Source organism: Miscanthus floridulus, chromosome 12 (genome assembly GCF_019320115.1).
Source record: "Miscanthus floridulus cultivar M001 chromosome 12, ASM1932011v1, whole genome shotgun sequence".
NCBI lineage: Eukaryota > Viridiplantae > Streptophyta > Magnoliopsida > Poales > Poaceae > Miscanthus > Miscanthus floridulus.
Window position 1 is genome coordinate 28438458 of NC_089591.1, and position 121896 is coordinate 28560353.

The 121896-nt window shown below is 48.1% G+C and overlaps 4 protein-coding genes, 1 non-coding gene and 1 pseudogene across 7 annotated transcripts; 3 read left to right on the plus strand and 3 right to left on the minus strand.

Moving 5' to 3' along the window:
- Positions 1-33148: 33148 nt before the first annotated feature.
- Positions 33149-33880, minus strand: LOC136495640 (uncharacterized). Its single transcript, XM_066491519.1, has one exon. It carries the CDS (start codon positions 33878-33880, stop codon positions 33149-33151), a length of 732 nt encoding a protein of 243 aa, XP_066347616.1.
- A 7296-nt stretch (positions 33881-41176) lies between these two features.
- LOC136495641 (putative disease resistance protein RGA4) lies at positions 41177-42772 on the plus strand. Its single transcript, XM_066491520.1, has one exon. It carries the CDS (start codon positions 41222-41224, stop codon positions 42770-42772), a length of 1551 nt encoding a protein of 516 aa, XP_066347617.1. The 5' UTR covers positions 41177-41221.
- A 17119-nt stretch (positions 42773-59891) lies between these two features.
- LOC136496513 (phospholipid-transporting ATPase 2-like) lies at positions 59892-111282 on the minus strand. 3 transcript variants are annotated; one of them, XM_066492212.1, is made up of 25 exons: positions 111015-111281; positions 110626-110794; positions 109666-109879; positions 108572-108688; positions 106814-106906; positions 106571-106745; positions 106287-106453; positions 105986-106096; positions 90127-90224; positions 89888-90030; positions 88389-88485; positions 88203-88312; positions 87992-88120; positions 64434-64588; positions 64244-64324; positions 64017-64137; positions 63309-63412; positions 62846-62977; positions 62374-62527; positions 61969-62086; positions 61673-61846; positions 61506-61557; positions 60760-60887; positions 60473-60623; positions 59892-60360 (listed from the first exon to the last, which is right to left on the minus strand). In XM_066492212.1, exons 2-25 carry the CDS (start codon positions 110745-110747, stop codon positions 60118-60120), a joined length of 3189 nt encoding a protein of 1062 aa, XP_066348309.1. In that variant the 5' UTR covers positions 110748-110794; positions 111015-111281; the 3' UTR covers positions 59892-60117. The 3 variants fall into 3 exon arrangements, 2 of the variants coding, with proteins under 2 accessions (XP_066348309.1, XP_066348308.1); XM_066492211.1 differs by having other exon boundaries at positions 87956-88120; positions 111015-111280; XR_010769068.1 differs by lacking the exons at positions 59892-60360; positions 61506-61557 and having other exon boundaries at positions 60484-60623; positions 87956-88120; positions 111015-111282.
- LOC136496514 (uncharacterized) lies at positions 70074-70896 on the minus strand (annotated as a pseudogene).
- LOC136496515 (uncharacterized) lies at positions 98424-99232 on the plus strand. Its single transcript, XM_066492213.1, has one exon. The coding sequence runs from the start codon at positions 98429-98431 to the stop codon at positions 99230-99232; it is 804 nt and encodes a 267-aa protein (XP_066348310.1). The 5' UTR covers positions 98424-98428.
- TRNAK-UUU (transfer RNA lysine (anticodon UUU)) lies at positions 107965-108037 on the plus strand. The gene has a single exon. It is a non-coding gene; the product is annotated as a tRNA-Lys (tRNA).
- Positions 111283-121896: the final 10614 nt, after the last annotated feature.

Here is a 121896-nt window from a genome sequence, read left to right on the forward strand (position 1 = left end):
AACAAGCTGTGTTGTTCTTCCTCGACATCATCCATCGCTTTGGAGTACCAAACTCCATCATCACGGACAATGACACATAGTTCACCGGCAAGAAATTCCTTCGATTCTGCTGATGAACAACACATCCGAGTCAATTGGGCCGTCGTCGCGCACCCCCGAACTGAACGGGTAGGTCGAGCGCACAAACAACATGCTCCTATAGGGCCTCAAGCCTAGGATCTTCAACCGGTTGAACAAGTTTGGCGCACGCTGGGTCACCGAGCTCCCTGCGGTGCTCTGGAGCCTAAGGACAGCTCTCAGCTAGGCCACCGGCTACACGCTTTTCTTCATGGTCTATGGTTCTGAGGCCATCCTCCCAATTGACCTCGACTATGGAGTGCCAAGGATCGGAGCATACGATAAATAGGGAGCCAAGGCATCCCACGAAGATGCCATGGACCAGCTAGACAAAGCTCACGATGTTGCCCTCCTTCGCTCAGCCAAGTACTAGTAGGTGCTACGTCGGTACCACAGCCGATGAGTGCGGGACCGAGCCTTCAACATCAGGGACCTGGTTCTCTGTCTCATGCAGGGCAACAAGGATCGTCACAAGCTCTCTCCACCCTAGGAGGGGCCATACGTCGTCGCATAAGTACTCTAGCCAGGCGCCTACAAGTTGAAAACCATCGACAGTGAGGTCTTCACCAACGCCTAGAACATTGAGCAGCTACATCGTTTTTTACCCTTAAATAAACCCATACTTTCTCTTATCAGTTTTTGTCAATCAAAAATCCCTGATCTTTCGTGACATCCGACCCCTACAAAGTGCGAGGGGTTGGACCTCACTCGGGGACTGGTATGAGTACGTTTATCTTGCAAACTTTCTCTCAGTTATCTTGCAAACATTCTCTGTGTTTTCCCCCTTTTCTCATGGTAAGACCTAAAGGGCTAGGATTTTGGGAACAAAAATCTGAGTATAACTAGTAGGCCTGCGGGAAACCCATGCCCCAACGGCTATGGTCTCTTTGCTCACCAGTGTAATCAGAATTGGCTCTCCCACACTCCAAGCCTTTTTTGCGACCTTAACTATGGAAAGGGTCGGAAGGCACTGAACCTCTTTCACAAAAAGGGAGAGAAGAGCTAAAAAGCTGTTTGCTGTAACAAAATTTGAGAACCAGTTCATTTTTTGCACAAATTCATCGCTTACAAAGTGATTTAAGCACAAAAAGGGACTGATGTATTCATGAATACAAAAAACTGTTCATACAGGGGCTCCCCCACAACTTAAACGATTACATTTTCTGCCCAGTTCTACTCTAGATACTACTGCAGTCGCCGCGCCACGCTCTCCATCGGCAACATCCTACCACTCCATGAGATCCTCCAGGACACCGTTGTCTACAACGTCGAGCACCACGGCGGTGACCATGGTGTCTTCGCTAGGGCATCTAGGGACTACGCCATCATGATCAGCCACAACCCTAATAATGGCACCTAGACAGGGGGGCGCTGCCCGCCAAAGAATGGCCACCATGGCTGATGGATGTCTCTGACATCTCATCAAACTTCATGAACTAGCCGATCTAAGCGGCTGCAAAGGTGAAGCCCTCCATCGATGCGGTCCTGGGTGGCTTCCCCATCGACAAGGCTTGCCCAGAGAAGATTCACCAGAGGAGGTCCCAGACTGACGACAAAACCGACAACGCTCAGCACCCTCCAGTACGCCTCCTCCTTCGGCGGAAGCGGCCCCTGCTCGGCGAAGGCGGCCAGCACCATCTCATCTACGTTGGATGACCTCCAACTCAACATCGCACTCTAGATTCATGAATGGATCTATGAGTTCTCCTCTCCCTCGCATTACCCTCTCTCACTTAGGAACCGCCACAACATGCGAACGCACTCAGTGAAAAGGAAGAAGGAGGAGAAGCGGTAGCTCAGGAATAGATGGAGGAATGGGACAAGAGCTGCTCTCCCCCCCCCTATTTAAGGATGAGACGTAGCGGTTAGAGAAAGGTGAAAGGTTGGGATGAAAAACCCTCTCCCTTCCCCTATTCAATGCAGATGGGCATTCAATGCTGATGGGAATTCGAGGGAATGCGCCTTGATCGACGTGACGCACCATGCTCAATGAGACGGCACCTGGTTGAACGGGACATGGCCCTAGCATGGCTCACCACTACCATGCGCCGGGCACGAGAAACAAGGCGCACCCACATACGGACTGACTCTTCGCTTCTCCAGGTAGGACCTGGAAGGACCCAACGATAGAACCTCCATCAAGGGGAGCCCAACGGGACTCCTAGTTCGATCGGATGGCCCAGGTGAACACCGAACGAACAGCCGCTGAAAGATAAGCACCTTTGTTTACTTATTTTGCGTGTTAAATTCACTACCGAGCCTCTGACCCCAGCAATGGTAGGGGCATGGACATCGCTTGAGGGCTATCGAGAGTGTCTACTTGTTTAGACATCCTCTTCTCTCGACCCCTCCTTACGTTTAAAACTGGAGACATGGTGTGCGGGTGTAAAACTTCAAGTAAAACTGGATGAACTGCTATACCCTACGCCCTGGTGGCTATGGTGTTTTTGTTCACCAGCATAATTGAATTCACAGTTCCTTGCACCCTAAGCTTTAGCATCCGCCTTCTCGAGAAGGGTTCGGAGGGGTCCGCCTGCAGAATTGCCTTCAAGGAGAAGCTGTCAGGTTGCCTAAGTCAATCGAACGGCTCGGATCACCACCGAGAGACAGAAATGAAAAATTGCGATGCTCGTGCTGGTCATGCCGGCCTCGTCACAAATGTCGGACCAGAACCCCGCACGGACATGCCCGGTAAGAGCTTCTCATCGCTCATACCACCAAGGTAACATCACCAACCCCTGCTTTCATTTCAATTAAATCAGTACATTAAACCCATACATCCAAACATTGCATATGCAATCGCTGTATCTCAATGCTTCATGTCGCGTCACAAAGCGGCAGTCGCCTCATTTGATATGAGCGGCAACTGACCGAGGTTCGAAGGCTGGCCTGCGAAAGGCTCGAGGCCGCCTCGCGTCAAACAGAGCCAGGGGAGAAAAACCGAGATGAGCCCTAGCGGCCTTGCCCGACCCCGCTCAGAAGCGGACATGGACATCTCGACCTTTCTTGTTCAACTCTAACCTCAAGCCAAACCCATAGAATCTCCGTCGAGGAGAGGCCAATGGGCCACCTAAGCCTATCGAACGGTTCGGGCATCTGTCGAGAGGCAGGTTAAGAAGTAGTGGAATGCCACATGAGGGCTCTGCCGACCCCGTCAGCGAATGACGGACCCAGATTCCTACATGAACATGCCCATTAGCGAGCTCATTGAGCGCGACACTCAAGCCATCGAGGCAAGTATCATCAGCTTAGCCCCTCCGGTTGCAGAAATCGAGGACGGGGTGATGCATAAAACATGGTTGACCCCTATCAGACCCCTAAGGGGCTCGGGGGCTCGAGCGCCTGATCCTAGATCGAGAGACCGAGGTTCAAAGGCTAGGCCCACGTAGGGCCCGAGGCCACCTCACGTCGAACAAGAGCCAAGGGAGAAAACACAGATGAGCCTCAGCGGCCTTTGCCCAAGCCACATAGAGGCGGATAGGGTCATCTCAACCTTCTAGTTCAATACAGCCTCTAGCCAAGCCCATAGAATCCCCATTGAGGGTGAATCTGTTAGAAGGCGGGTTACGGAAACAACGGAGTGCCACCCGACGGCTTTGCCGACCCTGTCATGAGCGACGAGACCAGATTCCATTCGAACATCCCCATTAGTGAGCTCATCAAGCGCGTCCCTCGAGCCGTTGAGGCAGGCGATGTCACCTCCACCCCGCCAGTTGTGAAAACCATGAATGGAGCGACCGTCACAAAATGAGCCAACCCTCGACCGAATCCCTGCCACGCTTGGGGGCTCGGAGAAGACCAGGCCAGCAATGAGACCAAACGAACGGTCATGGAATGATCGTTAAAATCCTAAGTAAGGAGTACGTGTGAATACAAGAGTAAGTTCGCTACCCTCGCTTCGATCTCCAGTAACATCTAGCCCCAGCGACCGCAAGGGGTCGGATGTCACTCGGGGATAGATAAAGGGATAAATACCTCCTTTTTTCAAAATAGTCGTTGCGTTAGACCTCTTCCTCATGTTAAGGTTAGCGGCAAGGTTTGTGGGAATAGATAAACGAGCATGCCTGGTAAGACTGCAAAAAACCCACGCCCCAACGGCTATGGTAACTTTGCTCACTAGTATAATCAAAATTTCCCCCTTATACACCTCGGGCCCTACGGTCTTAACGAACGGAAGGGTCGGATCACATAAACCTTTTTTCTCGAATGCAAATGGGAAGAAAACTAGTTCAGACAAATGAAACAAAATTATGAATCTGTTTTCGGACACAAAAGTGCCGACAGTTGTCCACAGATTACAGATAAACGTTGATGCTCTCAAGCAGACAAGAACGCAACTGCGTTTCTTGTCCATACGACCGGAGGTTGGCCGCGCCTCACCCGACCCCCGAGGGCTGGACTCCGCCTCGTCTGACCCCCGAGGGTTGGACTCCGCCTCGCCCGACGTCTGGGGGTAGACTCCGCCTCGCCCAACGGCTGAGGGCTGGCTCTGCCTCGCCCGACGACTGAGGGCTGGCTCCGCCTCGCCTAACGACTGTGGGCTGGCTCCGCCTCGCCCGACGTCCCGGGACAGGCTCCGTCTCGCCCGACGTCCCGGGGCGGGCTCCACCTCGCCCGACGATTGCACCCAGCTCCTTCATAATGATGGGCACAGGGTAAGACAGGACATTCGAGTCAAGCACAGTACCGACGGACCATGCCCTGCACGCCTGTAGGAAAGTACCATCAGGATATGACGGGACTGGACGCTTTAAGCCCTTCCAGGCATGGCAGAGCCCGAACAGTGTTGTAGGCGCTGACTTTTGTCTTACAGTGTTGTGGGCGCCGCCATCAGCCCTCAGACGCAGATCCTGACATAAGCATATGATAACCACTACAATCCAAGAGAGAACTCGCATCATCTATAGTTACGGACATATAGTCACTTCCCCGTCTGCTCTCCGTAGGATCACGGCTCGGCACCCCAACACGCCGCACCTGTCCTCCGCAGTGGGATGGGACGTAACCACTTGCTGAAATGAAGCCAGAGCACGGCCATGTCAGGATCAGCGAACGTGCTATCCCTGACATGGTCTGCCATGTTAGCAGGGACAGGCTCAAGGGAAAAGGAAGACCCGACGTCTTCGAAGGACCAGTCTCTACCTTTACTTTTTTCCTCTTTCTCTCATCTGTAACCCCTGCTCCCCCTTGGTCTATAAAAGGGAGGGCAGGATACCCCACTAAGACAACAGGTCAATTTTTATACACAACACACAGCCAAGCAGCAACCGAGCTCTTAGCATCCTTTTGACCCTTCCATCAGAGACTTGGGACATGTCCCTCTCTCGACCGTTTATAACCCCTTACTACGAACCTTTTTCAGTGCTAATAACACGAGCAGCAGCAAACTGGACGTAGAGACATTCTGCCCGAACCAGTATAAACCTTGTGTCCTTTAGAACACCATTCAAGCCTAACGCGCAACAAATATAAATTTACTAGTTGGTGTTTGTTCGAAACACCGACAATTTGATAGATCATTAAATTTATTTTTAAAATAAAATTATTTGAAAATATAAATATTGATAATATTTTCTATAAATTTATTTAAACTTAAAAATTTGGACCATCACAAAATAGTATACGGACATCTTCAAAAGAGACCGATATATAGTAGTACATTGTCTCCGTGCCCAGCTGCCAACGGTCATTGATCATGACGTGAGCGCGCGTGCTTTCACATGGAAATGTCCACAAGATAGTGCACTGTCACGTCACCACCATGATGAATACATGATGGCGACGCCTTGTGGCTCATGCATGGCCATGAATTCTTAGCAAGCAGCCAAGCAGGGGAGACCCTCGAGAGTCGTCGTCTCGTCTATCGTCAGTCTAGGATTAGGATGAGGAGGTTGCGTGGCATAACTGTCTAAATTATACGGATTACGTGTATATGTTATTGTGCTAAATATCTCTTACTGCTACACATAAAAGCCAGATAATTTCGGTGTCGGGATTTCGATGTCGGGTGTCCTCGGGGAATCCTGAATCATCCACTTTTTATAACTCATACATGATCAACAATGAACGCCCTGTTCGCTTGGCTTATAAGCCGTACTTTCTTAGCCAACAAATAGCATTTTTCTCTCACAACAAATCAGCCAATAGTACTTTCAGCCATGGCTTATCAGCCAAGCGAACAGGGTAGAAGTTACTACAATATTACAATATTTGATTAAAAAATATCATACATCGGAGCGCAGAGGATTCACAACATTAGGTTACAAAACATGTTCAAGTATAGAACTACAGAAAACAACATAGGTAAAGCACCTAAGAGAGAGATAGGGATAACCAGATCATGTTGAGAAGACTCCAAGCCTGTGGCGAAGTTAGAGCAAATAGATGGGGATGCCCAACTTCATTATGAATATAGTGACCCATATGATGTTCAAACAAATAGCATAATTAATTCATAATTTTTAACATCAAAATTTAATTTCCAGTAATGACAATGTGATTTTGGTCAAAACATAAGCAAACTAGTAGGGGCAAGGACAATAACACTCACCATTTAGTGTAGTGATCGAAAGAATGCCAAAACGATGAACAAACGATGTCCCGTATAGACGAAGAAAAGAAAAAGAAGGCAAGTGCCCCGTCCAGTTCTTTGAATGGAAACTGGGCAAAAACCATACAACTGAGGAGAGCCCCGCTCATCCTACACAACTTGATACAACAATTCATCACCAACTTGTCGAATCGACCCCAGCTAAACAACTATCTCAACTCACACCGCCACTTGCAGCTGGTCGACGTCCACTCAAACTCGACTCTACTAGAACAAACTCTCCACCACTGGCACCACCCACGCAACACAACAGCGAAAACGACGCACTAGCCCCGCCACGAGCCGTCCCGGCCGAGACAAATTCCACAACGACGCCTTCAAGAAGGTAACGACGTCCAAGCGCCGCCGTCGCTCGTCCAAGGCCGGACTGGGTTTTCACCCGTGGAGAGTGCTGTGGATGCGACGCCCTCAACGGGGGGAACGGCACCCGCAGGTGTCGCCGTCACCAGGCCTTCGCCCAAAGAAACCACAGCACAGTCGTCGGTCAAGATGCCGGGTCCCTGCCAGGCACCAAAGACGTCGCCGCCAGACCACCGGCCGAGGCCACTCCGAGGGGGTCGACGCGCCGGCCACGCAAGCAGCCGCAAAGCTGCGCCAGTACCCCCGCTGACCGGACCACATGCCGAAGAACCAGCCATCCGCCACCGTGTACGTCCACCTTGGGCACCGTCCCATGCCCTAAAGATCCCGGATCTGGGGCGAGGCCCTAGACCAGCACCCCCGAAGACGCCGAGGCCTCCGTCCTCGCTGCGACCGCTTCGCGCCGACAGCCAGGATCATGTGGGGAAGAACGGCATAGACGGGCCGCCCCCAACGCCGGCATGAAACCCAACCACCGCCACAAAATGGCCACCATCGAGAAGAAGGAGAGGGCGAGCAGAGAGGGAGGGAACCCCGCCGCTGCCCCCTGCGCCCGCACGGGCACACGCGTCGGCAAGCCCCAACAGGGAAGTGTGGCCTCCACCGGGCCCGGCAATGGCGGCAGCACCACCACGGCACCGCAGGCCTGCCACCGCCACGGCCGGCCACGCCACCACGGCATCGCCGAAGGAACCACACCGCCACCGTTGGATTGCCGCCCAGACGCCGAAGACGCCGCCCAGCCGAACCACCAAGCAACCGATCCACCTCCTTGACAAAAAACGCCGCCGGTGCCCAGCCGAACACCAGCGCCGGTAGTCACTACCACCGCAGGAGCACCAAATCCGGCCCAGTGAAGGCCGGATCCGGCCGCCAGAGCACCAGATCCGGTAGCCGGAGCCGCCACCGCCGCCGCTGTTGCGCCCGCTGTAGACGCCGGCGAGGACCAAGACGGCGAGCAGCAGCCACCATCCCGCGCCCACTCCACCTCCGAGCGCAGCAGCAAGCTGCCGCACCCCCTCCGCCACCTCTGCGCAGCCGAGCACCACCATGGCAGCCAACGCCGCCCCGCACGGCCACGAGGCCCACCAGCGTAGATCCGGCATGGGAGCTGCCGGATCCACCCTCCACGGCGTCGGATCTGCCACCTCCGGCGAGGATGGGGTCGTCGCAACGTCTTGCCTAAAGAAAAGAGAACAAATATGTCAATTATTTAGCAAAGAAAATGTACAATTATCCACTGAAAGTAGATACATTGTATTTACATTACCTTTTAGGCCATGTTCGCTTCTCTTATAATCCGTCTTTTTCAGTTTATTTTTTTAGCCGGAATAGTATTTTTCTCTCACAACAAATCAGTCGGAACAGTGTTTGGGCTTGTTTTTTCAGCAAAACGAATGGAGCCTTAGAGATCATATTTACACCATTTTCTTTCCATGGTCACGAAACCACGAACCACGGCTTCATTGTTAACTTCTTTGTAACAAATCATCACACTTCTTGAGTTTTTCATTTATAATACCTGTACATGATAATCTATAACTCATTCATTTGCGTAATCAATGCAAATTGCAGTTCACAATTTCACATATAAATAATTTGATTGAGGATGAACTCGAGCATAAATAAAATTACAAATATACTCACCGACAGCAAGGGGCAGCGATGGCCGATGGGACGGACAGGGACAGCCGGCAGAGCCGCAGAGGGCGGCAAGGCGGATTGCGGACAAAGCTTAGGGCGGGGGCTGCCACTGGCCACGACCAGCGAGTCGGACCCTACGCTCGGCTCAAAGTGGAGCGGACGGCGGCGCTGGGACATACGGCTGCAGGTGCGCGTGGCTTGGCATGACAGGCGCGGCGTCGGCAGCGCCCTGCAGCTCAGACTCGTCGCTCGCGAGGCAGGACAGGCGTCACGAGCAAGGAACCGCGAGTCCACCGCCCCCCACGTGCGATGCTTCGGCTGGAAGCGAGCCTAGAAAGAAGTGGCGCAGTGGGCTTTGTGGGCTAGTGGGGGTGTCTCGTCTTGGGCCATGGGGGTGTATATATGGCCAAAATTTGCTAGCTCTTAAGAATTTCTAGAATTGGACGGGGTGCCTGGGCACCTACGGGCTTTTATTGGGCTTAGCCACTGCTCCAAGGGTACGAAGGCTTAAAAAAAAAGACTTACTCTGAGTACATGTGTCGCAGTCTGCTTTATTCCCAGTAGTGGTCCTTTCTCCCTCAGTATAAGGGTGTTCTTTCTCATGATTCCTTCGTGGCCGCTTCATCATCTGCATGTTAGTTATTGGGATTTGGGAACTAAATCAGCCCAAGAGTAGATCTCTGCATGTAACCAACTACATGTATGAAAAATGATGCGAGTAAATGGTTATGCGTCATGGGAAAGCATAAACTTCTTACAGGATACACAGAGTACTCTGTGTTGTGTAGTCAGCCGGTTCAAACAGTCACCTTTTAGACATATAGGGTAGAAGTGAAGAACCATCGTGATCATAGGAAGTTACTTTACTATTAAAACTTAGAAATCTCGCTCATGTCACTATTAAAATTTAGAAATCTCGCACATGTCACTATTAAAATTTAGAAAGCATAAACTTCTTAAAGAAAAGTATTCCAAGGAAGGATATCTGTCGATTGGACGTGCAAAGGGGAGCAAACGGCGGTGTGATGAGGCGTGGATGGCGCTCGATGGCGCCGGAGGGTCAGAGGAGAGAACGGCCAAGCAAACGGACGAAGACGTTCATGAGAGACGAGCTGGTAACTCATTTTTCAGGGGACAAGCTCATCCTCGAATCTGCAGGTATATTCCCGAGAGGTTCTGTGCCTTATTGGGACTATGCTTCTGGCTAGAGTCTAGCAAGCTAAACCGTCAGTAGCTAGGAAGAATCAGGGACTACTGAACGCTCCATGCAATGTACGAAATTAGCCACTGCCAACACTTTTTTTTAACTAAAAACCGTGGAGCAAAGCTCCCCAGTGCATTATTAAGAGAAAAGGACATGTAGAAGAAGGTTAGCAGGAAGCTAACCAGAGACGACTTACCTAATTACAAAGCTAAGACAGGTAAACAATAAGGGAGAAAAACAAACATATTACAGATTCTTTAACCAATTCATAGCTAAGGGGTGAAGAGGAGCTGGGATACGGTACATAAGAAGTTTAACTTCACTTGTGAAAAGCAACTTCCATGTAGCAACTGACGGCAACTTATTATTGAAAACGTAGGCATTACACTGTTTCCATATACACCAGGCAGCAATTATAAAGATCTCCCGTGAAGAAAGAGATTGGGTTGACCTTCTCTGCTCAGCTACCATTTGAAAATGACTGCCTTGGACTGTCCACTGAAGATCAAGCATAAACCACCACGTGATGCTAGAAGAGCACTCAAAGAACAGCTCACTGCTGCTGACACTTCGTCCACCGGAACCTGTCCAAAATCCAGACTAGTCAAGGCATGTCGCCACATATAACTGCCAATTTTCCACTAGATAACGTGGTTCAACAACCAACCACGAGATATTATTAGTAGAGTAAATTTCACTAGCGGTCCTTAAACTTGTGCCGAGTTCTCATCTATATTCCGGTACTCTTAATTTGTACATCAGGATCCCTAAACTTTATTTAGTGTGTCATCCCGGTCCAAACACTATCTCCCACTTCTACAGCGCTGATGTGGACTGCCAGCTCTGTCCACGTGTCAAAGTTAGATGGAGGCAGAGTAAAATTTGTAGAAAACCCCCTTGATTTTCTCGTTCTCCTCATTCGGCATACCACATTCGTTAGTCTTAAGTTCTTCACCACGTCCGAGCGCAACCACCCACTGGTAGAGAACATAGCTTTACTCCCGATGGAGAACCCCCTCTAGTCCCGGTTTTCCACCCGGGAGCAAGCATCCGGGACTAAATGGGGGTCATTTAGTCCCAGGTCAGAAACCGGGACTAAAGGGGGACCTTTAGTCCCGGTGGGTAACACCAACCGGGACTAAAGGTGCCTCCTGACATGCCACGAGGCCGGCACCCTTTAGTCCTAGTTGGTGTTGGTAATACCAACCAGGACTAAAGGTTATTTTTTTTCTTTTTTCTTTTCTTTTTATTTTTTTGTTTTCTTTTCAAAATAGGTTTTCGAAGTCGTATTGTACGCTGCTAATAATACATTTATACGCGCTTATATTATGTTTCGGTTCAAGCACAATGAACATATTAAATGACACAATTCAAGCATAGAACTATATATATATATATATGCATGCATGCATCATATATATATATATTTACATGCATGCATGCATATGTGTATTTTACATTATATTATTTCATGTGCATATATTACAAAAGATTGCATTACAGTTGTTGTGATATAACAAGTTTTCTCTCATCCTTTAGCTTGGCTTCCATGGTAGTGTTGGGTCGAAATAGAACTCGCCCTTGGAATCAATGACCTGGTCATTAAAAATCCGGCTATAGACTCTTGAATTGCTTTGATTTGATCTTGTCGTATGACCTTTTCCTCCAACCATCGAGTCTACAGGTTTAAATTAAAGGAAAATAAATTATATGTACATACATACATATATATATAAAGACATAGTAACACAATCAATAATAATAATTAAATGAATATATAGTGTATTTTTAACGTACTTTGAGACTCTCTGTAGGAGTTCTTTGGGAGACCTCCTTGATAAACTTACAAACATAGTAACCACAATAGTTGTTCCCCTGTTCCTACCTTAGACACCACTTTACGAGAAAAAGATTTGTCATCCAATCTGGTGATCCGGTGAAAAGCTATATGTTTAATTAATAAAGATGATGCGATTTAGAAGACTTACTTTCAAAGGAATTACATTCAGTGGCGCTTTGTATTATCCCATGTGTTGCTTCTCAATAAAGGTTTTCCAAACACTACCCAATAAAAAATTTGCCACGTCATCAGATATAGTTAATCATCATGTTTGTGTGTATATATAGTTGCTAGAGATACCGAAATTACCTCTGGATAATATCTATCATATCTTGGTAGTCTTGTTGTAGTTTTCTCATCGAGTCATAGATTATCAAGTGACTTTTCACCATATCGATGTCTATCAATATCCAGTGATTGCTGCATGTGTTTATATGATATAACGCATAACACTCATTAATTAACTAGAATCAACATATGAGCCATTAAGGATGATCGACATTATTAACACTCATTTGAAGTTGTAGGAAAAGAGTATATCCTTCTTGTGGCGTTGGTTCACTAAGAAGTTCATGAGGTTACTCTCTAACTTAGACTTCCAATTAGGCTTTGGAGTAACTGGGTCTTTGAATACTATATGGGGATCAACAAAACCAATTTCATTGCAGCATTTCTTTCTGCGCTCTGTCATTGTAAATCTGCATATATATAGTACTTGTTAGGATAATTTATATGCATATACACACATATGATGAGTTTAATAATAGATCGAAAGAATTATTACTTACAGGCAATAGCAGCTAATGATAACTTTGTCCAGAGAGGTCAGGTGGCATAGTTGATAAAATTCTACAAAGTCAACATACATAACATCATCGCCACAGAACCAATGTTCGTCTCTAATTCTGACACCAACGCAGAAGTCTCCACCGGTAGACGTCTGCATGTACCACTTGTTTAGTAGGTACATTTGTGTCCCCAGATCACATAAGGCTTAAGGGTTGTATAGACTCTGGCCTAGTACAAATTTTTTCTTCCAAATATCAACCTCCGCCGCACTCTCAATGTTTCCATCACCAAACATCTGGTAAAGGTCAAGACCAGTCTCTTCAATAAATTCACCAAGGTGATCTAAATCGACATCCGAAGGTATGTTTGCCTGATGCATTAATCCTAAATTCGAACCATATTCATTACCAACAACTAGCGGGGGGACTGATTGGTGCGATTATTGTCCGAGTTGTGCAACTCCTTTTCCTGCCCGCTTCTTTTTCTGTGCCACCTCAATTGACTTGGTGAGAGTGCGGTTATAGTCCGTTGCTTTGGACGGCTTACGAGATTCCCGCTATTGTTGCTGGTAAGAAGCCACCTTTTTTCTTAGAATAACTGGAGCTACGAAGAAGTACGGTTTCTCTGGGTTACTCCTTGCTTCTTGATCCTTTTTAAGTTTGTCATAGAATCTGGACATATCTTTTTTATATGCATTAGTTACTTCTTCCTTCTCTTCAGATATTATTTTGGGAATAGCCCTTGGTTTCATGATGGCTTTCTTTGTCGGTGGGGGCTGGTTCTTCGTTTGCGGGGCTGGCCTCTTGCTAGTACTTGGCTTCTTGGTAGGTGGGGGCGGGGGAGGCGTTGGAGACCTCCTTGGAGGTGGTGGCAGCGGCGTTGGAGACCTTCTTGGAGGTGGCGGCTCCAGCGTTGGAGACCTCCTTGGAGATTGTGTGGATGCAGCCTCGCCTTCCAACACATTGTCATCATATAGAGCACTATGATGATCTGGCGATTGAACAATTAGACTTAGGTTAGGAGAGGATCTGCTAAAAAAAGGAATGACATATTATTATGAGCAGATTGTTAATTATTTAAGCCAATATAAATTAATGATGTAGTGTTTTCATCCGCACCTATGGTGAGGTAGTTCAGGAGGAGGTGGATGCGACATCTCGGGAATGATGATGTAGCGCTTGTGCCATAGAATGAATGTCTTCTCTGCTTCTCCGAGAGTCTTCTCGCCATCACCTCCAAGAATGTCAAGAGGCAAATCACTAAAACCTTTTTCAGCTTTATCTACCAAGATGGTAGCATATCCTCCTTGGATTATATTCCCATGAATCCTTGGCGTCTTGGTTCAGTCGATAGGATTAACAAGACCGATAGCCACCTTGATTGTGGAATTCCCCTTCGGAATGTGTAGCTCACATGATGTACAAGGTTTAGTGATGTCATCCATAGGGAAGCGCAGTCCTGTGTCCCCTTGATTTGGTATCTCTGTGGAAGCGCAGCTGCTTTTCAACTGAACAAATTGGCTAATGTTGATTCCTGGCTCTGATGCCTACTTGCTTGCATTCACTGCTATTTGCACTTGCCTTCTGATTTCCTCCTGCATTCTCGCTTCAAGGTTTTTTTCCCGCTCCTGTGCTTCACGCACCGCTTCCTCCAACCTCTGGAGCCGATGTGCCTCTTCTTCCTTCTTTCTCTGGTGGCTTCTGTAGGAAGGTCTGTCCTGAGGGAATCCATGCTCCCACGAGACACTTCCTTTGCCTCTAGTTCGGCCACCGTGTTCAATAGTCCCGATGGCGTATGTTAGTTCATCCTTCTCTCTGTTGGGCCTAAACGCACCACTAGCAGTAGCTCTCTGAGCATAAAACAATCTTTCTGCTGCTTCTTGTAGTCTTGCACCATAAACGCACTTCCCTGTCTCCTGGTCCAGTGTTCCCCCATGAGCGAAAAACTAATTCTTTGCACGCTTTCCCCACTCGAGTGATTCTGGTGTGATACCCTTGGCAAGAAGGTCTGCTTCCATTTTGTTCCACTTCTTAATGGCAGTCGGGTAGCCACCTGATCCCAAGTTATGGTGGTATGTCTTCTGTTGGGCATTACGTTGGTTCTTTATCACCCGACTCACACCCTCTTCCGACATCTTGTACTATAGAAACTCATCCCAATAGGCCTCTGCTTTGAGATCGGGCCTGGGACAGTAAAATCTTGTGCTATGTTCTTCTTGACATACGTCGTGTATAGATGTTTCTTCCAAGTCTAAAACTGGGTGGCCATCTTCTTCATTGCCCAATCCCTAACTCGCTCCTTCAATTCATCACCATCTATTATATCATAATAACCATCTGTTTGGAGCGTGAAATGTTCCAAGACATCATTCCAAATTAACGTCTTGTCATGATCGGAGATAAAACTGATATGAGGAGCATTGGTCTTCTTCCATTCGCGGGTACTGATCGGGAGCCGGTCCCATACTGTAACAACCCAGAAATCCACACACCAAAAATACCAACTACAAATTTTTTTTTGAAAATCCCATGAGATGATGAGTGTCATGTATAGGAACCTAACCTAAGAGTTGCATTAGAAGTAACCCAACCCAAGTCATCACATAAGCATGTCATTTGTTGATTATGAATATTTAATCTCTAACAAATAAGTGTTGCATACATTTTGTGAGTTGGACTTTTCATTTGTCTCATGTAATGCCTAACGACCCCTTTTAAAGTAACGAACCAAAAGAAATCAAATCAAAGGTTTAAGTGAAAACTACCCATATTTTTGTATAACAAAACTACACCTACTTTTGTTATACAAAATGGCTAAACAAATTCCTAATATATATATTTAAGGAAGTTGTGGGTCACATATCTAAAACCCTAATGAATTTGGTGCACCAATTTTTGAATTCAAAAACCAAAACCAAATTTAAATTTAAACAATGGAGATGAAATGAAAAATAGAAAAGAAAAGAGAAGAGGAGAAGGCCTTGAAAGCCCAGGCAGCTCGGCCCAGCCAACCCCAGCGCGCGCGCGGCCCAGCTTGCGGCCCACTTGAAAGGTCCTAATGGCTAGATGGGGGGGGGGTGAATAGCCTAATAAAAATTTCTACAACAACACTTAACCAAATGGTTAGACAATTATGAGGCGAAGTGAGTGTTGCGCTAGCCTACTCAAAATGCAAGCCACCTACCACAATTCTAGTTTAGATAGTGTCAATTCACACAAGATCAATGACACTACCCTATGTTAGTGTGCTCTCAAAGGCTAACTAAAGAGCCACACAAACCAAGCATGCAAGCTCTCACAACTAGCTACACTAAAGAGCTTGTCAACTAGTTTGCGGTAAAGTAAAGAGAGTGATCAAGAGGGTTATACCGCCGTGTAGATGAATGAACCAATCAATCACGAAGATGAATAACAATGATGACCAATCACCTCGGAATCAATGATGAAGACAATGATTTTTACCGAGGTTCACTTGCTTGCCGGCAAGCTAGTCCTCGTTGTGGCGATTCACTCACTTGGAGGTTCACGCGCTAATTGGCTTCACACGCCAAACCCTCAATAGGGTGCCGCACAACCAACACAAGATGAGGATCACACAAGCCACGAGCAATCCACTAGAGTACATTTTGGCGCTCTGCCGGGGAAAGGTCAAGAACCCCTCACAATCACCACGATCGGAGCCGGAGACAATCACCACCTCCGCTCGACGATCCTCGCTGCTCCAAGCCGTCTAGGTGGCGGCAACCACCAAGAGTAACAAGTGAAATCCGCAGCGAACCATGATCACTAAGTGCCTCTAGATGCAATCACTCAAGCAATGCACTTGGATCACTCCCAATCTCACTATGATGATGAATCAATGATGTAGATGAGTGGGAGTCCTTTGGCTAGGCTCACAAGGTTGTTATGTCAATGAAAATGTGCAAGAGTTATCCCTTGAGCCGGCCATGGGGCTATAAATAGAGCCCCCAACAAATAGAGCCGTTATACCCCTTCACTGGGCAAAACGCGCTTTGACCGGACGCTCCGGTCATACTGACCGGACGCTGGCCCTCAGCGTCCGATCGCCCGATGGACGCCATGTGTCATCGCCTTCAAACGTTGTTCGTTAGATTCCAACGGCTACGAAGCTGACCGGACGCTCCGGTCAAAACTGACCAGACACTGAAGCCCCAGCGTCCGGTCGTTTCCAGTAAGCTCCCCGAGGCATGTTTTTTCGACCGGACGCGTCCGGTCCACCTTGACCGGACGCAGCTAGCGTCCGGTGCTCAACCCTAGCCTACTGTGCCATCTGACAGCTCGACCGGACGCAGCCTTTTAGCGTCCGGTCGCTGAGTGACCCAGCGTCCGGTCAGTAGACCGACGCCAGCATCAATTCGATCAACTCCATTTCAACTCTAACTTCTTCACCCTTGCTCCAATGTGCCAACCACCAAGAATTTTGCATCCGGCGCAATAGAAAATAGACATTTCATTTTTCCAAAAGCGCCGAATCCATCTCAACCCTGCAAACACCTTGTGCACATGTGTTAGCATATTTTCACAAATGTTATCAAGGGTGTTAGCACTCCACTAGATCCTAAATGCATATGCAATAAGTTAGAGCATCTAGTGGCACTTTGATAACCGCATTCCGATACGAGTTTCACCCCTCTTAATAGTACGGCTATCAAACATAAATGTGATCACACTCTCTAAGTGTCTTGATCACCAAAACAAAATAGCTCCTATGGTTTATACCTTTGCCTTGAGCTTTTTGTTTTTCTCTTTCTTCTCTTCAAGTTTAAGCCCTTGATCATCTCCATGCTATCACCATTGTCATGTTATGATCTTCATTTGCTTCTCTACTTGAAGTGTGCTACCTATCTCATGATCACTTGATGAACTAGGTTAGCACTTAGGGTTTCATCAATTCACCAAAACCAAACTAGAGCTTTCACCAGCAACACTTGCGTGCTCCCCGCCTTCGCTCGCTGCCGCTGCCGCTGGACCCCGCGTGTCAGCCGCACGATGCCCACGCCCGCGCGTCTCCCTGCCTCCGCTTGCAGTCGCTGCCACTGGACCCCACAAGTCAGCCCTACTATTCTTCTTCTCCACGCCGTGCACGACCACCGTGCGACAGAGCCCCGACAGCAATGGTAGGGCGGGCTAGGGGGTCATGCCTGGGGCATGGCCTTGCCCCCCCTTGCGCTGCGCCCATGCAACCATGCACAGCCGTCGGATGGGATGCACACCTTCGATTCCCCTCAATCTCCAGCCGCCGAACGCCGGGCTCCATGGCTGAGCTCTGCTATAAAAGCCCTAGCCTTGGAGCCCTAGCGCTCGTTCCGTCGCCCCGCTGCCACCTCAGTGGCCGTCCACAACCCACCCAAGCCAAGAGAGAAGAGGGAGAAAAGGAAGGAGGGGGGAAAGACGCTGGAGCTTGGAGCGCCGCCGCAGATCAAGCCAGAGTGGATGACACGGCACTGCCTCCGGAGCTACACAGCCACAACCCTTCCCTGCGCCACTATCCTCTCGCCCTCAACACCGACGGTGAGCCATACGCTGCTGAGACCCTCTCCTAAGCCCCATGGACACGAGCACACACGGGCGCACGCCGGGAACACGTGCACAGCCGTGGCAGAGCCACCACGGCCGCATCACCGCAGTAGATGTCACACCACCGCCTTAGTTGGTTTCTTCCCACCATGAAAGACGCCACAATCGCGATCATGGGTAGGCGTAGGCCACCGGAGGACCCTGGAGGCCACACCGCGCCATGGCCAGAGCACCGCCGCTGCCGCGACAACTCCACCAGGGACAGGTTCGCTGGGAGCGCCTGGCGTTCCCTCATCTCGCCTGTCTTGATCGCTGGAACCACACGCACGCCGTGACCACCCCACTGGAGCCACATAGAGACCCGCGCGCCTCGCCGCCGTTGTGCTCGGAAGGCCGCCGCCATGGCCAAAGTCACCGGAGCCCCTGGAAGACCTCTCGACCTGCCCAACATGCTCGCTGGAGCACCGTGTCGCCCACGCGCACCACAGAAATGGCCTATGCCACAGCACCCGTGCCTTCCCACACGCTGGTGGAGCTTGAGCCGCTGATCGCCATGGCCAGCGCCGCAAGAAGCCATGGCCGCCACCTTGACCCCACAGACGCAGTCGCCGTGACCCGGGAAAGCTTTTCCCCTCTCCAATCGGACATCAGCACTACCACGGGGGCTCACCGGGCGCTCGCCGCCGATGGGAGCACCGCCACGGAAGAAAACAGGGGAACACCCCCCTCGTCGACCACCCGAGCGTGAGCTCGGTGCACATGAGCCAAGCCAAGGAGAAGAGGCGGTGGACTTGGTCCACCATGCGCCCTGCCGTAGGTCTATGGACCATGAGCGCTGGTCCACCGTGAACCACACGGTGTGAGCCACGCTGTGGACAAAGCCCAATAAAGGCCCACGGCCGCGATGTGGCAGCATCACAGCGTGCCACGTGTCCGGGTCAGCCCGGCCCAGACCGGCCCAACCCGAGCCCACTAGAGCCCAGTTCGGACCCAGCCCGTATTGACCGTTGACCGGTCAACGTTGACCGTTGACCTGGCCCCACATGTTAGCGACATAGTGTTGCTGGACCCACATGTCAGATGATGACATCATGCTGGCGTCGTGATAACATCATGCGAGACCCACATGTCAGAAGCTAGCACAGCCGAGGTGACGTCATGCTGACGTCACGCTGACATCAGCTGATGACGTCAGCAGCCCTGGCCCCACACGTTAGTGACCCTGACCGTTGACCAAAGATGTTGACTGTTGACTCACCGTTGACTTTGACCGAACCCACCTGTCAGTGACTCATAGCCTCTGGCCCCACCTGTCGGTGAACATGACGTTGATGACGTCATGCTGATGTCATCCGGACCCCACCGATCAGCTCAGAACCGTGATGCTGATGTCATGCTGACATCATGCTGACATCAGCAAGCCACGTGGACCAACCCCAGCATGACACGTGTCAGCCCAGGATTAATTCAGCCTTTTTCCATTTTCAGAAATAGATTTAATCTTCGGAAATTCATAACTAATTCATACGACCTCGGAAAAATACGAAACCAGGACCAAAATTCATCTAAAATCAAGCTCTACGCAATGGACCCATGTTTGAGTGCATTTGTCTCTTTTGAATTTTCATTGCTTCTTTGTGCTATTCTATAGACGTCGCTAACGCGACTATAATGCGGTCATTTACAGACTCGGAGGAGAACCGGACGGACGAGGATCGTGAGTACCGTGAGTAGTACGGAGACAACTACACTGAAGGTGCCACATCCCACCCAATCTCGTAGCACCTATTACGCATAGCTAAAATAGAAATGCTAGTGCTTACCTTATTGTCATGATCACATTGTGGTAGGACTTGCATGGTAGTATATTTTCTTGATGGCCTATACCTTGACGCAACCTTACCCCTGCTCACCCTGCTGTTAGGCTAGTCACACGCTTGCTATGATATTTCATTGCTTACTACTTCTACTACGCTTGCACTATAATGATGCGTGGTGGAAACTGGTGTTATCTAGACCATGGGGAGAGTGCTGCGAGTGTGACTTGGGTGCGTGGAGGGTGAGTGTTGTGTCGACCAAGTTGGAGTATACGACGAGCCTGGGGCAAGTCTTGCCGTGGGGTGCTACCTGGGCACCCCTAGAATAGATACCTATGGTGGGTAAATGGTAAATGAGGTGGCCTTGGGTGTGAACCTATGATGGGAGGAGCCCAGGGTGGAGGTGCTGTGGTGGCACAGTAAATGGAAACCCTGATGAAGACATTCTAACTTGGTCAAACCTAAGGACTTACTAGTACTCAGACTCACCGGGAAGCCTTACGTACCACTCGCCCTATATGGTGCAGGATGGCCGGACTACTTGGTAGGATATTGCCACTACTGCTAGGTTGATAGCGGACAGTGTGAGGAAGGTACGGGGTGCGGAGGATTTCCCCCACACCCTTCTGAGACTTCATGGAGACCTTGTGGACCCGGCTCATGACTCATAGTTTCAGCCACCCCAGATCGGACTTGGGGTGTACTAGGGCTAAATGGTAGAGTGGCATTATCCTAGGCTAGCAAGCGGCCAGAATCAGCCCAGTTGACGACGGTCAGCGAGGAAGGCAGATCTTATGGTTATGTAAAACCTCTGCAGATAGTATGGTTGATTGATCGATACATATGCCGACTGGTCAGCTATGGACCTTTCCTGGGTTTCGCTTAAACTAGATAGAGAGATGAGTCCTTCTTTTCTCCCCTGGGAATGAGTGTTCGAACGTAGCCAGGGGCTACTGGCCTTGAGACAGTGCCGAGAGGGAGTTGGCCTGTCGACTGAGCGATGGTATGGCTGTGGTACGATGATGGTGTGGGGATGGTGGTTATCGTTCCTTGCTCTGGAAGGGGAAGGGGGTGGAATGGGTGTGTGAATGGAGTTAAAACTCGACCAACTATTATTATATACTTGATTTACTAATACATAGAAAACCCCAGCCTTATAGGTTCCTCTTGATTATATCCAATTTGCATCCAATTTCCACAAAGCAATGCTCATAGGGTTGGGAGTGGCCAGAACAAATCGTACTGATAAATTTTGGCACACAGGTTCTGCTGAGGAGTATAGCTCCGAGGAGTTTGACGGTTGAGGGTTTCGTGCCTACGCTCGAGTTTGGCGATCTTATCTTCAAGCTGTTCTGAATGAATGCTACTTTTGATTCCACTAATGCGGCGATGTAATAATTTATGTATTCTGCACTATTTGTACTCTGATATTATCATTGTATGGATATGATATTCGACTGGAATTTGGGTAATATGATCTACAACGGTCTTATTACACTTCGACTCTGTGGATTTCCCTTCGTGGAAATCGGGGTTGTTTCACATACAAGGTAACCACAGTGGTGCATGAGTTTCGTTTTATTTGGCCCCCCGGTTCGCCTATATCCACATTGAACTCCGAGATGATGAAGCGGCCCTCCAATGGCTTTTTGGGACCTCGAACATTTTTACTCTTCGTTGTAGTTGTTGATGTCGATCCAGAGGGCTACAAAACATAAACATTATTTTTAATGTCATGAGCACACATAAGACATATGATAATATAAATAGCTAATAAAAAATATATATACTTGGCCAATATGTTGTTGCTCATTTTGTTCAAGAGCTAAGTACTGACTCCCGTCATCTGCATCCTCTTGCACGTTATTTTTAGCACCATCATTGCCGGCAACTTGAGTGCTAGTGTTGATTAAATTCATCATCAACTCCTCCTCATCCATGTTTCTCAGGTCGGCCATCTAGCTTCAAAAAACAAAACCAATATATAGTATGTCAAATCTTTACTTACATGCGTAAAATCTATGAACAATATGCATTATTAAATCTTGCCCCTCGGTCACGAATGCAATTCGCCACACTAGGGTGAACTGCGTCGGTACTAGGGCGAATTAGGGCTATACATAAACAGTCAAGGGCAAATTGCGTCGGTGACTAAGGCGAACCACGTCGGTGACATCAACAACGCGATTCGCCCTAGTCACTGACGCAATTTGCCCTAGTGTGATTGTTTAGCGTTAACGATAACGATAATACGAATGTTGATTGACTAGGCCATGAGAGAGGGTGGTGTGACGAGAGTGGTGATGCTCTGCTCCGTCGTATATATGTTTGTACACATGGGCGAACGAGGGCGGCGGTGCTCTGCCGTATAAACACTATACCCTAGGGCGAACAAGGGCGGCGGTGCTCCGCCGTATAAACCCTAAACCCTAGGGCGAACAAGGGCGGTGGTGCTCCACCATATAAACCCTAATGAGGGTGGCGGTGCTCCACCGTATAAACCCTAAACGTCGTGGAGCTAGCCGAGGAGTGAACTTCTTCTTAGCGACCACGCCGCATGTCGTGGACGACTGCCTCGGCATCATGCAGCTTCTTAGCGACGGCTCCATGACGCGCTCCGTGAAGTACTTCGCGCTCCCTCTCTAGGGTGAGGTGCCATCCAACCTACCCGTCCAGTGGAAGGACGTCGTCTACAATGCCGCGCACGCGCTCTGCCTCCGCATGTACAGGCCCACCGACGACAACACGACGACGGCCAATAATAAGCTGCCGGTGCTCATCTACTTCCACGGTGGCGGCTTCTGCATGTGCAGCTTCGAGCTGCCCCACTTCCATGCCGGCGCGCTCAGGATCTCCACGGAGCTCCCGGTGCTCGTGCTCTCCGCCGACTACCGCCTAGCGCCCGAGCACCGCCTCCCTGCGATGCACCGTGACACCGAGGCCATCCTATCGTGGCTCCGTGCCCAGGCCGAGGCCGACCCGTGGCTAGCCGACGACTTGGCCGACCTGGGCAGGGTGTTCGTCTAGGCGACTCGGCCGGCGGCAACATCACGCACCACGTCGCCATCCGGTATGGTAGCGGGCAGCTCGCCCTTGACCCCATCATCCGGATCGCCGAGTGCATCCTACTCTGGCCCTTATTTGCCGCCGAGGAGAGGACGGCGTCCGAGGCGGCCGGCCTTGTTGATGAACACAGCACGGCGTTGTTCGACCAAGCGTGGTGCCTGGCGCTGCCCGTCGGCGCGCGACCCGACGGCCAACCCATTTAGGCAGGACGTCCTGCTGGACGATGTTGCCTTCCCACCGCTGCTCATCGTGAACCCAAACCAGGATGTGCTGACGGCGATGGGGAAGTTGAACTTGCTATGTTACCATGTTTAGAGGGGGCCAGGGCCACGGGTTCTTCATCTTCGACCCAGAATGCGAAAGCCGAGAGAACACACCTCAAGACTGCAGAGGCACGCGCGGTGGAGGGCTCGTCGGCATGAGGTGGGGTGGCGACCGGCGGCGGCGTGAGGAAGAAGAGGAGAAAGGGCAGCTGTTCGACGAGGAAGAAGAGGAGGGGATCGGTCTGCGCCAGGCACTGGGGCATATATACCAAGGAGATTTACTCCCGGTGCCAGCCACCAACCGGGAGTAAAGGTCATTTACTCCCGGTGCGTGTTACCAACCGGAAGTAAAGGTACCTTTACTCCCGGTGCTTGTTACCAACCGGGAGTAAAGGTATCCGGGAGTAAAGGTATACCTTTACTCCTGGTTGGTAACACGCACTGGGAGTAACGGGTTTTTTTGGCGGGCCACGAAACTGCAGCCCACCTTTACTCCTAGGTAGGCTTTCCACCCAGGAGTAAAGGTGGGCTACAGTTTCGTTTCCTGCCTGTTTTGAGCAAATTTTTTTAATAAAATGCAATAGTCTTGTTAAATACATAGTAAATTAAATAAAAGGCATAAAATTATTTTGTTAAAAATATGGATTTTTTTCTTTATTGCACATAGGAAAAATCTATAACCTAACTTTTTTATTTTTTTGTTATAATTATAAAACATAATGTAACTAATATTTATTATTTCGTTAATGCAAAAATGTAGTGTTTAATTAAAATTATTAAAACTATTGGTTTTGGACAGGAAATTTGTTTTCACATCATTTTAACGTTAATATTTTAATTTTTCATCACTCAATATCCTAATTTAACTTTTCGAGAGAGAAATCCCATCAAATCAAACATTGATTTAATTTGAAACACGACATAATAAACATCTGAATTCACAATTATTACATAATATCTCAAACACACACTACATTAAATCACTATATCATCAAGTGGGCATAGCAGTGAACTTCTTCTTTACGTATGTCCATTGGTTATGATCGCGTCGTAACCATAGAGTGTCCTCATCATTTACCAAGATGCTAGGGTATTTGTTCACTTTGAAGGGCGGAATTCAGTTATCCTTTTCATAATCTTCTGACATGTCCGACTTGTCCTCAATTCCCACGATGACTCTTTTCCCTGAAAGAACTATGTGGCGCTTTGGCTCTTTGGTTGAGTCATTATCGTTTTTCCCTCTTTTTGGTTTGGTAGACATATCATTGACATAGAACACCTGATTCACATCCTTGGCAAGGACAAATGGTTCGTCTTTGTACCTAATATTACTAAGGTCTACTGTTGTCATTCCATACTCGTTGTCTACTATTACCCTGCCTCCGGTCACCTTGGCCCATTGGCACTTGAACAATGGGATCTTCAAAGTAGGTGCATATTCTAGTTCCCATATTTCATCTATGCGGCCATAATATGTCTGCTTATTCCTATTCGGGTCTGTGGCATCTATGCGGACACCACTATTTTCATTGGTACTCCTTTTATCTTGGGCTACTGTGTAGAATATGTTCCCATTTATCTCGTACCCTTTGTATGTGACGATATGCCATGATGGTTGCATAGCCAATAAATACAGTTGCTCATGGATGCTCTCATCACCTTGACATTTTTTTCGCAACCAACCGCCGAAAGTTTCTATATGCTTACGCGTAATCCAAGCTTTAGTTTTCCCTAGAAACTCAAATCGTAAGAGATCCTTGTGTGTCTCAATATACGGATCTACCAAAGAGGAGTTATGTAGAACTGTGTAGTGAGCTTTATTGAAATAATCATCCTCCGTACCAATATATGTTTTCCTCCCTAGTGTCCCCTTTTCGCATAGTCTCCCCTCATGTCTCGATTTAGGAACACCAATCGAGTCAAGGTCGGGAATAAAGTCAACACAGAACTCAATGACCTCTTCTGTTCCATAGCCCTTGGCGATACTTCCTTCTGAGCGAGCACGGTTGTGAACATATTTCTTCAGGACTCCCATGAATCTCTCTAAGGGGAACATGTTGTGTAGGAACATAGGACCGAGAATGAAAATCTCCTTGACTAGGTGAACTAGGAGGTGTGTCATAATATCAAAGAAGGAAGGAGGGAACACCAACTCAAAGCTGACGAGACATTGAACCACATCATTATGTAGTTTAGCTAGATCAGTTGGATCAATTGCCTTCTGAGAAATTGCATTGAGGAATGCACATAGCTTCATGGTGGCTAGACGTACATTTAGAGGTAGAATTCCTCTTAATGCAACTGGAAGTAATTGCGTCATAAGAACGTGATAGTCATGGGACTTTAAGTTACAGAATTTCTTCTCTGGCACATTTATAATACCCTTTATATTCGAGGAGAATCCAGATGGTACCTTGATGTTGTTTAAGCATTCAAACATGATTTCCTTCTCCTCTTTGCTTAGAGTGTAGCTGGTAGGACGTAGGTAATGGCGTCCATCATCTGTCTTCTCTGGATGCAGGTTGTCTCTTTCTCTCAAACAACGTAAGTCCTGTCGTGCTTCAAATGTGTCCTTAGGCTTTCCATACACACCTATGAAGCCTAGCAGGTTCACACAAAGATTCTTCGTCAGGTGCATCACGTCGATCGAGCTGCGGACCTCTAGGACTTGCCAATAGGGTAGGTCCCAAAATATGGACTTCTTCTTCCACATGGGTGCGTGACCGTTAGCGTCGTTCGGAACAGGTTGGCTGCCATGTCCTTTTCCAAAGATGACTTTCACATCATTGACCATATCGAGTACATCCTCACTAGTTCGGTTGCGAGACTTGGTCAGGTGGTCTGTCTTCCCTTTAAAATGCTTGCCTTTCTTTCTTACGGGGTGATTTGTAGGAAGAAATCAATGATGGCCAAGGTACACGACCTTTCGACATTTTTTCAAGAATACACCTCTAATATCACCGAAGCAGTGTGTGCATGCATTATATCCCTTGTTTGACTGTCCTGAAAGATTACTTAGAGCAGGCCAATCATTGATTGTTACGAACAACAATGCTCGCAGATCAAAGTGTCCCTGTTTGTACTCATCCCACACATGTACACCTTCTATATTCCATAAAATGAGAAGTTCGTCAATAAGTGGTCTCAGGTACACATCGATGTCATTGCTAGGTTGCTTCAGGCCTTGGATGAGCACAGGCATCATAATGAACTTCCGCTTCATGCATAACCAAGGAGGAAGGTTGTAGATACTTAGAGTAACAGGCCAAGTGCTATGACTACTGTTCTGCTCTCCAAAAGGATTGATATCATCTGTACTTAAAGCAAACCTTAAGTTTCTTGCGTCATTTGCAAACTCCAGGAATTCTCTATCGATTGCTCTCCACTGGGACCTATCAGCAGGGTGTCTCAACATATTGTCTACCTTACGGTCTTCTTTGTGCCATCGCAACAATTTTGCATGTTCTTTGTTTCTGAACAGATGTTTCAAGCGTGGTATTATAGGAGCATACCACATAACCTTGGCAGGGATTTTCTTCCGCGGACGTTTGCCCTCAACATCACCAGGGTCATCTCGCCTGATCTTATACCGCGATGCATGGCATACCGGGCATGCATCCAATTTCTTGTACTCTTTGCCACGGTACAGGATGCAGTCATTAGGACATGCATGTATCTTCTCGATTTCTAGACCCATAGGACAGACAACTTGTTTTGCTTCATAGGTAGTGGCGGACAATTCATTGTCCTTTGGAAGCATCTTCTTTTGGATTTTTAGTAACTCTCCAAATCCCTCGTCAGATACACCATTCTTTGCCTTCCATTGTAGCAATTCTAATGTGGTTCCTAACTTTTTCTGCCCTGCATCACAAGTTGGGTACAACAATTTCTTGTGATCTTCTAGCATCCGCTCGAACTTGATCTTCTCCTTTTCACTTTCACATTCTCTTTGTGCGTCATGAATGACCTGACAAATATCATCAGCAGGCTCATCTTCTGCGGCTACCTCTTCTTCAGCTTCTCCCATTGCAGTATCATTGAAGCACGCATCATCGGGAATAATATCATTGTCGTCCCATTGTTCTTCTTCACCTTCTTCCATTACAACGCCGGTTTCTCCGTGCTTCGTCCAACAAATATAGTTTGGCATGAAACCCGACTTGAACAAGTGTGAATGAAGAGTCCTTGAGCAAGGATATTCCACCGTATTCTTACATATGGCACATGGGCAGCACATGAAACCGTCGCGTTTGTTTGCCTCGGCTACACGTAACAAAGAATGCGCACCGTCAATGAACTCTTGGGAGCGGCTGATCAACATTGTACATCCAATGCCAGCTCATCTGCATTACATGACATAAATACCATATTAAAACCTAGATCATAATTAATTATTTATACAACATGCGTGCCACCACAAAAGGTACAAATTTATGAAAGCATCGCTACAATATAGACAATCCCAACTACCACTAAAAGAACTAAAGCTAAAATACATTTCAGGAGCACAAGGATTTCGCGATCCAATCTCAACTAAAAAAATAGATCCCCCAATTATGCAACATCTTTAGGGCTTCTTCAGCTGGATCACTGCCTCATTAGCCGCCGTATCTGCCTGTTGTGCAAGATATTTTTGCACGAGTTCAACATACTCTCCCTCCCGGTAGAAGCATGAACATCGTCCACTGCCATCCCACTGAAATTAAAACAAAAAATTAGAACTTTAATCACAACCATCATGAAAATAGGTATAAACTAACCATAATTATTAAATACAATAAAATAACTCACATTGCGATCCGGACACTTGTAGAAGATACGATCCTTGTTGGGACCCTCCTTCTTCACTCGGTACTCCATCACAATCTTCGTCTCATCACGACACTTGCCGCATGGAATGAGAGGGAGGCCCGGCCTAAGTCACTTTGGAAACCCATGAGAGGCCGAGGACCCGGAAGCAGTTGCCATCTACTCTCTATACTTATTTTTTAATACACTATAAATTTCTCATTTTATAAACAAATAAAATTAAGAAACTATAAAATTATCTATATCTCTAAACAATGATATTTTTAATGGTCATTGTGTTCTCGTCTTTGACTGCGGCAGGTAAGTAATTCACATGATATTTTCGCAAATTAACAGAAGAATGGGAGTGTACACACATAACAATCAATTATCGTTTATATTTATATATATATACTACGTTTGGGTACGGTGATTGACAGACTACTGCGACGATATCGGGATGTGTGAATAAATAACCATCCGTACTAGTTGACCTTGCTTACGTGATCATCTCGGCGAGCATTTCTCCACCGGACGGCACCGTACTTGGCCATGGAAGAGCTCCGATTCTACGAGGAAGGGAACACGGTCTTCCACGACCGTTGCCGTTCTCCCTCGTAGAATCAAAGCTCCTCCTTGATGTCCGTTACCGCTCGGCAGAGAACATGCTTGCCGAAATGAATACGGTCCGCTAGTTCAACTAGCTACTTTAACCTTCCTTCGTGTAAATATGCAAGCTTGAAGTGATTTTAAGCTCAAATTGCTTACAAATGAAAAAAAAACCACAATAAAGAACCATATATATATAGTAAACAAAATGGGATAAGACAATGATAAAACATGAGAGTATGAAGTTGGTAACCTTTAGAACCGAAGAATCGACGGAGGAATCGAAGAAATCGATGGAGGAATCGAAGAATGGATGGAGAAAGAGCAAGAACACTGCTTAAATTTGAACTTAAGCTCTTGGGCGGGCTCGGGGAGGAAGAAGACGGCCAGTAGGATTTATAGCTCAAAAACATGTTTTAATAAATAACCTATCCGTACTAGTTGATCTTGCTTACGTGATCATCTCGGTGAGCATTTCTCCACCGGATGGCACCGTACTTGGTCAAGGAAGAGCTCCGATTCTACGAGGAAGTGAACACGGTCTTCCACGACCGTTGCCGCTCTCCCTCGTAGAATCAAAGCTCTTCCTTGATGTCTGTTACCGCTTGGCAGAGAACATGCTCGCCGAGCTGAACACGGTCCGCTAGTTCAACTAGGACGGATTTTCTATAATTTTCTAACTATTTTCTAAGTTTTTCATTTCATAAAAAGTTAAAATAAAATGTTTAGTCGTGGAGTCCATAGAAATGACCATATTTTGACCTAGCAACGCATTGTCAATTGTCATTGCGTTGCATTGCACCCTGGACCGGACTCCGGACAATAAAATACTATGGTCGATCGATGCCGTTCTTTGTCGTACAGTCGCACGGCGACGGCCGACGGACCCGTTCAACCACCAAATCTGTCAGGCCCGGCTGTTCGGGCGTATCGTCAAAAGAGAACGGATTTGCTTCCTATTGCACGGCCTTGCATTGCATCTGTCATACCAGTCGAAGACACTAGTCTATTTTTTAATACACTATAAATTTCTCATTTTATAAATAAATAAAATTAAAAAACTCTAAAATTCTCTATATCTCTAAACAATGAAGTGTGCTATGCATGCTATAAATGAACGGTGAATACTAGTTTTTAATAGCTACTTTAACCTTCCTTCATGTAAATATGCAAGCTTGAAGTGATTTTGAGCTCAAATTGCTTACAAATGAAAAAAACCACAATAAAGAACCATATATATATAGTGAACAAAATGAGATAAGACAATGGTGAAAAATGAGAGTATGAGATTGGTAACCTTTACAACTGAAGAATCGACGGAGGAATCGAAGAAATCGACGGAGGAATCGAAGAATTGATGGAGGAATAATTGAGGAAGGAAGCAAGAATACTAGTACAGTGAGCTTCAAAATGTGCTGAGCTCGGGCTCGGGGAGGAAGAAGGAGACGGACCGGGATATAAAGGGGGACCTTTAGTCCCGGTTGGTGGCTCCAACCAGGACTAAAGGTCTCTCCCAACGGCTACTGCGCCAGACAGAGGTGGCAGGGACCTTTAGTCCCAGGAGTAAGGATTGGTGGGACTAAAGGTCCCTGCCACCTCTGTCTGGCGCAGTAGCCATTGGGAGGGACCTTTAGTCCCGGTTGGAGCCATCAACCGGGACTAAAGGTATCTCTAGTCCTGGCCGCAAAAAATGCCATAACTAGAACTCATTTTAGCCGAGGATCAAAGATCTGTTCTCTACTGGTGACCGCTCTCTCGCTTTTGCTCCAGAGTACGCACACACCGCATATAATCCGCAGTATATCCTCGCCGTGTTCAGTCGCCGGTCCTGCAGCTTGTTGACGATGCCTCTGGTGCCCACGATGGTCTCCTTGCAGTTGTCGTCCATGGGCCAGCCCAGTTAGCACGTCCGTGGCGAGCATCTGCAACTCTGTGTGTAGCTGTGCAGCTTCCTGTACTATGTTGAATAATTCTTGTGCATGGTAGTTAGTTAGCACGTTTAAATATCATGTTTTAGAATGTATGCATATGTATAGCTGCAGCTGTTGGCTGTAGGCGAGTAGAGCTGAGACGTGCGTGTGTGTTCACCAGTGCGTTGTGTGTGTGCTCTGCGCTGTGGTGCTGATCGCCGGCATCTGGGAGGGACGTCTCTCTCCGGTGAACATCTCATAATACTGCAGTGTGTCGTGCAGATTGCTCACCCTGAACACGGTCTCTGTAGACGCTTTGCCGGAGCGCCTTCCCCGTGTTACCCTCCGTGGACACAAGCACCTTCACCGCCTGGAGCACGCGCTTCATAGCGCGCACCTGCGAGCTGCGACCCGGTCCTGTTTGGGTTCTGGAGGAGAACCGTTGATGCCTCGCACTCGTACAAGAAGCGGGTCAGCCGTCAGGGATACGAGCTCGTACGCGCCCAGCTCGCACTCGTGGCTCATCTGATGGAGTCGCTTGGATCTGGAGACCTTCCACGTCTAGTACGCCGAAGAGCGACGCCTCCATGAATGCCAGGGTGTAGAAAGAGCGGTAGCTGGTGAGATGGAGCTCAGCACGCCAACCGCGCGGTGGAGGTCTGCGCGGCGTGGTGCTACCACTCCAGCTCGTGGCTGCGGATGAAGATATGTGCGCCCTCGCTGACGGGCAGTGGCAGGACCTAGGATTTTATCTCTAGGGTATGCGCCGCAAAAAATTTCTAATACAATTCGATAAACCATTTACAATTTGGTAAAATCGTATTATAATTCATTAAAACCGGTTACATTAAATAATATAATAAGATTTAAATTCAAATATTAAGCTATGAACGACGCCAAATCTTGATATAAATTGTTCAAATGAAATACAAATACTTCAAAATATAGCAACAGGAGAGACTTACATATTACTTGTTTATCCATCGCTTTCTCAATGACATGAATGTCTCAATTATATCATCTTCATCAACTTGGAAGAAAATATCCCGCTCAATAAATATGACTAGACAATCATCCAAAACCGTATCACCTATCCTATTCCTTGTCTTTGTTTTCACTATAACCAATGCAGAAAATATCCTTTCAACACTCGCAGTTGCCACAGGTAAAAGCAATATCAATTTGAGAAGCAAGTACATCATATCATACACTTTGTGCCTCTTTGTTTCAGCAAGCTTAACTGAGAGATCAACTAATGTTGTCTAGACCTTGAAAGCTAGCATCTTGTCGCATGTCATCAATATAATTATCAAGTTGCAATTCAAGTTTTAACAAATCATTGTTGGAGAAAGTCCTTAGGATAAAATTCAGCCAATCTACGTACCTTCCGTGCATCAAAAGAAGCAAAGGAGTTGGAAGGACTGAAGGCTGCCTATACAAGAGAGTAGCTCCATATTGATCTCATCATATCGATTATCAAGCTCTTGACTAATTTGATCAATGACACCAATGTATACTTCTCTTCTGAAATGATCATCATTTGTTTGGTTTCGGTCACGGGCATACCGTGCTGATTTTCCATTAAGGCACACAAGCACCATCCATAGCAGGAACTTCAACACCATGTTTAATACAAAAAGAAGTGACCTTCTGACGAAAATTATCCCAACCATCAGACCTCAACTCCTGCATTCTGCTCTTGGCCACATTAACAAGTGAGATTGCATTAAGGATATCTTGATCCCTTCTCTGCAAGCACTCGGATAACTCATTTGTGTATCCAAGAATAACATACATTAAGTGCACAAAGAAAACAAACTCAAAGGTTTCTAAAGCTCCAAGCACAAAATGTATCTTTGTCCAATCTTCCTTATATGCAATATCAGCACCAAGTTCAATGAGCACATCATGGATTGAGGAATATATAGTGATGATGCTACATATAGTTTTGTAATGAGAGCCCCACCGAGTGTCACCAGCCCTAGGCAAACCCATCTCTTGATTTAATTCTCTTCCTATTTCAAGCTCACCACACTCTAGTGCTTTCTTAACATTCTCAAGCATTGCATTTCGAAGCATATCGTGACGCTTGCAAGAAACCCCAACAATGTTCAACAAGATAGATACTTGATCAAAAAAAGTCTTGCAGTCAGTATTTCCCTTGGCAACAGCGACAAGAACTAGTTGGAGTTGATGTGCAAAGCAATGAATATAACAAGTAAACCTTCAATTGCTTTCTTAAGTGACAAAGAGGTAGTATCATCTACATGAACAACTCCAATAAAGTGCTCACATGGCCTTCCAAGTTTATCAACATAACGCAAGCAAAGAGCTAGTTGTTCTTTATGTGATATATCACTAGACTCATTAGCTAGAATTGCATAGGGTTCATCATCAAGTTCCCCAATTATTTTCTTTCTAGTTTCTATGGCACAACAATGAATAATTTCCTTTTGTATGTTTGGGCTAGTCAAAGTGCAATTACCTGGTGCATTGTTTAAGACATACTTGTTCACTTCTTCACTATTTCCTGCAAGAAACTTCAAAAGTTCAATGAAGTTGCCTCTATTGCTAGACTCTTCACTTTCATCATGTCAACGGAATGCCAATCCTTGATGCAAAAGAAACTTGATACATCTAAGTGAATATGTCAATCTTTTCTTGTAAAGACGAAGCTCCTCCTCACTCCACTTGTCAATGTGATAATCAATTGCAACCTTGGGATTAATAAAACCAATGTACCTCTCTTGAGCTGCTTTATGTGCCCTAGAACCACAATGTTTAAGAAGTGCTATGTTTTCTATATTCCAATTATTCCATCCATCAACCACAAAAGTATTTGACCCACTGCCCTTCTTGAACCAGTAGCATATGAAGCAAAATACAGAATCCTTCTTGACACTATATTCAAGCCACTCATAATTATACAACCATTGTATACTGAATCGACGAGGTACACCTCCAATGTTTCGGTATGGAAAATCATGTATATAAGATTTGCAAGCACCTTTAGTAATATATGCTCTACGGATTGCATCTTGATCATTAACATGATAATTTTCAATGGGTAGCCTTTCACCTGGATCATATGGAAGGCGATTGATGTCATACACCGGCGGCTTTGATGCAGGGGGTGGCGGTGATGCTAGCGGGGGCGAGGGCAAAGGATCTGCAATTTCTTCAACTTGTACTCTATCTTCTTCTTGATTGTGCTCTTCCACAATACTTTGATCCGGAGCCAGAGGTGGGTCAGGGTTCAAAGCAACAGCAACCGCCTTCTTTGCTGCATTCTGAAAAAACAATCGAATGTCTATGTTTCTCTTCATAATTCAACTATTCAAGAGTTCTGAAAATTAAAAAAAAACTCACCAATTAGCAAAACTAATGAACGGACGCCTGAAACTAAGGAAGGGTGGAGACTGGAGAACTGGAGATGGACGAGGAGGAACCAGGATCACCTATCACCTGATCGCCGATCGGCTGCCTGGTGCCGCAATGCCGATCCGCGAAGGCCGAAGGGCGATGGCGGCGTCTGCGATAGGCTCACGACGAGAACGCTCCGCGGCCGCGAGCGGAGTCTGGCGATCCGACTCCCTCCCGAGTCCCAGCCTCCTTGGATAGTTTGATGTCTGCCGATCTAACTCCCCCTGCGAGCTGGGCCGGCCCATCGAGCACGAGCGTGCATTTACGCCGCACTCACGTACTACGAACATCGAACGGACGCCGCACTCACGTACTATGAACAGGACGGCTTGTTTTTTTTTCATTTTTTCTATTATGTTTGACTGACGGGCGGGCCATAGGGTGGTCGGTGGACCACCCAGACCACCCACTGGATCCGCCACTGCTTGACGGGGTTCACGGTGATGCACCGGAAGTCTGTGATGTTGAGACGTTGAGTGCGCTCGCAAATCCGTCGAGGAGCACGGCCATGCCCCAAATGAACTGAAGCTTCCCGAGCTTGTTCGCCGCCTTCTCAGCACGCCCCAAGCGCGACACCGTTAAGCCATGAACCGCTACCACTGTCCAACACCACAGCTCGAAGGACGCCGATTCAGCACCTCTGGTGCTGACCCCGCCGTCGGGACATCTAGATGCATGCTCGGCTGCACATCAGCAGTTCAGCACCAATGCCCTCTCCTTCGTGAAGACGAACGGGTGTGGGAGGCCAAATGAGAAGATTGAGGGTTTTCTATAAACTTTACCCTGCCCCCACCGAACTTTGAATTGCACGTCATCTGAAACATCCATGCTGGCAGTCCACTGTCAGCGTTGTAGACGTGGGAAATGGTGTTTGGACCAGAACGACACACTAAACAAAGTTTAGAGACCTTGGTGTGCAATTTGAGAGTACCAGACCTAAATGAGAATTCAGAATAAGTTTGAGGACCGCCAGCAAAATTTACTCTTATTAGTACATGCTTGAAACAGCAAACCTAACTGCACAAAGTTCAGGTCATTACAGATCACTTCTTAGGTCTTCACCTGATCGAGTTGTTAAATAATTTACTGCTACATTGTGTGGACACAGCAAGGGAAAGGCAGGCGCGAAAAGGCCCCCTGCTGTGATACTATAGGCGCTGCAGGTGCAGGCGCCGAACTGCTCACCTGCAGCACTGTAGGCACATACAGAGGCTGGCGTAGAGTCAGCCCTGTATGTTATCTAGTCACTGTTGCAGCAGGGCAGCTGTACTGGGACTAGATAAATAGAGTTGTATAAATAGACTACCACGACAACTCAGTAAAGAGAGTTCAGATCTGTCATCTCTCATACAGGGCTTTGGCCAACGCTAGTGTCTTATACTGTGTGTGTATGCTCTGTTCTCCCTCCTTCAAGCTCTAGCTATAGTGCGTGGGGACGGACAATGCTTGTTCGTGGTCGGCATGACTAGTGGGTGCTCGGTAACACTAGCGGGTGCTCAGGCAAGACTGGTGAGTGGTCCACTTACCTTAGCTGGTGATCCTATGGGCCAACAAGTGGTATCAGAGCCGTACAAGCGCCGTCGCCAGACTAACCGCTGGTGATGACGGGCGGTTTGGAGATGGGCAACAATAGTGGCACTGCTGTGGCTGCCCAGCCACGACCGGAGGTCATTGTTCGCACGGTGCGGGAGGATCAGCGGTACCAGTTGACCGACGCTGACCCTCACCAACTATAGAGAGTGGTCGGTGATCATGAAGGTCAAGCTCAGAGCCTATTGGCTCTGGAATGCTGTTGACAAGGGCACTGACAATGAGAAGGATGAGATGTCAGCGTTGGAGGCTATCCTTGCTGCTGTAACGGCAGGAGTACAGGGAGCCATTGGGGGCGAAGAGCTCGGCTAAGGAGGCATGGGAGGCTATTGCGGCGATGTGCGTCGGTTTCCGACCATACAAAAAAGGCGACGGCCCAGCTTCTGAAGTAGGAGTACGCCAACCTCAAGTTCAAGGATGGCGAAATGGTGGAGGACTTCTTCCTCTGCCTGCAGACGCTCATCAGCAAGCTGAAGAGCCACGACGATCACCATCGACGAAGAGGAGGTGCAGTCTCCAAGTACCTCCACTCCGTGCCGACAAAGTATATCCAGATCGCTCTCTCCTATAGAGACGATGCTGGACTTGTCCACCCTCACCATTGAGGATATGACAGGCCATCTGTGGACGGTGGACGAGCGCCTGGAGCAGGCGACAACAACAAAGGACAGCGGAAAACTCTTGCTGACGGAAGAGGAGTGAGCTGCTCAGAGGAACTCCGGGAAGGTAGCCTCCTCCAGTCGCGGTGGCTGATGACAAGCGCCGCGGCAAGGCTTCTTCAGAGAAGAAGCAGGTCAACCCCAACGTCTGCCGACGTTGCGGAAAGATGAGCCATTGGGCACGGGAGTACCCAAATCGCAAGCAGGAGAAAGAAGACTCAGGCTCATCTGGCGCAAGCCGATGATGAGGATGAGGCCACTGTCCTGATGATGATGTTATGTGCATTGCACGACATCGAGGCTGAGGAGAGGGAAGAGGCGACGACGATGGAAGGACCTAGGGTAGGCCCTGAAGACCGTCAACCTTGATGAACCATGCACCCAAGTCCACCTCGAATGTGTGGGCGCCAGTCCAGGAGCAGCGGTGGATATCTGGACTCTAGGTGTCAGTAACCACATGATGGGCTCCAAGGCATCTTTCTCCGAGCTCGACAACGATGTTACCGATACGGTGAAGTTTGGTGATGGCTCAAGGGTGGCTGTCCAAGGGCGCTGGCACCATCATCTTCAGGTGCCAGAACAGGGAGCACCGCATGCTAACGGATGTATATTACATCTCACAGCTACGTTCTAGCATCATCAGTATTGGTTAGCTGGATGAGCGCGGTAGTGAGGTATTGATCAAGGATGGAGTCCTTAGGATCAAGGACCCAAAGCAGTGACTTCTCACCAAGGTGAAGAGGTCCCTGAACCAGTTGTACCTGCTCGACCTAAAGGTAGAGTAGCCGGTGTGCCTAGCGGCAAGGCACTCCGAGGAACCGTGGATGTGGCATGCCTGGTTCGGACATCTCAGCTTCAACGTGCTTGGTCGGCTGGAAAATATGGTCCGAGGGCTACCCCACATCAAGCATAGGAGGCGAGCTGTGTGACAGCTGCCTGGCCGAGAAGTAGAGGAGGCTACCTTTCCCAAAGGCGGCCAAGTATCATGCGAAGGACGCTCTTGAGCTTGTCCACGTCGACCTCTATGGGACGATCACGCCTTCTACAAACGATGGTCGGCGGTACTTTCTCCTGCTCGATGATGATTGCAGTCGCTATATGTGGCTGCAACTCCTGATGAGCAAGGACTGAAGCGGCGGCGGCGATCAAGAAGTTTAAGATGCGTGCAGAGGGCGAGACCGACAAGAAGCTCCGCGTGCTGAGGATTGATCGTGGCGGCGAATTCACTTCGGTGGAGTTCGCTGCGTACTATGCAGACCAGGGTGTGGGGCAACACCACATCGCGTCGTACTCGCCATAACAGAATAGCGTGGTGGAGAGGCGAAACCAGACGGTGGTCGACATGGCCCGATCCATGATGAAGGCCAAAGGCATACCGGCAAGGTTCTGGGGAGAGGCGTTGACCACGGCGGTGTTCATCCTCAACCGTGCTCTAACCAAGGCCCTGACGGGTAAGACGCCAGTTCGAAGCTTGGTATGGGTGCAAGCCGAGCATGTCCTTCCTCTGGACATTCAGCGACATCGGCCATGTTAGGAAGACGAAGCCGAACCTAACCAAGCTAGAGGACAGGAGCACACCGATGGTGTTCCTGGGCTATGCGGAGGGTACCAAGGCATACTGGCTCTACGACCCATGTGGAGACAAGGTGCTTGTCTCGCGCGATGTCATGTTCGATGAGGAGGCATCTTGCGACTGGAGCAATCCAAGCACGAGGGGAGCTGGCGGCTTCACCAGCACCTTCGTCGTCGAGCACTTGGTCATCCATGGTGGTGGAGATGCTGGGGAAGAGGTGCCGAGCACTCCGGGAGGAGTGCCGAGCACTCCTAGAGGGATGTCGAGCACGCCAAGAGTGGTGCCGGGAGCTTCTGTAGTGGTGGTGACCACTCTAGGACGGGTGCCGAGCACTCTCGTGGCGGAGCCAAGATGTCTTGTAGTGGTGCCGACCACTCCAAGACTGAGGCTAGGCACTCCTATAGTGTGGCCGAACACTGCAGGAGTTATGATGAGCTATACAGAAGTAGTGCCGAGCACTACAACCAGGGTGCCGAGCACTCAAGGTGCTATGCCGAGCACTCCCGCAGAACAGGGAACTCCATCGACGCCGATCGAGTTCGCCTCACCTCCAAGTGACATCACTGAATTCGTGGATGTCTTCCACAAAGGTGAGGAGGTGCGGTTCCACAGGCTGGACTGACATTGTCGGTGTCACAGGACCCTTAGGACTGGCTAGGTCGGCTACTCAATGACACAGAGCTGCTGCTGGTCAGTGTAGAGGAACCACCCACGTTCACGCTGTCCGAGCGGGACGGAAACTGGCGACGGGCGATGCTGGAGGAGATGAAGGCGATCGAGGAAAATAAGATATGACAGCTCGTCGATCCACCTCCAGGATGTCGTCCGATCAGCCTGAAGTAGGTGTACAAGGTCAAGCGCGACGAGCTCAGCGCCATTGTCAAGCACAAGGCGTGCCTCGTCGCCCGAGGCTTTGTTTCAGCGCGAGAGCATAGACTTCGAGGAAGTCTTTGCGGTCGTAGCGCACATGGAGTCGGTCCGTTTGCTACTAGCCTTGGCAACAGCAAAGGACTGGCACATCCATCACTTAGACGTTAAATCAGCCTTCCTCAACGGCGAACTGGTGGAGACGGTCTTTGTCAGGAAACCTCCAGGTTTCGCCGTTAAGGGAGAGGAGCACAGGGTGCTCCGACTGCGCAAGGCGCTCTACGGGCTGCGGCAGGCCCCACGAGCATGGAACGCCAAGCTTGACGTCACGCTGGGCGAGCTTGGGTTTTCAGAGGTATACAACCGAGCACACGCTCTACACAGTAGCGACGGGGGAAGGAGGGGCTCATCGTCGTCGTGTATGTGGATAATTTAATCGTCACCGACACGCGCATGAAGGACATCAACAGCTTCAAGCGTGAGATGGCGGCTCATTTTCGAATGAGCGATCTCGGCGCACTCTCCTACTACCTCGGCATCGAAGCGAGACAGGGGAAGGAGAAACTCACACTCGGTCAGAGCGCGTATGCCTCCAAACTGCTGGAGAGGAGCGGCATGGCTGAGTGCAAACCATACGTAACTCCAATGGAGGAGTGGTTGAAGCTGCCGAAGGCCAGCGCCGTGGTGAAGGTGGATGCAACATTCTACCGGAGCATCGTCGGCGGTCTGCGCTACCTAGTCCGTACGAGGCTGGACATTGCGTTCACCGTGGGCTACGTCAGTCGCTTCATGGAGGATCCCAGAGAGGATCACTGGGCTACGGTGAAGCGGCTACTGCGCTACGTCAAAGGGACGGTGGATCAGGGGATCATCTTTCCCAAGACCGATGGGAGTAGGTTGCAGCTCACTGTGTTCAGCGATGTAAACATGGTGGGGGACATCGACGGATGACGGAGCACTTCTAGCGTGCTCGTCTTCCTTGGGTCAGCCCCTATTTCATGGCTGTCGCTGAAACAGAAGGTGGTGGCGCTATCTACATGCGAGGCAGAGTACGTAGCGGCGTCCACAGCGGCGTGTCAAGTTGTGTGGCTACGCCGACTACTGGGCGAGCTGACCGGCGTGGAAGCTCACCCACCAGCACTGATGGTGGACAATCAGCCCGCTATCGCTCTCGCGAAGAATCCGGTTCTGCACGACCAGAGTAAACACATCGACGTAAAGTTACACTTCCTTAGGAACTGTGTCAATGGAGGGCAGATCGTCATCGACTTCGTCGAAACTGGTCGGCAACTCGCGGATGTCCTCACCAAGCAGCTCGGACGTCTTCGACTCACGAAGCTAAAGGAGATGATTGGCATGGAGGGGATACAAGGGTTAGAAGTAGGATTATGGGAAAATTGTTAGATAATCTACTGCTACCTTGTGTGAACACAACAAAGGGAATGCAGCGCCGAAAAGGCTCCCTGTTGTGATACTGTAGTCGCTGCAGGTGCAGCCGTCGAACTGCTCACCTACAGCACTGTAGGCACATACAGAGATCGACGCAGAGTCAGTCCTGTATGTTATCTAGTCACTGTTGCAGCAGGGCAGCTGTACTGGGACTAGATAGGATAGAGTTGTATAAATAGACTACCACGGTAACTCAGTAAAGAGAGTTCAGATTTGTCATCTCCCATACAGGGCTTTGACCAATGCTGGTGTCTTGTACTGTGTGTGTATGCTCTGTTCTCCCTTCTTCTTCAAGCTCTAACCATAGTGCGTGGGAACGGACAACGCTTGTTCGTGGTCAGCATGACCAGTGGGTGCTCGACAACACTAGCGAGTGCTCGATAAGACTGGTGAATGGTTCACTCACCTGAGTCGGTGATTCTGGTTCCCAAAGTATATGAAGATGGCAGCGGCGATGAAGCTGGTCGCCGGTGGCTTCTTGTCGGCTGTCGTGGATGGCGCGGCCTCCCAGGCTGCTGCGTGCCTCGAGAGCAACTACAATATGCCAGAGCGTGTCAAGGAGTTATTGAGCGAACTGGAGACCAAGCTGACCATGGTGAAGGCCATGTGCGAGGCTGCAGACAACTGGCTCATCACGAACACCAACCTGGTTCAATGGCTGAGGCTCTTACATACTACGGCTCAGGAAGCCGAGGATGCACTTGACGAATTCTAGGTTGAAGAGGCAAGCATCACCGGCAAGCGCAAGGTGAGCGAGCTCATAGTGTCATCCCCTAGGTCTCTGAAAAATCTGGTCATCCCTGATAGAGATGTGATCAGGCTGGAGCAAGTAGTAAAAACCCTTACCCAGCTCTGTGCAACCTCGAACACTTTTCTTGAGCTCCTCAAATTGGATGATTACAAAGCAAACCAGCAGCAGGCAAGAGTTGCTGGAGAGGCCACCTCTCAGCTTCCCATAGACGTCCAGGTGTTTGGCCGGGAAGAGAACAGAGTTTATCCTGCAGATGATTATTGGATCATCATCACATGATCATGAAATATCCAGCGGTGGAACTGGAAAAACAAGAGCAGCTAGGGACAACATTATAGTTCTCCCAATAGTCGGTATGAGTGGAGTCGGAAAGACAACACTGGCCCAGGTTGTCTACAATCATGCAGAGGTGAAGAAACACTTTCAGCGGAGAGCTTGGGTCTATGTTTCAGAGCATTTCAGCTTCAAAAGAACCTTGCAAGAGATCCTGTTTTCCTTCAATGGATATGAGGACAATGGTTTGGATAGCTGTGATAGCATGGAAGCCACCATCACAAAGCTCCGTAGCAAGATCTGTGAAGGATATAAATTCGTTCTGGTGCTAGACAATGTATGGGAAGAGATATGCCAACAATGGAGCACCCTACTCACTGTATTATCTGACGAGGCACATCAATGTGGCAGTGTTCTCCTTGTCACAACTCAGAACCAAAAGGTTGGACAAACAATCGCCAGAGTACGTCCCATACAACTGAAAGCTTTGCCATGGGAGAGCTTCTGGCCTCTCTTTCAGTACTACGCATTTGGGGGCACTGAAGTTGCCCAACAAGAAGACAACCGCAACATGTTATCTATTAGTAGAGAAATTGCAATGAAGCTAGATGGACTTCCATTAGCGGCGAAAGTAATAGGAAACCTGCTGAGATGTAGATTCTCCCAGGCTAACTGGAGAAGGGTTGTGGACAGTGACTGGTGGAACTTGAGTGATGCTCTGCAGGAAATTCTACCCTACCTCAGGGTCAGTTACCAGCACCTATCACCACAACAAAGGCAGTGCTTTGCCTTCTGTTCGATATTTCCTAGAAACTACCTGTTTGACAAGGAAAGGATTGTTCAAATGTGGATTGCTCATGATTTCATACAGCGAAACAACATTGCAGATGGTATAAAGCCAGAAGATGTTGGGAGGCAATGCTTCGATGTGCTCGTGGACAGGTCCTTGTTCCAACTCACAATTGTCGACAACAAGTATGTCATGCATGATTTGGTGCGTGGTTTAGCAATTGCCATTTCTGTGGACCAATGCTTCCTCCATGATGAAAGAGCAGGGGGAGCTTCTTCCCAAGCACTGGAAAATGTTCGTCACTTGTCCTTGCAGACTGGTAGCTTGGAGCAGTGCCAGGAGCTGCACAAGTACAAAAATCTGCGGACTCTCCTACTATTTGGTCGTTTTGAAAGTGATGCATTTTTCCTTCTTCTTGATGGCATGCTAAGGAATTCACCAAGCCTCCGTGTGCTGGACTTGTCATATGTCGAAGCTCTAGGGAGCGGATGGCCCAATAATGCTAGGAGTTTGAGAAAATTACGGTTCCTAGATGTGTCATTTACAAGGATCACAAAGTTTAAGGATCTCCCAGTTAATCTCCAAGTTTTGCATCTTCGGGGATATGATGTTGACAGCTTACCACAAAATATCACCAAGCTGAGCAACCTGCGACATCTGTTTGTAGATAATTCAGCACTCTCAAATATTCCAGGGATCGGACAGCTCACTGAACTTCAAGGACTGGATAGTTTCATCGCTCGAAAGGGGCAAGGATTCGCGATAAGAGAGTTGAAGAACATGCAGGAGCTCACTGGACAACTATGCATTCGCGGCCTCGAGAACGTGAGAAGTAAGGACTAAGGAGGAGGCGATGGAAGCAAGAATGATGGACAAGAAGCACCTGTGCAGCCTGGTGATTGAAGGGAGAAAGGTGCCCAAGTTTGTTCTTGAAGGATTGCAGCCACACCGAAACATACAGGAACTAACCATCAAATTCTACCAGGACCAAAAATTTCCTCACTGGGTGCTGCAGCTGGATAACCTGGCCAATCTCGTACATGTAAATCTTGAAAGCTGCCGCAGCTTGTTTACCCTTCCCCCATTAGTGTTAGATAAATTGATGCATGAATTCATGTAATCTTAGTCAACTAAGAGTCTGTAATAGTCAGGTAGGGGAGAGCGTCGTAGCCATGCGGGATCACGACTCGCCCGGTTGTGTCCGGTAGACTCACGCCATATCGTTCAGAGCGCGCGTAGTGCACGTCACGGTGCAACGGGGTTGCGATCTTTGCGTGATGTGGCATGGGGGGTTTGGAGTCTGTAAACCTCGAGCAAGTCTATAAATACAAGGAACACAAGGCCGAATAAGCTGCGGTTGGTTGCAGCGTCATAATCCAGCGCGATCTTGAGTTCTTGCATCTCTGAGGATTTATCTCACCGCGATCACCATTGGGTCCGGCGACGCTAACGGCGTTCTAGAGCTTGTCTAGCTCCAACAACTGGTATCAGAGCCGGTTAGGAGGCATTCGGCGGCGGAGAGAAGACTAGGAGGGTGCTAGGTGGTTGAACCCATCAAGTCCAAGATCGAGAAGACGTGAACCCGAGAAGTCGTCGCCATGGGCAGCAGCGGTGAGAAGGAGAAGGAGACGATGGAGCGCGCTTGGAATCAAGCGTCGGGAAATCTGGTTTGGCCGATGCTTTCTCGCACAAACTATCAAGAGTGGTCTACACATGTGCAATGTAATCTCGAAGCAATGTATCTGTGGGATGCGATCGAGAGCGACAAGGTCGAACGGCGACGTGATCGGCTTGCGCTCGGCGCCATGATCCGTGGCATGCCCCCTGAGATGCACTCCATGTTGCTGAACAAGAAGTCGGTGAAGGAGGCATGGGAGGCTATAAAATTGATGCGTCTAGGTGCAGAGCGAGTAAAGGAGGTGAATGCATAGAAGCTGCTGGCGGAGTTTGAATCGATCTCGTTTAAACCAGGAGAATCGATCGATGACTTCGCCGTTCAGATCGGGAAGCTTGCAACTGATCTAAAGGGCCTTGGTGAAACAAGCGTGGATGACACGCGGGTCATGAAGAAATTTCTAAGAGTTGTGCCAGCACGCTGCAATCAGGTGGCGGTGACAATTGAGATGTTTTGCCACTTGAAGACTCTGACCGTCGAAGAGCTTGTCGGACGTCTCAGGGCAGCGGAGGACAGGTTTGAGCCTTCGGCAGATCAAGTCACCGACAAGGCAAAGCCCTCTCTTCTCCTTACAGAGGATGAATGGATGGCGAGGAACAAAAGTCGCATGGTGCACACCAAGTCGTCATCTTCTGGCGGCAAAGGTGGAAGCCACTATGTGAAGAAGGACAAGTTCTGAGCACGTAGTGGTGGCGGCAAGATTGACCGTGACAAGCGCGACTCCGGTTGTCACCCATCGCCGGGGACGCCTCGACGGAAGGGAAGGTGTAAGAAGTGTGGTGTCTATGGGCACTGGGCGAAAGAATGCCTGAACAAGAAATCTGTGAAAGAAGATCATGAAGATGCAGCTCATCATGTCAGCGGAGACACGGACAAGAACCCAGCACTGCTGGTTGCTCAGGTGTGCAACGTGTTGCGCGCGTCGGGCACCGGTGGTCCAGGCTTGTTCCAAAATCAAGAACGAGTATTCCCTACGAAGTACGACGAGGGAGCGTGGGTGCTAGATATAGGCGCCACCAATCATATGACAGGTTGCCGAGCTTCGTTGGCAGACCTGGATGAGTCCGTGCGAGGAGCAGTGAGATTTGGAGATGGCTCTACCGTGGAGATCTGCGGTATCGGGGCGGTGACGATGGCCGGCAAGAACTAGGAGCATCGCGTACTCACTGAGGTTTATTTCATCCCTTCTTTAAGATGCAATATTGTTAGTCTTGGTCAATTAGAGGAGGCAAGGTGCCGGGTGGAGATTGACAAAGGTGTACTAGAAGTGTTCAAGCAGGAACAGATTGGGGTTACTCGCTTAGTTGTGATCCGTGCAGAATGAAGGAATCGCCTATATGTCATGAAAGTCAATCTGACCTCACCAGTGTGTCTATTGACCAAGATGGAGGAAGAAGCATGGAGATGGCATGCTCGTTTTGGGCATCTAAATTTCAGGGCACTTCGTGACCTTGGAGCCAAGGAGATGGTGGAGGGATTACCTCTGATTAGGAGAGTGGAGCAGGTGTGTGACGGCTATGCGCTCGGGAAACAACACCGAACTCCCTTTCCTCAAGCCTCGGCATGGTGTGCGTCTGGTACACACAGACCTCTGTGGGCAAATTACACCGCCCACACCAGGAGGCAAATCTTACTTCATGCTTATCGTGGATGATCATACACGGTACATGTGGGTTGAGCTGCTGGGTGTCAAAAGTGAAGCTCTTGCCTGTTTCAAGAAGTTCAGAGCAGCAGCAGAACTAGAGTCAGGTCGTTGCCTGAAGGCACACAGGACAGATCGTGGAGGAGAGTTCAATTCAGGAGCATTTGTGGTATTCTGCAGTGAGAATGGGATCAAGCACAATACCACCACCCCGTATACTCCGCAACAAAACAGGGTTGTGGAAAGGAGAAACCAAACAGTGGACGAGATGGCACATTGTCTGCTAAAGAGTATGAATGTGCCATCTCGGTTCTAGGGTGAGGCCGTCAGAACAGCTGTACATATTCTGAATCGATCTCCAACAAAAAGTCTGAGAGGGCAGACTCCTTTTGAAGCATGGTTTGGGAGGAAACCAGGGGTCAAACACCTAAGGACATTTGGGTGTGTTCTTTATGCTAAGCTGATCGGCCCCGAGGTAAGCAAGCTGACTGATAGAGCTGTTCCAGGAGTTTTTCTCGGGTATGAACTGGGGACAAAGGGTTATCGTATGTACGATCCGGTGAAAGACAAGCTTATGGTGACACGGGATGTCGTGTTTGATGAATCAAAGTCATGGAATTGGGAAGGGAATGACAGCAGGGCAAATGGAGGAACGATTGAAACGCCCGATATGTTTTAGGTTCATTGGGAGGATACTATTCCTCGTCCGACAACAGCCGCTGAAGCATCTAAAAATGTTGTACCTGATGCTATTGAACCGGGGTCGCCTGCTGCATCCATTCCATCGTCTGGGGGTGCGTCCAACCCGCCTCCACACACTCCCAGTTCCATCCCTGGTGCACCGATGGTGCAATGGGCGACTCCGCCCACTGGACAGTCTGTTGACTCTAACGGCGCTCCACTGCGATATCGAACTATATCGAATTTGCTGGAAACTACAAAAGAGTTACAGGATTTTGAGTATAGTGGCATCTGTCTTGTTGCGGCTGAGGAACCGAGATCAGTTGAAGAGGCATTGGCCGAGCAGTGTTGGAGACAAGCCATGCAAGCAGAGATGCAGGCGATAAAAGCTAATCAAACCTGGGATGTCAGTGTGTTGCCACCCAAACACAAGGCAATTGGCCTTAAATGGGTTTTCAAGATCAAGAAAGACCCTGATGGGAATATAGTCAAATACAAAGCTCATTTGGTTGCCAAAGGGTATGCTCAATGTTTTGGTGTTGATTTTGAGGAGGTGTTCGCTCCGGTTGCCAGAATTGAGACTATACGAGTACTGTTGGCACTAGTAGCGCAAGGGGGTTGGGAAGTTCACCATATGGATGTCAAATCTGCATTCTTGAATGGTGAACTATCTAAAACCGTGTATGTGCAATAGCCTCCAGGTTTTGTAGTCGGTAATGGAGACAAGGTCCTCAAGTTAAGAAAAGCACTTTATGGGTTGAAGCAGGCGTTGAGGGCGTGGAATGCAAACTGGACAGAGAATTGTTGGCTCTGGGTTTTGTCAGAAGCAAGATGGATCATGTTGTCTATAGGAGAAAAAATAGGAACTCTTTCTTGCTTGTAGGAGTTTATGTCGATGATTTGATCATCTCTGGACTAGATGTGAAGGGCATCAAAGTTTTCAAGTCAGAGATGAAGGAAAAATTCAGCATGAGTGACTTGGGGCTCTTGAGTTATTATCTAGGAATTGAAGTGAAACAGGATGCAAATGGCATCACATTGTGTCAGAGTTCCTATGCTGCCAAGATTCTAGAATCTGCAGGGATGAGCAACTGCAACTCATGTAAGACTCCCATGGAGTGTCGACTGAAACTCAGAAAGCTTAAGGAAGGAGAACCTATGAATCCTATAGAATACAGGAGTATAATTGGGAGCCTGATGTACATCATCAACACTAGGCCTGACCTAGCTTATGTCGTAGGTGTTGTGAGTAGGTACATGGAGGCACCTGGAAAAGAACACTGGGCTGCTGTGAAACACATTTTAAGATACTTGAAGGGCACTCTCGGATATGGCTGCAAGTATGATAAAGGTGCTGAACTGAAACCAATTCTAGTTGGATACAGTGATAATGACTTCGCAGGAGATGTCGAAGACAAGAAGAGCACGACAGGCGTTGGCTATTTCCTTGGGAGTAGTCTTGTTACCTGGGCATCACAGAAGCAAAGGATTGTTGCCTTATCTTCATGTGAAGCCGAGTACGTGGCAGCAGCAGCAGCGTGTCAAGGCATTTGGCTGACCCGACTGATTATAGACATGTTGGGGACTAAGGAGATGATAGTGAAGCTACTCATGGATAATATGTCCGCGATAGCACTCAGCAAGAATCCCGTGCATCACAACTGCAGTAAACACATTGATACGAGGTATCATTTTCTGCGTGAATGCATAGAAGAAGGCAAGGTGGAAGTTGATCATGTTGGCACTAAAGAACAGCTCGCCGATCTCTTCACTAAAGCTCTAGGACGAGTCAAGTTCGTGGAGCAACGGAGTGCTCTAGGTGTCGTCGAGGTGCATCAAGTTTAGGGGGTGTTTTGTTAGATAAATTGATGCACGTTATTCATGTAATCTTAGTCAATTAAGAGTCTGTAATAGTCAGGTAGGGGAGAGCGTGATCGTAGGCGTGCGGGATCACAACTCACCCGGTTGTGTCTGGTAGACTCATGCCATGTCGTTCAGAGCGCGCGTAGCGCACGTCGCAGTGCAACGACGTTGCGATCTTTGCGTGATGTGGCGTGGGGGGTTTGGAGTCTGTAAACCTCGAGCAAGTCTATAAATACAAGGAACACAAGGCCGAATAAACTACGGTTGGTTGCAGTGTCATAATCCAGCGCGATCTTGAGTTCTTGCATCTCTGAGGATTTATCTCACCGCGATCACCATCGGGTCCGGCGACGCTAACGACGTTCTGGAGCTTGTCTAGCTCCAACAATTAGGCCATCTCCCTTTACTCAAACTTTTCAGTCTAAGAAAGCTATTGTCGGTAAAGCATATTGATGGCACATCCTTTGGTGGTTTCCCATCACTTGAAGAGTTGGAGTTTCATTGGTTAGAGAAATGGGAGGATTGGACAGACCCAGACGAAGCAACAGTGGCAGCTCATGTTTATGGATCATCATTGTTCCTTGGATGCCTTAAGAAACTTCATCTAGTAAACTGTTTATCACTGAGACAATTCCCACGGCTGCCACACTTATCTGCATTGAAAGAGCTGAAGATCTCCAACCCTGGAAACTACATCCTAGAATTACGAAACTGTTTACAAGTCTTGGCGTGCCTAACAACCTTGAATATTTTTTTTTTGAACACAAGGGCAGGAGCTCTGTCTTTCAATTAAGATAGAAAAAGATAGTTTATGTACAAGCAAGGACACTCCAGATGATGGTTTCAAGCCCCCCGAAGCAGGTAAAGGAGGGAAACACACACCCCAATAAGGGAACAACAACTAAACATAAGCGAGTGTTCTCTTCCTTTGCTCTATGTCTTCCTTTATCCTTGCGGCTACTTGCGGCACCGTTTCTATCTTGTTGTTGAAAAGTCTCCTATTTCTCTCTTTCCAAATATTCCAAAAGGTGTAGATTACTACCCCGTTAAATCGTCTACGTTCAGATTTTGGCACTTTCCTTACCGCCTCTTCCCACCATGCCCTGATATGGGTGGGGTCTGCCTGGGGTTGCTGTTGCAGGTGAGTGAAGTTTTCCCAAGAGAGGATTTGATCCCAAACCGCCTTAGCAAAAGGGCAACATAGGCATAGGTGGAGGCAGGTTTCTAAGGGACCGTTGCACAGCACGTAGTGCTGTTGGTGTGGCCATCCTCTCTTTTGTAGGTTTTGCGTCGTAAGAATTTTATCTTGCACTAAAATCTAGGTGAAGATCTTGCATCTGTTCTCCACCTGTGCTTTCCAAATGAGTTTCGTACGGAAGGGGACGAGCGATCCTTTGAATTGAATTCTGTAAGCTGAGTGGGTGGAGTAAATCCTATTCTGGGTCCATTGCCAGATGATGGAGTCCTGAACGCCCTGTTGTAGGTGCACGTCCTGTATTCGTATCCAAAGGGACACAGACTCCTCTATGTGGACAGCCGAGGTGATTTTCCTTCCTAGCGAGTGCATCCAATTGTTGTTCCAGAGCTCTTTGCACCGTTCGGTTTCTCCTTGAAACAAGGCGAAACAAATTTGGGGCTAGGTACCTTGGAGCTTCTCCTTCAAGCCAATTATGGTGCCAAAATTTAGTCTTTACACTGTCCCCAAAAGTTATAATGATTGAGGAGTTGAAGAGGAGACGATCAACATCAGTACATGGAAGCTCTGAGCCGCTCCAAGTCTTGGAATCGTCCACCCATTCTTGCCAAAGCCAGTGCAACCAGAGGGCTCTCCCAAATCTATCAAGGTCAGGAACGCCTAAACCACCAAGATTTTTCGGTCTGGTAATTGTTGGCTAGTTAACCAGGCAGTGTCCGCCATTGGCATTCTCCTCCCCCTTCGACAAGAAAGATCTCCTGATTTTATCGATCTTTTTCTTAGCCCATGGCGCCAAGGGAAACACTGTGAGGTGGTAGGTTGGCATGGAGGAGAGGACAGAAGTTACTAAAGTGAGGCGTCCCGCTTTGTTTAGCCATCTTCCTTTCTATTTGGGTAACCTTTGTCCAATACGCTCAATGAGAGGTTGCACATGGACCTTTTGCAGTGATCTGATGTGGAGTTGTAGCCCCCAAATATTTGCATGGGAAGTCACCTCTACTACCGGTGAAGGGTGATAGGACTAGGTCTAGGTCCACATTTCCACAACTGATTTGATGCACTAAGCTCTTTTCTAGGGAGTCCCGAGAATGTGCCAAAAGCCTGTAGGATGATTTTGACTGCTTCTACATCGTCTTTTATTGGATTGATGAAAATAGCCACATCGTCTGCATACATAGAGGTTCTCCATTTTGCCGCCATGATGGGTAAGGGGGTGAGTATCCCATGTTGGGTTGCTTGGTCAAGCAATCGTTGAAGTGGGTCCATAGCTAGGATGAAGAGCATGGGTGAAAGCGGATCTCCCTGCCGGACGCCTCTGGCATGGCCAAAAGTGGCTCCTTGCCGCCCATTAAGTAAGGCTGTCGACAAGTGATCGTGAGGTGTAGTGGTAGAGGAGTTCGCACGCGCTTTGACAAGTGATCGTGAGGTGCAGTGGTAGAGGAGTTTGCACGCGAGTGAAAGGTTACGGGTTCGAATCCCAGCCGATGCAAAGTGTGCAAAAATCGTGAAAAAATGCTGCAACCATAGAGTGGGTGTGTGGCTGCCGATGGGGACCACCTCCTTGGATTAAAAAAAACAACCTTGAATATCGAGTACTGCCAACACAGCATTGTACTGTCCGTGCATCAGTTCGAGTCCCTGGAAAATCTTGAGCTCATAAAATGTGAAGGGCTATGTTTGGTTGATGGTTTCCAGTGCTTTTGCAAACTGCGAAGCGCACGAGTGGAGGGCTGTCCTCAACTCCTAAGTGACTCTGCTTACTCTAACCTTGGGCAAAATTTGCATGAGAAGCAGCAGTAGCAGGGTGCCAAACTTCTAACCCACCTCAGAACTGATGATAGCTTGATGAATGGAGATTACTTCAGGATGATAGGAAACCTCTCATCACTTTGCAAACTGACAATGTACAACATACCCAACACCACACATGTCTCAGAGGAGCAAGACCTGTGGTTTCAGCAACTGACCTCACTGAAGTGCCTCCACATTCATGGCAGCCTCACATTGCAACACCTCCCTTCTTCCTTGGCTGTGTTGCCATCCATCGAGGAACTAGAACTTCTTGGTTTGCACAACCTACACTCATTGCCGGATGCTCTTCCTCGAAAGATTCAGAAGTTGGCAATTGAAAACTGTACTGGAGATCTGATTATTAGGGTATCCAAAGATGGGTCGGATTGGCCAAAGGTTGTCCATGTTCCATACATCTTCGTAGATGGTACAGTGGTTCAAAACATATAGACTTTGTACTGTATTTATCAGGTATGGCCAAAATAACAGAAATAGTATTCTGCAATCCAGTCCGCATGTTTATTTCTAAGCCGTAAGTTTTCTTGAAGAGTTTGATATGAACCCGCTAGGGTTTATGGACGATCTTTCGATGAGAGGCGTGAGATCACTCGATTTGGTGGATGGAGATGACGTTCACGGCCCGACTACAGCCTTCCAAGACCGCGCCTTAGCAACCGATACACCACCTCCAAAGGCCGTCACGATCTTGTGGAGCGCGACAACCAGCCACTAGGGCTCCCGTCCTGCAAGCAATCGAAGAACTAGCAAGAACAAGGAAACAAGCACGGAATTTGCAAGATGAAATTGAAAGCCTCAAACTGAATCTTATTTTGAGTGGGGTTCCGAAGACAAGGAGACGGGCGGCTGGATCAGCACGCGCGCCTACAAGCAAGTAGCAAAGGCTAAACTTGATCTAAACAAAACCCAAGTGTTCCTGGTGGCGGCTAAGGGATATATGACGTGTGAAGGACGACCACAAGAGAGTTTGGGTCGTGCTCCAACCCTAGGACGCGTCCCTACTGGACTCTAAACGATACAAGCCCATTGGGCTAACTTAAGGTGGCGCAGCACCCTGGACAGAATAGACCTCTCGGTGATTTTTGGGCTGTTGATGCCGTTTATGAGCAGGTATGAGTATGAGGTCAGATCCATATGAAAGTAGACTTTATTAGCTTTCCAACAAGTCCAGAATCACCCCAATCCGACTCCGTATGTAACCGTGGCGACCGTCGCAAGTTGGAGGTGTGCTGCAGTCCGAATCCAGCCTACGCGAGTCCTTTTCCCTTTCGGTCTTCTCCTTGATTCCTAATCAAAACAAGAGTGCACGTGTCTCCAAGATCTAAATAGGATGGACAAGAGCTCAAGAAGGAACTCACTTGATGATTAAGTGTTCGAGCATGAGCACGGGTAATAGGACCAGCAGGTGTCGGCGTGGATGGCGTGGATGTATGATCGGTGTTGATGTCCTCATCATCCCCCCTTTCTTGAATTTGAGTCGTCCTCGACTCAAGCTCATCTTCCTCACCCAAATAAGGCTTCAAATCTGCAATGTTAAATGTGGGACTAACCCCAAAATCTGCAGGAAGATCAAGCTTATATGCATTCTCATTTATTCGTTGCATCACTTTAAAAGGACCATCCGCTCTAGGCATCAATTTAGATTTTCTTAATTCAGGAAACCTATCCTTTCGCAAATGCAACCAAACCAAATCTCCAGGTTCAAGAATCAATTCCCTTCTACCTTTATCTCCAGCAAATTTGTACTTAGCATTCATGCGCTCTATGTTTTCTTTAGTGGTTTCATGTAGTTTTAGCATCAATTCAGCACGTTGCTTAGCATCAAAATTCAACTTTTCAGAACTTGGCAATGGCATTAAATCAATAGGAGCACGTGGTAACAAGCCATAAACAATCTCAAAGGGACACATCTTCGTAGTAGAATGCAGCGAACGATTATAAGCAAACTCAATATGAGGCAAACAATCTTCCCACATCTTAATATTCTTCTTTAAAACAGTCCTTAACATAGTAGACAAAGTTCTATTCACAACTTCAGTTTGACCATCAGTTTGGGGGTGACAAGTGGTGGAAAATAAAAGCTTAGTCCCCAATTTGGCCCATAAAGTTCTCCAAAAATGGCTAAGAAATTTAGCATCACGATCAGAAACAATTGTATTTGGCACACCATGCAAGCGAACAACTTCTCGAAAGAACAAATCAGCAATATTTGTAGCATCATCAGTTTTATGACATGGTATGAAATGTGCCATTTTAGAGAATCGATCCACAACCACAAAAACACTATCTCGCCCTTTCCTAGTCCGTGGCAATCCCAACACAAAATCCATAGAAATATCCTCCCAAGGAGCACTAGGAACAGGAAGAGGCATATACAAACCGTGTGGATTCAACCGGGACTTAGCCTTTTGACATGTTGTGCAGCGAGCAACAAATCTCTCCACGTCTCGTCGCATCTTTGGCCAAAAGAAATGACCAGCAAGAATGTCCTCCGTCTTCTTCGCTCCAAAATGCCCCATCAAGCCACCTCCATGCGCTTCCTGCAGCAACAACAAGCGAACGGAGCTAGCTGGAATGCATAGCTTGTTAGCTCTAAACACAAACCCATCATTGAGGATGAATTTGTTCCACGTTTTCCCATCTTTACAATGCAGCAGCACTTCTTTAAAATCAGCATCATGAGCATATCGGTCTTTAATTGTTTCTAACCCAAAGATCTTGTAATCAAGTTGATTCAGCAAAGTATATCTCCTAGACAATGCATCTGCAATGATATTATCCTTCCCTTTCTTGTGTTTGATAACATAAGGAAAAGATTCAATAAATTCAACCCATTTTGCATGTCTACGATTTAGTTTTCCTTGACTACGAATATGCTTCAAAGATTCATGATCAGAATGTATAACAAATTCTTTGGGCCACAAATAATGCTGCCATGTTTCTAATGTCCGCACTAGAGCATATAATTCCTTATCATATGTAGAATAATTAAGAATAGGCCCGCTCAATTTCTCACTAAAGTATGCAACAGGTTTTCCTTCTTGTAACAAAACACCACCCAATCCAATTTCACTCGCATCACATTCAAGCTCGAAAGTCTTATTAAAATCAGGGAGTTGGAGTAGAGGTGCATGTGTTAACTTATCTTTCAGCACATGGAAGGCGTGCTCTTGTGCTTTGCCCCAAGAAAAGGGCACTCCCTTCTTTGTAAGCTCATTCAATGGTGCAGCAATGGTGCTGAAGTCCTTCACAAAACGGCGATAGAAACCAGCAAGTCCTAGGAAACTCCGCACTTGTGTGACTGTCGTGGGTACAGGCCATCCTTGTATAGCTTCCACCTTAGCTTTATCAACCTCAATTCCCTATGGAGTGATAACATAGCCAAGAAACGATACTCGATCGGTGCAGAAAGTGCACTTCTCAAAGTTACCAAACAAACATGCACCACGTAGAGCATTGAAAACAGCACGTAAGTGATCAAGGTGTTCATCCATGGATTTGCTATAAATTAGTATATCATCAAAGTAGACGACAACAAATTTCCCAATGAAAGCACGCAAAACCTCGTTCATTAATCTCATGAAAGTACTAGGTGCATTAGTTAACCCAAAAGGCATGACTAACCACTCATATAGACCGAACTTGGTTTTGAAAGCAGTTTTCCATTCATCTCCCAATTTCATACGAATCTGGTGGTACCCACTACGCAAATCAACCTTTGAAAACACAACAGCACCACTCAATTCATCAAGCATATCATCTAGTCGTGGAATAGGGTGTCGATATCGAATGGTGATATTATTAATAGCCCTACAATCAACACACATGCGCCATGTTCCATCTTTCTTAGGCACTAAAATCACTGGAACAGCACAAGGACTAAGAGACTCACGCACATAACCTTTGTCTAGTAGTTCTTGCACTTGTCGCTGAATTTCCTTCGTTTCCTCCGGATTGGTCCTGTATGGCGCACGGTTTGGCAAAGATGCTCCAGGGATAAGATCAATTTGGTGCTCAATCCCTCGTATTGGTGGCAGCCCCGCTGGTATCTCAATGGGGAACACATCAGAATACTCCTGCAAAATGTTAGCAACAGCAGGGGGCAAAGAACGTTGCATATCCTCAAATGAAATGAAAGCATCCTTGCATACCAAAGCATAAGCAACAGAGGTGGATGCATTGAACTCATTAATATCAGATTTTGTAGTAAGCATACAACGTCCTTTCAATTTTATCTCATCTTTGTCATCAACAACAGATTTGTCACTCTCGCTCTTTGCTTTTGCAGCCTTAGTAACATCAGATTGCATAATAGCTTCAGGAGACATAGGATGCAACACAATTTTTCGATCATGGTATAGAAACGAATATTGATTTGATCTACCATGATGCATCGAATCTCTATCAAATTGCCATGGTCTACCTAGCAGAATATTGCAAGCTTGCATAGGCACAACATCACATTCAACAATATCTTTGTATGATCCGATGGCAAAATCGATTCGCACCAGTCTCGTTACCTTTGCCTTACCACTGTTGTTCAGCCATTGGATGTAGTAGGGATGGGGGTGTGGTTTGGTGGTGAGGGCGAGCTTCTGTACCATGTCGCTACTTGCCAAGTTGTTGCAGCTACCTCCATCAATGATCATGCGGCACGAACGCTCCTTGATGACACACTTTGTTTGGAATAAAGTGTGTCGCTGATTTTGCTCCGCCTTCTCCATTTGTGCACTAAGCACTCGCTGTACAATCAAGCTCTCATAGTGCTCCGCGTCACCTGCATTAATGTGTTCTTCTATGTGTTCCTCACTACCTGCATAGTCAGCCGCAAGCAATGCAAGTGTATCTTCATCAAAATCACTAGCGGATGAACACTCACCATCATCTTTGACAATCATAACACGCTTGTTTGGGCAGTCACGCATCATATGGCCATATCCCTTGCACCGATGACATTGTATGTTGCTTGTTCTACCTGTCGATGCCACGGATGAAGTACTCGCAGCCGGCTTTTGCGCTGTCTTCGCTACTGAATTGGTGGGGGTAGCTCGAGTCTTATCACTAGATGATGGCGTAGGAGTACGTGTAGATGTAGTTGTAGACGTGCGCGGCTGCCATGAACTAGCTTTCCCTACAGAAACATTAGTCCTTGCGCTAGCACGTCGTCCCTGCACTTCCCGTTCAGCTTTACAAGCAAGATGAAACAGTTTGGTTACGTTATTGTACTCTTTGTAAGCGAGGATATCCTGAATTTCCCAATTTAACCCACCTAAAAATCTAGCCATAGCAGGTTCCTCATCCTCCTCTAATTTACAACGCAACATACCCGTTTGTAATTCCTGATAGTATTCTTCTACACTTTTAGAACCTTGTCTCAATTGCTGCAACTTATTTATCATATCACGGGCATAGTAAGATGGGACAAATCTAGCTCTCATGGCTCGTTTCAGCGCATCCCAAGTTTTAGGTATGTTATTAAGATTTTTCTTGCCATATTCAATCCACCAAACAGAAGCAAAATCTGTGAACTCACTAGTAGCAGCCCTAACACGTGTGTTCTCAGGAAATTCATGGCATGCAAACTTTTGATCAACAGCAATCTTCCAAGTAATGTATGCATCAGGGTCATATTTACCATCAAAAGGAGGTATTTTAAATTTAATCTTACTGAAAGCATCATCATTATTGTGTACCTCGCGTCGGCGGCGGCCACCCATACCTCTACGGTTGTGACGTAGGCGACGTCGACCACGAGTGTCTCGATCATCATGTTCAGTATCACCTGTGTATTCTTCATCACAACTACCATCCTCTCGATCTTCCTCCTTCTTTTCTTCTTTATGCTGGTCTTTATCATTGTTGTGGAGGTCATCAAAACGCCTTAGCAGAGCAGCAAGGCTTTTGTCCACACTAGCAATGGACTGCTCCAAACCTGCAAGCTTGTTGTTTGCGACAATCTGCGTAGCCTCCAACTGCCCAAGTTTGTCATTTGTCACCTGCAAGTCATTATCAAGTCCCTCCGTGTGCAACTTCACTTTCCTTTCAAAATGTTGTATGATGCCCTTTGTGCGAGGCGAATGGGGAATTTGGTTATCTTCGTCGGTCCCTGGCATGGTTCAAAGACAAAGACAACAAGAAGACAAGTGAAGAAATAAAAGCCCTATAACTACTAGGATGTAGCTACAGCAAGTCGCTCACTCTCCACCCGTTACACAAGTTCTTACCAGTTCTTACCTTGCTCGACAGGAGGGGTCGTCTACCAACAAGTCTGCAGCAATGGATGAAGTGTATCGGTGCCGCAGCACGAGACCTGTCAAGCTGTAGAATATGTGGAGCTATAGGTGGGCTGAAACAAGGAACGAACTAGCACCACGTTAGTTACAAAAAGCAAGCTGAATAATCGTTCAACCGGCGGTACTGTGCTGGTCCTAGTCTAGACCGTGCTAGAGACGCGAGCCTAGACACAAAGGAGAGCACAACACACCACCCAAAGTGAACGAAAAAAAATCTCTAAGATCAGCCCCTTTCTCTTCTTTTCTTTTGCTTCTTTCTCTTTTTTTTCTTTCTTTTTTTTTGAATATTTTTTTTTCTTTTTTTTTCAGGGGCACTCAAAACTGATTATATGAACAAGACACTCCCAAAGAGTAACTCAGCACACACTTTTTCCGAAAGGGCAGGGGTATTCCAGTAAAAAAAAGATACTCTCTCTCTCTCTAGAGTAAGCCACTCGTTTAGATATGAATACTTGCTGCGTGCTTCATTTGATATTTGTAGCACAGGGTGAACTGATTCCTCGTCCGATTGGAACTTCCAATTCTACTCGGACTTTGGCCAACAGCGAGGAATACCCGATTCCTTGATCCGACTCAAACTTGAAAACCTACTTGGATTCGGCCAATAGAGAGGAACAGCCGATTCCTTGTCCGATTCAAACTTCAAACCCTACTTGGATTCGGCCAACAGAGAGACTATATGATAGCGCGTGTTGTGATAGAACGTGACAAGAACTCAAAACTCTAAAGGACTAAAACTAAGACCAGCAACTTGACACAACCGATGCAACCGACGACTCAACAAGCCCTAACTAGGTAGCACTAGCCACGGCCCAAAGGTCTATAGGATTGTAGGAAACTAATCTACTATTTTTTTGGCTTTTTTGGACTGTAGGAAAAATAAAAACAGCGAAGAATTACAAGTCTCTCACCGATAAACATTGCTCTGATTACCAATTGATATGAACCCGCTAGGGTTTATGGACGATCTTTCGATGAGAGGCGTGAGATCACTCGATTTGGTGGATGGAGATGACGTTCACGGCCCGACTACAGCCTTCCAAGACCGCGCCTTAGCAACCGATACACCACCTCCAAAGGCCGTCACGATCTTGTGGAGCGCGACAACCAGCCACTAGGGCTCCCGTCCTGCAAGCAATCGAAGAACTAGCAAGAACAAGGAAACAAGCACGGAATTTGCAAGATGGAATTGAAAGCCTCAAACTGAATCTTATTTTGAGTGGGGTTCCGAAGACAAGGAGACGGGCGGCTAGATCAGCACGCGCGCCTACAAGCAAGTAGCAAAGGCTAAACTTGATCTAAACAAAACCCAAGTATTCCTGGTGGCGGCTAAGGGGTATATGACATGTGGAGGACGACCACAAGAGAGTTTGGGTCGTGCTCCAACCCTAGGACGCGTCCCTACTGGACTCTAAACGATACAAGCCCATTGGGCTAACTTAAGGTGGCGCAGCACCCTGGACAGAATAGACCTCTCGGTGATTTTTGGGCTGTTGACGCCGTTTATGAGCAGGTATGAGTATGAGGTCAGATCCGTATGAAAGTAGACTTTATTAGCTTTCCAACAAGTCCAGAATCACCCCAATCCGACTCTGTATGTAACCGTGGCGACCGTCGCAAGTTGGAGGTGTGCTGCAGTCCGAATCCAGCCTACGCGAGTCCTTTTCCCTTTCGGTCTTCTCCTTGATTCCTAATCAAAACAAGAGTGCACGTGTCTCCAAGATCTAAACAGGATGTACAAGAGCTCAAGAAGGAACTCACTTGATAATTAAGTGTTCGAGCACGAGCACGGGTAATAGGACCAGCAGGTGTCGGCGTGGACGGCGTGGATGTATGATCGGTGTTGATGTCCTCATCAGAGTTCAATTATACCCTTGTAGAAAACGGACACATATAGCTTACTGGAGCCTTTTGCACCTCCTTGCATACTACAGATAAAAGGGCCATACTGAAATCCGTGATCCAAAATGTATACATGGCACAGGGAATATGTGTGAAATTTTATTTGACCAACTAGTGAACATGATAGTCACCTGTATGTACTAGATCCAACCCTTCTCTGTAGCATATAAACTGCATGAAGGTGTCAATAAGACAAAGAAACGCTGCCACTTCTGCAGGGAATAGTATGTTTTAGTTACGACAAATGGACTCGTTAGTTCAAGCATCAGGGATACCATTAGTTTGAGTGAAAATACAATTGAACCCATCGAGTCTATACAAACATGTGCACAGGCACAGCCATAGCGACGGTACCATGTAGAGGACGCCGCGAGCTCCGCGGGGTGAATTCGCCGTTAGGGTCAGGACGGGAGTTACTTGGCTCGGCGGCCGGCGCAGCGAGGCGGGAGTCGTGGTAGACCGGCACCTCTGTTTCCAGACGCAAATCCATCGCTGCGCTGCGCAACCCGGGGCCCTGACCGCAGCGGAAAGTTGGGCCGTTGGCATAGAAGATTTGCCCGGGTCTGTTTGGATGGCAGTGTGGTAAAGCTAGACGTTAGATTTCGAGTACTTAGGCGTTCCTAGAGTCAAAATCGGACGTGTGAGAGCTGTGCCTGGCCCAAGCAGCATCGTGACAGGCGCTCCTAGAGTCAAAATCGGACGCCTGAGAGCTGTGCGTACCCCAAGCAGCAGCAATTCAAACAGGCGCGGAGGAGTCAAAATCGGAGCTGTGCCTCGCCCAAGCAGCAATTCAAACAGGCGGGGAGGAGTGCGTGCAACAGCCGACAGGACAGACGGTGCCACAGGGCAGACTGAGAAATATGGTCGAATTATCCGCAGCTTGGAACTTAACACTGTCAAGATGCTAAGCAATAATCTTGATCGATTCCGTTCCATGAGAACTTGAGAAACAACGGCAATATTGCTACATGAACGTATTACATCTGACGGGAACCAAGGTTACGTCAGTACTTGAAAAAAACCAATTATTAGCTTTGACCCTGACGAAATATTTTGAGTATATAAGCATAATTCTGTTACAGGTCACTGTTTTGCCGTCTGTATGACTGTCTTGCTAGTACGGAAAGCCTAGTCAGTTCTAGCAGACTCTGCTGAATCTGAAAGCAGAGGGTGATAATAAGAATCCCTGTTTTTACGTGAACCAGTCAGTAGATTAAGGAGATTGGCTCTCGCCGACTCCAGATTTCCAGAAGTTTGGATAGATCCATTGCTCTGCTCGATCTGCTGAAGTATGTTAATGGCGCTTGGCTGATACAGGTTCTTGAAGTATCTGAAAGCCACCACCGGTCCCATTCCTACTGCAACCGTCAGCTGGGAGGGACAAGATGTTTCCATCATTCGGTGGACAGTGGAATGAATAAGGGTCAGGCCAAAGCTGTAGTTGTCACGGTATAAAGTATGGTTAGACAATAGTCGGACTTACAGCCATGGAGATCCAGTATGAAGGTTGGCTACACAGGTGGAACATGATAGTGTACAGTTGAAGACTTGGGATGGCACTGAGTATTAAGTTGATCATGTAGAAGGCCACAAAGTTTCCCCAGATGAGAAGGATTTGCGGGTAAGTGAATGAGCTGAAGACCCAGAAGACAATGTCAGCCTAGATACATGTGGACCAAATAAGCTGAAGGAAATAGAACAGTAACATTTCATCTACATGAATGAATAAATTATTTCTGATGTATCCGTTGCAACCTGATGAAAACTTACTTTGTATCCATTGTAACAACAAAAGCCTGTAACCAAATACATCCGGACAGTGCTACCATTGAGAGTTCCTGCATCTCACTTTTCTCATCTGAGTAGGCACATATTGTAATGAAGAAAATGACGAGTGCCTGAAATTGAACAATAACAGTTTCATGAAAAGGGCGTACCCAGTGCAGAGAGCTCCCGCTCTGTGCGGGGTCTGGGGAAGGGTGTCAGTGGCAAGCCTTACCCTCGCATGTGCAATGCGAGGAGACCGCGACTCGAACCCGGGACCTTCCGGTCACAGGCGGTAAGACTCTACCGCTTGCACCATAACAGTTTCATGAAAGAGAAAAAAAAATCAAAATGCATCTACAGGCCTATGCAGTGGAAGGCACAAATGAGGTCATTCAAATTCATATCTCACATACAGCAAGATTAAAAGATCGAATTATAATTTGCACTAGACGCAGTGATGAAGCAACTGTGTACACAGCATATACTTATAATACTATATATCTACCCATAAGTGAATCTGCATGCCCATGTCTATCAGAGAACAAAAGTTGTAAAGTAAGAAGGTAATCAATCATTAGACAAGTAATGTGCGCATCAGATATTGCACTAATTGCTACCAGAACAAGATACTTGAACGGAATAACTCCCTGATCACCTTCAATAATCCCAAAGTTGCACCTCACTAAGATGTGCGATGTGCCAATTCCAGATAAAAAATAACAAAGGAACAGAGAAATGCATTATCTTACGTGATATAGTGAGCACCCAAACCATCCACAAAATGTAGTGGGATTTAAAAGCCTGGCAAGATGACGGAACTACTCATATGAGCAAAACTTATGCACATAAGCTTTATGGTATGTTTACAAGAAGTTACCACAAATATCAAAGGCAACTAAAGGTAAAATTATATTACCTCCCAGCTTGAGAATGCAGTAAAATCTGGGGGTACTGCATAACTGTTGTTTCAGAGATATCCTTGTCAAAGATTATAGTCATCACGGGTAGACTTGTATAGAAAACGTTATAAGCCATCAAGCTAATTGAGTTGAATAAGCTAGTCCCAGATAGCCCCGACAAAAAGGCAAACCTAACAGGGGATTCAAGTGAGCAGTTGTACCCACAAAACCCATGCCAAAGTGCCAAGCAGTAGCATAAGCTTGTAATGAAAAATGCAGCCAATGGCACAAGCATTAGAAGGAATAGACTCACAGAATCTGTATAAAGCATATAAGAAGTGACTTGTAGAAGGAGTACTGTGAAATAAATGCTGTTCGATTGTATGAATAGCGCCCATGAATTAGTATCAACCTCTTAAGAAACTTGAACTCTGCAAAAAGAGAATAATACATAATGAAATTTGGAGGTGAAGTGCATAAAGGGTAATAAAATAAAAGGATAATTGCAACCATTTTCATCTTGCAAATGGTACCCTTTTTGGATGGATAAGCAAGATTGAAATCACTAATGCATCGAGAATGGACAAAAAAGAAGTCTGCACTTGTTTGAAGCCGGTTAATATGCTATTTCTGTACCAGCTAGCAAAACCATTAAATCAGGTTTCTAGATATTTGGAAGTAAATAGAATTTATCTGTGCCAACTAGAAGTGTGCTTACTCCCAATGCTATAATCAGCAGCTCTTGCAGCTTGCAGTCCTTCCCTACCACTAATCCCTACTCCAATGTTAGCCTCTTGAATCATTCTAACATCATTACCACCATCGCCAATTGCTAGAGTTAGGTAGCCAGCCGATTTTAGGATAGCAACAAGCTGCACAAATGCAAACAACATAATTTTATCCAACCAACAGCTATATAACAATACCATATGTCATGTTTCAAGATAGATCAAAAGAAACAGACAAAGGTCCATGACAAGACTATCTGTACTTCTGAACAGAATATATTAAGCTGCATGCACAATACTCAACCTAGCGGTCTCCCGTACATTATTTTCTCTGTAACAGGCCATCCAATATCTTGGTACAAAACCATGATCTATGCAGATTGATGACCATTCACTTGTTAAGGATTGATGTACAGGTCAAATGGTACATTAAAAAACGATGATAAACAACAAAAGGTAAACCTGTGCTTTCTGCAAAGGTGTCATCCGACAGCATATTGCTGTTTTTGACAGCATCGCCAACCTAGTAAAAGACTCCTTGGAATGCTTTAGAATTACTTCGAGTGCCCAACCATCCAAAACAAATGCAAGGTCCTGCATAAGCATATTAAGAGGAGGCACTCAACTCAAGCTTAACAAACAAAGAATCCATCATCTAGAATCGAACATAGTCTCAGTTTCTTTGTTTGCTCAAGAGGAACATTCTAAAAAATACGATACAAATATGGTTCAGATAGTTCAAACAGAATAAAGGACAGGGAAAAATCCTCTAGAGCCTACAAATAGGAAAGGGAAGTATGTTCGATGCAAAGCATCATTTCTGTATCTGACTGACTCGTGCTAAAGCTGAATATCCATTCTGAAAAGCAGAAAGGGATGATAAATACTTGTTGAAGTTCTAATTACTTGAATCCAATATATATACCTTTGTTTCGGATGTATTCTTCATAATTAATAATGCCCTCTCCAGGCTTCTTAGTATGTCCTCCTCAGTTTTCCCACTGATAGACAACAATTGACTATTGGGCTCTGAAGGAGTGAGATATTAAGTGATGATCTCACTAACAGGTCGATAAATATAATTTTTTTTTTACTAAATAGTTAACATCAAGTAGTATAACCATGTAGCAGACCAAAACAGCTCATGCGAAGAACATAACTTCATGACTAGAAAGATATCAGATGCATTAGTGCTTATACATCACAAAATAGGTCTGTGTGTGGTCCCACAATAAAAAACAATAAAATGAAATATGCACAGCTGTTGCATGAGTTTCTTCAGAACCACCATGTGATGACATCCTGGAACAACCAAACAATTACTCACCATCTATTTCATGCATAATGTCACTAAGCTAGAATGCAGAGTACAAATAAGATGGTAACTTTTTAAATTTCTTTTACTCATATATCACCAAGTTTAACAGAAGACTCTGAAAAAGTATCATCTATTTGTAACTTAGAGCTCGGCATTTGGGTACAACAGAGTAATGTCAAAGGGATGCTGTGATAGGACAAGAAATTGCAATAGACCAGTGGAGAAAACATTTGCAAAAGGCAACTCGTATTGTTAGTTGCAAATGGCCACTGGCTAAATTTAAAGGATACCAAATGTCTCGCAATAGTACAGTACCAGAGGTTATGAGGTTACAGAGAAGTCCAATCTGAATTGCTGTATTTTGCTTATCGCCAGTTAGCATCCACACATTAATTCCAGCATTCCTCAACAATTTAATGGTTTCAGGCACACCATCCTGCCAGCCAGAAGAATCTATGAGGCAAGGTAGCAAGTGTAAAATTGCTATAGGTGTTTCCACTGGTTGTTAGTCTTAGAGACAGTAATTAATGATCAAGGTATACCTGAAGACAATCCTCTATAGCAGTAAAACCAAGAATATGAAGGTCTCGCTCTAAGCTGTGACAAACTTCAGCAATTTTAAACTGTATATAATGAAGTACAGTAACATTAGCCAACAGTAGAGTAAGAGTTGGTGAGATAAATGACAGAACTAATAAGGTTAAAGGAAAATGATTAAACCAGAAAAAGTACCTCTCTATTGTCCAATGAGCAGCTAGCCTCTTGAAAGTTTTTGGACCATTCCTTATATTCACTTTCTTTTAAGTCATGCCACCCCAAACATAAGGTTCGCAATCCCAACTGAGAATACATTTCTACTGCTTCAAGATATTTCTGTATTTGTTGTCCTGTTCACAAATTAGAATAAATTGTTTTCTCAAATAAAACTGAAGCAACACAAAACATCATAGGTATATTTGTAAAAGAAAAAGGAAAATGGCTAGCCATTGAATTGTTTGGTGTAATCTCTTAAATACTGTGGTGCTAGAATGAGGCTAAAACAATAGTGCTAAGAGCAATAGAAAGCCCCTATGTTTGAAATAGAAGTAACCAACAGAAGGTGCCTAGATCCTAGAGTACAAGAGCATATGATGTCAGGACGCATCTAAAACAACAAAATAAGCTCTCTTTTTTTATCCCATGCAAGTTGGGTAGGTTACAGATGAAGCCCACCAAGAGAAAAAGTAGGATTAAAAGTAAAAAAAAGGTATTGGTACGTATTGAGACATGACTCAACTAGAGGATGTTTATTGAGCCGACATTATCTTCGACCATTTTGCGTGATGCTGTGACCATTAGTCCCTCTGTTCCAAAAGTTCACTTTTTTTTCTCGAAAACGCAGGAGAGCTGCGCATCATTATATTAAGAAGAGAAAAGGGCAAGAGCCCAAACAACCCCACAAACACCAAACACACGCACGCACTCACGCCCCACGAGTTGAAGAAGTTACATTCGCGCCCGGGAAAACACACAAGGTGACCAAAAAACTGAGCTAAACACTCTAACTAACTACCAGGGAGGAGGGCAGTTAGGAATGATAGCCCTCGAGCCCCTGCCATAGACCACAAACGGCGCTCCTCGCCGGCTAAGATCAGCGCGCCAGCGAGGTTTGGGGCTGCTCCATCAAAGACACCCATTGCAATGGTTCCATAAAGCCCAAGCTCCGAGCATAACGAGAGAATTAATTCCTTGCCTCATCAACCCACCAGCAGTGCTGCTAGCTTTCTCCCACCAAGCATGGAAGGATAAGTCTGTAGGCTGAGGGGACAAGGCCTGAAGACCGACTTGTCTGAATAGATTGAACCAAAAGACTCTTGCGAACACACAATGGACAAGGAGGTTGTCGATAGTTTCCTCTTCTTGGTCACAAAGGGGGCAGAACTCCGGATGAGGTAGCCCACGGCGTGCTAGACGATCAGCCGTCCAACACTTGTTGTGCGCGACCAGCCACACAAAGAAGCAGGCATTTGGGCGGCGTCCATGATTTCCATATCCTTTCCCACAGGCCAAAAAGAGTAGAACCTAAGAAGAAACCTTCATATGCCGATTTAGCTGAGTATTGTCCATTAGAAGAGAGCCTCCATAGGTGTTTATCCTCAACTTCTGGTTGCAGCTGAAAATTCAGCAATATATCCCATAAATAAAGGTTGTCAACAATCACACCAACTGTGAGAGCTCCTTGTATGTCCGAAATCCATGCCCGGTTAGTGAGGGCGTCCCGGACAGTGCGCCGCTTAACCCACCTTTTAGGAATAGCCACGACAAGTCGAGGCGCAAGGTCTGCAATGCATTGCCCATGGATCCACCGATCTGTCCAGAAAAGGGTATTTGCACCATCTCCAATTCCAGAAATTACTGCCACTGAGAAGAAGGCTCTCACTTGCTCAGGCACATGGAATGGGAGAGCAGCCCAAGGACGATGAGGCTCTGTTTTCTGCAGCCAAACCCATCTCATGAGGAGGGACCAGCCAAGAGTTTTGAGATCTGAAATTCCCAGGCCTCCAAGCTCCGGTGGGCGACAAACTTTGACCCAAGCCACAAGACAATGTCCACATTTTGCATCTTTACGACCCCTCCAAAGAAAACTACGCCGAATTTTGTCCACTGCTTTGATAGCCCATGGAGGAAAATCAAAGGCCATAGCCAAGTAAATGATCATTCCAGTGAGAACTGATTGTACTTGTACTCTTCTTCTAGCCCTTGTCATTAGGTCTGCCTTCCAGCCTGGAAATTGATCTGCAATGCGGTCGATAATGGGCTGCACTTGTTCTTTAGTTAGTTTTCTAAGAGAGAGGGGAACACCCAAGTATTTGCATGGGAAATCAGAGAGTGGGCAGGGCAGCAAGTTCTGTATAGCAGCAAGCTCCAACTCACCACATCTGATTGGCAGCACATTACTTTTCTGCAGATTTGTCTTGAGCCCAGAAGCCTCTCCGAAAAGATTAAGGATATCCATAATTGTAGAGATATCCCCAGGCCTCCGGGCAGAGAAAGAGAGCCACATCATCAGCATAAATAGAAATACGGTGCTGCAAGGCTCTTGTTGACAGGGGCAGCAACAGGCCTTCATTGGCGGCTTTAGTAATCATGTGCCCCAACACATCCATTACCAAGATGAAGAGCATGGGGGAAAGGGGATCACCTTGCCATAATCCTCGCTGGTGGCGGATATGATCACCGGGCACCCCATTTACAAGAACTTGGGTTGATGACGAGGAGAGCAAGTCCACTGATGATATCTCTCCATAATCGCCCAAAACCAAGCTGCTGCAATACCTCCAGAAGAAAAGGCCAAGACACGGAATCAAAGGCCTTTGATATATCTAACTTGAGAAGAATCCGAGGTTGCTTTTGTTGATGAAGAAACCTTGCCGTCTGCTGAACCATCATGAAATTATCCTGTATGAATCGCCCTTTTATGAAGGCGCTCTGAATAGGAGAGACCATTTGCTGTAGCCGAACAGCGAGACGGTTTGCTAGCATTTTTGTGATTAACTTGGCGAAGCTATGTACCAGACTTATGGGTCGGAAATCTTTAGGCTGATCAGCACCATCCTTTTTTAGGGAGAAGAGTGATATATGCCGAGTTGAGAACGCCAAAATTCACAAACTTTCTGTTCCAAACTGCTGAAACTGCCGCCATAATTTCATCCTTTATGATGGGCCAGCAAGCCTTATAAAAACGTTCCATGAAGCCGTCTGGCCCGGGAGCTTTATCTGAGGGTAAATTTTTAATTGTATTCCACACTTCTTCTTCACTAAAAGGGAGCTCGAGATCAGCTAGGTCATGTGTATTGATTCCCAACTCAGTTAAATTGATATTGTACTCCCTGCCAGTACACTTACCCAACAGATTTTCATAGAAGTCATCAATAGCTGCTGCCTTATCCTCATGGCTAGTGCAAATCTGATCACCCACAACAATTTTTCCAATAAAATTCTTCCTTTTCCGGTGACGAGCACGAAGGTGGAAGAGCTTCGTATTTGCATCACCGTCACGGAGCCAACTGATCCTTGAACGCAACCGAGCAATTGTTCGCTGGAGGGATGCTAGAGCTAAGCTGTGCTTTGTCAGGTTGTTTTTAAGCCATAATTCCCCCGGGGATAACTGACGGCTGTCTTGGGCAATCTCAAACTGGTGGAGAATTTCCCTAGCCAAAGCGATCTGGAAGTTCACCTGACCGACCACTTTGTCGCTCCAGCTCTGTAGTCCTCTGGTGGCAGCCTTAAATTTCTTGTCCAAGGTTATGAAGGGGCAATAACCAACTAGGAATAGAGGCCCAGGCCAAGGAGATGGCTTCCTGAAAACCATCAAGTTTGAGCCAAAAAGAAAGTGAAATCTGCTATGACCCGGATTATTATCCCGTAGGCCAAGTAAAAGAGGGCAGTGGTCTGAATCATCCGAAGATAAACTCTGTAGCAGGCAATTAGGAAATTTGTCCTCCCAGTCCACAGTGCAGAGAACTCTATCCAACTTCACCAGAGTAGGGGAAACCTGCTGGTTTGACCATGTAAATTTGCGGCCATGCAATGGAATCTCCTTGAGAGCAAGATCATTGATAAACCTTCTGAAGCGACCCATCATGGCCCTGTTGAGATTAGCATTGTTCTTATCCTCATTCTTATAGATTAAATTGAAATCGCCAGCAATCTTCCATGGCCCCGGACATGCTGCTCGAATATCACTTAGTTCCTGCAGAAATTGGATTTTTTCCTCGTTACCTTGTGGCCCATAAACACAGGTTAGCCACCACGCTTGCCCGTCATCAGCGGCAAACTGAATTGTTACACTGTGATTGTCAATCCTCTAAACTCCTGAAACACCGATATGACGTTTCCAGGCAATCAGAATGCCTCCACTAGCTCCAGCAGAGGGGACAGCAGCAAACTCTGAGAAATCAGACCCTAGAGCTGAAAGAACAACCCTTCGAGACATGTTCCTGAACACAAACGATATCCGACCGCGAAGAGTCCACAAGCGAGCGCAAGGAGTCTTGTCTGGAAGAAGAATTTAAGCCCCTTACATTCCAATTCAGAATTTTGGAAGGATCCATTAAGCACAAATTGTCAAAACGACCAAATAAAAGACACACTGACACCTGATGGCTTAAGCCAACATCTCACCACCACCCTCTCCCTCACCAAAATCTTCAGGGAGGGACCAATTGAAAAGTGCAGACAGAGCCTGGGAGAGGCTGCCCAAACAGCTTTGCATAATCATCCAGGGCCTGTTGATTAATACCTTCATGCTCTTCAATGAGTTCTAGAGTCCTCATTGCCTTCTTCTTCGTCCTTCTCCCCACGTCATTAAGACCAAATTCTGCCTTCACACCAGCTAGACGACGGCTACGCCGTGGGGTGTCACCCGGCGGTACGGTCTTGCCTCGGTGCTTGTTGATGGCCGGGGCGGGGAGGAGGCCTGCTGCGCGCCGAGCAAGCTTGTTGATGAAGGCAGCCCGGGCATCAGGAAGGGGAGTGGAGCTCTCAGTCGTTAGCGGGATTGCCGAAGGGGCTACCACGTCCAGCGCTAGAGACGGGCGCCCAGACTCAGGATCCAAATCCCCTCCCCCCCCCCCCCCCCCCCCCCCCCCCACCCCGGCCAGGGAGGTAGCAGGCTCCTCCACCAAAATAGCCGAGGACGGAGCCGTGAAAGCAGCTACCACATCCGCGGCAAGGGGAAGGACAGGGGTTGGAGCCATTGGAGCTGCAGCCATTTCCTCCGCCGGCGAGGCCGTCACGGATTGAGCTGGTCCACGCGAGCAGTGGCAGGGGGCGGCGCCTGGAGTAGACTTGGAGCGGCTCGCTGGGATCTTGGACTGCAGCGGCGGGGTGACCAGAAGGTTGAACTCCAGTATTGGGGACGAAGGAGATTGCGGTGAGGCCGGCTCCTCCGTTGCCTCGTCAGTGGGAAAGAGGAGAGGGGATCGTGGTGAGGCCGGTAACGCCGTCGCGCCAACACAGCCCATCCCGTCCTCATCTCCAGGAGTATGCGAGGGACAGGGCCAAGACTTCAAGCCCAAATCCACAACAAGGTTGTCTTCCGAACTCGTTCCGCCACCGGCCCAGGGGAGAGTAAATTCCTTCTCGACTTCAAAGCGCACCAGGGTGGGCGAGATTACAGAAGGGTCTGCCTCGTCCGAAGAGAAGGCAGCGGCAACGGATGGGCTTCCACCAACCAGCATCTTCGAGACACAAACAGCGGCCGCCCCCTCGCCCTCGATGACAGGAACGACCTTGTAGGAGACTTAATGCTGAGGAGCCCGACGCTTGGGAGCTCTCGTGGGACATCAATGGCCGCCTGGGAATCGACAACCGGCTCCGGAAAGGCCGCAGCTAGGCCCCCCGCAGCCGGTCAGGCCCACGCCCTGCACCGGACACGCCGGACGCGCCATCCGTAGCAAGACTTGGGTCAGAGGGTCACTGGTGGCGAAGGAGAGCGTAAATGTCGTCGTCGCCGCGCCGAAGCACCCTGGTCATCGCCGTCCTCCGGCGGTGGGGGCGGACCTGCCGCAGAACCATCAGGGCGAAGCAGGACTGAGAATCGAATGACAACATCATAAGCCAGCACGCGCTATACCGACGGCTCCTCCACAACAGCGACCAGCGGCTCAGTGACCCACAACTTCCTGGAACGTGGAATCAGAGAGGGATCCGAGCACCATGCCGAGCAGCGAAAAACAGACAAGTCCGTCAGGTTCAGAGTGTCTGGGAGCACACGCTGAATCGAGGCATGAGGGCTCAGCAATTGTTCCGCAGTGGAGGTCTCCCACACATGGGCAGGAATGTCGTGGAGCTCAACGTCGATCAGCCATGGCAGAACCTTCCCAGATGCACCCACCAGCCTGCTCCACTTCTTGCACAACAGGCTGAAGTTGGAGGCACGGAGCGGCTGTCGGAGTCCAACCAGAGAATCCACCAAGTCAAGGTTGGGAAGGACTAATAGGTAGCTTGAAGCAGAGGCACGACGAAGCACCAAAGAATTTGCCGCGACATCCAACCGGGCAGCGATCGCCACCGCAACCACACTCACCTCGGCGAAGGGCTCATCACCAATGACCGTCACAATCACCGCGTGTGTAAGGTCTTCCTCAACCCTAGCGATGCGGTCAGTCCAGTTGATGATGCACGGAAGCTGCTCAGGCGCTGGGGAATTCATAGGAGCCGCTTCTGAGGAGGCTTCATTCAAGGCTTCTGTAGCCGGGGGTGATCCGAAATGCCCCTGGTTTGCACGCCGGTGGAAGTGCGGCCGACGATGCTGGCGTCGCCCCACCTAGGCATCCAAAACACCTCCGGAATCATGCGCTGCCATGTCATTGGCCATGCCCGCAGAGCTCCCTTGAGGCGCCGCGGCAGTGCCAGCCACGCCACGCGGCATGCCCGCCGGGAGGGACGGTTGCGGGGGGTTGGCATCGGCCGGCACCGAGATCGGAGAGATGCGCTGCCACACGGAGACTCGCCTTGGCGGAGGGGCAGTGTCATGCCCCACCACAGCCACGTCAGCCACGCCACACGCCATGCCGCCGGAGAAGACCGTTGCGGGAGGGTAGCGACAGCTGGCGCCTGGCTGTTGGAACCTGCCACCAAACAGTAACACGCTTCGTTGATGAGGCCACACCAGGGCACACGTAAGATCGATGCCCCAGGGACCTGCAGCGGAGCACCGAGTTCTTTGGCGGCACTGGGCTGCGGAGTGCGTGGTGGAGAAGCAGTTGAAACACTTCCCGACCAGGTTGGAAGGGACTGGACGTCGGGGAGGACAAGTCGCACGCCGGCTATGGCGCTGAACCCCCCACGAATCCGGACGACCACGCGGGACAGCAGGACGACGTTGGGGCGGGCCTGGCCCCAACGTCGGCAGCTACCACGTCGTCTCCTCCAGAAGCCGAACCACTCGCTGAAACGTGCGCCGCCAAAGCAGCAGACGATGCTGGAGCCAAAGACGAGATTACGACGTGGTAGGAAGGGCAGCCATCAGAGCCAGAGGACCCGAGGCTGTCAAGATTGTCATCGCTCCAGCGTTCTTGCTTAGACCGACCACGCGAGCGGAGGAAGAAGGGCGCTGCATGAGACAAGAGGGAATCACGCGAGTGGAGGAAGAAGGTGGCCGTCACGGCGGAGGTGGCCGCCGGGCTCTGAGTGACCGCCGTCATGGGGTTTGGGGGAGACGAGACGTCGGGAGGGGAAGGGGTGGGAGACGAAGCCATCGTAATTTAGTTTCTCTAGTTCATCAACATGTCCAAAAGTTCACTTTAGCTATGTCCTAAGTCAAACTTCCTTAACTTTGACCAACCTTTTTAGAAAAAATATATTAACAACTAAAGGTTAAAAAAAATGCACTATCAAGGCAAATTTGATGATGTCATGAAAGATAGATCTTGAATAAGTGTCTATAATTGTGGCTACCTCAAGATGAATAGAATCAGCAACAGATATCTAAGAACATTATAATATGCAAACTAATCTTAGAACACAGAGAAAACCTGATGGATAAGTCTCATGTGTGGCTGGTCTTTGTGGGGCTATGATGCTCACATGGTCATGGTCCTTGTGGCTGTTTTTTCTGTTTTTAGGACAGCATCTTAGACTAGAGGACAGCATCTTAGCTAGGACAGCATATTAGCATCTTAGACTAGCATCTTAGCATATGCTTGGCTGGCTAGCAGCCTATAAATATGTAACCCCAACCCCTCAGGTTGGTATGGCATTTGTGTGAGCTTGTGTGAGAAATAGACAAGAAAATTGCCCCAACTCCTAGTGTCATCCTCTCTCGATGAGAGTAAGAATTCTCCTACTACCAAGAGTGAAAATTCAGCGACTAACAACTGGTATCAGAGCCGTATTATCCTATAGCCTAAGCATCTCTTGCTCATCTTCTCTCCCAGCCCCACAACAGCCCCAGCTGTTGGCAGCAGCAGCTCCTCCGGCCGCTCCTGTTCACTCCTCTCCTAGCTCGTCTGAAGCAGCCCTCTCCCCACGCAGCAGCCCCCCGGTAGCGCGTCATGTCCGCAGGGCAGTCTCAGCGCTCGGTCGCCTCGAGCACGCGGAGTCGGCAGGAGGCCGAACTTGCCGCGGCAGAGGAACGCGAGCGAGCGGCGGCAGAGACCGCTGCGGCGGCGGCAAGGGCGTCGAGGCTGGCAGCGGCGGAGCTGGCAGCAGCCAGAGCGGAGGCGGAGGCAGCGGCGGCGGCGAATGCAGCGCGTGCGGCGACAGCGGAGGTCGAGGCTCTGCGCGGCAGCATCGGCAGCTCCATTTCCGCTGACGACACCGCCGACGCGGACCTCGAGCTGCTAGGGAGGGAGGCAGCGCGAGCGCGGGCGGCGCAGTGGGCAGCCGCGCACGTCCACGAGCGTGGCGGTAGCCCAGACAGGCGCGGACGCGCCGGTGGCGCTCCTGGGGCAGCCGCGCACGCCCATGAGCGCGGCGGCAGCCCAGACAGGCGCGGACGCGCCGTTGGCGCTCCTGGAGGAGGCGCGCACGGCGACGGCGCTCCTGGAGGAGGCGCGCACGGCAACGGTGGCGGACGGGTCGATGGAGAGCGCGGCCTTCACAGGCAGCATGGCTCTCTCTCCCCGGATCGGTACCGACGGGTCGATGGAGAGCGCGGCCTTCACAGGCAGCGTGGCTCTCTCTCCCCGGATCGGTACCGTGGTTACCACGGGCTCCAGGCTGTTGTCAGAGACGTCGGTCCCGGCGGTGGGTGGCCTACCCTCACCAAGACCAACTACGTCGAGTGGGCTGCGGTGATGAGGGTAAAGCTCCAGGTGCGGCACATGTGGGAGGCAGTCCGGTACGGCGATGTCGACTACGACCTAGATCGACGGACGCTGGATGCTCTCATCGCTGCAGTCCCGCCCGAGATGCAGTTCTCGCTTACCAGCAAGCGGACTGCCAAGGAGGCTTGGGACGCCATCGCTGCGGCACGCATCGGCAGCGACCGCGCCCGCAAGTCCACACTGCAGGCACTTCGCAAGGAGTGGGAGAACCTGGCCTTCAAGCCAGGTGAGGACGTTGATGACTTTGCTCTCCGTCTCAACACTCTGTTGCAGAAGATGGTGCAATTCGGCGACGACACTTACGGCGAGGAGAGAGCTGTCGAAAAGCTCTTCCGCTGCGTCCCCGAGAAGTACAAGCAGATGGCTCGCTCGATCGAGTCTCTGCTGGATCTCTCCACGATGTCGATCGAGGAGGCGATAGGTCGCCTCAAGGTCGTCGACAGCGATGAGCCACAGTCCCTCTCGGGGCCCATCACCACTGGCGGGAAGCTCCTTCTCACTAGGGAGTAATGGCTTGCCAGCCAAGGTGACCGGAGGAAGGGGGAGCCTTCTTCCGCGACAGGCGGCCGCAAGCGTGGCAAGCCACGCAAGGCGCGCAGAGACACCCAGGCCGGGGCGCGAGGACGTGCCGAGGGTGATGCCCGCGGAGGCGCCCAGGGCGGCGCCGCCGGCAGGCACAAGCCGGCACGAGACGACGCCTGCCGCAATTGCGGCTAGCTTGGCCATTGGGCCAAGGATTGTCGACAACCACGACGCGGCCAGGCCCACGTCGCACAGGCGGAGGAGGAGGAGCCGGCTCTGTTCATGGCACATGCCAGCATCGAGCTACCTCCAGCGGCATCGGCCGCAGCGGCTCTCCTCCACCTTGACGAGCCAAAAGCACACGCCCTCCTCGGCGACAGCTCCGGCAACGACAAGACTGACGGGTGGTGCCTCGACACCGGCGCCACCCATCACATGACCGGTCGACGGGAGTTCTTCACCGAGCTTGACTCTAGCGTCCGAGGCTCCGTCAAGTTTGGGGATGCCTCCGGCGTGGAGATCAAGGGCGTCGGCTCCATCATCTTCACCGCCGTGTCTGGTGAGCACAGGCTGCTCACCGGAGTCTACTACATCCCCGCGTTGAGGAACTCCATCATCAGCTTGGGACAGCTGGATGAGAACGGTTCGCGCGTGCTGGTTGAGGACGGAGTCATGAGGATTTGGGATCGTCGTCGTCGCCTTCTTGCCAAGGTATCCAGAAGCGCAAATCGACTCTACGTCCTTAACGTGCAGGTGGCACAACCCCTCTGTCTCGCTGCTCGTCGGGACGACGAGGCGTGGCAATGGCACAAGCGTTTCGGGCACCTTCACTTTGAGGCCCTGAAGCGGCTCAGTGCCACGGAGATGGTGCGAGGCCTGCCGTGCCTCGACCATGTGGAGCAGCTCTGCGACGTCTGCGTGTTGACGAAGCAGAGGCGACTCCCTTTTCCCCAGCGGGCGAGCTTTCGAGCCAAGGAGAGGCTCGAGCTTGTGCACGGGGACTTGTGTGGCCCGGTGACACCGACCACACCGGGAGGACGACGCTACTTCCTGCTGCTCGTCGACGACCTCTCCTGCTACATGTGGGTGATGGTCCTCGGCGGCAAGGGAGAAGCTGCGGACGCCATCAGACGCGTGCAGGCTGCTGCGGAGGCGGAGTGCGGCCGCAAGCTGCGCGTGCTGCACACCGACAACGGCGGCGAATTCACGGCGGCTGAATTCGCGTCGTACTGCGCTAACGAGGGCATTCAGCGCCACTACTCCGCGCCGTACAGCCCGCAGCAGAACGGCGTCGTCGAGCGGCGCAACCAGACGGTTGTGGGGATGGCTCGGGCCCTTCTCAAGCAGAGGGGGATGTCGGCTGTCTTCTGGGGAGAGGCGGTGGTGACGGCCGTCTACATCCTCAACCGCTCGCCTACCAAGGCGCTCGACGGCAGGACGCCGTACGAGGCTTGGCATGGGCGCAAGCCGGCGGTCTCCCACTTGCGGGTCTTCGGCTGTAACACCCCAGGTGTTTGCCACCAGTTAAGCAATGGGTTTGAGCTAAAACATGGTATATTAAGTGATGATGAAGATGTCAAGGTCAAACCTATAGAAACGAGCCCCAACCTAAACTTGGATATTGCACCTTTTGCTCGCCTATAGACCCCTTTTCAAGATATATGCTTGGGTGGTGTTATTGGAATATCTTCATGTGTCTCACATCAATACCCATCTATATTGATCCATGGAAAAGTTTCGTGAAGTTTGGAATCAAAAAGTCACATGAAATGATAAGTTATATCCTTATTGGAATGACTTTGCTAAGTGCTTGAATTACACTATTAAGTGAATGAGAACATGAGATGTCAACCAAACCTTGCAACCTTGCCAAAATGACTCTAGATGAACTCTACAACAAAAGTCATGAAAGGTTCATGTTGGGCAAATGCCAAGAAAATGCTGCAATGGATCAAAAAGGATAATTTAAGCTTCATCGTGATCCTACTTTGGTCAAAGTAGAACAGTAGGTTCTATACCAGTTTTGAGGTTGGACCTTAAATGAAAGTTGTAGTCCATATCATGTAGAACAAACTTTGTCTTTGGACCAAGAGCTAGATCAACTTGGAAATAAGTCAAACAGAGGCTCGAAGATTGAATCAGCGGCTGTTTTCAGACTTAGAATTTTTCTAAGTCTGGAATTCATCGTCGTCGACGTTGGCATGTCGCGTTCTCGTGTTTTCGTTAAGCAACTTGACTTGACCCCAAAATAGAAGTTGGAACTAATTCATTGGAGAAGATCATGCAAAAGGTTGGGATCAGTTTGACCATGTTTAGACCAAGTAGTTCGACTTCAAGCAGAGCGACACTTAACCCTTGTTAAGTCACTGACAATGTCAACTTGAGGCTTGATTAGCTACTAATCCGAGAGTTTAATGTCTATGCACCCTTAATAAAAGTTGGAGAGCAGCTTGTGGACAACAACTTTGCTACAGGCGCCCAGGTCCGAATCCAAGCCGAATATGCTGAAAAACGCGTCTGAACTCGGGCTCCATCACGCGCGCCAGGTGTTCGATGGCGGGCCCCATAGGGGACACGCGGATGTCATGCTCGCCGCCGCTGCTCCACGCGTCGTGGGCGCCCCGCCGAAGCCGCCTGCCCCTGCCTGCGTAAATGGGGAGCACCAGAGCGCCCTCACTCGCCTCTCTGCTCGCCCTGCTCTCCTCCTCCCTCGCCCTCTGCGCTGCACGCGCGCGCCAGAGCGCGCCCGCCATGAATGCCGCCGCCGAGCTCGCTGCCGCTGCTACTGCCTCCACTCCATCCCTCCTCCGTCCGAACCAAGCGCGGCATCACCTTCTCCGTCGTGCGCCGCCCCTCCTGCGCCCCTTTTCCAGTCACCTCGACCGTCGTGGCGCCGTCGCCGCCGAGCAGTCGTCGGCGTTCCGCCTGCTCACGCGGCCAGCAGGCCACAGGCCGCCTCCGTCCATGTCGCGGCCACCTACGAGTGCGAGACAACCCACTGATGCTCCTCCGCCACTCCATCGCCGTGTTGGCTGCCAGAGGGCAGCTTGGCCAACAGGCCGCTTGGATTGTATTGCAAAAATGACTTAGGGATACAAAGATGCTAACCACTGCATATATAGGCAAGTGGTGTACCTACTTCTTAGCATATTCTAACTGCATAAAGCAGATGCTATGATTCCTACTTGGTTGCCAAGGCACCATGATCAACTTGGTTGCCAAGGAAACACATTACAGAGAATAGTAAATATCTTATAGCAGGTAACATGAAAAACAAGAACACTAGGCTAACTACTGACAATTCTCCCCTTTAGCCTTGTGGTCCTTGGAAGTGATATGCTTGAGCCCAATTCTTCCCCTCATCTCTTCAAATTTTGATCTTCCAAGAGACTTGGTTAGAATGTCAGCCAGCTGATTAGTGGTGGATATGTGATCAGCCTTGATACTTCCATCTTCCAAGCAGTTTCTAATGAAATGGTACTTGATTCTGATGTGTTTACTGCGCTCATGAAAGACTGGATTCTTGGCTAGAGCAAGTGCAGACTTACTGTCAACCTTCAGTTCAACCACTTCCACATTCCTTCCAAGGAGGTCTGCTAGCAACCTGGATAGCCAAATAGCTTGTTTTGCAGCTGTGGTAGTGGCAATGTACTCAGCTTCACAACTAGATAGAGCTACCACCTTCTGCTTCACAGACTGCCAGCATACAAGATTGCTTCCCAGGAAGAACAGAGTGCCACTAGTGCTTTTGCTGGTGTCAATGTCCCCAGCCAAGTCACTGTCGCAGTATCCAACAAACCTTGCTCTCCCTGGAGCTTTAGTGTAGTGAAGTCCGAATTCCAGAGTACCAGCCACATATCTCAGGATGCGCTTGATGGCAGCTTGGTGCTCTGCTGTTGGTCTTTCCATGAACCGACTGACAAAGCCAACTGAGAAGGCTAAGTCAGGTCTTGTGTGGACCAAGTATCGCAGGCTGCCCACCAATCTTCTGTATTGGGTAGGATCAACTTCTTCAGCCGTGCTCTGCCTGCTCAACCTCAGCCGTTCCTCCATTGGTGTATGGGCAGGGTTGCAGGCATCCATGCCTCCTAGCTCAAGGATCCTCTTGGCATAATGGGTCTGCCTCAGAGTGATCCCAGCTGAATCTTGATGTACTTCGACTCCCAGGTAGAAAGACAGAAGGCCGAGGTCGCTCATGTCGAAGACCTTCTTCATCTGAGCCTTGAAACCTTCTATGGCTTGAGTGCTGGCACCGGTGATGATCAAATCATCAACATAGACACCGATCAGCAGCAGCTCCTCCCCTGTTCCTCGCCTGTACATCGCAGCTTCATGGTCGCTTTGCTGGAAACCCATCTCCTTGAGGGTGGCATCCAGCTTGGCGTTCCAAGCTCGAGGAGCCTGCCGCAGGCCATACAGAGCCTTGCGCAGACGGTACACCATCTTCTCCTTCCCGGCGACGGTGAAGCCAGACGGCTGCTTCACATACACCTCCTCCTTGAGGTCGCCGTTGAGGAAAGCAGATTTGACGTCCATGTGGTGGACGCGCCATCCTTCTTGGGCTGCCAGCGCGAGGAGAACTCGGACGGATTCCATGCGCGCCACGGGAGCAAACGCGTCGTCGAAGTCGATCCCTTCCTGCTGGACGAAGCCCCGCGCCACCAAACGCGCCTTGTACTTGGTCACCGCGCCCCGCTCGTCCTTCTTGAGCTTGTAGACCCACTTCAGAGTGATGGGCCGATGACCGGGAGGAAGCTCCACAAGTTCCCAAGTGCAGTTCTGCTCAACTGCCTTGATCTCCTGCTCCATGGCGGCCTGCCAGGCAGGATCGCCTTCAGCCTCCGTGAAGTTGGCTGGCTCGCCGGCGTGCGTGAGATGAAGCTCGGCGAAGAGACGTGAAGCCGGCAGCGGTGTGGGTGCGTCCCCGATGATGTTGGGCATGGTACGGTACCGCAGCTGCTCGCCACCGTAGGAGGCATCAAGGCGATCGTCGTCGTCCTCGAGCGGTGACGCGAACTCAACTGGGTCCGCCTGCTCTGTTTCTGCTGCTGGTGAAGCAGAGGAAGCTGGTGAAGTAGAGGAAGCTTGTGGATCATGCTCCCCTGGAGCTGGTGACGGCGTGTGCGGCGGGGCTCCGTCTGTGTCGACTCCCCAGAACTCGATGTCGAAGTCACTGGAGGCGGAAGCAGACGTCCCGGCGGCCGAATTGGACCAATCCCAGCCGCGCCCTTCATCAAACACCACGTCGCGGCTCACCTTCACGCGTCCCGTCACCGGATCGAGGACCCGATAGGCCTTGGCGCCCTCGGCGTAGCCGATGAAGACCCCAGCCTTGCCGCGGTCGTCGAGCTTGCGCAGGTGTCCGAGCTCCCTTGTGTAGGCGACGCAGCCGAATGTACGCAGGTAGCTCACCGCCGGCGCTCGTCCATGCCAGGCTTCATGGGGGGTCTTGCCTTGCAAGCTTCTTGTTGGCGCGCGGTTGAGCAGATGCACCGCCGTCATTACCGCCTCCCCCCAGAATTTGGCCGGCATGGACCTCTGCTTCAGAAGCGCGCGCGCGGTCGCCACGACCGTCTGATTGCGCCGTTCCACAACACCGTTTTGCTGCGGTGAGTGTGGTGCAGAGTAGTGCCGCTTGACTCCTTCGGCGGCGAAGTACTGCGCTAGCTCGCCGACGGTGAACTCTCCTCCATTGTCGGTCCGCAGTACCTTGAGCTCACGGCCGGTCTCCTTCTCTGCTTCGGCCTTCACCCGCTTCACGGCATCCGCAGCAGCATCCTTGGTCGGCAGAAGCACCGCCCACATGAAGCGGGTGGCGTCGTCCACCATCAGCAAGAAGTAGCGGCGCCCTCCTGGCGTCGCCGGCGTCACCGGCCCACATAGGTCGCCGTGGACGAGGTCCAAGGGCGCCTGCGCGCGGTACTGCGCCTGCTGCGGAAATGGCTTGCGGCGGAGCTTGGTAGTGACGCAGGTGTCGCAGACTTGCTCCGCATGCTTGATCACCGGCATCCCCCTCACCATCTCCTTCTTGCCGAGCTGGTGCAGTGCCTCGAAGCTGAGATGCCCGTAGCGCTCATGCCACCTCCATGACTCGTCCTCTTTCGTGGCGGCAAGACATACCGGCCGCGCGGCCTCCAAGTGCAGGACGTACAACCGACTGGGCCCGCGATGTACCTTGGCGAGAAGACGACTACGCCGGTCCCAGATGCGGAGCACTCCATGATCAATCTCCACCCTGGAGCCTCCTTCGTCGAGCTGCCCCAAACTCATGATCGAGTTCCGGAGCGCTGGGATGTAGAAGACGCCGTGGAGGACGCGCTGATCTCCGTTTTTGGCCTGGAAGACGATGGAGCCGGTCCCCTTGATTTCCACTCGAGACGAGTCGCCGAACCGCACCGTGCCGCGCGCCGTGGTGTCGAGCTCGGCGAAGAGCTCCCGGCGGCCGGTCATGTGATGCGTGGCCCCGCTGTCGAGGTACCATCCGTCGAGCGCCTCCTCGTTGGCGCTGGTGTTGAGGAAGACTCGCGCGCGCGGCTCGTTGATGTCGAGGGAGACCGTGGCCTTGGAGCAGACGGCTTCGTCCTTCTCGTCAAGCTTGAGGAAGCCGTGGGCGAAAAACAGAGCACCATCATCGTCCTCTGCTTCTGCGACGTGAGCAGCTCCGCCACGCCCTCCACCGCGCCTTCCTCCTCGATCACCTCCAACACGGTAGCCTCCTCCGCGTTGGTTGCCACCGCCACCACCGCGGTCACCACCACCACGGCGCGGCTGGCGGCAGTCGCGCGCCCAGTGGCCGCGATCACCACAGTTGAGGCAGGTGTCGTCGTTTACCCCGCGATCGTCGCCACCGCGATTTCCCTTCCCGCGCTGCTTCTTGCCGCCGCGTGGACGACGTCGTGGTTCCTTGCCCGACGCGGAAACGGCAGCCTCCTCCTTCTCCTTGGCACGCCACTGCTCCCTTGTCAGCAGCAGTCCACCGATGGCGGCCGGTTCCGCGTCCAACGCCTCCATGTCGTCCACCGTCTTCAAGCGTCCAGACACCTCCTCGATGGTGAGGTCCTGGAAGTCCAGAAGCGTCTCGATGGCGATCCGGAGCTGAGCGTACTTTGGCGGCACGGCGCGCAGGAGTCTCTCCACCGCGCGCTCTTCATCGATGTCGTTGTCGCCGTGGAGAAGAAGCTGCTGCTTCAGGGCCATCAAGCGAAGGGTGAAGTCCTCGATCTGCTCTCCTGGACGAAAGGCGAGCTTCTCCCAGTCGCTGCGGAGTCGCTGGAGCGTGGCGCGGCGCACTCGATCGACTCCGATTCGCGCGGCGGCGATGGAGTCCCAGGCCTCCTTGGCCGATCCCTTCTCGGACAGCGGCATCTGCATCTCCTGTGGCACGGCGGCGATGATCGCCTCCACCGTGCGCCTGTCCTCATGGTATGGCAGGTCCTGGTACTCGATCGCATCCCAGAGTTGCCGCGCCTGGAGCTTCAGCTTCATGATCGAGGCCCACTCATGGTAATTTGTCTTGTTGAGCATCGGCCAGGTGGAACTTGCGCCAGAGTCCTTGTACACGGTCTGGATCACCGGCGAGCGGCCCCTGGCCCGTCCGCGGCGGCGATCCTGATCCCGATCGGGCGACCGCGTCTGCCTGCGCTCGCGCTCCGGACTCCCGCGGAAACGGGCGGCGATCACGCGGCGGATCCTCCTCCACCAACTCTCGACGCAGAGCCGCGGCCGTGGCGGCTGCGTTCCGAGCTGCTGCTGCTGCGGCCTCCGCGGCCTGCTGCGCCTGCGCGGCTGCGGCCTCTGCCGCGGCCAGACGCTGCGCCCGGTGCTCGGCGGCGGCGGCTGCTGCTGCTGCTCTCTCTGCGGAGGTGGCCATGCTCTTCCCTATCTCTCAACCGGCTCTAGATACCAATTGTTGGCTGCCAGAGGGCAGCTTGGCCAACAGGCCGCTTGGATTGTATTGCAAAAATGACTTAGGGATACAAAGATGCTAACCACTGCATATATAGGCAAGTGGTGTACCTACTTCTTAGCATATTCTAACTGCATAAAGCAGATGCTATGATTCCTACTTGGTTGCCAAGGCACCATGATCAACTTGGTTGCCAAGGAAACACATTACAGAGAATAGTAAATATCTTATAGCAGGTAACATGAAAAACAAGAACACTAGGCTAACTACTGACACGCCGCCGAACATCCTCCTCTGGCCGGCACCGCGAGCCTCCGACGACCTCCCTGTTCAAAATCCCGTTAGGGACCTCCTACAAAAATTCGACGAAAGTCAGGGTTCTAACTGCGAAGTCAGTGACTCAGATGAATAGTGCCGATAAGGACCTATTTGTAGTAATTTGCTGAATCTTTGAAAATTCATAGTAATTCATAGGAAATTCGTAAAATAGCAAATGAGGACTTTTTGGAATCCTTGTGAAATTGTCTATGCAGTGGATCTATAATATGGCATGTTTTAGTTTAAATATTTTGCGGTAAAAATAGATTTGTGCAGTAAGGTTATAATGCTAGTTGAAATTGTTATTTTTCATAACTGTAGATCTAGGGCTCCAAATGAAGTGAAATTTTTGTGGCATGCTACTCATGTGATAGTTGATGTGTGGTAAAAATTTCATGAGTATTGGATGAAGTATGAGTGAGTTATTGGTTTATCTTGCTCTCACATGAATTCTTGCTTTAGCAACTTGTCTTTTTCATAGAGGTTGCTATACATATCCAAATGGAGTGAAATTTGTACAGTAGACTATTGAGAGAATATGTGAGCCACTGTAATTTTTGTAGAATTTATTATATGCTTTTGGTATATGTTCATTAAGTCACCTTGTTATCTAAAATAAATTAAGAAATGCATTAAAAGAATTTATTTGGTCATGGACACTAGGTTTTCTGGTGTTCTTTAGTCATATGTGAAATGTTGGTAAAGTTGGTTTAGCCCAATTATGAATTTGCAACATAAGTTAATAATTATTTTCTTGCCGGTGTGGTTTATGGACAGATCTGAGAACTTAGCAAAGTTCTTCATGATAATGTGCTTTGTTGTGAAACTTGTTTATACAAAAGTTGTAGATAATTCAAGTATCTAACTTCTATTAAAATTTGGTGTCATTTGGCCAAGTAGTTTAAGAGTTACAGCTGTTTAAAGTTGGGTTTCAGAAATGGCTGTTTTCTGTCAATTGTGGACCAGTTTCTGTAAATAGATATATTTGACTTAGTTAACTTGAGAATCATGCTAAGATGATTAAAGATGAATTGTAGAAAATTTCATAAGCTTTCCAGAATGTCTTCTTGCAAGTCATTTGGATTTGTGTAACTCCAGTTATAGCTAAATCTTATAGCTGCTGTTTGCATGTCCAGAAATTGACAGATTCCAATTATAGTTGTTTGCTTGTATATTGCTAAGTGTGGCTTTGTTGATGATCAAGTTATGATACTTGTGACCTTATTAAACTTGTGTCATGCTTGATGTGCTTGCTCTCTATAGTTAGTTGTGTGATGATAGTTAAATAGCTATTGGTGTCTATGTCTTACATAATCTTGTGTTGTCTTGAATGCTTATGTGATGCATCTTGTGTTACCATTCATACACATGCATCTTGCATCTCATTTAGGTACGCTAGATGAACCACGTGAATGACGTGATGTTGGAGCCAAACCCGAAGACGGTGTTTGATGGATCTGTCCCGAAGATGGAAGGACTAAGCGAGTGCTAGGATCTGAGATGTCACCAGGATGGTGCAAGCTAACTGAACTGACTTGTGTCGGATCCCAGGCAAGCCCCGGAGCATTATAAGTCTCCTAATTTATAAAAGCAATTCTTTCTATATATGAGTTATATATTGTTGCATTAAGTTGTAGGAGTTGATTGAAACCGTTGATGCATTTATTACTATCATTGCCTACCTTATTACCTTTTTACCCTGTTAGGTCAGGATCGAATAACTGCTTAGCCTTGCTTAGACCGGTAGCGATCGGTGATATCCGGTCACCTACATTGATAGGTGGTTACTGGAAGAATTTAGCTATGGAAAGAATGATATCCTAGAATTAACCATGTGTGATGGAGAATTGGAGACCGGACGGAAAAAGTTGGAGGCAACCAGACAGGGTTCTGGGGTGCTGTTAGTTTCCGTCTGTGTCGATTAAGGACCGACCGTTGTTGGGCCTCGAGTCATGTTGAACGCATGCCTTACATTTAGCTGGCCGGATAAAGTACCTTCCGACCGCGAAGCTGGGAGATTTTTCGGGCCGAGTAGATTGCCCGCAACGCACTGTGCTGGAGCAGGTGTGGTAGGACACGGGGCGAGATGATAAGACCAAAGTGCAGTCGGTCGGCCCCCGGGTACATGTGGTTCCTGGCAAACTCGAGATTCCTGGAAAGTTGACTCGGTGATCAATATCTCACTTTAGCGGGTGAGTGAGGTTTGTGTAAGGAATAAATCACCAGCTGGTTAGGAATCGATTCGAATCGCCATCACTCCTGGATAGTGAGCACTTGACTCGAGTTACTTCATCGTAGTAATTATTATAGAACAATGATGGTTATCTGGATGGCATGGGATATGCTAAATCTAAATTGGTAACTGGATGTTATTGGTTAATCAAGTGATTGCTATAGTACAGGTGCTTACCTAGATGGATAGGTCATAATAAAGATGATGCAAAGTATTTAAAATGGTTTCTTCATGTTAGCTTATGCTTTTCGCAAATAAGTCAGCTAGCCCACTAAAGAAAGCCTTGCATAATCCTTGGTGTCGCTTTATTTTGGTTTAAGACGGGTAAGTCTGGCTGAGTACATTCGAGTACTCAGGGTTTATCCCACCTTGTTGCAGGTGATGTTCTCGACCTGTTGATGATGGTGGCTAACCACCGGTGGACTCGGTGATTCTATACTTACTTCTCATCTATATGCTTTTGTCGGATGATGTCACTATGCTAGCAATATATTTGGAACTTATATTAATGTAATCATTTGAAAGCTATGTTGTTTTCACTAAGCGATTTTGAAACCCAAACTTGTACTATTATTTGTTAACCCCTTTGTAATATTATTTCCGCTGCAACCCGATGTATGTGATGTGTATTTGCTTAATCACGCGATCTTGGTTGTGATGTTGATTTACCGAGGTCTTTCGGGACACTCGGCGGACTACCGGGTTTATATGAGTGAAAGTATGGGTGTGTCAACGTGTTAGCGGGGACAACCGTACTTGATCTTGTATAAATTGGACGGTTCTGTCACATCGGCTGCCTCGCATTCGCCAAGGAGCTTGGCCACATCAGCAAGCTCGACGACAGGAGCACTCCGGGAGTGTTCATCGGCTACGCGGAGGGCTCGAAGGCCTACCGCATCCTCGACCTGAAGACACAGCGTGTGCGCACGGCGCGCGACGTTGTGTTCGACGAAGGGCGAGGATGGGCGTGGGACAAGGCAGTGGACGACGGCTCGGCTCCGACGTACGACGACTTCACTGTCGAGTACGTCCACTTCGAGGGAGCTGGGGGAGTAGGCAGTTCTTCTTCGGCGAGCGCGTCTACCCCAGTCTCCGAGCCTCCACCGACCCCGGCACCTGCTACTCCGACAGCACCACGCTCTCCAACCAGGACCTCGGCTGCGATGAGCTCTTCGCCGGCTCCACCACAGCCGGCAACGCCACGCACTCCAGCACCGACAGGCACCACTCCGGGCACGTCTACTCCACCACCAGCTCGTGTCGAGCACGGCCCGGTTGAGCTCGCTACTCCGCTCTCTCACAACGTGGAGCGCGTCGACGCGTACCACGACGGCGAGCCGTTGCGGTACCGTACGGTGGAGAACCTTCTCGGCGACCAGCCGGTGCCGGGACCGGTGCCTCACGACCTGGAGGCGCAGTTGCACCTTGCTTGTGACGACGGCGAGCCTCGGTCGTTTGCATAGGCCGAGAGACACGCGGCATGGCGCACCGCGATGCAGTTGGAGATGGATGCGGTTGAGAAGAACCGCACCTGGGAGCTTGCTGACCTTCCTCGTGGTCACCGCGCGATCACCCTTAAGTGGGTGTACAAGTTGAAGAGGGATGAAGCCGGCGCCATCGTCAAGCACAAGGCTCGCTTGGTGGCACGAGGTTTCGTGCAGCAGGAGGGGGTCGACTTCGACGACGCCTTTGCTCCTGTGGCACGGATGGAGTCCGTGCGACTCCTCCTTGCGCTAGCTGCCCAGGAGGGCTGGCGTGTTCATCACATGGACGTCAAGTCGGCGTTCATTAACGGCGACTTGAAGGAGGAGGTCTACGTGCACCAGCCGCCGGGATTTGCGATCCCCGGCAAGGAGGGCAAGGTGCTCCGCCTGCGCAAGGCCCTCTATGGCTTGCGGCAGGCACCGAGGGCGTGGAATGCCAAGCTGGATTCCACGCTAAAGGGGATGGGCTTCAAGCAAAGCCCGCACGAGGCGGCCATCTACCGACGGGGCAATGGAGGTAATGCCCTGCTGGTGGGTGTCTACGTCGACGACTTGGTGATCACCGGCAAGGATGTGGAGGTGGCGGCATTCAAGGAAGAGATGAAGGCCACCTTCCAGATGAGTGACCTGGGGCCTCTCTCCTTCTACCTGGGAATCGAGGTACACCAGGATGACTCTGGGATCACGCTTCGACAGACCGCCTACGCCAAGCGTGTCGTTGAGCTAGCTGGGCTCACCGACTGCAACCCAGCTCTCACTCCGATGGAGGAGAGGCTGAAGCTGAGCCGCGACAGCACGACGGAGGAGGTGGACGCTACGCAGTACCGGCGTCTTGTGGGGAGCCTTCGCTACCTCGCCCACACACGGTCGGACTTGGCATTCTCCGTCGGCTACGTTAGTCGGTTCATGCAGCGACCGACGACGGAGCACTAGCAGGCTGTGAAGAGGATCATCCGCTACGTTGCGGGGACTCTCGACCACGGCCTCTACTACCCGAGGTGCCCTGGGGCGGCACACTTCGTCGGGTACAGCGACAGCGACCACGCCGGCGACATCGACACCAGCAAGAGCACGAGCGGGATCCTCTTCTTCCTCGGCAAGTGCCTCGTTAGCTGGCAGTCGGTCAAGCAGCAGGTGGTGGCCCTGTCTAGCTGCGAGGCCGAGTACATAGCGGCCTCCACCGCTTCGACTCAGGCGCTCTGGCTCGCTCGACTGCTTGGTGATCTCCTCGGCAGAGACACTAGAGCGGTGGAGCTCAGGGTGGACAGCAAGTCCGCTCTGGCCCTGGCAAAGAACCCCGTGTTCCACGAACACAGCAAGCACATCCGGGTGAGGTACCACTTCATCCGAGGCTGTTTGGAGGAAGGGAGCATCAAGGCGAGCTACATCAACACCAAGGACCAGCTTGCGGACCTGCTCACCAAGCCCCTTGGGAGGATCAAGTTCCTTGAGCTCTGCTCCAGAACCGGGATGGTTCAACTCTCCCACAAGACGACGCACAAGACTTAGGGGGAGAATGATGGATAAGTCTCATGTGTGGATGGTCTTTGTGGGGCTATGATGCTCACATGGTCATGGTCCTTGTGGCTGTTTTTTCTGTTTTTAGGACAGCATCTTAGACTAGAGGACAGCATCTTAGAGGACAGCATCTTATACTAGAGGACAGCATCTTAGCTAGGACAGCATATTAGCATCTTAGACTAGCATCTTGGCATATGCTTGGCTGGCTAGCAGCCTATAAATATGTAACCCCAACCCCTCAGGTTGGTATGGCATTTGTGTGAGCTTGTGTGAGAAATAGACAAGAAAATTGCCCCAACTCCTAGTGTCATCCTCTCTCGATGAGAGTAAGAATTCTCCTACTACCAAGAGTGAGAATTCAGCGACTAACAAAACTAACAAAACCAAAGCATAACAGGCTAAATTCAATATCTTGATGAATCATGCCGTAATGCACTTTTCATGGCTATACCATATACCTGGACAGGCAAGAGGCAGGAGAGCTTCATCCGCACCTTTTGATAAAAGAAGGATCTTACCGGTCTGCCCTTCCTTTACCACTACAGACATTCTTTTGCGATCAGAAGTGAATTCCAAAATGTCCAACAACTCATACCGAAACTTAGACCCATTGAAACAAATTTCTGAAGAAACAGAAGAGAATTCAATCGAACAGCTTAATGAAAGTGTAATAATCTCATCACAATCCAATGAACATCCACTAACCAGCTGTACTGCTGTCTTTACTGATGAGCATCATATTCAGGTTTGCTGCAGCGTTAACTAAAGCTTCCTCATCTTGGGATTGTGCTTTGTATGACACAGTATCATCATTGCTAGAAGTATGAAAATTTTATAAAGAACAGCTTAATATCATGCAGAGTAGAGTAACGAAAAGAAACTGTAACTTGCCTTTTGATAGGAACCACTGTATTGCAAAGAGCCATAACCAACAGAAATTTGATGACATCAGGATCATTACTTGAGATCGCATTTACAAGTCTGACATCTAAGTTGAGAGAATTGTCAGTGGCCGAAAAACAGGTTTGCTTCTGCAACAGTTTGGGTGGCACATTTAGAGCACAAGTTAGGCAATAACAATATCGAAAATGGTAACTCAAAATCCATGATCGCTGCGTGCTGTCCCAGGCTGGAGAAACAATTGATCATTTACTTGTCTCATGTGTATTTGCTTGACAAGTATGGTATATCCCCTCTTGCAGAAAGTAGGCTTTCAAGATTTAACCCCTCAACCGGAAGATTTTTCCTTTGATGATTGGTGGGCCAAAACAAATGAAAGAGTGGATGGTCAAGTCCATAAAGGTCTCAAGTCCATTATCATCCTTGGAGCATGGGCAATCTGGAATCACCACAATCGTTGCGTGTTTGATGGGATCTTGCCTAGTTTGAATGGGGTTTTAGAGTTCATCAGGGAGGAACTACTTTTTTGGTGTTTAGCTGGGGCTCGAGGGTTTCACATCTCCTCGCCCTTGGGTTTAGTGATAGTTAGTTTGATGGTCAAGGTTGTTTGCTGTTTGTAGTCATTGGCGAGCCTATTTTTGTGTGAGTGTTCTGTATGTGTGGTGTTGTATGGGTTCTAAACCCCTTTTCTTCTTCTTAATATATTGATTTGCAGCTCTCCTGCATATTCGAGAAAAAAAACTCAAAATCCATGAATAGAATTTATAACACATTTCCAATAACATCATGGCATTGTGAAGTGCACTAACAGTCTAGGGCACCATTAGAAAACATATATCATGAATTTTAAAGTTGTTACAAAAGTTAAAAAGTCACTGTTGACCGTTCTACATATAAACACCTTAATATTTTTTCTTATACAAAGCTTTGTATAGTATGAATTTCAACTACCATGTTCCATCCCTCCTAATAAAAAAATAGGAGTACATGAAAATTGTTATGTATGACTACCAACTACAGAAAGTGATTTTTTTTTCTCTCGAACACACAGTTTAGCTGCATATCATTATATTATGAGGAAAAGGGGAAAGACAGCAAGAGTGAGATTCAAGTTGCAGTGAAGTGTGCACTACTGCACTTCCAGTCCCTGAGAATTTCCAGCCACTGAGATGCCACATTTGCGCAAACAAATAGCATGTGTCATGGCCAGGACCCTAACAAGTGGCCTGGTCAGGCTGTAATACTGTACTACTGTTAACAGGTACTGCTCACTCGTAGGAATAGGACCGGTGTTGTATCATGCCCAGCTCAGTCTCCTCTGTTTATAGAGGGCCGATGTACCCTTATCCCCCAATTCCACCTCCCCAATTTCTCATAATCTATACACATAACAAGCATGCTTCATACTAAGCCCTACTAAATAGAGAAAAGAAAAGGATAAACATTGTCCCTTAATAGGATGTAAAGAGCATAATGAGTAAGTGGACAACCGTTTAATGCATCTCCGTTGTCATTTCCATACAAAGTACCACTTATGCAGCATCGTTTGAGGATCATTTTGTTCTCTGTCAGTGTCCCAGTTTTGTCACTCAAAATATATTCAACATGTCCGAGGTCCTCGCTAATAGCTGTGCTGAAGGATACAATTATCTAATAAGCTTTAAGAAATACATAATCTAGATGCAACAAACTTTAAAGTTTACAGAAACAGATAAATTGCAGCACACACTTAGCTGAATGAGCAGGTGTATTTGTTTCCCAATCAAACATTTGCTCATCCCAATCAATAAACTTTGCATACACACCTTTAGCCAAATCAAGAGTAACCTACAACCAAGAATAAAAAATATTTTAAAATAATAGAGATCGTATAAGTATAGAAAATTATTAACAACAGTATCTGAACTTCTTGAAGTGCCCAAACAATTCATTTACGCCTTCAGCTCTTACTTGTAGCATCAAAATTGCACAAGATGGACCTGTTTGATTTCGATCTTCCAACACACATCATCATGTCAGGCATAGTAACAGGAGAAATACATCAAGGAAAAATGCGGGTGAGCTAGAGAAAGTTTGTTCAGCTTCTTCAGCTACAGCTATCCACATAAAACAGCAAAGTAACCTCCAAATTTGACTATTTATGAATTTGTTTCCAACACTAAAAAGGAACAGTTAACCTATAGTATCTAAATTATAAAAGTAAACCTTGTTGCTTTCAACACTCAGACAGATAACATCTACAGGAATATGATGTCTTGAAATTTTTCTAGTTTCTACAGTCAAAGTATTTGATGATTACACACCACTTAAGTTCTCAACTGAGCAAACATTGGCACAATGAAGAAAGTAGTGTCCTAAGGGCACCCACAATGGGTTTTTCTTTTTTTGAGCGAAATATACAGCAGGGGAGGCCCCCACTGTGAATTTTATTAAAACCAAAAAGAGAAACAGCACTGTACAAAGGCGACACAGCAAGGGAAGAAGGAGCTACACAAAAAGCAGGCCCTGGGGAGGCAGAAGAACTAGGCTAGAGGGACTATACAGGAAAGGAACTCTAGACGCTTTACAACATTGAACCTATGAGCTTGAAGCCTAGCTTCTTCACAGAATGAGCTCTTCCAAGAGATAAAAGAAGGCCAATGATCCCTATCAAAGATGAAGTTATTTCTCTGCTTCCAAATTTGCCATGCCACAATGGTGAAGAACTCCATGAAAAAGGGATTCTGAGATTGAGCTTTAGCTTGCTGCATCATCTTGAAAAATTCTCTTGTGAAATCCCAATTAATTCCAAGGTGCTGCCAACAAGTTTGGCTAAAGGGACAGCTGAAGAAAAGATGGAAAGCAGTTTCTTCAATGTTGTTACTGCAGAGGACACAGTTATAGTTATTTCCTTCAAGCTTTTGCTTTTTTCTTTTCAAAATATTTCTTAGTCAAGCTTGTCATTGGTGATATGGTCTTGAACGTAATTAGTGCGTATGCCCCCCAAGTAGGCCTCGACGAGAGTGCTAAGAGACAGTTCTGGAAAGACTTAGATGGCCTGATTAGAGCTGTACCTAGTAGTGAGAAGCTTTTTATATGAGATCTTAATGGGCATGTAGGTACTACAAGCGTAGGTTTCGAGGCAGTTCATGGAGGTTTTGGGTATGGTAGTAGGAATCAGGAGGGGGAGGAAGTTCTGGACTTCGCGGTAACTTTTGACCTGATGATAGCCAACACTTTCTTTAGAAAGAGAGAATCTCATCTAGTGACCTTCAGTAGCGGACAACACTCTAGCCAGATTGACTTTGTCCTCGCAGGAAGAAAGGACAAACGAGCATGCTTGGGTTGCAAGGTGATACCAGGGGAGTGTGTTGTTTCTCAACATAAGCTTTTGGATGGCAGACTTTCGTTTTCAGGTACGTGCCCGTAGGGATAAACAAGCTAAGATTGAAAGAACAAAGTGGTGGAAACTAAAAGGGGAGACGTCAGAGGTATTCAGGGAAAGGGCTCTTGGAAGGAAGAAGATGACATAAACAACATGTAGGAGAAGATGGCAACCAACATCCGGAAGGTGGTCTCAGAGGTGTGTGGAGTAACCAAAGGAAGTGGAGGCGAGGTTAAAGATACTTGGTGGTGGAACGAAGAAGTCCAAAGGGCTATTAAGGAGAAGAAAGAATGCTATAGACGCTTGTACCATGACAGGAGTGTGGACAGCATAGAGAAGTACAAGGTGGCAAAAAAGACTGCAAAGCGAGCTGTAAGTTTAAGCAAAGGTTAGAGCGTACGAGGATCTTTACCAACATTTGGGTACGAAGGAAGTAGAGAAGGACATTTATAGGATGGCTAGGGTTCAGTGAGAGAAAGACAAATGACTTCAACCAAGTTAAGTGCATTTGTTAGTCACTGAATTCTTACTCTTGGTAGTAGCAGAATTCTTACTCTCATTGAGAGAGGATGACACTAGGAGTTGGGATAATTTTCTGATTTATTTTTCACACAAATGCCATGCCAACCTGAGGGGTTGGGGATACATATTTATAGGCTGCTAGCCAGCCAAGCATATGCCAAGATGCTAGTATAAGATGTTGTCCTAGATGCTGTCCTAGATACTGTCCTAGATGCTAGTCCTAGATGCTGTCCTAGATGCTGTCCTAGATGCTAAGATGCTGTCCTCCAGTCAAGGATGCTGTCCTTTATGGGCAGCAAGACCACCATGCTGCTGCAGCCCCACAAAAAGACCTACACAGATACTTATCCATCATTCTCCCCCTAAGTCTTGTGCGTCGACTTGTCGAAAAGTTGAACCATCCCGATCCTGGAGCAGAGCTCAAGGAACTTAATCCTCCCAAGAGGCTTGATAAGCAGGTCCGCAAGCTGGTCCTTGGTGTTGATGTAGCTTGCCTTGATGCTCCCTTCCTCCAAACAACCTCGGATGAAGTGGTATCTTACCCGGATGTGCTTACTCCGTTCATGGAAAACGGGGTTCTTTGCTAGGGCCAGAGCGGACTTACTGTCCACCCCGAGCTCCACCGCTCTAGTGTCTCTACCGAGAAGATCACCAAGCAATCGAGCGAGCCAGAGCGCCTGAGTCGAAGCGGTGGAGGCCGCTATGTACTCGGCCTCGCAGCTGGACAGGGCCACCACCTGCTGCTTGACCGACTGCCAGCTAACGAGGCACTTGCCGAAGAAGAAGAGGATCCCGCTCGTGCTCTTGCTAGTGTCGATGTCGCCGGCGTGGTCGTTGTCGCTGTACCCGACGAAGTGTGCCGCCCCAGAGCACCTAGGTTAGTAGAGGCCGTGATCGAGAGTCCCCGCAACGTAGCGGATGATCCTCTTCACAGCCTGCTGGTGCTCCGTCGTCGGTCGCTGCATGAATCGACTAACGTAGCCGACGAAGAATGCCAAGTCCGGCCATGTGTGGGCGAGGTAGCGAAGGCTCCCCACAAGACGTCGGTACTGTGTAGCGTCCACCTCCTCCGTCGTGCTATCGCGGCTCAGCTTCAGCATCTTCTCCATCGGAGTGAGAGCTAGACTGCAGTCGGTGAGCCCAGCTAGCTCAACGACGCGCTTGGTGTAGGCGGTCTGTCGAAGCGTGATTCCGGAGTCATCTTGGTGCACCTCGATTTCCAGGTAGAAGGAGAGAGGCCCCAGATCACTCATCTAGAAGGTGGCCTTCATCTCTTCTTTGAATGCCGCCACCTCCGCATCCTTGGTGCCGGTGATCACCAAGTCGTCGACGCAGACACCCACCAGCAAAGCATTTCCTCCACTGCCCCGTCGGTAGATGGCCGCCTCGTGCGGGCTTTGCTCGAAGCCCATCCCATTTAGCGTGGAATCCAACTTGGCATTCCACGCCCTCGGTGCCTGCCGCAAGTCATAGAGGGCATTGCGCAGGCGGAGCACCTTGCCCTCCTTGCCGGGGATCGCAAATCCCGGCAGCTGGTGCACGTAGACCTCCTCCTTCAAGTCGCCGTTAAGGAACGCCGACTTGACGTCCATGTGATGAACACGCCAGCCCTCCTGGGCAGCTAGCGCAAGGAGGAGTCGCACGGACTCCACCCGTGCCACGGGAGCAAAGGTGTCGTCGAAGTCGACCCCCTCCTGCTGCACGAAACCTTGTGCCACCAAGCGAACCTTGTGCTTGACGATGGCGCCGGCTTCATCCCTCTTCAGCTTGTACACCCACTTAAGGGTGATTGTGCGGTGATCACGAGGAAGGTCAGCAAGCTCCCAGGTGCGGTTCTTCTCGACCGCATCCATCTCCAACTACATCGCGGCGCGCCATGCCGCGTGTCTCTCGGCCTCTGCAAACGACTGAGGCTCGCCGTCGTCACACGCAAGGTGCAACTGCGCCTCCAGGTCGTGAGGCACCGGTCCCGGCACCGGCTGGTCGCCGAGAAGGTTCTCCATCGTACGGTACCGCAACGGCGAGCCGTCGTGGTACGCGTCGATGCGCTCCTCGTCGTGAGAGAGCGGAGTAGCGAGCTCAACCGGGTTGTGCTCGACACGAGCTGGTGTTGGAGTAGACGTGCCCGAAGAGGTGCCTGTCGGTGCTGGAGTGCGTGGCGGTGCCGGCTGTGGTGGAGCCGGCGAAGAACTCATCGCAGTCGAGGTCCTGGCTAGAGAGCGTGGTGCTGTCGGAGTAGCAGGCGCCGGGGTCGGTGAAGGCTCAGGGATTGGGGTAGACGCGCTCGTCGAAGTGGACGTACTCGACAGTGAAGTCGTCGTACGCCGGAGCCGAGCCGTCATCCACCACCTTGTCCCACGCCCATCCTCGCCCTTCGTCAAACACAACGTCGCGCGCCGTGCGCACACGCTGTGTCTTCGGGGCGAGGATGCGGTAGGCCTTCGAGCCCTCCGCGTAGCTGATGAACACTCCCAGAGTGCTCCTGTCGTCGAGCTTGCTGATGTGGCCAAGCTCCTTGGCGAACGCGGGGCAGCCGAAGACCCACAAGTGGGAGACCGCCGGCTTGCGCCCATGCCAAGCCTCGTACAGCGTCCTGCTGTCGAGCGCCTTGGTAGGCGAGCGGTTGAGGATGTAGACGGCCGACACCACCGCCTCTCCCCAGAAGACAGCCGGCATCCCCCTCTGCTTGAGAAGGGCCCGAGCCATCCCCACAACCATCTGGTTGCGCCGCTCGACGACGCCGTTCTGCTGCGGGCTGTACGGCGCGGAGTAGTGGCGCTGAATGCCCTCATCAGCGCAATACGACGCGAATTCAGCTGCCGTGAATTCGCCGCCGTTGTCAGTGCGCAGCACGCGCAGCTTGCGGACGCACTCCGCCTCCGCAGCAGCCTTCGCGCACCTGATGGCGTCCGCAGCCTCTCCCTTGCTGCCGAGGACCTCACCCACATGTAGCGGGAGAAGTCGTCGACGAGCAGCAGGTCGTCCTCCCGGTATGGCCGGTGTCACCGGGCAACACAAGTCCCCGTGCACAAGCTCGAGCCTCTCCTTGACTCGAAAGCTCGCCCGTTGGGGAAAGGGGAGTCGCCTCTGCTTCGTCAACACGCAGACGTCGTAGAGCTGCTCCACATGGTCGAGGCACGGCAGGCCTCGCACCATCTCCGCGGCACTAAGCCGCTTCAAGGCCTCGAAGTGAAGGTGCCCGAAGCGCTCGTGCCACTGCCACGCTTCGTCGTCCCGACGAGCAGCGAGACAGAGGGGTTGTGCCACCTGCATGTTAAGGACGTATAGTCGATTTGCGCTTCTGGATACCTTGGTAAAAAGGCGACGACGGCGATCCCAAATCCTCATGACTCCATCCTCAACCACCACGCGCGAACCGTTCTCATCCAGCTGTCCCAAGCTGATGATGGAGTTCCTCAACGCGGAGATGTAGTAGACTCCGATGAGCAGCCTGTGCTCACCAGACACGGCGGTGAAGATAACGGAGCCGACGCCCTTAATCTCCACGCCGGAGGCATCCCCAAACTTGACGGAGCCTCGGACTCTAGAGTCAAGCTCGGTGAAGAACTCCCGTCGACCGGTCATGTGATGGGTGGCGCCGGTGTCGAGGCACCACCCGTCAGTCTTGTCGTTGCCGGAGCCGTCGCCGAGGAGGGCGTGTGCTTTTGGCTTGTCAAGGTGGAGGAGAGCCGCTGCGGCCGGTGCCGCTGGAGGTAGCTCGATGCTTGCATGTGCCATGAACAGAGTCGGCTCCACCGCCTGTGCGACGTGGGCCTGGCCACGTCGTTGCTGTCGACAGTCCTTGGCCCAATGGCCAAGCTGGCCGCAGTTGCGGCAGGTATCGTCTCGTGCCGGCTTGTGCCTGCCGGCGGCGCCGCCCTGGGCGCCTCTGCGGGCATCACCCTCGGCACGTCCTCGCGCCCCGGCAAGGGCGTCTCTGCGCGCCTTGCCACGCTTGCGGCTGCCAGTCGCGGAAGAAGGCTCCCCGTTCTTCCGGTCACCTTGGCAGGCACCCCACTGCTCCCGAGTGAGGAGCTTCCTGCCAGTGGTGATGGGCCCCGAGAGAAACTGTGGCTCATCGCTATCGACGACCTTGAGACGACCTATCGCCTCCTCGATCGACATCGTGGAGAGATCTAGCAGGGACTCGATCGAGCGAGCCATCTGCTTGTACTTCTCGGGGACGCAGCGGAAGAGCTTTTCGACAGCTCTCTCCTCGCCGTAGGTGTCATCGCCGAACTGCACCATCTTCTGCAACAGAGTGTTGAGACGGAGAGCAAAGTCATCAACGTCCTCACCTGGCTGGAAGGCCAGGTTCTCCCACTCCTTGCGAAGTGCCTGCAGTGTGGACTTGTGGGCGCGGTCGCTGCCGCTGCGTGCCGTAGCGATGGCGTCCCAAGCCTCATTGGCACTCCGCTTGTTGGTAAGCGAGAACTACATCACGGGCGGGACTGCAGCGATGAGGGCATCCAACGCCCGTCGATCTAGGTCGTAGTCGACGCCGCTGTACCGGACTGCCTCTCACATGTGTCGCACCTGGAGCTTTACCCTCATCGCCGCAGTTCACTCGACGTAGTTGGTCTTAGTGAGGGTAGGCCACCCACCGCCGGGGCCGACGTCCCTGACGACAGCCGGGAGCCCGTGGTAACCACGGTACCGATCCGGGGAGAGAAAGCCACGCTGCCTGTGAAGGCCGTGCCCTCCATCGACCCGTCCGCCACCGTTGCCGTGCGCGCCTCCTCCAGGAGCGCCGCCGCCGTACGCGCCTCCTCCAGGAGCGCCGCCGCCGTGTGCGCCTCCTCCAGGAGCGCCGCCACCGTACGCGCCTCCTCCAGGAGCGCCGCCGGCGCGTCATGCCTCTTTGGGCTGCCGCCGCGATCGTGGGCGTGCGCGGCTACCCACTGCGCCGCCCGCGCTCATCCTGCCTCCCTCCCCAGCAGCTCGAGGTCCGCGTCGGCGCTGTCGTCAGCAGAAACGGAGCTGCTGATGCTGCCGCGCAGGGCCTCGACCTCTGTTGCCGCCGCACGCGCTGCATCCGATGCCGCCGCTGCTTCCGCCTCCGCTCTGGCTGCTGCCAGCTCCGCCGCTGCCAGCCTCGACGCCCTTGCCGCCGCCGCAGCGGTCTCTACCGCCGCTCGCTAGTCCACAACCGTAGAACCGCCAGGTTCGAACCTCAAGCGCACGCTTGAATACTTAGCTCGCAGCGGAGTTTCTGTCGCTCTCGGCCCTTCCGACCGGACCTCTTGTACACCCCATCTTTCTCCTTCTCGTTTGTAACCCCACTGTAAACTTCGAGCACTTGGGCTCAGGAATAAAGTCACTGACCGACTCAAACTGGACGTAGAGCACGTTGCCTGAACCAGTATAAACCCTGTGTCATTGAGTGTTAGGCCACCTCCGGTCACAACGTACAGCAAAACTATAAATATTTACTAGTTGGTCACTTTTTGTACCGACAGTCGTCTCTGTAGGGCCACTGCGACTTCGTCCGCGACCTGCCTTCCGTCCGCACCGTCTCTGCGCAGACGGCGCCCAGCGCCGTCCACGCGAGTCGTCGCCCGTCCACGCACGCCCCCTTCGCCCGTCCGCGCGCGCCCATCGCGCAGACCTCTACTTCGCGGGAGGACAGCACTCGCGAGGACACTTTGTCTCCATCGTCTACGGCCGGGGTCTTCGTCTGTGTTGCTACTCCGGTTGGCTGTGGACGCACAACACAGTAACCAGAGGCGGTCTCCTTCTGCAACGGTGGTAACTGATCCCTGTCTTCCTCTTCCTGTTGGTCTACCTGTTGGTCAGCTGTCAGTAGTCTTTTCAACCATGTCACAGATCAATGCAATTGTTATCAATATTACTCTAGATGGTCAGAACTATCCGGAGTGGGCTTTTTCTGTTGAGACTGCATTAAGGGGCTGTGGTCTTTATTTTCATTTGACTGATGATCCACCTGCTCGTAACCCTAATGGTAGTAACGCTGCTGCTATTAAAACCTGGGAAATCAATGATGGAAAAGTGATGGCAGCCATGGTCAATAGTGTTAAGCAAACTATGATCATGAGTCTTCGTAAGTTTAAGAAAGCTAAACCCATGTGGGGTTATTTGAAGCAACTGCTATGTTCAAGATAGTGGTGCTCTAAAGCATACTCTTATGCAACAACTTCATGTCATTGAACAGAAAGATATGTCCATTGATGAGTACTACTCCGCTTTTGATCTCTTGATGGGCTCTTTGATCTCCATGGTACCTCAATATACAGCTGCAGAGAATTGTACAGCACTTACATTCATTGAGCAGTTCCTTACCTATAGATTTGTCATGGGTGTTCGAGCAGAATATGATTCCATTCGCAATCGGTTGCTTCACAATTCCTCTAATATCACTATGGCACAGGCCTTGGCTGATTTACTTGCAGAGGAAACACATCTTCAGTCCATGTCTGCTTCTTCTGTGCCTCATAGTGTGGTGGCTGCCTCGCAGAGGACTGGTGTACCAAAAGGCACCTCTTTAGAGCCTTGCAAGTATTGTGGCAGGACTGGTCATCCTCTAGAAAATTGTTTTGTTCAACATCCACAGAAATTGACTGAGTATCGTGCTCATCGTGCTGCCCGCGGTCGTGGTACTGGCTCCACTTCTCGAGGTGCAGTTTCTATTGCTGCAGCCTCACCTGTCAGTGCTTCCTCGACGTCTTGGGTTCTTGATTCAGGCGCTTGCTTCCATGTGACATCTGATCAGTCCCACTTGGTTGCTTGCAAGTCAGTCACAGATGGTGCTTCTATTCAGACTGCTGATGGTACATCCTGTCCATCACTCATCAGGATTCTCTACAATTCTCATTTTTCTGCACCTGATGTTTCTCTTATACCTCAGTTGAACATGAATCTTCTATCAGTATGCCAAATTACTGATCAAAATTGCTTTGTTGGATTTGATGACTCATCTTGTTTCATTTAGGATCGTCGAAGCGGGACTGTGATTGGGACTGGCCATCGCCGTAAAGGTGCTTCTAGCCTCTACGTTTTGGACACCTTGCGCCTTCCTTCTTCAGCTACATCCACGTCTCGTGTGTCGTCCGCTGCATCTTCATCCACCTCGTCCTTCGCCAAGTGGCATCACCGTCTTGGTCGTTTATGTGGGTCCCGTTTGTCAACATTAATAAATAAAGGTTGTCTAGGTCATACATCTGTCGAGTCTAGTTTCCATTGTTAAGGGTTGCAAGCTTGGAAAGCAAATACAGCTTCCATATTCCTCTAGTGTTTCTCTGAATCTGGTGGTGAGTATTTATCTGATATTTTTGCCAGTTTTTTACCTCTAAGGGCACCCTTGCTCAACTCTCTTGTCCTGGCGCACATGCTCAAAATGGTGTTGCTGAACGCAAACACCGCCATCTCATAGAAACTGCTAGAACACTTCTCATTTCCTCATTTGTTCCCTCTCATTTTTGGGGGGAAGCTGTTTCTACTGCTGTCTATCTCATCAATAGACAGCCCTCATCCAAACTGTTTGGCAAATGTCCTGGTGAAGTACTTTTTGGTACTCCTCCCAACTATGATCATCTTCGAGTCTTTGGATGTACATGCTATGTTTTGCTTGCACCTCGTGAACAGACCAAGTTGACTGCCCAATCTGTTGAGTGTGTCTTTCTAGGGTATAGTCCTGAGCATAAGGGCTATCGGTGTTATGATTCTACCTCTCGTCGTATACGTATCTCCCGTGATGTGAGTTTTGTTGAGGACCACCCTTTCTTCTACAACCCATCTACTAAACCTTCATATTCACCTACTGAGTCCACCTCCTTTCTGTGTTTTCCTACTAATTCATCTGGAGGTGATATTCCTGCACCATCCTCCTCCACTCCACCTCATGTGATATCTACACATGAGAGTCCAGATCCACCTCCACCTCCATCTAAACCGCCCATTACATAGGTTTACACTCGTCGTCCCAAAGGTCCCACTAATCCTTCATCTACCTCTACCACCCTGGCCAGTCCTGACGATCCTGTTGTTAATGTTTCTAATGTTGCTAATGAGTCACAAGCTTTATCTGATGAGTTACAGGTTGGTCCAAGATATAATCTTCGGGATCGCACTACTATTGGGCCTGCTGACAAGTATGGTTTTCCATGTGTGAATGCTGTTGTTGATGAACCCTCCACATATCAGGCAGCTTGCAATGTGTGAGGAGCTTGCTGCCCTTGCTCGTCAAGGGACTTGGGATCTTGTTCCATTACCATCACATGCAGTACCAATAACATCTAAGTGGGTGTTCAAGATTAAAAGAAAATCTGATGGTTCTATAGAGAGAGATAAAGCTAGACTTGTTGCTAGAGGTTTCCAGCAAGCTCAAGGACGTGATTATGATGAGACATTTGCACCCGTTGCTCATATGACTACCGTTCGTACTCTGATTACAGTGGCTGCCACTTCGAATTGGGCTCTCTCTCAGATGGATGTTAAGAATGCTTTTCTTCATAGTGACTTGAATGAAGTTTACATGCAGCCACCTCCAAGTGTTAATGCTCCCTTAGGATATGTTTGTCGTCTTCGTCGTGCCTTATATGGTCTCAAACAGACTCATCGTGCTTGGTTTGAGAGATTTGTTTCTGTGATACGAGCTGCTGGTTTTTCACCTAGTGCTCATGATCCTGATCTATTTATTCACCTCTCTTCACGTGGGCGTACCTTGCTCCTTCTATATGTTGATGACATTTTAATTACAGGAGATGATGTGGAACATATTTCCCATGTGAAGAAGCAACTTGGTGTGCAATTTCAAATGTCTGATTTGGGTCCTCTCAGTTATTTCTTGGGCATTGAGGTTTCACATTCTGCCAATGGCTATTATCTCTCTCAGTCAAAATATATCCAAGACCTTATTGTTCGTTCGGGCATTACTGATAATCGCACGGCTGCAACACCTATGGATATGCACTTGCAACTTCGTGCTACTGATGGAACGCCTCTTGAGGATCCTTCTCGGTATCGGCATATTGTGGGCAGCCTTGTTTACCTTACTGTTACTCGACCTGACATTGCTCATGCTGTTCACATTCTAAGTCAGTTTGTGAGTGCTCCTACTTCTGTTCATTTTGGTCATTTGCTTCGTGTAGTACAATACTTAAGGGGGACATCATCTCGGTGCTTGTTTTATGCTTGCGATCAATGTTTTCAAGACATCCGATTAATCGCGACTAATCGTCCTGGACGGTTGGAGCTACTCGACCAGGGCCTCCGACTCGGCCAGACCGTCCAGGAAATTGGACGTCCGATTAGTCGTCGTCCAGTCGCGATTAATCATCCGTCTAGGCTGTGTGGGCGTCCAGCCAGAGAGTAGGCTGCATCTCAGAGTTGGGCCTATCTAGTTGTCTTATATTTTGGCCCAAGCCCATTAGGGTTTCTCTTCTTTCCTACCCCTCACTCCCTCAGCCTCTCACTCACTCAGAAGTCAGCAGAACACACTCACTCCTCTCACCTCTCCCGTCCAGCAGCAGCAACCACCTCCATTGCTGCAGTTCTGTAGCTCCCTCTCCTCTCCTCCCTTCCAGTTCCCAGCTGCTCCCTCTCCTCCCTCCCTTCCAGCTGCCCTCCCTCTTCCTTGCGGCTGCTGCTGCAAGCGCGTAGGCCTGCAGATCCAGCGGGTGCACAGGTCCAACTGTGCAAGGTAGGAGGACTGCACGACGAAGATAAGTTCCTCCTCCTCAGGTCAGTCATCAGTCATCACCTCCTCGTTCAAGCTTGATGCTCTACCTGTGCTTGAAGCTTATGCTCTCTTTCTCTATGTACTTGTGCAGATCTGGATCGACAACGGCAGCGTGCAGTGGAAGTGTACATGCCTGAAGCCGTTCAAGGAGAAGTTGGTTCTACTCCAGCCTCCTTAGTTGCCTCAGGCTCAGCTGTTGTTGGTTCAGCATCCTCAGCTGCTCCAGATGTTGCATCTCTTATTGAGAAGGCCATAGCAAAACTGCCTCCAGAAATGGTTGCTGAAGCCAAAGATCCCAAGAGGAAGGCCAAATCTCGAGACCCTAGATGGAAGTATGGGTGGTGGCCAGATATTACAAAGAAGGACAGTGTACAATGTATTTTTTGTAAGAAGATAACTCCATCAGAAATTAGTAGGTTCAAACAACACCTTGCTGGAGGTTATGGTGATGCAATTAAATGTGGAAGTTGCCCTGAGATTATTGCTAGAAAGATGGATGCTTACATCAAGAAGCATACAAGGTCTGCAGTTGTGGTAGTTCCTGAAGTTCAACAAGATTCTGAAGAGGGTGAAGGTGATGAAGTTACTGAAGTTGAACCAGAGAAAGTGCCTAGTTCTGGGACAAAGACCAAGCAGAAGCAAGCATAAGAAAAGAAGAAAATAGCTCAAGCTTCCATCGCTGCCTATATAGCTACTGCTGGTTCATCTAAACCAGCAAATCAAAAGAACACCAAGTCAGTTGTTGCCATGCTTCGGAAGACACCAGAAGAGGTAGTTTCAGAAAGGCACAAATTCAAGACTTCTCAGCCTACTCTAGAGCATTGCACAAAGAAAGAGAACAAACAAGTTGTCGATGACCATGTAGCTGATTTCTTTTATGAAAATCGTATACCATTCAATGTCATTAACTCAAGAAGTTGGGAGATTATGCTTGAATCAATTGGACAGTATGGACCTGGGTACCGCTCACCATCCATGCATGAAATTAGGGAGCCATTGTTAGAAAGGGCTGTCAACAAGACAACAGAACTGAGAAAGAAGCATGAGGAAGCTTGGAAAGAGTATGGTTGCACTCTCATGTCTGATGGTTGGACAGATACTAGCCATCGTCATCTAATCAATTTTCTTGCAAACAGTCCAGTAGGGACCTTCTTCCTAGGTTCAGTGGATGCATCAAGTGAGGTAGCTGATAAGGATATGTTAGCAGATTTGTTGGAGAAGCAAATTGACAAGATTGGAAGGGAATATGTGGTGCAAGTTGTCACGGACAATGGGTCCAACTTCAAGGCAGCGGGAAGGATTTTAGTGGACAGGATCCCGCACTTGTTTTGGACACCTTGTGCTGCCCATTGCCTGAATTTGCTGCTGCAAGACATTGGAGAGATTAAGAAGTTGAACACTGTCATAAATTCAGCAAAGAAGGTGAGCAGATTTTTATACAAGCATGGGAGGATACTTAATCTAATGAGACAACAAATAGGTGGGGATCTTGTGAGGCCAGATATACTAGGAACAAGAAGCGTCCTAGGAGGACTTCTGCAGCACCAGATATATCTGGAGGGGAAGAAGATGACAGTGACCATGATGCCCAAGAAGATCAACATGCATCTGATCCTGTGGTACCAATGGAGGAGGATGAAGACACCCGTGGAGATGGAGGCGGCTTTCGTGTAGATGCTGATTTACTTGAGTAGTTCTTATCCTTGGCCATTTTGCCTATTTATGTACTGGATTTGATGTATGCACTATGCAGTATGCACTATGGCAGTGGCAGTGTGCCACTATGCACTATGCAGTTCTGGACTGGTTTAAATTATGTGCTTTACTGTGTTAATTTGCTTTGTTGATCACTTCATTGCCTTTCACCTAATTGCCTTTGTTAATGTGCTTTATTTTTCTATAATTTCAGTTTGGCAGCAGCAGCCAACAAGACAAGAAAGGGCTCTGCAGCAGCCAGGTAAGTGGCCAGCTGACCTATCTATCTAGAGCAGTAGAGCCTAGAACATGTAGTATACTAGTGTATATATATATATATATATATATATATATATATATATATATATAATATATATATATATATATATATATAATATATATATAATATATATATATATATGGTATATATTTTATACTGTATATATAACTATATAATATATATATATGGTATATATCAGTCCCCATATGTAGGGGACGACCGGGACGACCAGGGGACTCGTCCAGGGTCAATTAATCGTCCTGGACGGTCCTCAAGCGTCCAGGCTCGACCAGCCGTCCTGAAAACATTGCTTGCGATAGTCCACTTCAGCTCCATGCTTACTCGGACTCCACTTGGGCAAGTGATCCCACGGATCGCCGCTCTATCACAGGCTATTGCATTCTTCTTGGTTGTTCTCCTCTAGCATGGAAGTCCAAGAAACAAGCTGTTGTGTCTCGCTCTAGTACAGAAGCAGAACTTCGAGCACTTGCTACTACCACTGCAGAGATTGTATGGCTTCGATGGTTACTCGCTGATTTTAGTATTTCTTGTGATGCCCCTACCTCTCTTTTGTGTGATAACACTGGAGCCATACAAATCGCCAATGATCCTGTCAAACATGAGCTTACTAAGCATATTGGTGTTGATGCCTTCTTCACCCGTTCTCACTGTCATCAGAAGACAATTGATCTACAGTATGTACCCTCTGAGTTGCAACTGGCTGATTTTTTCACTAAAGCCAAGACTCGAGAGCAACATCGGCTTCATTTGATCAAACTCAATGCTTCAGATCCTCCGCTTCCACCTTGAGTTTGAAGGGGGGTGTTAAGTGTATATCAAGGCCCATCCTATAGGCCCATATAGCCCATGAGGCTCTCTCTATATATGGTCATCTCCACTAATGGAGGATTCATCTTCTGTCATTTCCAAGGTTAGTAACAGCCAGAAGGAGCTCAACAAGGCACTAAACCTAGGCTATGGCAGCTTTCCGCTTCCAGTAGGGATGTTGTCTAAGCCCATCAAGTCTATTTGTTCAATCATGTTAGGTGTATTAGTCAATATAAACATCCTGTACATGCAGTATCCCTACAGAAAAAAAAAATTTCTATATGAAATAAAATTGACAACCAAATAGTATAACAAATTGTACAGTAACTTTTAATATGGTGTATTGGTGTACATTAGAATAAGGACATGCTTTGTTTTTGGCCCTAGCAGGCCATGCCAAAAAAATTAGGTCATCATTTGGTTGAAGGGCAGAAAAAAATTTGGAATGACCAGCCATTCCAGGCGCCCAAATTGCTGGCCCGAGCTACCCAAGAAGCCAAATTGCGCCAAAGGACTAGCCCAAGTGATTAGGGAATTCCGGCGGCACCCCTCAGGTCCTGAGTTCGATTCCCCGTGGGAGCGAATTTCAGGCGGGGGGTAAAAAAATCCCCTCGCCCGTCCCCAAAAGCCAAAGCGCAGAACGGCTCAACCCGGTTCTCACAGGGCAACGGATTCCGCTGCGTCAGGATGGGGGCGGGGGTTCGGGGGTTTTCTCGATCTGTGTGAGAAGACCATCCTTCTAAAAAATACCGGGGGCCGTCATACCCCCCCGCAGATCGAGTTTTTTTTAAGAAGCCAAATTGCATGCCAACCTGACATGGCAGAGATTGGTGGTACCCCTAGCGTTGATTGCTTCATTTCTAAAATTGCATTGATTATACCAGTTGAACCATGACTCTAATATATAATCCGATTTCACAGTAGTACTCCATGCAATTGAATCACCAAATCAAGATCCATATTACCTATCAGTTATTAAATTATTTTTGAAAAATGTGAGTCACATGTCATACTCAAACAATGGTTTGTTAATCCTCCTAGCATTTTGGCATGGTTCTAATCCGAACATCTTGTATATGACCAAATTTTGGCAATGCCTAACTTGGCCACTGCCAAATTTTGGCTTGATACACTGGAGGCGAAAACCAAACTGGACTAACAAACAAAGAAAGAGTTAGCAACAATTCAACCTGCAAGCATACCTTTATGGAGATCGGAATCATTATGGAGCACAACAGCTCAAAGCGTAATGGGATAATTGAGAAATCATACCATGGGGCCTCTCCCTCCACAGGATACATAAGATACCATTGCTACATAAAGAAAATGACATATCAGATCACAGAATACAGATGACATAACTATATATTCAATTCCTTATAGATGAAATCATCTACATCACAAAATACAATAGCAAGTGCCCATGAGAGGGTACAACAACATGCATGCAAATTACAGTGAATTTTCTGCATCAGAACACTGATTATCAAAAAGATATAGCACCTTAAGCCCCTGAGTGTACTTCCAAGCATTCCCAAAATAACCCAGAACAAGTACAACAACAATTTGGAACATGAATATTGCAATAGTGAGCTTGTCTATTATTGCATCAGCAGCAGTGAGCTTGGGCTCTGCAGCTCCCCTACTCATTCCAGATTTGGTTTCATTGCCTGCAATGAATGATTGGTGGGTTAACCATGCCACTACAATGTTTTCAGGTCCGCTACTTGCAAAACAAATGAATCGGCACATTAAGTAAGGCATCATGTATCATATTCTGTATTTACCTGTGTAAACTGCAACTCCACAAGCCCATTCAGTGTACCGTAGGTAACAAGACTGAAGAAGTGTATTGTTGATAGTCAAAGGACATTTTTCATTGTCAATTATAGGGAGGAACAAGCGCATGTTAGCATCAAATCTTCGTATGTCATTATCTGGGTTGGGGCACTCAACTACACCCTGCACAAATTAAACAGAAGTAATCAGAAAAATAAGAAATATCAAAGGAGAAGTGCAGAAAGACTCACCTTGACTTTTCCTAGCTGCTCTACTGACAAGTTAGCAGAAATTGTAGGAATGATTCTTGTTTTCAAGTCAGTTTCACCATCCAAAGCAGCAGTCTGGAGTAACAATGGGAAACACAGTTAGACATCAACTACGTTAACAGCAATTGATAAGAAGTTTCCTTCATTTCCCAGAACATTGGCTACAATACAAGCAACACAGTACCATGGGCTGGGAGTTGAAAATTATGTCTGTAACATCAAACAATCGATCCAGTGTATTAATAAGTCACCCCCAGGGGGTGGGGGTGGAGGTGAAGGATTCTCAATTGTATTTCTGATGAAGGCTTTTAAAGATTTTAACAGGAATAAATGTTTTGGCACGACATAGCCAAGTTCAGGCTTCAAGGTCTATACTCAGCATCAAAGAAAGTACCAAGCATTAATGAAATGCCACAAAACATGACAGTTCAGCATAATAATAGAATAATACCAAAAAAATATTCCTAACTCTTGGATTCTCCATGCAGAGCTCCAACCCATTGGAGCAGGTGTGGGACAATAATCTGTAACACTCTCTATGAACTTTGCTATGCTCATCCATTCTTGAACCTGTCATATCTGATACTCTTTAACTCTTAGTAGCAGTCCTGACTTTGAAAATTCATGTACTGCCATGTCAATGACACATTGGCTTCTGGCAGGGGGAGAAGAAACTGATGTCATGATGGAAAATTGGAGAAGCATTTTTTGCAGGGAAGGGGGTAAAGCAAACAGAAGTTCTGGGAACTTCACCACGTGATAGGAATTGGTTCTCCTTGGTTTCTAAGTTGAGGTAATGGAATCAAGTTCAGATTCTATGTGGGAATATAACAAAATACCACTCAAGCAGTGGGATCAGAATATGCATCCATGGAAAATCTGTAGTCCATTGTGATATGATCAGGCGTAAGGTTGGGGCAATCTCTATAATAGTTTTTTTGTGCAGCTCTTTGACCTCTTTGCTGTACTCACGGTTCAAAAAAAAAGGTTAGGGCAATCTAGAGGTAAATTCATCACAGGACAGTCAGGTTCAGTACGAGCCCCATACAGAGCCACGCCCTTGTGATATGATAAGAAGAAAAGGGGCCAGGTCACCCTCTTTTCTTTTCTGCACCAAGCCTTCTTGTAAAATCGGGTGTATAGCTCAGTTGGTAGAGTATTGGGCTTTTAACCTAATGGTCGCAGGTTCAAGTCCTGCTATACCCAAAAAAACCACTCTTGTATTCGTAAGGATGGATTTCTTAGGGACAAATACCCTAATCAATGCATCCATTTAGGTCAGAATTCTCTATACCATAACTCCACTTTTCCCTACTGAGATAGATTTCAGGAGTACCCTGGCCGATGAAGGAGTCTACTTTCTTGCTTACCTACCCGAGTCGGCAACTTCCTTTGATGAGTCCCTCCTTTTTGGCCTATCGAGTTCCGCTAAGACCTCTTTGACTTATTACGCCTTAACCTACCTGGTACTAAGTTCGTTACTTTGTCAAGGCAATGGCTACGACCATCTCGGAAAATTATACGAACTCCTATAATAGTATGTCTCTATGTGCAACAAACAAACATATGTACTGCTGCTTGTGGGTAATTTCGTTTTGCCTTGCTTGTGTTCCAAAGACGAGTGTGTGTTTTATGTAAATTTGTGAGTGTGTTGGGCTTGTACAGGTTCTAAACCCCTTTCTTTCTACTTAATATAATGATTCGCAGCTCTCATGCATGTTCGAGAAAAAAATCATTTACCTCAACATAACAAATGCCTTGAGGATCAGAAGTCCCGATGAGAACAAGATCACATGGTATCTCGTCATTCTCATGGAGCCACACTACATCTCCAACATGTATCTCCTGTGCTTTGATCTACAGAACAAAAGCACATTGAAATATTCCAATAATAAATCCAAGTAATCCCATATGCATCATTAGAAAATACAGATATAGTTGTACGTTTTGGTGATGAAGAAAACTACAGGAACAATACAACTTTTTACTCATCCACATTCATCAATACTCTGATCATTCCATATACCAGTGCTATTAGACCACTTGGTTTTTAGAATATATTACAGCATACCAATTCCAACACGTAAAAAGCAAAAGGCAAAAGTCCAAATTACTCCCTCCAAGTTTGGCCTTTGTCCAGATAGCCCCCTAAACTAACATTTGGTTCAATTTATTCCCTCCAACTATTTAAGTTGTTCCAATTTACACCTTAAAAGATTTTTCTTTTTTGTTTCTCTATTACAAATTGTGTTTTAGTTTCAAATTTTGTGATAGAGTCATAGAGGACATCATATTTTGTGTATGTTGTGTACAATATTGTATCTCAAGTGTTAATTTATTATTAAATTTCCTAAGCTATCAAAATAGTGTAAAAAATTTAAGATATATTTTTCTAACATAACTTATGATGTTCTCTGTCACATCACAAAATTTGATATTAAACTGTGACCTAAACCCTAAACCCTAAACACGATAAGCTGCTAGGCCTGGCAAACAATGTTCTGTGAATGGCTTACATCTTACTGGTGACCTTTAGGCAAAAATGAATTTTTGGTGCAGACTGGTGACCTAAACACGATAAGCTGCTAGGCCTGGCAAACAATGTTCTGTGAATGGCTTACATCTTACTCCATTCCAAATTATAAGACATTTTGGCTTTTCTAGATACATAGTTTTTGCTATGTACTTAGATATACATTATGTCTAGATGCATAGTAAAAACAATGAATTTAGAAAAGCCAAAACGTCTTATAATTTGGAACGGAGTACAATAGATCAAGAAGGCCATATTTTCAATGAAGTTAAAGCAAATTAGATGGAGAAAAGAAAAAAACCTGTCTATGGATGCCATCCTTTACCAGCCATATTTTCCTTTCATTTGCTTTCTTGTCAGAAAGATACCTATTGTAATCATCCCAAGCCTCTTTTGAAGCAGAAACAATGAAGATGATGATAAGTGGACCCCATGTAGTTGCAGGACTGACAGGAGTAATACGGGACCACAACTGGAGGCAGGCTATTAGTAGAAAATACTGATTCATGAAACGCCTGAAATACTTAGAGAAATGAAAAGAAATTAAAATTCTGATGGAACTGAAATTCATTAGTCAAATAGAAAGAATGAGTTCCTGCAGGTCCTTTGACCAAGTGACCAAGAAGCCTTTTGTCTCATGTTGCAAATAAGAGCGGTCCTTTGACCAAGAAGCATTTTGTCTCATGTTGCAAATAAGAGCACCATATTCAGTGTGAAAGCTATCTAGAAGTTCTCGAACCAGTTAATTACAAAATAAGTAAACTATTTATCGTTAGTATGCATCTTTATCTAGTGCGAAGGGCGGGCCTGGTGCAAGCGGTAGAGTCTTACCGCCTGTGACCGGAAGGTCCCGGGTTCGAGTCGTGGTCTCCTCGCATTGCACAGGCGAGGGTAAGGCTTGCCACTAACACCCTTCCCCAGACCCCGCACATGGAGCTCTCTTTATGCATCTTTACAAAGTGCACTGATACTAATTTAGTCCTTCAGGCAAGATGACACTGAAAATTTTCATATGCGGACGCAAGCATGGTTGATGCATTGTACATATAATAAAACTCATTAAGCAACATGGTACTAGAATTGCAGCTTCCATCAAATGGCAGGAATAATGTTTTATGTTAGACCCCCTCCAGTCATTTAGGTTGAAGGAAGTGCCCTAAAAAGTGGATAAACTGCAACTACCTTAGGTGCTGAAGCAATGAAACGGCTAAGATGGAGATGGAACTACTTTATTGCCAACAAGTGAAGAACAGATACAAACCTGAATTGCTCCCATAAATTTTTCGGGAGAAAATTCCACAGCGAATACTTGGTATTGGATATCCGATTGTCACAGTAGGAATACCGGCACGAATCATCATTGATATAGACAAAACGTTTCATTGTTTCCCAAGATGTCACTTCTGTGCCATTGCGAGCTTTGAATCACTCTGATGAAGAAACCGTGCAGGGGCGGGCCGAATAAAGGACATGGGTGTACACATGTGCACCCGATAATTTTTGGCAAAAAAAAAGAACAAGTTAGTAGGCACAATACATACATGTATACACTCGTAATTAGATTAGATCCGATCCGATAGCCAGATAGCTTAAATTAGGGTTCGGATTCTCAGTTTTGCACAGGAGGAAGGAGGGTAGGGGCAGGCATACCTGGTGTTCGGATGCTCAGTAGCCAGATAGCTTAAATTAGGGTTCGGATGCTCAGTGCTCGTCGCCGGCAAAGGGCCCGACGATTCGACGAAGACCTAGGCAGTTCGGAGTAGTGCGGCGGCGGTTGCTTGCACTGATGCTAGCCCTGGACCCGTACGGTCGAGAAACCTGGCCCCGGCGGAAACGGTCGAATCGCGTCGGTCTCGGGCAGGCTGCGGTGAACCGAAGAACAGCAGCAAACAGGTGTGACCGCGGGCCATTGGACTGATTTATCCTTTTAAATTTCTTTTTCTGCAGGCACAATGACTACACATATTTTTTCGATAAGGAGGCTTGAGATGATACAAGGATATTCAAACGCTCTCGATCCCTGCATAATTAGGATGCACACAGCCTTACAAAGTTTTATAAGGTTCAGACACACTAATAATACTCAATTTGTAAACTAAAATATCACTCATGTGTCTGGAAAAAAAAAAACTTCTTAGCCACCCATGCCAAATGTTGAAACGCCGCTGCAACCAAATCTTATGATATTGGTTTTTGGAGGATGGCCCATATACAAAGCCAGTGCATAACAGAGTATGTAACTTGCAAAGAGGAAGAATTTCGTTTCTTTTAAAAAATATATCATTTGTATGTAACCATAGCGACCAACACTTAGTTACTGCTGCTCCTAGCCAAGCTAACGATTTCAAATCTTTACAAAGACCCCATAACCAAGTTTCAAACATACTAGACACACTATGTAGTTGAGATAACTGCGAAGCCGCTTGAATGACAAACCAAACAGCACAAGCAAAGTGGCATTTAAAGAAAGGTGTGTAATTCTCTTATCTTTATGACAAAAATAATATGGTTTGCTACCTTGCTAATTGCATTTAACTAAATTATCTTTGGTTAACACTGCGCCCCTACGTAGGTATCAAAAAAGACCTTGATTTTCTATGGAGCTTTTATTTTTCATAAGTGTTTATTAATGTTAGGAATATCATTATGCGGCATAGCCAGGTAATTGGATTTAACCGAGAATTATCCTTTAGGATGTGGGTTCTAGCGAAATACATCTTCTTCCTAGCTTAACACAATATTAGTGATGGGAGGGAGTAAATCATTCCAAGCCACTAATTTATGTCCAATTAGGTCCCTTTGCCATGAGATAGCAGGTGGTGAGGTGTTTAACACTTCTGCTACAGTATACTATTTACGATGGGCTGTGTAATAAAGGCAAGGGTATTGCTCGTGTAGAGTTGTTTGTCCTAACCATCTGTCTTCCCAGAATCCGAACTGTGAGCTATCTTTAATTATGAAGGTTCCAAATTGGAGAAAATCTGGTTTACCTTTCATAAAGCTAGCCCAAAAATATGAGTCCACGTTCTTCCATTGAACTTGAGAGAGAGGCTTAGATTCTAAATATTTGTTGCGTAGTATTGGTTGCCAAGTACTATCTATTGTGGTCAGCTTAAAAAGCCACGTAATGAGAAGAGCTATGTTCTTGATGTCGAGGTTATGAATTCCAAGCCCACCTTGATCTTTGGGTTGGCATATGATATCTCATTTGGCTGAGTTTGTATTTCCTTATTTGTTCATCGCTTTACCAAAAGAACCCTGATTAAAAGTAATCTAGTTTCCTGAGAACTTCTCCTGGGATTAAAAAAAGGACATCATACATAGTTAAGCTGCTAAGTACTGAGTTAATTAGTGTTAGGCGCCCACCAGTTGACAGATGTTTTTTCTTTCCAACTAGTTAGTCTCTTTTCAAAATGTTCTTCTACTCTTCTCCAATCTGCATTTGATAGCCTTCTATAGTGTATAGGTATGCCCAAATACCTCATAGGAAAATCTCCTTGGTTACAGCCGAATAGTTCAGTATATTGTGACATTACTTCTTGTGCTGCCCCAAAACAAAAAATTTCACTCTTATGGAAATTTATTTTAAGCCCCGAAAGTTGTTCAAACGCACAAAGCAATTACCTCATGTTGCGATCCTTTTCAAGGCCATGGTCCATAAAGAGTAATGTATCATCGGCATACTGTAGAATAGATAAGCCCCCATCAACAAGATGTGGCACTATTCCACTCACCTGATCATCTATCTTGGCTCTTTTAATTAGTACCTCTAGCATATTAGCTAAGATGTTAAACAGAATGGGAGATAATGGATCCTCTGTCGAAGACCTTTCTTCGTTTGAAAATAAGGCCCGACTTCATCATTACACTACTAGAAATATTCACTTCTATGACGAACAGATTTCGTCATTGAAGGAGCCAAATTCGTCATAATTTTAGTTTTATGACGAATTTATGATGAAAAACGATTCATCATAGAAGTCTCGTCATTCTTGAAATTCTATGACGATTCTAGAAATTCATCATAGATTTGGATAGATCTATGACGAAAATTGAACGTCATAGAACTGCTTTGGCATGTGTGGCAGGGACAGCCACGCTGGCGGGTACTTCCGTTAAAAATGCTTTCCACATGTACATGCTATAGCCGGTTGCATTGGAGATGGTTCAAGTATGTGTCACCTTCTTATTGCACAACGTAGCCATTTCTGGTTCTTGCACGTTTCATGTGTTTTATTGGACCACGTGTCGGGACCCTATTGTTCCACATGTTAGTTTTCTATTGGCACACGTGTCGTGTTGCGGTTGGATCACGTGTCACTTCTTCATTGGACCATGTGTCGTATTTTTATTAGTCCATGTGGCATGACCATAATACCCCACGTGTCTTTCTTTTTCTCGACCAGGTGTCTCGATATTGTACGTCCACATGTCAGTATTTTATTGGGCCACGTGTCGTGCCCTGAGCTATCCATGTGTCTTTTTCTGATTCGACCACATGGTAGGACGGATTTATACCACGTATTTTGTTTGTATTGGGCCACGTGCCCTGCCGTGGCTCTTACACATATCATTCACTGGTTCGTTCATATGTCAAATTCTTATTTAACAACGTGCCTATGTCGGATCTATCACGTGCACACTAAGTATTATATCAGAGAAAATAATTTTAGATCTACACTGCTGCACAAAATAACTACATACATAATTATATTGAACCTGAATCAAATAACAACAGTTTAGCTCAGCAGCATACCACTGACAGAGTTCACATATCAAGCCACCAAAATTTCATATCAAAACAGCAAATAAACAACATATTCACTACATCAACAAGACTGAGAGTTACCAGCGCTTAAGAGCACGATATGCTCATGAAGCTTATTGTACTACTCTTGTTGCTATTTCTTTAACTCCTTAAACTCCCTATCAGTGTTTCCGCCTTCCTCTTTAGTTAATCCACCTGTTCGGTGAGCACAGCTGAACTTTTCTGATAAGCAGCAAGCCATTTTCAAAGTCTAGAGCAGCTTGTCCTAATACCAACATTCTTCAAAGAAAAGGTGTTTCAGCTGACCTGGGAGAGAACCTTAGAAACAATATCAGCAACAGGTTCTGCTCGTATAGTTTCTATGGCTTCCTACGAAAATCAAGAAGTAAACATTAGGAAGAGAACTTAAATTGCAGAACCAAGAGATTATTTCATTACAATTAATACATAGGTCTTCCTCAGCCTATTGCCGACTGAGATTCATAAGCACAATACATAGGTAACATATTAATTATTGTAATATTACAACTTCAAAATGATGGTGCCACTTTAGGCTCCTCCTACTTTTCCTTCTTTTATGCCAATGGTTTCAGTAGATTTCAAACAAAGCAAATGAAGGTACTTACCACTGCTTCTCTTATAGCATCTCTCAGTCCCATGTTGCTATTGGTATGGAAGTTATTGAAGATTTGCACTACATTAACATCTTTGTGAGGTCAATCATGTTCTTCAACGAGTACTTCTTGATCATGTCCTACGTCCTTCGTGTTTTTGTCCTTCTGTTAAAATTGCACATGCCTTTCTATTGATACAAAAGGCATTGCGTATTTGATATAAAAAGAGTAACACAACCATCACTTACATATGCTTGCAGGTGGGCAATATAGATGCGAGATCCTATAATCTGGTGGCACTTGACTTTTGCACATTTTTGCTTGTTCTGCTCCGAGACTGCCTATAATCACAATTATGTTAGACTGCAGCACAAGTAGACCACATAAAGACTAGACAAGAAATAAATGAGTTCACACACACACCTTGTTCTTGGAACTTAACCATATATGGACAAGTGCACACCACTGTGTGTCATTCATGCAAGACACATGAGAGGTCTTTCTGATTTCATCAGAAGGGGATGCCGTTGAAGTAAGATCATTTAAACCTATACCGCATCTATTGTACAATAGATTGGAATACACTCATGCATGCTTCTTTTGTTGCTTCATCATTGTCATCAATGGCCAGCCTCAACTATAGAAGTGTGAATACAAATTAAATCCATTACTAAGTTGCTCAAGGCAGAGTTGAATGTTAGTAGAGGATATACATACTTACAGATAGCTTAGCCACAAATCCATTGAGATGTTTGATCCGTTGCTTGTAATGTTTCTAGTGTGGGAATATTGGTACTTGAGACCTGACTACTACACCTGCCTCTGAGGCAAACTTGGCAGCTTGCAATGGATCTTGTGGCCTTCTGTTCCCTTTGACAACTGAGATGGGCATCCTTGTTCCCATTGATTGGGTGATTTTGTGAAAGCCCAACCCCCTTAGTTGCTTGCCTCGACTTCCTCGCTCTTCTCTGCAATGGTACTACATAGTTTTTATACATTCATATTGTTAGAAAAGTAACATGGATATCAAATAGTGTGACTTGATTTATAGACATGTCTAAGGTAGTACCAACCTTCGCAAGTTTGGTCATTCTGCTAGTGGGGAGGTGGAGTCTCCTCTTCAGCATGGCTAAGGTCATCTTCATATGACCAGTCCCTCACAAGACTTTGTTCACCTTGTGTGTGCTGACTTTTGGACCTAGTTGGAACTACAAGATGCTGCAACTCTACTGGACTAGTTGGCTTCACTCTCTTAGATTGCCATCCCCCAGGACCCATATCGGTGCTGCCTTTTGCCCTACTGGTAGGGACTTCTCTATGGCTTGTTCAACCCACAGCCTGAAAATTGGAGAAACAAACTTAAGCGGCAAGCATGTAAAAATTGTATTGCTATCCACACAGCAAAAAAAATGAATTGCACTGCTACCTAAACCAACCCCCTCCCATCCCAACATGACAAGATAGAACAAGCACCTCAATTGCAAGGGGTACTGGCTCTTCTAAATATGTATCTGTATCACCATATCCCTGAACATGCTCCCCTGCTTCAAGGAGATATTCTGGATGTCAACATGTAGATCATAAATGCATTTATTGAGTTAACCTTGTACCGAATGCCAACAAAACAGAGCAAGAGCGTGCAAATTAGGCGCCTAAACTATAGCTTATACAGAAACCATTACTTGAATAAAGCAGATGTGAACTACAGCCTATACGGAAGCTATTATACTCAAATAAAGCACATGTGAACTACAATCAACTAAGAAATATGTAACCCCATCACTATATATCTACATGTCCCAAGTTCAACCACTAGAGTACAACACACATCATAAAAGGAATTTGGGTACCTCTTCCTATTCCTGGCTACGCTGTGTCATCGGCACCACCCTCTTGTCATCTTGGTCTCGAAAGTGGTGTGGCCGACATCGACACGAAGGGGTAGCAGATCCGTTGTGGTGGTCGTCAATGATGATGCTGGGGCTCAATCGTGATAGGTGCCAATGTAGGGGGTCCGAATCCGGCGTGTACCACCACTGACTGTGGTCCTTTTGCCATCAGCGGACCTGTTGTCGGTGAAGGGGATCAGATTTGGATCCGGCTCTGGCTCCGGCTAGGGTTTAGAAAGGTATGAGAGAGGGTGCAGCTGGAGAGTGGAGAGGGAGTCATGCTACTATGCTGATATGCCTAGCTAGGGTTCGGACTGAGGTGGTAGAGGGGGCTAGGCTTTGGAGCGGGAGGAGAGACGGTGCGGCTGGTCTGGCTGGAGAATGGAGATGGAGGCAGAGACGATGACTTCTTCCGCTTTTATGTGGCCATCACAATACCGCAAATACCCTTGTCTGAAATCAATGGCATGGTAAACCAATTTTCCGTGAGCAAGGCAAAAGAGAGAGATCTAATTTTTGGTTCATGTTGGCGGCACTGCTAGGCGCTGGGATTTCATTTTTGTCTAAAATCAAATTTTTGCATGGGCAAATGGCTGCCCCGTCTGACGTCTTGTGAGCAGAGACTGAATTATATATGACGAATGGTGATGATATATACGGAGTAATACACTAATGTGTATTAACCATCAGATCACCAATATTAATCCCCCATGTTTCGGTGGACCCTCTAAGTTTTAGTGGATGGCGACTCTTCACAACGTTTATGTGTCGGTGATGCAATTATGCGGCACATGGGACAGTCTGCTCCTAAAGGCATTCTCTTAGTACCCATCTTTTCCATCACCGTTTTCCCTCTTCGGTGCCACCCACCCTGCACCGCCTCCCCCTCCCCCTCCCCGCTCCCCCACCCCCTCCCCCCGCACATTGAAACCTCTTGCCTAGATTCTTCTATGCCGTAGGGATCTTCTGCGCCACGGCGATCTACTACGTCGCCATTTGTCAACGCACCACTCTTCCAACAAGCAAGCCGGTCGAGATTGCCTTCTCACCTTAGCACAGTGAGGCCATTTGCGATCTCCTCTCTTTTTTTCTTCATGAATTTATGGTGTTTGATGAAACACATGTGTAATTTTTTCTGATTGTTGCAGATGGCACTAGTGAAATCAAAGCGGGTAGAACTACCACATCGCAGAAAAGAGTTAGAGGCAGGCAACCATTCTCTGAGAAGTAGAGGAACAGGAACCACCATAGCCCTGGAAGAGCCAAAGGAAGGCTCGTAGTTTCCCAGAAGTAGAGGAACAAGCACCACCATAGCCCATGAAGAGGCAGAGGAAGGCAAACAGTATCCGAGAAGCAAAGGAAGAAGTAAATAAAGCTATGTTAGCCCTAGAGTTTGGGAATTCTCACAAATGGACTCAAACAACCTACTAACAGCAGCAGCATGAGGAGAGTGCTAAAAAGGGAGATCAGGGAGGAGGAGCTCACTGAGGAACAACTATAGCAAATGACTGAGTTCCACTCCAAAAACTAGACCAGTCACTTTGCACCTTCCTAGATCAAATCTGCTGCTACTCATGGGGGCGCATGCGCTCGCACTCATGGAGGTTCGATGTGTGCCACAATTACTAGTATGAGGAGTAGTTGAGGAGGTAATTTGATGTATGCCACAATTAGTGGTATGAGGAGTAGTTGAGGAGGTAATTTGATATTTGCCAATGGTGGTACGAGGAGCAGTCGAGGAGGTTTGATGTCTACCAATGGTGCTATGAGGAGTAGTAATATTGAGAGAAGGAAAGAGGTGGCTCAGTTCTATGAGTTTCGATATTATAACTCAAAGAAGATATAGAGCATCAGGTTCTAGGATATTGAGTTCTGGTTTCCACTACTCAAAGAGCCTGGCATAAAATCACAGTTTCTAGACTATGACTTAGGAGAGTTTCTTCTAGAGCTACCGTGCTAGAGGGATGGCACTAGTAGACCAAAGGATACTTGATTGGGATGAGCTTGAGAGAGCAGCTGGTATACCCATCTAGCCCCTCTTTGAGCGGTTTCCGGGCTTCGTTCACCTTTTTAGTGAGGTTGATCGAATTGTGATAAGCTGGGTGCGTCAGTTCTATGCAATAGTGTGGATTCATCTGGAGCATGACTACATTGCTTTTATGCTCCATGGTCGGCTAGAGCGATTGTCCTATGACTGCCTATAAGAACTCCTTGGGGTTCAAACTTCAGACAGGAAGCTCCACGATATAGTCTATGGAGATGCTCTTCCTTCACATTATAGCAGGGCTAGAGGTACTTTTCCTACAAATCAGGAGATTTGGCCACTCTTCATGGAGCCCTTCGCTGATGGATCCTTGTGTACACCGGACAGACTGCGTCCAAAGGCTTATGTTCTACACATGGCTCTAAGGAAGACAGTCCTTCCTCATGGCGGCAACAAGGAGTCGTTGACCAGCTTGTAATAGTGGCTACTACTATCAATATAGAGAGGCAAGCAGTTTGACTTCTTATACTTTTCCTGTCTGAGATCGAGGATGTGATTGCTGACGCTATCAGTACTGGATGGCAGCACATGTACCCTCACATCATCAGCTATCTGCTACGCACGATTGACTTTGAAAAGAATAGGCTGTTGTACAATGAGTCGATCTATGAGGTTATGACCTACATGCCAGCAAGTTTGGATGATCATCATTGTGGACAGCGTGCCCTTCGGTCCATTCAAGAGCTGTTACCCATATAGGATAGAGAAAGACACAAAATAGTGGATGCAGCCCTAGAGTAGGTAGAGCACTAGTCTAGGATTGGAGGAATCTCGAATGTATGAATGCAAGATTCAGACTCCGATGACAGCGACTACCGTGACCCTATGTCAGACGACCAAGACAAGGGAGGATCGTCCTCCTTTGGTGTGGCCGACAAAGAGATGGACGATGTTCCACCTACTATAGAGACGTTAGCCAAGTAGACACTGCCTCCAGTGTCCATTCAGCAACCATCGGAGCTTGGACAGATACTTACTAGGATAGTTGTCGGCCAGGAAGAAAATCAGAAGCGTATGGAACGACAAGACAAGTGTATGGAATGATAAGAGAGGTGTTTGAAAGCAAATATTGATAAGCAAGCGGAGAGTGTAGTCCTTCTCAAAGAGCAAATGAGCCAACAATCATCTGCTTTTTGTGAGGCCATCAACCAACAAGGCCAAAAAATTTGACCTGATGTGCAATATGTTCACCGGTTGCTTTAATCAACTATACAGTGCCACAGGGTTTAAGGCCCCTGACTTTTAGATGCTTTAGTTGCAATGTGGTAGTCAGGTCAACCCCATTGTTGGTTATCTGACTGGTCCTACTAATACAACTATCCACACAGAGTTACCCATTGTGATGACACTACATAAGCAGAGTTTAGCTTTAGGTCCTGATCAGGCCAGTGATCCACCTTCTTCACCCCCTTAGGTTGAGGTGCAAGTCACCATGGAGGCCCATACAGAGCCTCTTAGGGCTTCTCTAATGCTTGATATATCTGAGCTAGCTTCAGGTTTTGATGAGGCAGGTGATCCACCTTCTTTGCCCCCTCAGGTCAAGGTACAAGCCACCATGGGAACATATACAGAGCCTCTTGGGGCTTCTCCAATGACCGAGATGCCTGAACATGCTAATGCTAGTATTACTACAGCCGAACATAAGCAGAGTTTAGCTTCAGCTCATGAGGCAGCTGATCGACCTTCCACGCCCAATCAGGTCAAGGGGCCAGATACTATGTGCGACGCCATAGGGGAACATATAGAGCCTCCCAAGGGTTCCCCAACAATTGTAGAGCCTGATGCGACCACCGAGCTACTAATCCTACCATTAATAGAGTTGAGTTGACCCTAGGGTCTGACACTACTACTTCAGTTCAGCAGACCGGAGAGTCCACCATTCGTCCAGGTAACCACGTCACTGAGCATGATGATACATCGGATTAGGATGATGAGATTTTAGCGTACTCACCAGATGAGTTTGACCTCAACAACACCATCATGACTTCGATGCCTGCTTCATTGTCATTACCACATCCTTTGGATGCGTAGTCACCTAGATTGACTACCGAGCAAGGGACGTACAAGAGATTGGTGATAGTTCAACAGTCGAAGGGAGGGACGCGATAGAAGGTGAGGGAACGGAGGCATCAAAATTTGGATTTAGAATCATTCTTGATGTAATAATTAAAATCTTGCTTATGACACAATATCTATTTTATGGTTCTGTAATAAGTTGTACATGCTGAACCCTTTTTATCACTATGTTGTCACATAGGCATCGAAAATTGGATTTAAAATGATTCTTGATGTAATAATTGAAGTCTTGCTTACGACACAATGTCTATTTTACTGTTCTGTAATAAGTTGTACATGTTGAACTATTTTTATAACTATGTTGCCACTGTAAATTAAACCTAACATCTAAGTGTGATATGAGCGACATCTATCTAGTCTGACTACCTCGTTGCAACTTGAGTTGTTCCTCTTAAGAGAGAACTACAGGGTCAAATAACCCCATTGCAAGTCGAGGAGTCACCTGGACACAAAATCTATTGTCCAACGCGTTACAAACATAGAGTAGGGGACTTTCTTTTGTGCACAATCAAATCTTGCGTGCGCATTCAGAAAAGAGTAATATATATTGCCCGGCATGTTACAATCGCATAGCATCAGACTTTCTCGTGTGTGCATTCAGAAAAGAGTAATACACATTGTGCCAACGATTAACATTTACAATGCTTGACGTAGGTGGAAGCATTCAGAATAGAAATATGCGAAGTTACTAAGTTACCTATGGTGTTTCATAAGAGGGAAGGAAGCTTCCCTAAAACCTAACTCCCTTTTGAGAGGGGAGGCAGGATCCGGCCCATGACCTCCTAATCACCTCATCCGAGCATGTCGGCCGCACAAGCCAATCGCATCCAAGCACAAGAAGCAAACACCGTGAAAGACAAAGCGACGTGCATAAGTTGCTCTTCGAATTAAAGTAACAAACTAGCCTTTCATTAAGATTGGAATGACCCTAGATACAATCTATAGCTCAAAGAAGGCAGTGAGGACGACATCTCCCGCATGTGTGGCCACCATGATCGCCTCTGTGGCGGCAGTAAAGTCGCCAATGAGCTCCTCCTCATCGGCGCCAACTGGGAAGCCAGGTTCAAGCAGACAAAGATCATGGCAGGAACGAAGCTGCTGAAAGCCCTAGTTTAGTTTTGGATAATTGATGAAACCTAGT

Excerpts from the sequence above, each read along its gene's own strand:
- LOC136495641 (XM_066491520.1), top strand. The coding sequence starts at position 41,222 with ATGAGTGGAGTCGGAAAGACAACACTGGCCCAGGTTGTCTACAATCAT.
- LOC136495640 (XM_066491519.1), bottom strand. The coding sequence starts at position 33,880 with ATGAAGAGAAACATAGACATTCGATTGTTTTTTCAGAATGCAGCAAAG.
- LOC136496513 (XM_066492211.1), bottom strand. The coding sequence starts at position 110,747 with ATGAAACGTTTTGTCTATATCAATGATGATTCGTGCCGGTATTCCTAC. Across the intron at positions 88,121-88,202 it reads TAAAGACAGCAGTACAGCTG|AAATTTGTTTCAATGGGTCT; the intron begins GTTAGTGGATGT and ends CTGTTTCTTCAG. Across the intron at positions 60,888-61,505 it reads TTGGGTGCTCACTATATCAC|GCACTCGTCATTTTCTTCAT; the intron begins GTAAGATAATGC and ends GTTCAATTTCAG.
- LOC136496515 (XM_066492213.1), top strand. The coding sequence starts at position 98,429 with ATGCAACAACTTCATGTCATTGAACAGAAAGATATGTCCATTGATGAG.